The following is a 144,179-nucleotide window of genomic DNA, read 5'->3' on the forward strand; positions in this document are numbered from 1 at the left end:
GGAAGATAAAAACTATAGGACTCTCTTCAAAGGGCTCTGAAAATTAGGCCCCAACCTTAGTACAAATGGAAAATAAGGAATCATTTCTAAGACTAATTTTAGAGTACACCTATTGAGCAGTTATCCTTTTTCAAGTTCTGTGATAAGTAAATCCACAGTGCAACTCTGCCCTCTGGTAACCAAAATATTCCCATGCAGTTTTCATTGTGAAGCTCAGGTCCATAGATAAAGAACTTGAGTTTCCATGGAGCTGAATTCTTAAACATTCTATATACGAAAACATCCTGAACAGTTGTCCTGTTTAGGAAAAGCTCATTTTTATATCCTAAAAAAAAAAACCTTAGAATATTACACTGATTGAAATAATTAAATTCTAAGGTTAGAGGGATTTTTGGAATCCTGCTTTTCCAGTTCAGCTGCACAAAGGCCAACAAAAAAGTGATATTTTATATTTTAGTGACTATCAGTGGTGTCTGCCCCCAAATAATTCAATGTGTGATTATTTATTATAATCCAAAGATTTCATAAGAATAACCTATGTTTGGAAGTATTTTGAGATATGGGCAAAGATCCCTCTATTTTCATGGTTCTAACATTAGACATATCAGAAACCAAAGAAATCATAAATGCAGCTCTCTCTTCTCTGACCAATTTTACCCGTCTCAGTGTTTTCCCCTGGCTAAAAAGTGAATCCTGTTAAGCCCTGTTAAACACAAAGATTTAGCTGCCACTATTCATTATTAACTGTCCCGTAGTCAACATTCTTCTACTGGAAGCCATCCCAAATTCCCATATTTCAATATTCTTGTGTGGAGGAATATATTGATCCTCCTCCAATTGATAGATTTTATACTGCCACATGTCCAACTTCTTTACATGTAGCTTTTATTTATTCATTCAACATATGTTTATTGTTTGCTTCACTAGGAGCCAAAGATCGAAAAACTTATAAACCATAGTCCCAGCCCAGGAGAGCTCAGTCTAGGGCTGTGCAACAGTAACCACTAGCCTCATGGAGCTATTTCTATTTAAATTATTTAAAATTAAACAACATTAAAAATTCAGTTCCTTAATCATACTAGTCACATTTCAAGTGCTCAGTGGTCACAAGTGGCTTGTTGTTACCATGTTAATGTAGATTATAGGGCTTTTTCAGCATTGTAGAAAGTTTTATTGGACAGCTCTGGTCTAAAGGAGGAAAGTAATTCATAAATATGCACTCTGATAAACACTGTCTTAAAGATATGTTCAAAGTGTTAGGAGAGATAACGCAGTTACCAAACATTTCATTGCATGGTCTCTGACTAAAATTGTCTGGACAGTGCTGAATGTGAGAATGCCTTTATCCTAATGTAATTTACCATCTTATCATTTTCAGTTTGGAGAATGAGTCCTAGTTATCTTATAGAACCTTTTGGTAATGCCAGACATTAAGAGAGGTGAGAATGATCTCCATGATGTTTAGCCTACTTCATCAAGATGTGTATAAGGTACATAGAAACAGGATCTTGAAATCTTGAAATCACAATTTTAAAATCCAATTCATTTGTCTACTCAAAAGTTCTATATGATGTGGGAATATGGTGAATGAATGAGTGACTGGATGAGAATTTAGAAAAGGTGGTGCTGTGGTAGGTAGAGTTTGGGCATTGGAACTAGAAAGGACTGAATTTCAATGTAAGTTTGGCTATTTATTTCCTGTTATCTTTTATTTTTTTGTATATTACAAGACTAGGAAATCCATCTTTTTCCTCTTGAATTGATCACATCGGTTCTAAGTTAGCTGTCATAACCCAAATACATACACGAATCAAGAAGAAGACAAAAGAATGAAGTGAAACCAGAAAACAGAAGTGCAGATATGATGATAATAAGCAGCAGCTGACACAAAACTATAATGTTGGTGACACTGGGCCTGTGAGCTGTGACAACCTGCAGGGAGCATGCTATTTGTAAAGAGCATCATCTTTTACTTCTAGCTGATTGTTGCTTTGTAGGGAAATGGGTTCTGTGTTGTGAGAGCATCTATTTAAAGAAGCTGAAAATCTGATTTTCTATGTAAATCTTCTAATTTTATATGTGGGCGACTATTTCAGTATTTTAAATAACCTGCCTGAGACAACAATGTGAAGACCAACAAAAACGTGCTTCTTGGCAAGACTGAGGCCTCAACCTTTCAATTCGCAAGTTTTTGTCTAGAGCTTGAGTTTATTCCTTATGAAGGCAGCCCCTTCTGCATTGGAACTAATTTTTGCTAAAAATAAAACAACAAAAAAGGTAATTTAAATATTAAGATCCTCTTCTGGAACCTACCTAAATTTTAATTCTAGAAAAATGTTGAATTTCACTGAAAGTAGGCCTGGTGATGTTAGGGGAAGTGTCCTGTGCAAAATCTGCCTGAGCTTTCTTTTGGGAAAGGAAGAAATGAGGAGAAAACCATGACGGAAGGCTGTCGGAGGGACTATCCAATGTGGTAGTGCTTTCCCATGCAGACTGTAGGGTGGCTACAGGGCCCTTCCTGGTCCCTGGTTTGGTTTCCTGTCCATCATTAGGGGCACATTATGCTTTCATGCAAACATTGTTTCTTCTGCTGTAAGTAATGGTATATAATAAACTATATTATGTACAAATATCCTTGATTTAGACAGATTTAATTCTTTCTTCTTTAAAAGATATTTGATTTTTACATTAATATAGGATGTTCAATAACTATATGAATTTACTAACTTGTCATTTAACAAATATGTCCAGCCTTTTCAAGAAACGTAGAGGACCTCAGTTAAAACATTTGATTGAAAATGTGTCACCAAATTATGCTTTAAATTTCAAAACTGCACTAAGTAAAATTGTGATATTATCCATATTGCTTATTATCTGGAAGATTGTAGCATTTGAACTTATAAATAATTAGCATGATACTTTTTAAATGCTATTTAACATTTTAGCCATGATTTATTCCTGGCTATGATGTAGACAATTACAGGGTCTCATACTTAAAAATTCTATTTTTATTTTTTGTTGCCATTACTTGTATCATTATTAACATTTATCATTTTTTATAGTTGTTATTTCCTTAGTAAAAAGGACCATATTTAGTTGATGCCACAGCTATTTCCCCTGTCTGGAAACACAGAACAGAGAGCTTAAAATGATTTAATTTTCTCAGAATCCCAAGAAAAGTAACCTTATATGTTTTCTTGTTGATAGTGGGAAGGTGTTACAGAGAAAAAGATAACTGAAATTTTTTGACTAGTAACTTTGTGTGCATCATATGCACAAGACTTTATACACAAATTCTCACCCCTGGAATTCTAATGAGAAACCTCTGTCACGTCCTATAGACATGTTAGTGTAGAAGTGGGCCTGAAATGGGCTGGCCTAATGATATGTGGTAGAGTCACATGTTAAATTGGTTCCCCAGTCTAACAAAGAAAGTGAGGGAAGAACAGTGTGTGTGAAGAGAGAGAAAGAAAAAAAAGCAGGTTCCCTGAACTAATTTTCTAACCATCAGTCAGCCTATTGTTCCTACTAAAAGAGACTGAGAGAGAAAGATTATTGAGAGTTATTATAATAAATATAAAGTAACTTTACTACAGGAAATTACACTTGGAAGGTCAAGGGGGAGAATCAGAGAGAGGAATGATGAAGGAGAGAGAGTGTGAGATGAATGGTGCAGGGTCAGCGTTTTGAAGAAAGAAGGAGCATCACCCATGTCAATAACTGCTATTAATGTGTTACACAGTACGTTAAAATAGGCAGGTTTCGAAAGGAAAATTTGATCTTTATTTTATTTTTGATTTCACATTCCAAGTACATATGTATTTTAAGTTTGTGTGTGTATTTTTTGTGAATATGCCCAGATTTAGTATTAATAGATTAACAGTAGCTATGTGCTTTATGAGGAAATTTTTCTTTTTTAAAAAACATTTTCTTTGGATGTGTACTAAATTCATATGGAATACAAGAGAGTCAGTATTACTAGACTAATTTACTGTGTATCTTTATCTGCCACAATTCCATGTCGTGTCTATCGGGCAAGTATGTACAAGTGGATGATAATTTGCCAGAGTCATTGTTTTTTTACTCTATATTGATTGTCTATAGAGCATGTAACATCTTTGAACACAAGCACAAGGACTCTTCTGTTGATGTACTTATCTTGTTCATCAAATGTTTAAGATCTCAGCAACAAGAATACCCTGGCAGATTCTGCCATTAAGTTAGCAAATCAAAAATCAAACAAAATGTTTGTTGAATAGGTTGGGGCTTAGCGATGTTGATAGGGGAAGATGGAATATTGTAGAAATTCAGAAAGAACACCTGTCTCTACACAAAGATAAAATGTGGGGGGAAAAGGTCCCTACACAAAGGAAAAAAACTAAAAAAAAAGACTTATTTAAAGCCTAGGTCAACTTCCCTGACCATTTCTTTCTCCATTGTCATCTTTTTAAATTTCTAGAGCTCTAAAACTGCCCCAAGTGTGGGGAAGCATCAAGATTCAACCAAACTTTCATATTTATTTAAAAAACAATCTTTTTATGAATTTTTCATTGTGCAATTGCAAAGGCAATCAAATCAATAACAGTAGTGCTATGCACCAGGTGGAATCATTAACCAACTTTAAAACAAGAAGAAAAAAGTAAGAATTTCACATTTCTATAAATTATATATCTTGGGTATGCCCCCTCCACTTTTAGATCAACTAGGACAGTTGACTCCTCTCTCCCTTGAATGGAGTGTGGTCCTTACTATGAGTTATTTTCCCACTTTATATTGGAGAAAAATAGATACGATTTTGTCATGCTAAAAAAATGAACAAATTTCAGAAATCTGTACTGACTCTAACAGAGTTATATTTTGTATTTGCCATATACTACATGTGCATTTATAAATGTATTTGGCATTCTGTTCATACACCAGTTTATGAGATTGATGCAGAAATCATACCGGTAGGTTCAGATTTTGCCTTCTTCTTTCTATCTAAATGCCCAGATATAATATTTCTACCCTCTTTTATACAGCTAGTATTTATATCCATCTGTGCGTTTAGTAGAAGTTTAAATTAAATCTCTATTTTAGATTCCAGAAAAATTAGCAGTTCTTCTATTTTAAAATAAAATTCACAAATTTGTGCACACAGGTATCAGTTCTGGATATCATACACATATTTCTGCAAATATGTTTTTAATGAAAATTTTACTCAGTTCAGAGATCATGGATCAAATTAGTAACACAAAACAAACAGTACCTGAGATATAGGGGGAAATATATAGAATGGTCAGGAAACATTTATTTCTTGATGCCATATTTGGAGTCATTTGACAATTTTAAGGTATGGGTAGGTCTTTGAAAAATACAAATTAATTTCAATCACACAAGTGTTTAGTGAGCATAAATTATGTTCCAGGCACTGTAATAAGTACTAATGATAAAATGGTGATTAACAGCATTCTGTCTTACAAAAGGATGACCCTGGGGCTTCACTGGTGGCGCAGTGGTTGAGAGTCAGCCTGCTGATGCAGGGGACACGGGTTCGTGCCCTGATCCGGGAAGATCCCACATGCCGTGGAGCGGCTGGGCCCGTGAGCCATGGCCGCTGAGCCTGTGCGTCCGGAGCCTGTGCTCTGCAACAGGAGAGGCCACAGAAGTGAGAGGCCTAGCATTTCATCAAAAACCTCAACAGACAAAACTTACCGCAAAAAAAAAAAAAAAAAAAAAAAAATAGGATGACCCTATATAATCAGATATAGTCCTAAAATGTATTAGTAACAAATCATGACGACCCAGGCAGCATTCTACACTTTAAAAAAAACTATAGAACTAGTTGGCCTTACTCCCCATCTTGAAACTCAGGAATCCATCCCATACAACAGTGAATATTTCTAAAAGCACCCCTTAAACTTTCCTTCCTAGGAATCTCCCATATGACATAATTACTGATTGGATAAATTTCAACTTTTCATCCTAGCATTTCATCAAAAACCTCAACAGACAAAACTTACTATTTTTTAAATGTTTCAGGTTAGAATCACCACTTCCTTAGGATCTGTATCTCAGTTTAATGCTTCCCTTTTTCATTCTCTTTGACCCCAGTCCAGAATCCTTTATGCTTTGTATCCAAACTTCAAGCCTTTTACTTTAATACCTTACCAGTAGTTGGCAGATGGGTTCTAGATACTTGCTGAATGAATGGTTTGTATCCTGAAATCATTGTTAATAAATTGTTGTCCAACAGTGATTGTCTCTTCTCTGAATGTCAACAGAACTTGAGCATGTACCATATGATATAAGATCTAATTTTTTATTGCTTTCAGACCCTCTGTTTTGTGTTTCTCCCCAACTCCATAAAATATGTCTCAACATTAGCAAACTTGCTTTCTATCAATAGTTTTTGTAATCTCATTAGAGCTGGATATAAAGTTAGTGCTATAAATATATGTTTATTGGTTTATTAAGATTGTATTCCTGGAAAAGTTTAAATGAAAATATTAGTTTGCCAAAATGGTAAAAGCAGACACAATAGATTTGAGTTCAAATTCTAATTTTATTTTTCATTAACTTGGAAAATGTCTTAACCACTGTATGCCTCACTTTTTTATATGTAACAGTGGGGATAATACCCCCTTCATTCCATTGATGATGTGAATCATATGATATAATGAACATAAAATCCTCACCAGAGCGACTAACACATAGAAAGGGTTCAATAAATAGTAGTTACCTAGTAAATATGTGTTTTTCCATTAAATATTTATTGATTGCCAACGATATTTCAGATACCATGCTGGTATTTTTCAAACATATTTTGTAGAACACCAGCACCATCAAAGAGAGGATACAGAAAGTGGAATATCGAAAAGAAAAAAATTAAAAAGAAATATAAACAAATTTTAGATACATGGAGAATATTAACTCCCATTTCTCTGAATCACAGTTGGAAAGGAAGCAGACCAACTATAGTATGTAAACCATAGTTTGGCTATTGAAGGGATATGCTGACAGTGAAATAAAACTGCAAAGCTTCATTTTCTGGAAGTTGTTAAGTACTGAACACAATATATGTGTCTGCAACAGATAAAGGTGAAGCCTCATCTGAAGGTAGTAGCCTAGGGAAAGTAGCCTCTTAGACAACAGTTCAAACATGCAAATCCCAAAGGTCTTTATTCCAACAAATGAGATGCGTGATTTTTCATAAACTTAATTCCTTCTATAAAATTTGGGCCATCTATGAGTTTAAAAACATGCAATATATACTTGCATAATTCATGAGATTTGTTTTTTTGACTTTGGATCAAATGTTTATCAGATCTTTAATGTCACATTCATAATACAGTAAGAAATTAATTAGGTAGGCTAAAAGTTGTTAGTGAAATATTCAAAACCTTGAAGTAGGGCTATTTCCAAATGTGACATATCAACCTAGCTGAAATAACCAGTTCCAGATTCAGGTCTTTTTGATGACCTATTCCCCCTAAAAGTTTTGTGGTGGTAGTAGCCAATAGCTCTGTTCTTCATTATGATTGTCTCAGCTTACTGCCCTGAAGAGATGAGGGATACAAGAGGTGCTAATCCATGAAGCAAAAATTCCCAGTGATTTATACCAGAACTAAAGGAATAGATTCTCCCCTACCCCACTAGATTCTTTGTAAGTAGTTTCCTTGGTAAAGTACAGCCCATATGTAGACAGGGAAATATGCTAGTAGATACGAGGGTAATCCTACAAATGTTTTCTTACTACAGTTTGGATAGTACCAACTAGGGTAAAGGAACCTCTGCTTCCCTTTGTGTGTTTGTTTGCTCATTCATGTAAGAGATCAGTATTTTGGATGGTGCTATGGGAGGCAAACGGGTGATACAGCCGTAATTATTTAGACATAATCATTAACCACCACATTGTGACACCAATAGGAAAGCGTATAGTTTACCTTCAGAATTTTACATTTAAACAATGCCTGGTTGCAGAGAAAAAGTTATGAGAAATAGTTTTGCCACTTCCTAGAAGGGTCTACAGCTACTGAATTATCTAATAGGTCTTTATATCTTAATTTGAAGTGTTGACCAACATTCATTCTCATCCATGCAAACCGCCACCTTTCCCTCACTACCAAAAATTAAAATGTGGTATCTTTTGTCTGCCTTCAAGGAAACTCCACACAAAATCCAGGACAGTGGCCCTGGCTTTGAGGAAAAAGAAAACATGTTCAAATACCGGTCTTTCTGTCCTGATCTTCTTTCTGTAGTTGGTGAAAACAGTATAACGGTATTTACGAGGTTCCTCACAGCATGCTGCTCTTCTGCAGCAGGGCCCACAAACATTTTGTTTTTCTGTGCAACAGTGCAACCTAGTGGGTGAAGGAAAGAGCCCTGTCCTTCAAGACCAGCTCAGATGGGCACTGAGAGCTCTTCAACAGATTTTGTTATCTGAAAGTCCCTTCCAAACTCCCCTGATGCATTTCACTTTTTATAGTGGTAAAAAGAGATAAATCACATATTTTGGGGGTTAAGATGGAAATATAACTGATACCATGATCTATTTAGAAAAAAAATCTATTAAGTTTAACTGAATATTAAAGTGATGTTTTTGGAGATGTGGTGTCTTTTCTAAGATCTTAATTTAAAAATACTGAATATACTATTCACAATAAAAAATAAGCACAATTGCTGTATCATTTACTTAACTACCTTTATATTAACCCCTGCCTGCCTGTTCTAGTCTAGTAGTAACTGTGTGAGTGTGTGTGTGTGGGTGTGTATGTGTGTACAATATAATCTGTCCCAAAATACAGCGTGAGACCATATATATATATATATATATATATATATATATATATAGAGAGAGAGAGAGAGAGAGAGAGAGAGAGATAGACATTACATACATGTAGGCATATATATTACACATACCCACAAACATAATAATATAATTTGTTCATTAAGTGGCAATTTAGAACAGAAAGCTTATTTTAGTGCCTACAAAAATTAAAATCAATGTCCCTGAATAAGAAGATGAGGTCTTCATGGAGCTTACTTATTTTTTTAAACCACTCAGTATTCCATTTCAGGATAATTCCTAAAAGCTAAATACTTAATAGTTTTTCTTTTGTGTTTATTTACTTGCATTATTGCTTCTGTTAAACCATTAAACAAGCTCATTTTATTACTCTTTCTTTTTAATCCACTAAATTTTAAGTGGGTTTTCAAACACATATTTAAAATTAAAACATGTAAATGTGGAAGACGCAGCTATACAGAGAAAGGGAAAATGACCTTCTGAGAAGCCGTGCATAAAAATTTAACAATTTTCCTTTCGAAGAATGTGGTGGAGGATACATTATTCACTTTTTTGTTTATAGGATGTACTAGGTTAAGAATTAAATGTAATTTAGTAAGACAAAAAAATCTTCTCAACTACTGTGCTGTTGTGTTAGGGATGGATTTGGGGATGATTAAATGAGTAAATCACACAGATCTGAAACATTTTTTCTCCTTTCTTTCTTTCCTTTTTTTTTTAAAAACACCTCCGTAGATAACATCTTGATCGTGCTTGCACTGTGAACACAAAAGGTCTACAGGTCAGACCTGAAATTATAGCTAAACTTCAACTCCTGAGGTACACAGGCTGTTTATATCGATGAACATTTATGATCTCTATACCCTAAATCCCTGGCCTCTCTTTTACATTGACTTCTTTACTATTTGCTGCTTTATTTTATGGTGACCCCTTGCCCTCTATAAATATATCACGGTTACTTAAACCCAGATCCCACCCCCAGCCTTCAGGACTTCAGAAAGTATCTATCTGTTACTTATTCTGCTACTAGGTGTTTCATAATCCTCCACATTAGCAGCTATTATTTTATAGCAGTTAACATTTTCCAAATTTTCATCATCTCTTGACTGTTAGCCCTCTAACTGCTTAATAACTCCAGTCTCAGAACTGCTGTTTAGAGATTATGCTGAAGTAGAATTTCTTTTTCCTTAAGCTCATACAATGATTGAAGTATTTTCTATTAAATATTTATCCGTGGAAAAATGAATAAATTCAACTGTAGAAATTACATTTAGGCAAGCTTAATTGCCTTGTGTTACTTTATGTAAAATTTATAATAACCTGACCTAATCTTAAAAACATGCCACTGAGTAATTAAAGTTTTCTATGGGTTAGATTCTAATAATTATCTTGTTTTGACTGAACTCCTTATTAGAATCCAAAAAATAAAGCTGGAAAATAATAAGGAATTATAGATTTGTAAAAGCTATTGTCTGATGTTAAAATTGTTAAGAAAGGGTCTTCCCTGGTGGCGCAGTGGTTGCGAGTCTGCCTGCCGATGCGGGGGACACGGGTTCGTGCCCCGGTCCGGGAGGATCCCATATGCCACGGAGCGGCTGGGCCCGTGAGCCATGGCCGCTGAGCCTGTGCGTCCGGAGCCTGTGCTCCGCAGCGGGAGAGGCCACAACAGTGAGACGCCCGCATACCGCAAAAAAAAAAAAAAATTGTTAAGAAAATATGGGTCAGTATTATGCAAATTCCGACCTGATCCCAGCAGCATTCTGGTAGGTAATTGTTTTTTCTTTAAAGGAGGACAGACCCTACAATAATTATGCCTTGTTAGTGTCCACATTGTTACATTTTTGATTTATGTATTTTTCAGGGAGTTGACAGATAAGCAAGAAAAATTGACATATTATAAACTAATAAAAATAAATAATATCAGAATCTTCCTGGCAGCAGTCTACATTGGGAAGTTAAATCAATGCATTAATCACACAAATTTTTTGAGCAAAACATAGTTTGTACAAAATTTTTTAATGACATTGATCAAATATAACTAAGTATTCAAATTGCTCTGTGTGTCTGTGCATGTATGTGTGATCTAAGGTAAATCATACACAGTATATCAAAGCCATTTTTGTTTTATTTCCTTCTCCGATAGTCTTAGGAAGTCAAGACAATAGTGAACTTTGCCTACAGATTCCTATATGTAATATTCCTGTGTGATTTAGTATTCCCAGGTTTTCTCCAAAGACTATTCCTTAATTAAAATTTGGTTACTCCACCCTTTTAGTGTTTCATTAAAATTATTATTACTTAGAAATCTGCTGTTTGAAAGCTTTATATTATTTTCTATTAAATACCAGAAAAAATAAAATTTTCAGTCTATGACAACAGCTAGTGGTAAGAGTCATACTCTAAGATAAGCTGGATGAATTGACAAAAGAAATATGGCTTCCATGGAGCCTAAGGTTTGGTAGAAACTAGCAATCAACACTGTATATAGCATAGATGGCAAAAACTAATGAGTTGTAAATGCCTTTCTTTCCTTCTAAGTTTGTGTAGTTTACAAGGTCATGTTTTGTTGGTATATGCTTAGTTTCCTTTCAATATAACCTGCAACATTATAAAGCAATTATACTCCAATAAAGATGTTGCAAAATATATATATAACCTGCATTTGCAAACAAATGTTTCAGAAGCAATCTAATAACATTGATTGATGGATGGATGGATTATTACTATTTTTCTGTTATTCAAATAAAACTAAGCATTTATTTTATATTAGAATTTCAATACATTTCTACTGCTGGGTTCAGTTAGATTTTATAATCATGGTGGATAATCAGTTTTTAGAAATATAATGAAAGACAGATAATTTTTCCCACTATTTGGATATGACTAACATAATCCCAGAAAACATCCTTCAGCAGGGGATGGAAAAAGTCCATGTGATATTCCCCAGTACTCTGCTTATCAACCTGGAAAATGAATCTTTTCAGACATGTATAAATCCTAAAATTTAACAAGCCCAACCTGTGGTTAATAGATTCTCTAAACAATGAAGCCTAGCTGCTGATGGCCTACAGATTCTTTTCCTCTTAATAAACAATTCTACACTGTCATGCTCAAGGCAACAGCTCAGTAGCTAGGAAGTTATATTAGACCACAATAAAGGTATTCTAAAAATACCTCTAATTAGACAGGGTACATCCATATAATCAAAGTCCTCAAAAAATTTCCTTTTTACACATTGCTCTTTTATAAGTGTAATATCTTCTATAAAATCTTTTCTGAAATATGTAGCTAAGAGACAGTCTACAAATCAGCCAAGACAGGTAGACCATTAAAGCATTAATTTTTATAAAAATCATCATATACTAATTAGTACCAGGGTTATAGAAATCAGATCCAAATAATTTAACTGGAACTTCAGGAGAAGACCACCATTCATCTCCTATCTCAAGAAAACAGCTCCCAGTGACTATACTAAACCAAGGTAAGGGATAGAACCAAGAAATCTCCTAAGAACTTTTACAGCCTGAAACATGTGCCATTGTTGCAAAACCCAGCTCCAGAAAATTCTGAATTGGACAGAGCTATGGAAAAATTGCAATGTTTATTATACACACATACATATATTAGGTTATATATACATATATATGGTAGATTTGTACACATATATGGTATGTTATGCATATATGTGTGTATGTGTGTGATAAGTCTAAATATAAATATATATTTAAGGACCTGTGATAGGATTGAATATAGGAAAAATACTACAAAATATATATATTAAGTTTCTAGTAAGTTTCATTTTAAAATTTTTATTTAATTAAATACAATTACTTAAATAAGTATTTAATATTTAATTCACATTAAATATTTAATTCTTAATTTTTAAATCTACCATAGGGCCTTAAATACTGATTTTACTATCAAAGGTTAGCTCTGGCTGAATGATTTTTTTGTGTGTTCATGTGCACATTTACCACTAGATAATTTCTAAACACAAGCATATATTTCTAGCATTGATAGAAGTGGTACGTTTTTCCTAAGTTTGGAACATTCTTCCTTCAGCAATGGAGAGAAAGAATTGTCTGTGATTATAGGTTTGAGAGTATAGGTGTTTGTGTGTTCATGTATTTAATGATGAATACACACAGAGAAACTTATCATTGGCTAATAATTTTTATATGTATACTTAGCTGTATTTCTGAGCACCTGCTCTGAATCAAGCAGTTTATATCATTTTTTTATTTGATATCCCCAAATATTATTCAAATAGGTGTTAATATCCCCATTTTACAGAAGATGAGGCTGATTATCAAGAAATTGAATAACTTCCTCAGGACTCAAAGCAAGAATTTCAACCCATTTCTGTTATACTTAAATAACATATCAATTAGAGTTCTTTGGATTGAAAGCACTAGATATTATCTCTGCTTAAATTAAGCAAATGGTGATTTTTAAAAGGAAGTCAAGTTCTCAGATAACTGACTAAAACTTGGAACATAAGGGTAAAAAGACTTAGAAGCAAGAACTTACACAGTGGTCCCATGGATAAAACAGAAATTATTGCTACTGCTTGGAAAGAGTCAAACTCCAAACATCTTCAGCCTCTCATTCTCTCAGATCAAATTTTAAGTCAGGAGAAGGGAGCCTCTAATTTACCTACTTTGTCTTTCATGTCCTCTCCTTGTTGATTCCCCTAATTACAGACTGACTACAAGATACTGAAATGAGAAAAGGTAGTTCTTGTAATAAGAAATTAGATGGACAAAGGAATGAAAATGAAGGATGGGCGGCCAAAAAGAAAAAGGAGAGCACTAACCAAAGCAACACAAAGAAAAAGATAATAAATACCTATAGTATATGAGATCAGACTTGTGTGCAGGAAGATGGGTCTACTTTGTGCAATCCAGCTATTGTGAGTGCTGTTTGTAAGTGACTTCCTAACTGCAGAAAGAATTTCATTCAAAATATAACAAATATATTAGAATCTCCACAATTATTTTTGTTGTGTGTTTTAAATATTTATTGAATGAATCGTGTAGAAACAATAACAATAATAACCAAAAAGAGGTTATGAAAAAGATTGTGTAATAAAACTGAAATATAGGAAGACATGCCTCTGGATTATAATCAACTAATAATAAAACATACATCTAACACTTTAAAGATTTGACCTCCCCTACCTGAGGACAGCTGAATTAGGAAGACTTGGTCTTTTAAATATTTGGCAAATGTTATATATTTAAATAAATGTGGCTCAACTTGTAATCTGTGCAGGATATCTCCTATTTTCCCCTCCAGGTCTGCTCTGTACCATCTCCAATATTCTCCCTGGTTCCCAAATTCATCTCATCAGAATTGCGTCTTATTTATATTCTTAAGACACTTGATTTAAATTTTACAACTTTTGTCTCTATCAGGATTTATTTTCCCTAATGAATCAGTTGTATTTGTCATCCACATTCTGTACTAATAGCTTAGAAAACAGAAAATGTGTTCTTTTCCTCTAAACTTACTCTTGTGTCTGGTACAAGTTTAGTAAGGATAAACCTTTTAGAAAAGTTCAAACTTTTTGCTTCACTGGAATTTCATAGGAGAGTCTACAATGTCACAAAGACTGCTTGGGGTTAGACACTCATGTTCACAATGAAATCCTCTTAATATACCTGCCCAAGTCTTCCATGCTTAATGCTAGCCCATTTTTTCTTACTAGAGTGTCAATATGGAGTGAAAACAAATTTTCACCATATTTCATAATAAGCTTTTGAGTCTCTTCACTTAAAGAGGAGACGAGCCTCATAAACAAGAAATTTCAAACAACCACCAAAATATTAGAAACAACTAAATCAGTCAGAGCCTTAGTGAACAAAGAAGTTTCACTTTGTAATTTGAAAACATCACAAATATTAGAAAAAAAGACTGTGACAGTAAATAGGCTTGTATCTTTAATAAAACCCAGGGAAAGATTACAAAGTCAAAGGAGTAATTTCAATGATACGCTATTTGTGCTTTGAAATGGAACAAATCAGAAGTCAATAAAGGCTATGAAATAGGGAGATGTTTTCAGCTTTGTCTACCTTAGAAAGGTATTTTATGAGTGCAAGTTTAAATTCCTTTTTATTTTAGAAAAATTCTAGGAAGAGCGTAGTTTAAGAACTATTTACTGGAAGTCCAAATCCCAAAATACCTAGCTTCATTTAAGAAATCTCTATAATAAATCTATTGAAAGGATTGCAATACAATGGGATTCAAGTTTCATTCCCATCATTGGCTGTGTGAAGTCACTTACATTTTCTGCTCATCCACAAAAGGGGATTAATAATAGTGACCTTACAGGATGACTGTGAAAGTTAAAATACATAAAATGACTGAAAATACCGGGCCAGCACTGTTTGGTAGGGTAACCAACAACTAGCCACATGAGACTATTGAGCATTTGAAATGTAACTAGTCAGAATTGAGTTGTGCTGTAAGTGTGAAATATACACCAGATTTCAAAAACTTAGTATGAAAACCTGTAAACTATGTCACTAATAAATAAACTTTGAAATGACAATATATTATTAAAATTAATTTTGCCTTTTTCATTTTCACTTTTTAAAATGGAACTAACAGAAAATTTAAAAGTATCTACATGGATTACCTTATAGTTCTAAAGGACAGCACCAATCTAAATGGATGCCTGGTATGTATTAAGTGCTTAGAAATAATTTAATTAATATCAGTAATTTTGGTGCTTCCACCAGATTTTCATTAATTCGATGTTTTCTTTAATTTCATGTCCTTATTCTAAGTTCTGTGAATTCTTCTGAAGACCAATGAAGATGTACTATGGAGAAATTTTGTTCTGTTGAAGAAGTTTAGAAACAAAAGAGCTTTGATTGGCAGAGCCATGTGCATCTCAGCAAAATAAGTCATTTTGATACTTTTAGGGAATAAGGGGAGAAAATTTTAATAGATAAAATTAAGACATAAGGGTATCTACTAAAAGTTAAAATCAATGACTTATTTGAAGATTTTTGTGCCATATTTATTTTGTAAACATTACAATAATCAATTAGAAAGCCCTGATAATCACTGAAATATTTGAAGCAAGCAACACTTATGAGTATATTCTTGCATGTTCTGAAAAAATAAAAACCAAAAAACTTCTTGAACATTAAAAAAAAAAGGTGTGTAGTGTTAGATAAGAACATTCTAAATTGAAGGCATAATTATTTATGGAATACAAATCAAACCTAAAAGATGTTTGTCTGTATTGTAGATATGCCACATTGTTTATTTTATTTACTATTTTCTATAAGACTGCTGAAACAGTTTATCCATATGCCTTTTACATCCCTAACTGTTTTTAGCCTGGTGTTTTAGTAAGCTATATTATGTTATAGCTTCCCTCTTGACTCTGAGCTCTCAGGTAAAGATAGGTATTCATTGCACCTTGTAGCTGCTACTGAACTTAATACCAAACCATAGGAATTAGAGGTATTCACAAAAAATGTATTATATGAGCACATGAATTATTTTGTTCTAACCTAAAATAATCTCTATCTCATTAAATCTTCAAATTTATTAATAACCCTGAATGTGATAACTGGACCTGAAATCTTACAAATACAATATAATTCTAAATCACTGATGATATATCAATATCAACCAAATATAAAATTCCCCAAAGCTCTAGTTCACTTGATACCAGAATCAAGAGTTGGAAATGTAATTACCATTCAGGGTTAAACTATGTTTTTTTTACATTGTTTTCCTTTTCTACTCCCTCACTTCCCAAAGAAGTTGACCTATGAATTATTTAGGGTTGTAAGGTTTTTCCTATTTTAACTCAACTGGGTTTTTCCATTTCCAGGATATCCTTATATATTACCTAATCATCAGAAGAGATTTCATTAGGCTATATTTTTGATGTGTATTGTGTAAGTGCAGTATTTGTACTGTAGTATTCATTCTAAAATACATATTCACGTGACAGCCCATAATATCCTTGAAACAGCCATTACAGTCTGTCAAATAAATAATGCGCATTTTAAAGATGGTCTTTATGCGGGATGACTCTCCTGCATTTTCATGAGGCAGATTTTTCTTTTATTCTTTAAGAAAGAAAAGCACACAAAGGAAAATGAACATGCAGAAAAATATATTAAGGTAAAAGTGACACAAACCAGAAAATTCAAGCGTCCTTTAGTTTCTTGCTCTTTCTACTGCTCCACCATTTTCCCCATAACATTTTATGAGGAAAAAGACTTCCGGAGCTTACAGCACTTTCTGTAATCTTCTATATGTGGATATTTGGAAATAAAAATAAGTCATTTTGTGTATTTTGTAATGTTAATCATAGTTTGCATTTAAAAGGTGACTTTTCCCTTCAAAATCGTAGTTTACTTGGCATATGTGCCTGTTAAAAGAAATGACATCACGGCAGAGTTAGTAAGTTGTATTCTTATTATAAAATGGCAGATTCTTCTCTCTTGTCTATGTCAAGTATACATCTGTGCACACTGATTTTCCAAGAAGGTTACCTTAACTCATAGGGGTAAAGTGTTTAACATTCTTTCATGCCTTGATCTCTTATTGGTGGCTATAAAGGCTTCCGGGAAAATAAGAAAAATGGAAAACAACATTTATTGCATGCCTGCTTTGTGCCATGCACTATGCTTTACACTTTGTGTATATTTTCAAATGTGACCCTCAAGACAGCTCTACAAGGGGGTTATAATTGTTATCAATATATGGGGAATTAAATAAATAACTTGTAAAAAGTGCTGATAGACAGTGTCTAACTTCATAGCTTAAGCTCAAATGAAAGAAAATACGAATATAATGTTTACCTCAACCTTGTTGATGTTGTATTATTACAATTTTTATATATGAGATGGAGCATTACTTTCATACACATATTTGATAGCACGGTCGAATGACATATTATTTTTCTCATAAAATGCCTTTATTGTATTACAATTATCCTTTGCTATTAAAAAATTTTCAGAGACTTGGATAATATTTCTTATCAGAGAAAACCACTGATGAATCCAGGAAAGATTTACTTAGGTTGCTATATGACAATTATAGCTTTCTTCCTACAATCTAACATATTCTCCCAAATCAACACAAAAGAAATAGTAAGAATTATCCAGTAAATGGCTGCGGTTTCACATTACTTTTTAAAAAGTAATTTATTGGATATCAAGCCTAACCTTTATGAGAAATATGCAACAGTGGAATGTTATGTAGAACCCAAGTATACTGTGGACCTCAACAGCATAAAAAGCTAAAAGATTTAGATGAAAATCAAGGTTGTTCATACCCAGAACATTGTGAAAACTGAAAGCTTTTTAAACTGCTTAATCTATTAAAAATCATTATCCATCACAATCAGTATGGCAATATCCAAAGTGGTAATCACTGGCCACTTACCACGATTTATATTTAAATTAAAATTAGTAAAAATTAAATAAAATTTAAAAATCAGGTCCTCAGTCACATTAGCCACATTTCAAGTACTCAAGAGCTACCTATAGCTAGTGGTTACCATACTGGACAGCACAAGTTATTGAACATTTCCATCATCACAGAAAGTTCTACTGGGTGATGTTGCTATAGTTAATTAACAAGACCAATGATAGTTCCCTTAGACATCTATAAGTGAGTCCACTAGTTTTAAGAAACTATTGAGTTTTCTTCAAAAGCATATAGTAAATTTATACTATGTGAAAGGGACTGAACTATATGCTCAAAATTAGTGTACAAATACAAATTTTGGATGCATAAGGCAATTGCACCAATAGAAACACTCTAATTTCTTTAACTGCTTTGATATTCGTGAACAACGTTAAATAGAAATTTGCAAATGACTTTATCCACTCCAAATTACCTTGATTCTTTGTCAGTTGCTCACCTTCCCCATGTAACCATCTGAATTTTTGCATATTCATATAAAAAGCTGAAGAGAAAAGAATGAAAGAATATCAACGAATAAAAATTCAATAAACTTCCTTTCCTGTCTACATTTTTTTTCTTTTAAGTATGTATTGCTGTTCGTAAGATGGAAAACTCTGATGTCAGTTAAAGCAGACAATGTTTTTGCCTTTATCTCAATTTCAGTGGAACAATTGGAGCTAATAATCATTATCAGGAGATTAAGATAGTAGCTTTAATAGATAACTATGTGGGGCTCCCCTGGTGGCACAGTGGTTGAGAGTCCTCCTGCCGATGCAGGGGACACGGGTTCGTGCCCCGGTATGGTAAGATCCCACGTGCCACAGAGAGGCTAAGCCCATGAGCCATGGCTGCTGAGCCTCTGCGTCCGGAGCCTGTGCTCCGCAATGGGAGAGGCCACAGCAGTGAGAGGGCCACGTACCGCAAAAAAAAAAAAAAAAAAAAGGCCTAGCTCAATAAATAAATGTGATAATCACAATATATTTAGATAATAGTAATTGACAGGCTCATTAGACAGTGAGTTACTTGAGGCAAGATACCATGTATTAATTCATTGATTGATGCATTCATCCATCCATTTACTTATTAAGTCAAATATGCTTTGAATATCAAAAATGTACCAGCCACAGATACTCTATACAATACAAGAAGAGCAGTAAACAAGAAGCACATCTTTATCCCCAAAATCTCACATTCTAGTGGAAAAGAAGCATAATAAACAAATAAATTAAAATAATGTCAGATATTGAGAAGTGTCACAAAGATAGAGTGGGTGGGGAAGGAAACATTAGAGAAAATAATCAGACAATCCCTTATTGAGGAGGAGAAATTTGAATAAAAACCTGTTGATGAGGAAGGGTCAATGGAAAATAAGTGTTTCTGTAAAGGAAACAATAAGTAAAAAGAGACAGAATTTGGCTCGACAAATCAAGGGAAAATATGAGACTGGTAAAGCATGGGAAACAAGGACCAGGGTGGTAAGAGATGTTTTCTCATCTTTTTTATTTGTAATGCCTAAAATAGTGCAAATCAAGGAACTGAACAACCAAAGAGTGCACATATAATGTTATGCTAAAATATAAAAAATATCTATGACTTCTTTAAAAATGTAAAACATTTTTTCCTAAAAATAAAATGTAATTTAAAAATTATATTAAAATGATAAAAATCTTAAAACCTTTTATATATAAAGAGACTATGACAAGCTAAAGAGGAGGAAATGAGCATTCCCAGTGTATTTAAAATAATTTTTGAAGTTTAAGAACTAAAACACTAATATAACTAATATAAAGTACAGGAAAATCTCCCAGATTCTGAATATCTATTGCTTCCTCCCAGTAACTCCCATTCTCTCTATATATCAGATTAGGAGGTGCTGATTAGGAGATATCAAAAGATATTAATCTTGGGCTTCCCTGGTGGCGCAGTGGTTGGGAGTCCGCCTGCCGATGCAGGGGACACGGGTTCGTGCCCCGGTCCAGGAAGATCCCACATGCCGCGGAGCGGCTGGGCCCGTGAGCCATGGCCGCTGAGCCTGTGCATCCGGAGCCTGCGCTCCGCAGGGGGAGAGGCCACAACAGTGAGAGGCCCGTGTAATGCAAAAAAAAAAAAAAAAAGGTATTAGTCTTGTAACAAACAATAGGTTCAACAACGCCAAACACAGGGTAAAATAGCATTTTTGTCCTTTTCCTCCCTTCTAAATGGGATGTAAACATCAGCAGCATGACACTGATGATGGAGGAAATGAATGTTCCCATAAACCAAAGCATGAATCCTGTTTTATTATGTGCTTGAGTACATTATCTAGAATCATTATTTTAATGACAGAAGTAGAATAAAATTAATACATATTCCAAAAACACATTTTGCTAAGATTGAAATACTGTCATTAATGGGTTTTCTATATAAACGTTTCTTGTCCTCATGACAAGGTAGAAATATTAGAATTGACTTGCTGGAACATATAAAGATCCTAGCTGTCTACTTAAGACCCATTGTGGCCTTGTACAAGCTATTGGCTCATAATCCATTTCTAATATCAAAGTCATAAACAACATGCACAATCACCCCATCTCTATTCTGGTTCAGTAGTCAAATATCAAGTATCAATACTAGTGCTATGTGTAGATGGGCAGATATCATAAGCAATATTAAGATACACACAGGTTTAGTTCTTATCCATTTTATATTTTATTTTTAAAAATTCTTATAAAGTTAATATAAATTCTGTGTGATAAAACCTTAGGATTAGAAAGGATGTAAAGCTTGTTTACATTAATGTGAAAACTATGACTTTATAGTTAATCTAGATAGAAAGTTTTCAGGTGTTGGGGAAATTATATACACCAGTTTCTAGAAAATATGACCTAAAACAGTTTCCTTATACAATTTTGAAATAGGCAAAACCAAAAGGTAGTCAAATTAATAAAATGTTTCAAGAAATTCTAAATAGTGCTTATTCTCTAGACATCTGACCATTTAAACAGCTATACCAAAATTTAGAATCCATAGCTTCAGCTTGAGAAGATATGGTGATATATCTACTTTAAGTGCTTTCACTTAAAATGTGTTATAATGTAATTATATTAAATTATTTCAGAAAAGAAAGCATCATGACTTTAAGTATATAAGAAACCAGAAGTTAAGACCCATGTTTAAGAGAATGCACCTTCATATAACATTGAAATACTGGGTATTTGCTTATGTCCTGTAAATATATTTTGCAGTTCATTGTCTGGCTCCTGTTATGTTTACAGCAGCCCGAGAAGAGTTAACCAATAAATTAATATAATAGAATTATGTATAGTCAGAGGTTTGTTCTGCATGTGTGTGACTGGCATCATTTTTCTCAGAATAGATTTTAATTCTAAAAAGTGATGCATTCCCACATCCCTTCCCTCATGCATCGAAGGGATGTGGGAACAGATGTATATGTATGACTGATTCACTTTGTTATAAAGCAGAAACTAATAAAAAAAAAGTGATGCATTGTTTTGGTCCTAAGACTTTATTTTCTAGACAGGAAAAAAGGACAGTGGTTCATTATTCAACTACTATAATTGATTCTAAATTAATAGTGACTGTTTTTCAAGGATCTCCACAAGATAAACATGGTAAGCTATCAAGTTATAATCAATTTGATAATAAATAAAAAGTCTTTTATATTAAATTAACCTATAACAACATTTAAATGATATAATAAAATAAGCCCTTCAAATTAGTTTATCTATCATACATGACTAATATGTTTCCAATTCTGTAACTAATTATTTACATGTATAATGTATAACATGAGATTTTTAAGGACCAAATATCATATTGTATTAGGATGAATAGTATTTACTGATAAGTAGACAAAGAGTATTATATTTTAGTGGGTTAAACATTAGCACTTCAACAAATATAATCACTGGATTTGGATTTGGGGAGATACTTAGTTGTAAAATATACCTTCAAGAAATGTTTATCTTTGGAAAGAATATTGAACTAAGATCAGGATGCTTGGGTTTTAATTATTTGGCTCTGTCGCTAGTAACTCTGTGAGCTTGAGGAATTAAGTTCAATTCAATTCATCATCACTTCATTAAATATTTATGGAGCTACTTCTTTTGTGTAAGGATGGGGAGACCAAAACATATCTGAAGGCAAAGGGGAGGAATCCAGTAGAGAAGAAAAGGTTAAAGATGCTAGTAAGGAGAATAACTGATGTAATAAGAGTCTGAGACAGGGACCATAAGATAAAGAGCACAAATCTAGGGGTTAGTCTCAGTAAAGAAAAAGAGCAGAACTTCCTAAGAGATAAGAACTCAAAAGGATATGTAAAGTAAAGATAAAGAGAGATTTTGAGGTAGAGAGAAGCCTGAATGGGGACATCAGATTGATTTTTGTCTCAGTACAGAAGGTGTTGAAGTCATCTGTTGAGGTCAAGTGCCACTTGGGATATTGAAGTAGTGAAGAAGTTTGAGATGGTTACAGTAAAGAATGCAATAAAGAGGGAAATGAGGTGCACTAAGGACTGGGCATCAAACATGATTTGGTGTTAGTTGCAATCAACAGAGTTTCACAGCCCTCTCTATAAAAGCTAAAGTCAAAAGCAATGTGTAAAGCATGGTTTTTCCAAAGACTCCTGGAACACCTCAAGAGAATTGGTTTTTTTCTTCTTATCAAAGAAAGATAAAATAATTAGGTTTATTTGGTACATTAAATTACATGGTAAACATTGTCAAATGTGTGGTAATAAATCTTCTTAAGATATGGGTAAATGTCATTAATATAGACGTTCTAGAAGTTATATAAAATTTCTAAAAGTTGAATAAGTCCTGGTAAAATGCTATTGATTCTAGTTATTATCTTAAAATATTGTATGCCACAGCAATTACCAAGTTTCTTTGTCAATTGCATTGTAATCAGAAAGTCTTTTGTCATTCACAGACAGTTACTGCTTTAATTTGATGCTTTTGCAAAACATGTTTCATCTTCAAGAAGATTCATAGAAAGGACTTTTTGACAAGTACAGGATTCTGATAACTTTCAGATCATACCACTGAACTGGGTAAGAAATTAAAGAATTCTAGTAGAAAATCTGATGGATTCATGAAGCTGTTAACAAAGGATAAAAATCAAGGACTAGTCACATAAGACTGAGTAAACTGATAAATATGGTTATAATTTTTTTGTTTTGTCTGAAATATGACATTTTAATATGTTTTCCAGATATAAGGAAACCCTTCCCCTTAAGCTATTATGACTTACAGCAATTAGCTAAATTATATCTTTGTAAGTAGAATTGAAACATTTATCGTTTCTTTCTACCTTATTCCTCAGAAATTGGAAACTCTTAGGTTTCTGGGAACAGCAGCCTTATCAGATGAATAAAAAATGCTACCTCCTAGCAGCTGCAGGAATCTCAAGATATTTTGGGGACCTCAAGCAGAGGAATCCACCAAAATCTATAGATTTCACAGGTGGAATCTGATGGCAAGCCCTTGGTGTGGCTTTCCTGGTCTTGAGAGATTTTTTAAAAATGCAATTTGAGATTCCTTATTAAAAGGTCCAACACAGCCAATTTATTTTTTTTAATTTTATTGCAGTATAGTTGATTTACAATGTCATGTTTAATTTCTGCCATAGAGCAAAGTGACTCAGTTATACACACACACACCCGTATATATATATATATATATATATATATATATATATATATATATATATATATATATATATATATATTTTAATATTCTTTTCCTTTTTGGTTTATCACAGGATATTGAATATAGTTCCCTGTGCTATACAGCAGGACCTTGTTGTTTATCCACCCTGTATATAATAGTTTACAGCTGCTAATCCCAAACTCCCAATTCTTTCTCTCCCCTGCCCCTTGGCAACCACAGGTCTGTTCTCTGTATCTGTGAGTATTCTTTTTGTTTGTTTTGTTTCATATATATGTTCATTTGTGTCATTTTTAGATTCCACATATAAATGATATCGTACATTTTTTGTCTTTCTCTTTCTGACTTACTTCGCTTAGTATCATAATCTCTATGTCCATCTATGTTGCTGCAAATGGCATTATTTCATTCTTTTTTATGGCTGCGTAATATTTCATTGTATATATATATATACTACCTTTTCTTTATCCATTCATCTGTCGATGGACCTTTAGGTTATTTCCATGTCTTGGCTATTGTGAATAGTGCTGCTATGGACATACGGGTGCATGTATCTTTTGAATTATAGTTTTGTCTGGGTATATGCCCAGGAGTGGAATTGCTGGATCGTATGGCAACTTTAGTTTTAGTATTTTGAGGAACCTCTATACTGTTTTCCATAGTGGCTGCACCAATTTACATTGCCACCAATAGTGTAAGAAGTTTCCCTTTTCTCCATACTCTCTCCAGCATTTATTATTTGTAGACTTTTTAAATTAATTCCCACTTTATAACAAAGTGAATCAGTTATACATGTACATCTGTTCCCACATCCCTTCCCTCTTGCATCTCCCTCCCTCCCACCCTCCCTATCCCACTCCTCCAGTAGGTCACAAAGCACCGAGCTGATCTCCCTGTGCTATGCAGCTGCTTCCCATTATCTACCTTACGTTTGGTACTGTATATATGTCCATGCCTCTCTCTCTCTTTGTCACAGCTTACTCCTCCCCATATCCTCAAGTCCATTCTCAAGTAGGTCTGTGTCTTTATTCCTGTTTTACCCCTAGGTTCTTCATGACTTTTTTTTTCTTAAATTCCATATATATGTGTTAGCATACGGTATTTGTCTTTCTCTTTCTGACTTACTTCACTCTGTATGACAGACTCTAGGTCTGTCCACCGCATTACAAATAGCTCAATTTTGTTTCTTTTTATGGCTGAGTAATATTCCATTGTATATATGTGCCACATCTTCTTTATCCATTCATCCAATGATGGACACTTAGGTTGTTTCCATCTCCGGTAATTTTAAACTTTGTTAACTTTGCATGTTAGAATAGCTAGGACAACCATAAAAGAATAAGCATAGAGTATATAACTTCCACATAAGTAGAGGAGAAAAAACATAGCCAATCCAAAAGAAGGCAAGAAAGAGGGAAAAAAAAGTGTCTCATGACACTTTGAGACAAGTTGAAACCACATAATAATTTGGTCTGAATAAATCCAAATATTCTGGTAATCACTCTATATGTAAATAGACTAAACTCCAATGAAATGACAAAGATTATCAGATTGAAAAACAAAACAAAATCCAGCTATATGTTATTTCAAGAGATGTATAAATGTCATTATTATGCAGACATATTGAAAAACAAAAAATGGAAAAAAAATGCCAGGCCAAGACTAACCAAAAGGAAGCTGGAGAGGCTATATTAGTATCAGGAAAAACTGACTTTAATACAAAAAGTTATTACTATAGATAAAGAGTACCATGTCATAATTATAAAATATTTAACTCACTAGAGATATATAACAATTTAAAATCACTATGTACCTGGTAACAAAAATTAAAAACATCCAAAGCAAAGATTGGCAAATCTACAAGGAGAAACTGATAAAGCTCCCATTATAGAGGGATTGTTTAATGCACTGGTTCAAATTTTAGTATACATACATCAGAAACCATGGAAGCCTTGTTAAAATACAGATTGCTGGACCCATCTCTAGAGTTCCTGATTCAGTAGGCTGAGGGTAAGGTTTGAGAATTTCCACTTCTAAAAAGTTATCAAGTACTGCTGATGTTTCTGGTTTAGGAACCACATTTTCAGAGTCACTGGTTTAACAAATGTTTCAATAATTGATAGATCAAGCAGACAAAAAATTAGTAGGAGATGCAATATTTGAAGAACACCATTAATGTTTGGTCTAATAGACATATTAGAACATTAGAGAATACACATTATTTTACACATTATTTTAAAGACACATGAAACATTTATGAAAACTGACTATGTAGTAGGTCTTAAAGGTAGTCTTGGCAAATTTCAAAGTTTTGGTAACCTATAGGCTACATTATATAAATTAAGCAATTAAATTAAGTCTCAATAATAGAAAAATAACTTTAAAATAGCTTATTATGCTTGGAAATCAAGGAATGTTTTAACTCATAGAAGAAATAGAAGAAATCATAATGGAAGCTGGAAGACACTTAAAATTGAATGATAGTGAAAATATCATCAACTTGTGAGATTCAGCTCAAAATTAATGGGCTTAGCATACAACTTAAGGAGTCAGGGATATAGAAGAATAAACCCCAAAAATGTAGAAGAAAAACACAATATAGATTGGAACAAAAGTTAATGAAATAGAAAATAAATATAAAACAGGGAGGCTTTAAAAATGTTTCCCTGAGGAAGGAACCCCTGAGCTGAGTTTTGAAGTATAAGAAGGCACTAGCTAGCCTAAGCAGATATGGAGGGTTATTCTAGATAAAGGGAAAGCATGTGCAAAGGCATAGCCATGCAAAACGGCATTGCATGTTTCATGAACTTTAAGTAACCTGGTATGGCTAAAGGAATGGGTGCTGAGAATCAGTGCAGAAGAGTGAAGAAAGAAAAAGGTAGTGAGAGGGGAATTGAGATTAATACATTAAAATTTGAAGAAGATATGTATGAAGAGATTAGAAAAACTTTCTGGAGGGGGTTACCTGAATGCTTTATGGTTTAACATCTTTGTTGAGCTCTAACATGATTATCAAAGCACTTATGGGGCTGTTCCTACTAGAAGGGGAAGACTCACTTTGTGGGCAGGGGAACACTAGATTAAATAAACAAGACAATTTTAGCTAATTTCTGAATTAGTTTGCTTGGGTTGCCATAACAAGGTACCATACTAGGTGACTTAAATAACAGAAATTTATTTTTTCACAGTTCTGGAGGCTGGAAGTACAAATTCAAGGTGTCAGCAGGGTTGGTTTCTTCTGAGGCCTCTCTCCTTGTCTTGTGGATGGCCATCTTCTCCCTGTATCCTCACATTGTCTTCCTTCTTAAAAGGTCACCAGTCATATTGGATTAGGGCCTACCCTAATTACTTTGTTTTATTATCCTTGAAAGTTCTAATCTCCAAATATAGTCATATTCTGAGGTACTAGGCATTAGGACTTCCACCATATGAGTTTTGGTGGGACACAATTCAGCCCCAAACACTCTCCACTCTGCCGACCCCCAAATTCATGTCCTCAGATGCAAAATATATTTGTCCTATCCCAACAGCTTCAAAAGTCTTAACCCATTCCAGCATCAACTCTAAGTCCAAAAATCTCATCTAAATATTATCTTAATAATGTATGGGTGAGATTTGGGGTATGACTCATCCTGAGGCAAAATTCCTCTCTAGTTGTGAACCTGTAAAACTGAACGAGTGTAGAGAGGGTGGGAGGGAGATGCAAGAGGGAGGGGATATGGGGATGTATGTATATGTATAGCTGATTCACTTTGTTTTACAGCAGAAACTAACACACCATTGCAAAGCAATTATACTCCAATAAAGATGTTAAAAAAATCCCAAACTGAACAAGTGGTGGGCAGGCATAGGACAGACATTCTCCATTCCAAAAGGAATAAACTGGAGAGAAAAAAGGCATCACAAGTAAGTCCCAGCAAATCAAAAACTAGCAGGGGAAAATTTCATTATACTTTAAGGCTTGAGAATAATCCTCTTTGGCTTGATGCTTTGTTCTTTGGGCCAACCAGGGTGGCCCTGCCTTCCTGGTTTACCAGGGTGATTGCCCTGCCTTTATGGCCCTGCCTTCTTGGTCCTGTTTGATTTTAACATATAAATTTTGGGGGAACACAATTCAGCCCATAAAAATTTTCTATGGTAAAAATATAATCAATCAATTTGATAGAGAGAGACTGGGAGACAATGGATTAATTTATGTCAGGGAAGGCTTGTCTGACTATGTGACATTGGACCTGAGACTATGCTGAGATTATGCTCCAATAATCTGGATGCAGATTTTTCCAGACAGAGGAAATGAGACAGGCTTGGAATTTGAGAAATAGAAAGAAGAGTACCATGTGCAAGTTAAAGAGACAGGCAGGAGTATTGTAAACCAGAGTGAGGAGCCTAAACTTTATTCTAAATATAACAGGCAACATTGGAGGCTTGTAAGCAGGAGAGTGGCCTTATTTCATAGGTATTTTGGCATTAACTGTACAGAAGCAAGAATAGAATATGTAAAAAGATATGGGAGTCTACTGCAGTGGTCTAGACTAGAGATTTTAGTGGTTTGGCCTTCAGTGGTGGATATAGAGAAAAGTGAGTGAATTTAAGATATATTTTGGAAATGGAAAAAGACTGGTTATTGGACTGAATGGGGAGGATAAGAGAAAAGAAGGATTCTTAGCTTGAGAACTGATTGAGGTTCTCTATACTGGGATGGGAAAAGAGTAGGAAATGGGGAAACAAAGAGTTTTGTTTGGGCCACGTTTGAGATGCCTTTAAGATTTCCTCATGGAAATATCAAGTAAGCAGTTAGATATATGAATCTGGAGCTCTGGGGACGCCTGTACTGGAGTTAAAAATTTAGGAGTTGTCAGCCTAAGGACAGTATTTAAAACCATGTAACTAAACAATAAGGTATAGATATGGTTAATTACATACTTTAAATTTCTTCAGATGATTTTTTGGTCCCCTTATTTAAAAAATTTTTTTTGTTCAACCCCATGTCTGTTTCCTTTTCACCGATGCTTAACTAATTATTTCAGAGGTTGGACTGTCTCAGGAAAAAAGATTCAGACAATAGCATCTGGAAGGGGTGAAAGGAAGAGAAATATTTGGGGACTGTGGGCAGGAAAGAGTGGGAGCTGACTCGGACTAAGTAATAATACAGGAAAAACTCATTTCCCAGAATAACTTCTCCTTTAATAGATAATAAGCTTCTTTAGGGTTGTGTAAACGTCTTCTTTACTGTATTAAATTGTAGACAATTTGAGGGCAAGAACCAAGTCTTATTTATTATTAATTTTTCACTGCCACCTAGCACAGGGTCCTAAACATAGTAGGTATTACAAAAATGTTTGTGGAGGGAAGGAAGGAAGGATAGAAGGAAAGGTAAAAGTATCTTTCATATCTTGAATATCATTGATCATATCAAGAGCCGTGGTCTGCACATAATTTGCATTCAGCTAATATTGATTGATTGATTTGCCATATGTCCTATAATAAGATAATGGTAATAAAGTTAATTCTTCAAACAAAGTTGCCACCTAAGCACACAGTATTATTGATTCACTCTGCTTAACAACAAATAATTGACATTTTCATTTTTGGTACCTTGTGTACTTCTAGTAATTCAAGTCAAAGACAGGTTGCCAGTAAGATTCTTAGAACACCTCTGAGAAAGAAAATAAGGAGGCTTAGCTGACAGAAGACAGCTATTTGTATTTGTAAGCCTTAACTGTAGTGGCAATAGTATATATTTAGTAGACCCTACAAACAAGATCTTTTACTTTTTAAAATTTTTTTAATATTTTGGCCTTGCTGTGTGGCCTGTGGGATCTTAGTTCCCCTACCAGGGATCGAACCTGGGCCCCCTGCATTGGAAGCATGGAATCTTAACCACTGGACCATCAGGGAAGTCCCAAGATCTTTTAAAATAAGGGTTTTCTCCCAGCTTTACTGAGATATAATTGACAAATAAATTTGTATGAGTAAAGCATACAATGCGATGATTTGATATATGTATATATTCTGAAACGACTGCCACATTAAGGTTAGTTAACACATCCATCACCTCACATAGTTACCATTTTTTGTGTGGGGTGAGAACATTTAAGATCTACTCTCTTAGCAGATTTTAAGTTTACAATAAAGTACTGGTAACTGTTGTCACCTTGCTGTACATTATATCCCCAGAACTTATTCATCTTATAACTGAAAGTTTGTACTCTTTGACCAACGTCTCCCCATTTCCCCCAGCACCTGGTAACAACCATTCTACTCTGTTTCTATGAGTTAGTTCAACTTTTTTAGATTCCACATAGTGGAATTATTTTAAGATCATGCAAAGTTTGTCTTTCTCTGTCTGACTTACTTCACTTATCATAATGCCTTCGAATTTCATTCATGTTGTTGCGAATGGCAGTATTTCTATTTATGGCTGAATAATATTCCATTGTATTAAAATAAGGCTTTTAAAATATGGGCTTTGAGATGAACTTAAATACAGATTACACTTGGAAAGTTCCCATTTACTTTTCATAAAAATGACTTCAGGAATTGGGGGGATCAATATGGCATAGTAGGAGGTCATGGAGCTCACCTACCCCCCCACAAACACAGCAAAATTACATCTACATGAGTAACAATTCTCAGGGAAAACTAACTGGAAAAACTGACAGAACTCTTATACAACCAAAGCTGCAGGAAAGATCTCCACATAATTGGATAGGATGAAAAAAAAGGCATCAGGTTGGACCTGAGCCCCTGGGAGGGATCTGTAAGGAAGAGAAGGTCCACACAGGGGGACCCTCATTCTGGAAAGTGAGCAGGTCAACCCACAATCTGGGCATCCCAGTCCTGGGGTCTTGCCTGCAAGGTCTCTTGCCTGCTGGGAAATCTGCTGAGACAGACAAAAGGGCTGGAGAAGGCTGGTTTTTATTTGTGAGGAGTGCACACATGCTGGCTTGCTAACAATCAGGGCAGAAAGAGCTTTGCACTGGCAGCTGCTGCTTCGCTGCACTTATCAATTCCAAGGCACAACACTCTGGCCCTGCTCACTCTGCACCACAACCCGGCACGAGATGTGGGCAAAGATTTGGTCTAGCTATGTGGAGACATACTAGGGCACCTGAGGTGTGATCCAGGTGAACCTTGGAGCCCATTGTCAGCATGTGCACAAGGTGGTGGGAGGGGATGCAGTGAACATCTTCAGTGCGTGCACAGGGCAGTACCACAAGACGGCACAGTGGCTAAGCTCTGCATCTTGGGCAGACAGGCCCTGGGCAGGAGTACTCAATGGTCTTTTTTTCCAGTGAGGACACTTAGGTCCTGCCCACTCCATACCACAGCTTACTCTAGATCTGGAGCAGACAAGTCCTGGGAGAAGTCTGCCACAGAGGCAGCCCAGATATTGGGGAAGCACAGCCACTGTAATTCCTGCAGTCACAATGCCCTGACCCCCAACCCCAGCCTACTCCACACCACAGCCTTGCACTAGATCTGGGATGAACACAAGAGGAAAAGAGATGCAACCTTGGGCTGCTTCTGAGTGGAACCATGGATGCCTACACAGGTGACACATAGGTCCTCTGTGATCACATGGGCTTCACTTCCTTCAGAAATCACATCCATTGTGGCAGGTCTTGCACTCAAGGGCAATGGAGCCTGATAGAACCTGAGCCTCAGGGTTTCTACTCCAAAAACTGGGGAGCAGAACTTGCCCCTGACAGGGCTGTGATAGCAGCAGAGCACAGAGGAAGCCCTGCCTCATTCCTGTACAGGGTTTAAATCCCCTAACGCCAACCACACCCATTCTGCACAGCATCCATAACAAAACCAGCCCTCACACCAAAAATACTGGACACACACAGTCTACATAGGGATGGCCCCACATAAAAACACCCTTTCAAGACCAGAGTAGATAACAGGTTCTCTTAAATTCAGAGACAGAAAAAGTTAAGTAAAATGAAAAGGCAGAGGAACTACTCCCAATTAAAAGAATAAGAGAAATCTCCTGAAAAAACAGTGAATGAAACAGACCTCACCAGTCTACTAGACCCTGAGTTCAAAGATGAGGTAATAAAATTTCTAAATGAATTTAAAAGATTTTCAATGGAAATGCAGATCACTTTAACAAGGAATTAGAAATGAAAAAAATGAACCAATCGGGCTTCCCTGGTGGCGCAGTGGTTGGGAGTCTGCCTGCTAGTGCGGGGGACACGGGTTCGAGCCCTGGTCTGGGGGGATCCCACATGCTGCGGAGCAGCTGGGCCCGTGAGCCACAACTGCTGAGCCTGCGTGTCTGGAGCCTGTGCTCCGCAACAAGAGAGGCCATGATAGTGAGAGGCCCGTGCACCATGATGAAAAGTGGCCCCCACTTGCTGCAACTAGAGAAAGCCCTCGTGCAGAAACAAAGACCCAACACAGCAAAAATAAATAAATAAATTAATAAACTCCTACCCCCAACATCTTTTTTTAAAAAAAATATGAACCAATTAGAAACAGACAATTCAATTGTCATGATAAAAACCAATAGAGAAGCAATAAGTAGCAGACTAAATGACACTGGAGAACTAATAAGTGATCTGGAAAACAGAATAATGGAAATCACCCAATCCAAACAGTACACAGAAAGACAAATAAAAAAAAAAGAAAAAGAAGAAAGTAACATACAAGATCTATGGGATAATATAAAGCATTCCAACCTATGCATAATAGGGGTTTCAGAAGGAAAAGAGAGAGAGAAGGGGATTGAAAATGTATTTGAAGAAATTATAGCTGAAAACTTCCTAAACTTAAAGAAGAAGGAAACAGATATCCAGGTATAGGAAGCACAGAGGGCCCCAAAACAGATGCACCTAAACAGACTCACACTAAGACATATCATGATTAAAATGTCAAAAGTTAAAGATAGAGAGGGTTATAAAGGTAGCAAGAGAAAAACAAAGAGTCCATTACAAGGGAACCCCCATAAGGCTATAAGCTGATTCCTCTGCAGGAGCTTTATAGGCCAGGAGGGAGTGGAATTATATATTTAAAGTCCTGAAAAGAAAAACCTGCAACCTAGGGTACTCTACCCAGCAAGATTATCATTTAGAATAGAAGGAGAAAGAAAGAATTTCTCAGAGAAGCAAAAACTAAAAGAATTCAGCAATACTTAACCTACCCCAAAAGAAATATTGAAGGGTCTTCTCTAAATAGAAAAGAAGCAAGAGTCTATAGGAAAGGGGAAATCACAATAGGAAAGGCAAACATATAAAAGGTTGAAAATCACTTAAATAATCCAGAACATAGATTAAAAACCAACTTTAAAAATTGTAAAATGACTTTTAACTACAATTAATAGTAAAAAGATAAGCATGAAGGTTTAAAATAGGACATCAAAGTCACAAAATGTGGGAGAAAGGAGTATAAAAATGTAGATCATTTAGACTGTGTTTTAACTTGAATGACTATCAGTTTAAAGAAAATAGATATAGTTATGGGTCAACATACTTGAACTCCATGGTAAGCACAAATAGAAAACATACAATACATTCACAAAAAACAAAAAGGAAAGAACTCAAGCATACTACAAAAGAAAATCATCAAACCACAAAAGGAAAAACAACAACAAGGAGAACAACAAAAGAGAACTACAAAAACAACTGGAAAACAAGGATTAAAATGGCAATAGTACATACCTATCAATAATTACTTTAAATGTCAATGGACTAAATGCTTCAATCAAAAGACACAGAGTGGCAGATTAGATAATAAAACAAGAAACTATGATATGCTGACTACAAGAGACTCACTTCAGGGCAAAAGACACAAACTGAAAGTAAGGGGATGGAAAAAGATATTTCATGCAAATGGAAATGGCAAGAGAGTGAGGGTAGTGATACACACATCAGACAAAATAGACTTTAAAACCAAGACCAGGGAATTCCCTGGCGGCTCAGTGGTTGAGAGTCTGCCTGCTGATGCAGGGGACATGGGTTCATGCCCCGGTCTGGGAGGATACCACATGCCGTGGAGCGGCTGGGCCCGTGAGCCATGGCCACTGAGCCTGTGCGTCTGGAGCCTGTGCTCCACAATGGGAGAGGCCATGGCAGTGAGAGGCCCACATACCGCAAAAAAAAAACCCCAAAAAACAAACAAAAAAAAACCCCAAGACCATAAAAAAAGGCAAAGAAGAGCATTATCTAATGATAAAGGGATCAATACAAGAAGAGGGTATTACACTCATTAACATATATCACCCAATATAGGAGCACCTAACTATATAAAGGAAATACTAACAGACATACAGGAAGAAATTGATCATAATACAATAATAGTAGGAGACTTTAACACCTTACTGACATCAATGGAGAGATCATAAGGCAACAGAGATCCTAAATGACACAATTGACCAGTTGGACTTAATTTATATCTATAAGACCCTACATCCAAAAAAAAAAAAAAACCCAAAATACAGATTCTTTCCAAGTATGCATGGAACTTTCTCTAGGATAGAGCAAATACTAGGTCACAAAACAAATCTCAACAAATGTAAAAAGACAGAAGTTATTTCAAGCATTTTCTCCAAACATAACTGTATGAAACTAGAAATTAACCATAGAAAGAAAACTGGGAATAGAATAAACACATGGATAGTAAACAACATGCTACTACCAATGGGTCAATGATGAAATCAAAGAAGAAATCAGAAAATACCTTGAGACAAATGAAAATGAAAACACAACCTTATAAAATTTATGGGAGGCAGCAAAAGCAATTCTAAGGGGAAGTTCATAGTGATACAGGACTTCCTGAAGAAACAAGAAAAATCTCAAATAAACAACCTAACTTACCACCTAAAAGAATTAGAAAAAGAACAAACAAAACACAGTAATCAGAAGGAGGGAAATAATAAAGATCAGAGAGAAAATAAGTAAAATAGAAATTAAAAAGCAAGAGAAAATATCAGTAAAAACAAGAACTGATTATTTGAAAAGGTAAATGAAATCAACAAACCTCTAGCTAAGCTCACCAAGAAGAAAAGAGAGGTGACCCCCCAAAAAAACAAAAACAAAATAAGAAATGAAAGAGGAGAAATAACAACTGATGCCACAGAAATACAAAAACTAATGAGAGAATACTATGAACAGTTATATGCCAAAAAATAGGACTACCTACAAGAAATAGACAAATTTCTAGAAACATACGTCCTGCCAAAATTGAGTCAAGAAGAAACACATAATTTGAACAGACTGATCACTAGCAGTTAAATAGAGTCTGTAATAAAAAACTCCCTGCAAACGAAAGTCCAGGACTGGACAGCTTCACTGGGGAATTGTACCAAACGTAAAATGAGAAAATTATACCTATCCTTCTTCAACTATTCCAAAAAATTGAAGAGGAGGGAACCCTCCCAAATTCATTCTGTGAAACCACTATCACCTTGATACCAAAACCACACAAAGGCACTACAAAAAATATAAATTACAGGTCAATATCCTTGATGAATACAGATGCAAAAATCCTTAACAAAATAGTAGCAAATCAAATCCAACAATACTTAAAAAGATCATACACCATGATCAATTTGGATTCATTCCAGGGATGCAAGAATGGTTTGGCATAAGCAAATCAATCAATGTGATACACCACATTAGCAAAAAGAAAGACATAAACCACAAGATCATCTCAATAGATGCAAAAAAAAAAAAAATAAAGCATTGGACAAAATTCAACATCCATTCATGATAAAAACTCTCACCAAAATGGGCATAGAGGGAATGTATCTCAACATAATAACAGCCATTTATGGCAAACCCACAGCCAACATAATCCTCTATGCTGAAAAGCTGAAAGCCTTCCTGCTAAATTCAGGAACAAGACAAGGATGCCTAACTAACTACCTCTATTCAACATAGTATTAGAAGTCCTAGCCACAGCAGTCAGACAAGAAAAACAAATAAATAGTATACAGATTGGAAGGGAAGAGGTAAAAATGTCACTATTTGAAGATGACATGATACTTCATATAGAGAACCCTAAAGTCTCCACACAAAAACTGTTAGAACTAATAAATAAATTCAGCAAGATAGTGGGATACTAGATTAATATACAGAACTCTGTTGCATTTCTTTACACTAATAACAAAATATCAGAAAGAGAAAGTAAAAAAAAAATCCTTTTTAGAATTGTGTCCAAAAACAAAAGCAAAAAAAACAAAACAAAACCAAGGAATAAACTTAACCAAGGAGATGAAAGACCTATACAATGAAAACTATAAAACATTGATCATGGAAACTGAAGATGATTCAGAGGAATGGAAAGATATCCCATGCTCTTGGATTGGAAGAATTAAAATTGTTCAAATGGCTATACTACTCAAAGCAATCTGCATATTTAATGCAATCCCTATCAAAATACCCAGGACAATTTTCACAGAACTGGAACAAATAATCCTAAAATTTATATGGAATCACAAAAGGGCCAGAATTGCCAAAGCAATCCTGAGGAAAAACAACAAAGTTGGAGGCATAACAGGTCCAGACTTCAGACTATATTACAAAGCTCCAGTAATCAAAACAGCATGATATTGGGACTTCCCTGGTGGCACAGTGGTTAAGAATCTGCCTGCTAATTCAGGGGACATGGGTTCAAGACCTGGTCCAGGAACGTCCCACATGCCATAGAGCAACTAAGCCCACATGCCACAACTACTGGAGCCAGTGTGCCTAGAGCTGTGCTCTGCAACAAGAGAAGCCACAACAATGAGAAGCCTGCACACCTTAATGAAGAGTAGCCCCCACTCGCCTCAACTAGAGAAAGCCCATGCGCAGCAACAAAGACCCAACGCAGCCAAAAAAATAAATATATAAATAAATAAATTAATTTATTTAAAAAACAGCATGGTATTGGCACAAAAATAGACATATAGATCAATGGAACAGAATATAGAACCCAGAAATAAACCCATGCACCTGTGGTCAATTAATCTATGACAAAGGAGGCAAGAATATACAATGGAGAAAAGATTGTCTCTCCAACAAGTGGTGTAGGGAAAGCTGGACAGCTACATGTAAATCAATGAAATTAGAACTCTCCCTCACACCATATACAAAAATAAACTCAAAATGGTTTAAAGACTTAAATATAAGACATGACACCATAAAACTTCTGGAACAGAACATAGGCAAAACTTTCTCTGACATAATTGTAGCAATATTTTCTTAGATCAGTCTCCCAAGGCAAAACAAATAAAAGCAAAAATAAATGGGACCTAATCAAACTTAAAAGGTTTTCATAGCAAAGGAAATCAACAAGACAAAGCAACTTACAGAATGGGAGAAAATATTTGCAAATGATGCGAATGATAAGGGGTTAATATCAAAAAATATGCAAACAGCTCATAACTCAATATCAGAGAAAACCCAAACAACCCAATAAAAAAATGAGCAGGAGACCTAAATAGAAAAATTTCCAAAACATACAGATGGCCAACAGGCACATGAAAAGATGCTCAATGTCACTAATTACTAGAGAAATGCAAATCAAAACCACAATGAGGTATCACCTCATACTGGTTAGAATGTCTATCATCACTAAGTCTACAAATAATAAATGCTGGAGAAGATATGGAGAAAAGGGAATCCTCCTACACTGTTGGCGGGAGTGTAAATTGGTGCAGCCACTATGGAAAACAATATGGAGTGTCCTTAAAAAACTAAAAATAGAGCTACCATATGATCCAGCAATTCCACTCCTGGGTATATATCTGGAAAAAATGAAAAGTCTAACTCAAAAAGATACATGCATCCCAATGTTCATAGCAGCACTATTTACAATAGCCAAGACATGGAAACAATCCAAGTGCCCATCAACAGTTGATTAGTTTAAGAAGATGTGGTATACACACACACACACACACACACAATGGAATATTACTCAGCCATAAAAAAGAATGAAATATTGCCATGTGCAGCAACATGGATGGATGGACTGATATACTCAGTGAAGTAAGCCAAACAGAGAAATACAAATACTGTGAGATAACAGTTATATGTGGAATCTAAAAAATAATACAAATGAATCTAGGGAATTCCCTGGTGGTCCAGTGGTTAGGATTCCATGCTCCCACTGCAGGGGGCACAGGTTTGATCCCTAATTGGGGAACTAAGATCCTGCAAGCCTCGTGGTACAGCCAAAAAAAAAAAAAAAAAAAAAAAAAAGAATCTATATACAAGATAGAAACAGACTCATAGACGTAGAAAACAAACTTATGGTTACCAAAAGGGAGAGGGAAGGAGAGAAAGACAAATGAGGAGTACGGGATTAACAGATACAAACTACTATACATAAAATAGATAAGCATCAAGGATTTATTGTATAGCACAGGGAACGATATTTGATATCTTCTTATAACCTGCATTGGAATATAATCTGAAAAAATATATAACCGAGTTGCTTTGCTATACACCTGAAACTAACAAATATTGTAAATCCACTATATTTCAAATTGTTATAAATGACTTTAGTTTATCTTTTTTTTAAAAAAATATATTAAAGCTTTTATTTAGTTGGACTTCTATATACTGCTAATGTCAAATGGTAGAGTGATCACAAGCCGTCTTATTCTTTTTTTTTTTTTTTTTTAGTTTCTGCTTTATAACAAAGTGAATCAGTCATACATATACATCTGTTCCCACATCCCTTCCCTCATGCATCTCCCTCCCTCCCATCCTACCCATCCCACCCCTCCAGGCGGTCACAAAGCACCGAGCTGATCTCCCTGTGCTCTGCGGCTGCTTCCCACTATCTATCTACCTTACGTTTGGTAGTGTATATATGTCCATGCCTCTCTTTCACTTTGTCACAGCTTACCCTTCCCCCTCCGCATATCCTCAAGTCCATTCTAAAGTACGTCTGTGTCTTTATTCCCGTTTTACCCCTAGGTTCTTCATGACATTTTAAAAAAAAATTCCATATATATGTGTTAGCATACGGTATTTGTCTTTCTCTTTCTGACTTATTTCACTCTGTATGACAGACTCTAGGTCTATCCACCGAATTACAAATAGGTCAGTTTCGTTTCTTTTTATGGCTGAGTAATATTCCATTGTATATATGTACCACATCTTCTTTATCCATTCATCCAATGATGGACACTTAGGTTGTTTCCAGCTCCGGGCTATTGTGAATAGAGCTGCAATGAACATTTTGGTATGTCTCTTTTTGAATTATGGTTTTCTCAGGGTATATGCCTAGTAGTGGGATTGCTGGATCATATGGTAGTTCTATTTTTAGTTTTTTAAGGAAACTCCATACTGTTATCAATAGTGGCTGTACCAATTCACATTCCCACCAGCAGTGCAAGAGTGTTCCCTTTTCTCCACACCCTCTCCAGCATTTATTGTTTCTAGATTTCTTGATGATGGCCATTCTGACTGGTGTGAGATGATATCTCATTGTAGTTTTGATTTGCATTTCTCTAATGATTAATGATGTTGAGCATTCTTTCATGTGTTTGTTGGCAGTCTGTATATCTTCTTTGGAGAAATGTCTATTTAAGTCTTCTGCCCATTTTTGGATTGCGTTGTTTGTTTTTTTTGCTATTGAGTTGCATGAGCTGTTTATAAATTTTGGAGATTAATCCTTTGTCAGTTGCTTCATTTGCAAATATTTTCTCCCATTCTGAGGGTTGTCTTTTGGTCTTCTTTATGGTTTCCTTTGCTGTGCAAAAGCTTTGAAGTTTCATTAGGTCCCATTTGTTTATTTTTGTTTTTATTTCCATTTCTCTAGGAGGTGGGTCCAAAAGGATCTTGCTGTGATTTATGTCATAGAGTGTTCTGCCTATGTTTTCCTCTAAGAGTTTGATAGTGTCTGGCCTTACATTTAGGTCTTTAATCCATTTGGAGCTTATTTTTGTGTATGGTGTTAGGGAATGATCTAATCTCATACTTTTACATGTCCCTGTCCAATTTTCCCAGCACCACTTATTGAAGAGGCTGTCCTTTCTCCACTGTACATTCCTGCCTCCTTTATCAAAGATAAGTTGATCATATGTGCGTGGGTTTATCTCTGGGCTTTCTATCCTGTTCCATTGATCTATCTTTCTGTTTTTGTGCCAGTACCACACTGTCTTGATTACTGTAGCTTTGTAGTATAGTCTGAATTCAGGGAGCCTGATTCCTCCAGCTCCGTTTTTCATTCTCAAGATTGCTTTGCTATTCGGGGTCTTCTGTTTCTCCAAACAAATTTTGAAACTTTTTCTTCTAGTTCTGTGAAAAATGCCAGTGGTAGTTTGATAGGGATTGCATTGAATCTGTAGATTGCTTTGGGTAGTAGAGTCATTTTCACAATATTGATTCTTCCAATCCAGGAGCATGGTATATCTCTCCATCTATTTGTATCATCTTTAATTTCTTTCATCAGTGTCTTATAATTTTCTGCATACAGGTCTTTTGTCTCCTTAGGTAGGTTTATTCCTAGATATTATATTCTTTTTGTTGCAATGGTAAATGGGAGTGTTTTCTTGATTTCACTTTCAGATTTTTCATCATTAGTGTACAGGAATGCCAGAGACTTCTGTGCATTAACTTTGTATCCTGCTACATTACCAAATTCATTGATTAGCTCTAGTAGTTTTCTGGTAGCATCTTTAGGATTCTCTATGTATAGTATCATGTCATCTGCAAACAGTGACAGCTTTATTCTTCTTTTCCAATTTGGATTCCTTTTATTTCCTTTTCTTCTCTGATTGCTGTAGCTAGAACTTCCAAAACTAAGTTGAATAAGAGTGGTGAGAGTGGGCAGCCTTGTCTTGTTCCTGATCTTAGTGGAAATGGTTTCAGTTTTTCACCATTGAGGACAATGTTGGCTGTGGGTTTGTCATATATGGCCTTTATTATGTTGAGGAAAGTTCCCTCTATGCCTACTTTCTGCAGGGTTTTTATCATAAATGGGTGTTGAATTTTGTCGAAAGCTTTGTCTGCATCTATTGAGATGATCATATGGTTTTTCTCCTTCAGTTTGTTAATATGGTGTATCACGTTGATTGATTTGCATATATTGAAGAATCCTTGCATTCCTGGAATAAACCCCACTTGATCATGGTGTATGATCCTTTTAATGTGCTGTTGGATTCTGTTTGCTAGTATTTTGTTGAGGATTTTTGCATCTATGTTCATCAGTGATATTGGCCTGTAGTTTTCTTTCTTTGTGACATCCTTGCCTGGTTTTGGTATCAAGGTGATGGTGGCCTCGTAGAATGAGTTTGGGAGTGTTCCTTCCTCCGAAATTGTTTGGAAGAGTTTGAGAAGGATGGGTGTTAGCTCTTCTCTAAATGTTTGATAGAATTCGCCTGTGAAGCCATCTGGTCCTGGGCTTTTGTTTGTTGGAAGATTTTTTATCACAGTTTCAATTTCAGTGCTTGTGATTGGTCTATTCATATTTTCCATTTCTTCCTGATTCAGTCTTGGCAGGTTGTGCATTTCTAAGAATTTGTCCATTTCTTCCAGGTTGTCCATTTTATTGGCATAGAGTTGCTTGTAGTAATCTCTCATGATCTTTTGTATTTCTGCAGTGTCAGTTGTTACTTCTCCTTTTTCATTTCTAATGCTATTGATTTGAGTCTTCTCCCTTTTTTTCTTGATGAGTCTGGCTAATGGTTTGTCTATTTTGTTTATCTTCTCAAAGAACCAGCTTTTAGTTTTATTGATCTTTGCTATCGTTTCCTTCATTTCTTTTTCATTTATTTCTGATCTGATCTTTATGATTTCTTTCCTTCTGCTAGCTTTGGGGTTTTTTTGTTCTTCTTTTTCTAATTGCTTTAGGTGCAGGGTCAGGTTGTTTGCTCGAGATGTTTCCTGTTTCTTAAGGTGGGATTGTATTGCTATAAACTTCCCCTTTAGAGCTGCTTTTGCTGCGTCCCATAGGTTTTGGGTCGTCGTGTCTCCATTGTCATTTGTTTCTAGGTAGTTTTTAATTTCCTCTTTGATTTCTTCAGTGATCACTTCGTTATTAAGTAGTGTATTGTTTAGCCTCCATGTGTTTGTATTTTTTACAGATCTTTTCCTGTAATTGATGTCTAGTCTCATACCATTGTGGTCAGAAAAGATACTTGATACAATTTCAATTTTCTTAAATTTACCAAGGCTTGATTTGTGACCCAAGATATGATCTATCCTAGAGAATGTTCCATGAGCACTTGAGAAAAATGTGTATTCTGTTGTTTTTGGATGGAATGTCCTATAAATATCAATTAAGTCCATCTTGTTTAATGGATCATTTAAAGCTTGTGTTTCCTTATTTATTTTCATTTTGGATGATCTGTCCATTGGTGAAAGTGGGGTGTTGAAGTCTCCTACTGTGAGGGTGTTACTGTCGATTTCTCCTTTTATGGCTGTTAGTATTTGCCTTATGTATTGAGGTGCTCCTATGTTGGGTGCATAAATATTTACAATTGTTATATCTTCTTCTTGGATCGATCCCTTTATCATTATGTAGTGTCCTTCTGTGTCTCTTCTAATAGTCTTTATTTTAAAGTCTATTTTGTCTGATATGAGAATTGCTACTCCAGCTTTCTTTTGATTTCCATTTGCATGGAATATCTTTTTCCATCTGCTTACTTTCAATCTGTATGTGTCTCTAGGTCTGAAGTGGGTCTCTTGTAGACAGCATATATATGGGTCTTGTTTTTGTATCCATTCAGCCACTCTGTGTCTTTTGGTGGGAGCATTTAGTCCATTTACATTTAAGGTAATTATTGATATGTATGTTCCTATTCCCATTTCCTTAATTGCTTTGGGTTCGTTATTGTAGGTATATTACTTCTGTTGTGTTTCTTGCCTAGAGAAGTTCCTTTAGCATTTGTTGTAAAGCTGGTTTGGTGGTGCTGAACTCTCTCACCTTTTGCTTGTCTGTAAACCTTTTAATTTCTCCATCAAATCTGAATGAGATCCTTGCTGGGTAGAGTAATCTTGGTTGCAGGTTTCTCTCCTTCATCACTTTAATTATGTCCTGCCACTCCCTTCTGGCTTGTAGAGTTTCTGCTGAGAGATCAGCTGTTAACCTGATGGGGATTCCCTTGTGTGTTATTTGTTGTTTTTCCCTTGCTGCTTTTAATATGATTTCTTTGTGTTTAATTTTTGACAGTTTGATTAATATGTGTCTTGGCGTATTTCTCCTTGGATTTATTCTGTATTGGACTCTCTGTGCCTCCTGGACTTGATTAACTATTTCCTTTCCCATATTAGGGAAGTTTTCAACTATAATCTCTTCAAATATTTTCCCAGTCCCTTTCTTTTTCTCTTCTTCTTCTGGAACCCCTATAATTCGAATGTTGGTGCGTTTAATGTTGTCCCAGAGGGCTGTGAAACTGTCCTCTGTTCTTTTCATTCTTTTTTCTTTATTTTGCTCTGCATCAGTTATTTCCACTATTTTATGTTCCACCTCACTTATCCGTTCTTCTGCCTCAGGTATTCTGCTATTGATCCCATCTAGAGTATTTTTCTTTTCATTTGTTGTGTTTTTAATCGATGCTTGATTCATCTTTAGTTCTTCTAGGTCCTTGTTAACTGTTTCTTGCATTTTGTCTATTCTATTTCCAAGATTTTGGATCTTGGAAATAGAATCTTGGATCATCTTTACTATCATTATTCTGAATTCTTTTTCAGGTAGACTGCCTCTTACCTCTTCATTTGTTAGGTCTGGTAGGTTTTTATCTTGCTCCTTCACCTGCTGTGTGTTTTTCTGTCTTCTCATTTTGCTTATGTTACTGTGTTTGGGGTCTCCTTTTTGCAGGCTGCAGATTCGTAGTTCCCGTTGTTTTTGGTGTCTGTCCCCAGTGGCTAAGGTTGTTTCAGTAGGCTGTGTAGGCTTCCTGGTAGGGGGGACTAGTGCCTGTGTTCTGGTGGTTGAGGCTCGATCTTGTCTTTCTGGTGGGCAGGTCCACGTCTGGTGGTGTGTTTTGGGGTGCCTGTGGCCTTATTATGTTTTTAGGCAGCCTCTCTGGTAATGGGTGGGGTTGTGTTCATGCCTTGCTAGTTGCTTGGCATAGGGTGACCAGCACTGTATTTTGCTGGTCGTTGACTGAAGCTGGGTGCTGGTGTTGAGATGGAGATCTCTGGGAGGTTTTAGCTGCTTGATATTATGTGGAGCTGGGAGGTCTCTTGTGGACCCGTGTCCTGAAGTTGGCTCTCCCACTTCAGAGGCACAGCACTGACTCCTGGCTGCAGCACCAAGAGCCTTTCATCTACCCGGCTCAGAATAAAAGAGAGAAAAAGTAGAAAGAAAGAATTAGTAGAAGAAAGAAAGAGAGAGAGAAAGAAAGGAAGAAGGAAAGAAAGGAAGGAAGGAAGGAAGAAAGAAAGAAAGGAGGGAGAGAAGGAGGAAGGATGGAAAGAAAGAAAGAAAGACGGGAGGGAGGGAGGCAGGAAGGAAAGAAAAAGAAAGTGAAAGGAGGAGGGGTGGGACGGAGGGAGGAAGGAAAGAAAGACGAGAGGGAGGGAGGAAGGAAAGAAAAAGAAAGAGTGAAAGGAAGAAGGGAGGGAGGGAGGGAGGAAGGAAAGAAAGAGAGAAAGAAGGAAAGGAGCGGCAGAGGGAGGGAGGGAGGGAGGAAGGGAAGGTAGGAAAAAAAGAAAGAGTAGGTAAAGTAAAGTAGAATAAAGTATGAAATATAGTAGCGTTATTAAAATTAAAAAGTAATTATTGAATAAAAAAAAAACGGACCGATAGAACCCTGGGACATATGGTGGAAGCAAAGCTCTACAGAGAGAATCTTACACAGAAGATTACACATACACATTCACAAAAAGAGAGCAGGGGGAAAAATCAAAAATCTTGCTCTCCAAGTCTGCCTCCTCAATTTGGGATACTTCATTGTAAAAAGAGGAAAAGGGCGAGAAGTCTGAAATCTTGCTAAGTCCACCTCCTTAATTTGGGATAATTCTTTGTAAAAAGAGGAAAAAGGGGGGAAAGTCTTAAATCTTGTCCTCAAGGTCCACTTCCTCAATTTGGGATGATTCGCTGTCCATTCATGCACTCCACAGACGCAGGGCACATCAAGTGGACCGTGGAGCTTTAATCCGCTGCCTCCGAGGCTGCACAGAGAGATTTCCCTGTCTCTGCTGTCACAACTCCCGGGTCTCAGGCTTGGACCTGGCCCCGCCTCTGCGCGTAGGTCGCCGGAGGGCGTCCGTTCTTCGCTCAGACAGGACGGGTTTAAAGGAGCCGCTGATTCGGGGGCTCTGGCTCCCTCAGGCAGAGGGGAGGGAGGGGCGCGCAGAGTGGGGCGTGCCTGCGGCGGCAGAGGCCGGCGTGACGTTGCACCAGACCGTGGCGCTCCGTTTGCTTTCCGGGGAAAGCCATCCCCGGGTTCCGGGACCCCGGCAGTGGCGGGGTGCACAGGCCCCCCGGAAGGCGGGGCGGACAGTGACCTGCGCTCGCACACAGGCCCCGCGGCGGCGGCGGCAGCAGCAGCCCCAGCGTCCCACGCCCGTCTCCGGGGTCCGCGCCTTTAGCCGCGGCTCGCGCCCATCTCCGGCGCTTCCCAAAGCAGCCCTCTTAATGCCCTCTCCTCGCGCACCAGGAAACAAAAGGGAAAAAAAAGCCTCTTGCCTCTTCGGCAGCTCCAGACCCTTTCCCCGGACTCCCTCCGGGCTAGCCGTGGTGCACTAACCCCCTCAGGCTCTCTTCCTGCCGCCAGCCCCAGTCCTCTCCCTGCGCTCCGCTCCGACTGAAAGCCGATACCCGAGGCTCAGCTTCCAGCCCCGCCCGCCCCGTAGGCCGAGCAGACAAGCCTCTCGGGCTGGTGTGTGCCTGAGGGCACCGATCCTCTGTGCCAAAATCTCTCTGCTTTGCCCTCCACACCCCTGTTGCTGTGCTCTCCTCCGCTACTCCGAAGCTTCCCCCCTCCGCCACCCGCAGTCTCCGCCCGTGAAGGGGCTTCTAGTGTGTGGAAACCTTCCCTCCTTCACGGCTCCCTCCCACTGGTGCAGGTCCCGTCCCTATCCTTTTGTCTCTGTTTATTCTTTTTTCTTTTGCCCTACCCAGGTATGTGGGGAGTTTCTTGCCTTTTGGGGGGTCTGAGGTCTTCTGTCAGCGTTCAGTAGGTGTTCTGTAGGAGTTGTTCCACGTGTAGATGAATTTCTGATGTATCTGTGGGGAGGAAGGTGATCTCCGCGTCTTACTCTTCCGCCATCTTCCCAGGGTCCGACTTTAGTTTATCTTAAACGTTGGTTCCAGTTTAAGGGAGTCTTAAATATTGATATCTGCTTTAGAATTTTTCTTCTTTTTGATCCTTTTCAATAAAAAAGTTGAAGTTCATTAATATTATGGTATTTTTAGTATTCACATATGCCTCACAGGGACTTCCCTGGTGGTCCAGTGGCTAAGAATCCGCCTTCCAACACAGGGGATGCTGGTTCGATCCCTGGTTGGGGAACTAAGATCCCACATGCCACAGGGCAACCAATCCCGTGCACTGTAGAGCTCCCGCGCCACAACTAGAGAGAAGCCCGCACACTGCAACAAAGGGCTCATGGGCCGCAACAAAAGATCCTGCATGGGGTCTCTCTTGGTGGCGCAGTGGTTAAGAGTCCTCCTGCCAATGCAGGGGACACAGGTTCGAGCCCTGGTCCAGGAAGATCCCACATGCTGCAGAGCAACTAAGCCTGTGAGCCACAACTACTGAGCCTGCACTCTAGAGCCCACAAGCCACAACTACTGAGCCCGCGTGCCACAACTACTGAAACCCACGTGCCTAGAGCCTGTGCTCTACAAGAAGAGAAGCCACCATGATGAGAAACCCATGCACCTCAATGAAGAGTAGCCCCTGCTCTCTGCAACTAGAGAAAACCCATGCGCAGCAACGAACACACAACGCAGCCAAAAATAAATTAAAAAAAAAAAAAAGATTCCACATGCTGCAACAAAGATACCGCGTGCCGAAACTAAGACCCAACGCAGCCAAATAAATAAATAAATATTTAAAAAATATGCCTCATAAAAGAACATAACACAAAATCATAAATGCTTAGAAGTATAATCTTATGTTTTTTGATTGATGACAATCTTAATATGACACTTAAATATCCATAATGGCTTTTATTATATAATATGTTGTGTTTGGTGAGATTTAAAAGTATGTTTATTTACAAACAGGGGAGAAAATGTAGTGGGAAAGAGGCTCATGCATGCTTGTCAGTTAAATCACAGAGGCAGCCGGGTGACCCTGATTTCAGAGCCAGTCAGTTATTATTCTCAAGATCTTGGGCAAGTTACTTAATCTTTCTGAGCTTTAGGTTACTCATCTTAAAAAATAGTGCTAATAAGCTAACCAGTGCAAATAAGCCTAGCATTTTGGAAAGTATTTGTGGCAGACTATATTTTCCAAAGATGGCTGCAACAATAGCTCCCATTCCAAGCACTCATGTTCATGTGACTTTGACACATATCCCATCAAGAGGTGGGAGTTTCCCTGGTGGTCCAGTGGTTAAGACTCCGTGGTTCCAATGCAGGGGGTGCGGCTTTGATCTCTGGATGGGGAATAAGATCCCACATGCCCCACGCCGCGGCCAAAGTATAATAATAATAATAATAATAATATTAATAAAAAGAGGTGGGGGTTTTCTTATTTAAGTTGCCTTAACAAATTACCATTGACTGTATGCCTTAAACAACAAATATTTATTTTTCACAGTTCTGGAAGCTGGAAGTCCAAGATCCAGGTGCCAGCATGGTTGGGTTCTGGTGAGAGCCCTCTTCTGGGTTGCAGACTGCTAACTTCTCACTGGGTCCTCACATAGCAGAAAAAGAGCAAGCCAGATCTTTGGCTTCCATGAGGACCTAATTACCTCCCAAAGGCCCCACTTCCAAATACTATCACATTGGGAATTAGATTTCAACATATGAATTTTGGAGGAACAAAAACATTCAGTCCATAACAGGGTCTAAATTCACTCCCCTTGTATCTGGATGGATTTGTAATTATGGTGAAGATGATACTATGTGACTTCTGAGATTAGGTCATGAAAGAAGATACTGAGAAAGAAAATAAAAAGCAGTTTTTAACATTTGGAAGCTGGCCTGGTACTCATAGCTAGGCCATAGTTTTCTTTTATTGGATGTAAACAATCTTAGAGTACCACTCTCAGACAAGACTACTTTGAGACCATGATAAAATGAGACAAAAAAGGCCACTTCATTATTTTATCTAAACACAAAAACAAGGTCACTCACTGTGGCACCCCCAAAATACGAACTCTCCTTCTCCCTTGGTCAAAATGAGTGACTGCTACTTCCTTATCAATTGTAGTTTTATCTTCACCCTCGTCTGATTTATTGAGATACCAATCAGAATTGCATGCAATCTGACAGCATTCAGTCTAGGGTGAATCAACTCCTGCTTCCTTAGACCCTCCCTCAAACCACTCAACCAAAGCCCGAATCCTATAATAGGTTCTTTCTAACATCCTCTTACTGAGACATCCAATAATTCTCCAATGGGTTTGTTCTCCCTCACTGCAAGGAGTAATAAATTCAACTTGTTTAACTACATGTATATTCATGGTAGTCTTTGGCTGGAGAATGTAAACAATATTTTGTCTTTTTCCTCTTAGGACACTTACTTGGAGGGGAACCCAGCTGCCATGTAAGCAGACCAACTACCCTAAAGTCACCAGGTTGTGAGGAAGCCCAAATTAGCCCACAATAAGAGACCACATGGAACTAAGTGGAGAGAGGGAGATGCTGGTCAGCCCCTAGATGCTGTAGCCCTAACACCCCCCACCATCACCCCCTTGCCTTCCAGCTTCAGCTACCTTCTGACTGCAACTGCATGAGAGACTTTGAGCCAGAACCGCCTGGCCCAGACTTTCCTAAATTTCTTATCCACAGAAACCACAGGAGATAATAAAAAGATTGTTGTTTGAAGCCATTAAGATTGGGGGTGACTTGATACATAACAATAGATAACTGGAAAAGGATTAAAAATTACATATACTATCTGGCACACAGTAGGTGCTCAATAAGAGGCAGCTCTTTTTTGGTGCTTGTAAGAAGTAAGGCTATTTTGTGCAAAATCTCCAACACCTAAACAATTTTTTTCAGTAAATTTCCTCTGACAAAAACTTGTGGATTAGTGTCCACAGATCCACTCAATGTATTTTAATCCTGATACCAATGTAATGTAGACTGATCGATAATCCTCAGTAAGAGGGTGAGCTCATTTTGGAGCATTGCAGAGCAATACTACCAGTGTTACTTTTTGAGGAGCATTTTCTGTTTGGAAAATACATATAACTTTGCCCATAACTTTAGAATCCACATTAGTGGTCGACTACATTTCCTGGCCCCATTTTCCTGTGGGGGTGATATGTTGAGCCAAACATGACTTACTGAAAAATGTCTTAATTGAATATTTTTCAAATTGCAAAAGTAGTATATGCCCATAGTAAAAACACAAAGCAAAGATGTATAAAACAATTCTCCCTTATTCCCCTCCTCAACTCCCCCCCATTCCCGCCACCCTCACAACTTAAACATGTAACAATAGCCTGGTGTGTATTCTTTCACACCCTTCTTTTGCTCATATAAACACAAGTGAGCATAAAGATATGCATATAGATGTATATGTATATATAAAGATATTAAGTTACTTAGTTGGTGTTTTTTACTAAAAAGGAATCATATAATACAATTATCCTGCAACTCTGCAACTTACTTTTTTCACTTGACTACCTCATGATCACTTACAAGTTAGTGTATATACTACATCTGCATTTGTTTCTTACGGTTGTTGCAACAAGTCACCACCAATTTAGTAGCTTAAAACAACACAAGTCTATTCTCCTACAGTTCTGGAGGCCAGAAGTCCGAAATTAGTTTTACTGGGCTACAGTGAAGGCTTAAGTCGGCAGGGCTACTTGCTTCTCAAGGCTCTAAACTTCTACTGGCTGCCTTTATTCCTTGGCTTGTGGAGACCCCTCCATCTTCAAAGCTATCACTCCAAGCTCTGCTTCCATTATCGTATCACCTTCTCTCTTCTTAAACAATTAAAAAAAACATTTCATTTAAATTTTGGTGTTTCTGTAGTTGCTAAACTTGGGGTTCCTAAAGCTACATTTCATTTTTCAAAATCTATTTTCTGTCTTAGAATCTTCTCACAGCCTGCTCCCACTCCCGCCTCCCGGACCTTGCCCGGGAAGGAGGTGGTCAGGAAAAACATGGTCCCAACACCTTTCCTTTTGTCTTCCTGATCTCCTTTCCGGAAGTAGCAGTCTACCAGACCTACCAACGTCCTTTCTGTCAGTGAGTCAGGAACTTTTGGACCCCAGTTCCTAGTCCCTACTTGGCCCGCAGAAGCATCGGAAGGCGTGACCCAGGCCCAGGACACCCTAGCTGAGCGCCAAGGGTTGACATTCTTCTCTAGCACCTCAGAGACAATTCTGAATATTGAAAGGCAAACCGAACACACCGTAAGGAACGAGACACACCACAAGGACCACGAAGACATGTTTCCGGCATCCTTTTACGGATAGGAAACATAGGATTTTACCTATGTTTTGAGAAAACAAGAAACACAGAACTAAGGCGTCTTCAGTTCTATTAGATGGGAAATATCTTTTATAAGTTAGTCAGAGGGAGGGAGACTAGGTCAGGGGAGGGGTCAGCCGGACCTTCCCAGTTAGCAAAGGTCAGGCAGTAGCTAAATCACTGCTTCTTAGGTTAGTACACGCTGGCATAACCTCGATTCACCTCATTTGCTGATTTTAAATAAGGGACCATAAGAACTTGAAATGCATATTGGGTGTCACCCAAAAGTGAAGCTCGACTGCCAAGGCGGAAAAAAGAAGCGCCCTTTCTCCTCCTGCTCCTGCCTCCCCGAGGTGCCAGGTTGCAATCTGCAAATGTATTGTCTGGCCCTAGGGGCTTGACAGTTAATGATTTGCCGCAGAAGGAGCCCGCCGGCCGCGGTGCGAGCGAACCCGGGAGCGCGGACTCACTGGCCGAGCCGAGCCCCCACCGGCAGCACAGGCACCGCCTCCCGTCTTCCGGGACCCGACACGTCTAGGGGTTCCGGGCGCCGGAGACCGCGGGGCTCCCATGGAGGCCACCTCGCCGGCGGGATCCGCCCGCCCGCAGCCGCACGCGCAGGGAGCAGCGAGCGAGTCCGCCACCCTGCTGCGCCGGATCAAGGACAAACTCTTCACCTGGTGAGTGGAGGCCGCGCACAGCGACCGGCTGGGCGGCGGGCGCTGCTGGGAGCTCCCGGGTTCGCACGTGGCGGCGGCAAGCACTGGGGTGCTGGTTCAGGCGGCTGAACATGTGCTGCAGGGATGTAGCTGTTTACTGGCTTTATGAAGCTCTTGGTGTCCCTCCCTTGACCCCCTCTTAGAAATCGTGGGGATGTATTTCAGAGGATTTGAGGGGAAATTCACTGTCTGGGCATTGTTAGGTCGATCCCCAGTGGCCTCCCAGCGGGGAGGGGACGAAGTCCCCAGGGATGCTGTGAAGGAGGGGTGCCCAGTCTCGGGCTTGGTAGGTGGGTGAGCTCCTCTTCCTGCCGCCGGTGCCCACATTCCCTGCTGCGGAGCCCGGCAGAGTGGGCGGGTGATCCCTCACTAACAGTTGAGTTCACCCAAGTGAGAAGTCTGGGTTGAGTTTTGTGGTGCCGCCCCGAGGAAATCCAGAGCCTGCCTCTTTCCCGGACTGAGCGAGGCGACGTAGCCACCTTCGGGTCTGGGGTCCAGGGAAGCCTGCTTCTCTTGTCACTGTGTTACGTGGAAAATAGAGAGAAATGTGCTCAAGGGATCGACAGAGACTCTGGGACGGGGAAAGCATTTCTGTGGTTACTGGACGACTCGCATCCTGGAAATACAGATAACTCAGGATCTAAATAATGAAAGCGAACGTTCACTGAGCATTCACTATGTCACGTACTGTGCTTAGCGATTTATATGGATACTATCATTTAATCCATACCATTTTATGAGATAGCACTGTTGTTATCCCTGCTTTGCTGATGGAGAAACAAAGAAGGCTTAGCAATTTCCCCAAGGCCATGCGATGACCTGTAAGGGGTGGTGCCTGCCAGCCCCAGTCTAAACTGGGCTTAACTACTCCTGGCCGCTGGCACTTCTTTTTTTTTTTTTTTAAGATTAACAAAGTGAATTTTCCATTAAAGATTGTGAAAACTGTCTTAAAAAGTCATACTATATTCAAAACTAGATCAATAATGGTGTATGTATTTTTTCATGTAAATAAGTTTTAAATAGCTGTGTGTGTGTTTAAAGGGCCAAAAATCACCTTGTATTATCCAGCTGTATACAGTATGTCTGATAAATTTAGCCATAAGTTCTCAGCTGGGAGACAGTGTAGTGTAATGTCTAAGGGTACAGATCCTGGACTCAAATCCTGTTTTTGTGCCACTTACCAGCTGGGTGACCTTGGGCAAGTCACTTAACTTCTCTGTGCCCCACTTTTCTTACTTGTAGAATGGGGATAATAACAGTACCTACCTTGTTGGGTTATTGTGGAGATTAAGTGGCTGATTACGCAGGAGTGGCAGACAGCCTTGTTCATGGTACTATGCATGGGTTAGTTTACACCCTCCATTCCTGGGTGATAGGAAGATGTGGTGTTGCTTCAGGAGATGACAAGCAACCCTGATGAGAAGACAGACAATATGGTGGGTTAGTTGAGCAAGACATAACAAGGATTAGCAATAATTGTTTTTTCCTAATGCTCTAATATTTTCAAAATCTGGTATGTCTTACCAGGAACATCGGATAGCTTCCTAGATAGAAGATTTCTTCTGTTTCTGAACACACTTTTTTTGTGCCTCCCTTATGGATTTTTACTTTCTTCCCTGTGTGATAGCTATTTATGTGTATCTTGCATTCCTGATGGATGAAGTCCTTAACAGCAGGAATCAAGTCTTTTAAATTTTTGTATTTCCCACAACCCCATAAATGAATGAATGAGGGATGACTAAGGTTCTTGAGGCTTCCTTTCCATTCTGCCATACTCCCTACACTCTTCCCTTTATTGATCTTTATTCTGAGGGTCTTGGGCTGGAGCTTTTTTTTTTTTTGGTTGGCTGAGCTCTTTTGTTCATTAAGATTTTCAGTCCTACCTCTGGCAACCGTCCAAACACGAATTCTTGTTTGCAGTTTCTCTTTGTCTAACCCAGCAATCAGAAAAATCCAGTTTACCCGATATCTAGGACTTCTTATATTCAGTATTTTAAACTCTCAGTATTAAAACTCATCCCCTAAATTTGAGTTTAGCTCCATGAATCCCTAACCGTTATGGGACAGAGAGAGGTTGGTGAGTAGATGTGTTATTATCATATGGATAGGATATAAAGGAATAGTTTGTGACCACAAAACTGGTTTCTACTCCTTTTACCAAAAGGAGGCAATAATACCTCTTTTGGCAACTGGGTACTAAATAACAGAGGAAAAGTTTAGGACCTTGAGCTGGTTCTGTTTTCATTATGAGAGGGATATATTCTAGGTAACACCAACTCCTGATATGCCTGCCTCAGTAGTAGACAGATAACTTTTTCTCTATGATTAAAAATATCAGGTCACTCGTTCAATAAAAACTTATTGAGGACACACTACATGCCAGGCATTCATGATAATGAGCACTCTATGTTTCCAAGTAGACTCTGCTTGTAATTTCAGCTTTTGTCACTTATTGCTATCAACTCAAATGACAAATACTATGATAGGAGGATATGGATTTCCAGGAATACCTGAGGATATTATTTAATCGTATGTATACTATCTAGCAGATTATATCCTAATGTATACTCTAATTCACATATGACAAAATGCATGTTTCTTATAATGACTATCAAATTTATATCTCTAGCAAAAATTGTTAATTATTATTTCACATATTTATCCTTTTCCCATCAAATAGATGGTAAGCTTTTTGAGGGCATAGGTTTTATCCCATTCTTTTTGTAGTACAGTGCAGGACATGTATTCATTCATTCAGTCTTTCATTCGACAAACCTGCAGCATCTATGATGTTCTAGGTTCTCGACTAGTCTCTGTGCTATTAAGATGAATAGGATATAGTTCCTGTTCCCAGAGAACTCATGATCAAATTATGATAAGAAGTTATGATAAAAAAAATCATAAAAAAAAGAAGTTATGATAAGTACTGTGGAGGTGAGCATAAAGTACAGATGGCACAACGGAGGCCAGGGCTCAAGTCCACCAGCATGAGGGAGCTCGACAGAGAAGGTGATCAGGAATTTGAAGCATGAATGAGTTTTCCAGGTGGACTAGGTGAGGAAGGACAGTCCAGGCTTAGAGATGCCAAAGAGTATTTTGCTCAAGGAACTGCAAATAGCTTGGTTTGAGGGGGGCACAGTCTTGAGGAGGAATGAACAGTAGTAGTTGGTCCGTCTACACGTGTACTCCTTGTTACTGTCTAGTAAAGGGCCTGGCCCTTTGGTTCTTCCTTTCTGTTTGGTTTCCTCATTTCAAAGGTTAAGGCGCAGAAATTTGGAAGGAGTCATTTAGTGGTGTTTAACTGTACAGCCTTCATCTATTCACTCAACAAACATCTACTGAGCATTCACTGTGTGCACAACACAATCCTAAGCCGATATGTAGCCCTCCTGAAAGGTACTGTAAATTGAAGAAATTTCTGTGGCCCTTGCAAGTGGGGGATTAGGGAACTCTAGATCCTACCAGTCTCCAAAATATCTTCTCCCTTCCCCTTTTAATTTGCAAGATTAATTAATATCTGCCTCTTCTACTAGACTTCAGGAGGTAAGGAATCCAATCTAGTTTTGGTCACTATTGTATTCTCTGCCAAGTGTAGCGTTACCTTGAAAATACGTACACAATGAATATCGGATGTGACTATATGAATCCTTAATTCCAAATAGGAATTTTATAATAGATCACATCTCTTTAAAAAAATTTTTTTTTTCTATTCAGCACTATATGTTTATGACCCAGTCATGTTTTTTTCTTCTACTCCATTGTTTTTCAATCTCAACCTTATTGACATTTTGGGTCAAATAATTCTTTGATCTGGGGGCTGGCCTGTACACTGTGGGATGTAGCAGTATCCCTGGCCTCTACCCTCTAGATGCTAGTATAGCACTCTCTCCACCTCCTTACCTCTGAGTTGTGATAATCAAAAATCTTTCCAGACATTGTCAGATGTTTCCTGGGGGACAAAGTGACCCTGGTTGAGAATCACTGATCTAGCCTGTTGTTTCTCACTATCTGTGGTTCCATGGTCCTTCAGTGATGGACACTCAGATAGTTCCAACTCCCAGCCACAAACAACACTGATGAGCATTCTCAGACATGTCCCCTTGTGTACTGGGGAAGAGTCGATGGCCAGGCCTGGTCAAGTCCCTCCAGGTGGCTTTAAGTAGAAGGGAGGGGATGAATCCCAGAATGGAGAATCCTTGGGCATTACAGAACCACTGTTGATTGCTTTTGTTTGGCACCCCTCCATCAGGCTGTTCTGTGACCATGGCTTTATCACCAGCTGCTCTGGAAGAAGGAGGAGGCAGTCTCTCTAGGTTGTAACCGATTAGCCCTAGGAGCTTGGAGGGAGGTGGGTGGAGGAATGGCTCCTGGCTAGAAAGCCTGAACCTTTTTAACTTCTCAACACTGCAGGAAGTTGTTAAAGGGATAGGCAGTAATGCAATGTAGGGGAGAGGTAAGGGTTTACATTAAAAGCCTTCCACTTGGCCTCTGGCTGTTCTGTGCCCCGGGTATAGTCCTGTCCCTCCCCCAGACCAGTTCTAGGAATAACCTTTGGGTTATTCCTGCTTATCTCTTCTCCTTTCTTCAGGTTGATTTGGAGGAATATGAGATGGCTGCCAGTGCTTATTTCCCATCTTGACAGCACGTCCAGAATATTTCTGGAGTCCACCTTCCCCTCCAATCCTTATTATCACTACTTCAGTTTAGGCCTTTATCATTACTTGGACTTTTGTTGTAGCTTCCATCCATGCCTCCACCTACCCTAAATCATATTATTTCACAGGAACCAGAGTGATGTCAAATAAAATTAAAGGGTACCAATAGCTGCCATCAAATGAGAATTTACCCCCTATCAAGGCATCCTACTAACATTTCATCAGTCCTTATAAAAAGTTTTTTTAGTCCCTTTGATAGCATAGAAGTAACTTGCCTGAAGGCACATGCTTAGTGAGAGGCACAGTTGAAATAGTTTCATTTGATTCCAAACCAGACTGTTTTACAGTACTATCTCAGAAATCTCACTGCACCATGTTCAGGCTGAAACCTTTTGGCTTCCTCCCATCACCTGCACCAGTGGTTTGCAAATTGAGGGAGCTCTTGGGCTTCCCTGGAGACTCCTCTGGGTCCATTATGGGGGCAAATTAGGAAACAGAAGCTGGTGGCTCCTGGGCTGGCCTCTGACCCCCACCCGTCTGTTGCTTTGCCTGGTTTATAGTTGGGCTTCTGTGCAAGATGTTTGAAGAAAGGGTTCTGCAGCTAAAACGAGACTGAGAGCCACTGGTTACTGGATGGAGCTCAAGCTGTGGCTGTTGCTACTGCTCCTGGCTGTTGTTCCCCTCTTTGCCTTCCTCCCCCCTCCTCTCCTTCCTCCTTTGTTTTCTTCTTTACCCGAACACAATTATTATATTTTTAGTGGTTTTTATTATGGTAAAATATATATAACATAAAAGTAACCATTTTTTTAGTGGTTTTTATTATGGTAAAATATATATAACATAAAAGTAACCATTTTAACCATGTTAAGTGGCATTAAGTACATTCACAATCTTGTGCAGCCATCACCGCTCTCCATTTCCAGAACTTGTTTATTATTCCAAACAGAAACTCTGAACCTGTGTAAACACGAACTCTGCAACCCCCTCTACCCTCAGCCCCTGGTAACTACCATTCTACTTTCTGTCTCTACAAATTTGACTCTTCTAGATCCCTTATATAAGTGGAATCATGCAATATTTGTCCTTTTGTGAGAACTCAAGGTTCTTGACGTGAACTCTAAGGCCCCCTATCACTGGCCCACTTCCCTCTCCAAGCTTATCTCCCAGAACATCCATCTCTCATGTGGCGGCCCAGCAATAACGGCGTGCCTCTGAGTCCCTTGCTGTTACACATCATAGTCTGCATCTTTACACCTGTACCTCCCTCCTTGAATGCTTTCCTATCTGACCTCATGGCTGCTTAAAGACTCTTTGTAGACGGCATCAAGTCAGGCAGTCTTCTTCCCTGGCTCCTTGCTGTCTCTCTGTTGGATGTCCTTCCTCTATGCCCTTCAGTTACCTGTTTCCTAACTCATTACGTTTACCATATTGTGACAAAAAAGGTAATTTTCACTAGCCATAGCTGTGGAAGAAGCGAACTGGCTCTTAAGGTAACTGCTTGTGTATATAAGTTTTGGTAAGTTTGTTAAAAAGTTATAAAGCTTCCTAATATTATTATTTACTGAGGAACACAAGAGAAAATGAATCATTTCATGCAGGTGAATTTTACAGAAAACTTATGACCCACTCTTTTAAAGTATTAAAATTTACTTTTAAACCCAATTAAAATGACACTGTTTATGTAATGGATTACTGACTTCTGTTAATTAATTTATTCATAATTTTGGGCAGCAGTTTTTCAACATTTAATTGGTTTGTATCAAACAACTTTCTAGGGTAGGCCAACCCATTGAATTACTTAGTGGGTCCATTTGCAACTAATCCTGGAGATTTTACCAAGGGAAAAAAAGCCATTATTTAGAAGTCTTCATGGTATATTTAAAACAGATATATGAGACTACTTGCCTTTTAATAAACAAAGTGCATTCAACATATCACCTTTTCTTCATGATTCAGGATCATCATTATGATGATTATGATGATTAAAAGTATTATGCTGAGTGGTTGTAATATGATCAGAGGTTAATTTTTTGTCTTATTTTTTTCTGACTTCTTTCTTACAGTTGGCACACATGATTTTTTTCTGTATTACTGAGCATATCTCTGAAAATCTGCATTCTTTCTAAATTATGACTTCTAACCTGTTAACGCTGTAGAAACCAGGTAACCCAGTTTCTTAGAATTGCTCATAGTGAAAATATAAATAGGCCCTGTATAAAGATTTAAATGGTTTTTATTTTAATAAATTATAAAAACTTTAAGTCCACAAATTTTTGGATTTTTTGGGGATGGTTACAGGAGTCTATGTTAATTAAAGTCATCAGATAAGTAATATGTCACAAAAACTTGGTTATTTATGCTAATGATGCAGAGAAAGTTTCCATGAAAAACCACCTTTGAGTCCCAAACTTCTTTCTAGTCATTTTTTGGAAACCAGAGTATTTAAGGAACATTTTAACTCAGTTTTTTCAGTCCAACAAATCCTACTGAGAGCTTGAGGCTAGTATTATTGAGAGCTTGAAACTTAGAGCTTCCCAGAGGAGTACTGCACAAAAGAGTTTAGGAGAATATTTTCTTAAGCTTTTCACTGTGGTATCAAGCCAGAGATAAAAAAAATAATAAAAGCCAATCTTTGTTGAGTAAAGTTTATTTAGTATACCTAGAGCAACTTCACTATTCCAGCACCTCATGTGGATTAACTCATGTAATCCTTACAATAATACTCTGCAGTAAGTATTATACTATCATTGCCAGCCTACTGGACACATTTGGAAGCTGAGGCACTGAGAGGTTAAATTGTATTCCCTAACAGGATTAGTCACACAGTAGTAAGGAAAGCAGCCAGGTTTCATCTCCTCCACCAAGTCAGTCTGGTCACAGAGCCTTGCTACTAACCAGAGTGGTGACCCTGCCTCCTATGAGCTGGGCAATAAACAGAAAGAAAAGGCCTTGGACAATTTAACCCCTAGGGTTTTTGCTCTGGGTTATTTGTATCGCCTTGGGGTGCCAGAGAGTATATAAATTCACAGGATAAATATAATGCTCTTTCTGGGGCATCATTTAATTTATTTTTTAGATTCCAGTTGCACAGAAGTGGATTAATCATAATCCCTGACTCATGACACCCTTTCATTGTTGGCCCATGAATAAGTTAATTTTTTTTTTGTGCAGTAAGTTCCTGTATACCTACAACGAGCCCTAAAACTGGAATTGTGATGGTAATTTTCATCTACCTATTAGTCATCTCCTCTTTCATATCCCTTCTTCCCCAACCAAAGATAATCACCATCCTGAATCCTCCTTTCACCATTTCCTTGCTCTCATTTTGATATAGTTTGGTACCTCTATGTATTTCTAAAAAATTATTTTTTATTATCTTTTTTTTTTTTTTACTTTTTAAAAAGGGTATGCTATATATAGTCTTTGGGATTTATTTACACACCTATATCACATTGCTAAGTTTCATCCATATTGTTGCCTGATGCTGCAAAACACTCCCTTTTGCTTCATATATTCTTTCCTGTGAGTATACCACATTTTATTTACTCATTCTCTTGATGGGCATTTGGGCTTTTTTCTATGTTTTTTGCAATAGTGAACAGGACTTCTAGGAACATTCTTCTACATGGCTCCTATTGATCACTTGTAAGAGCTTCTTTTATACACACACATGCACCTATACATACATCTAAGAGGGGAATTGCTGGATTATAGGGTATGTGATTGTTCAACTTTATAAAATAATGCCAAATTAGGTTTTACAGTTTAAACCACACAAAACAGAAAAAAACCCAAAACCCTCAAGTCTTGAAATCTGTATTTTTGTTTGATAATCAACAAGGGATGTACATTTAGATTTTCCAACGGTTAAAAAAAAAAAACTTCTTCAAACTTCCTATTCAGCCTCCGCCTCAATGGGCAGGCAGTATTAGCAATTTAAAATTTTATGGGTCGTGGCTTCTTGGCTGCCCACTGAGAACAGGGTTAGTCTGCTTTCTTTCGTGCATTTGCCGGACTGGGCTGGGTAGAGAGAGGGCTGTATATCTGTCACACGGTCATAAACTCTAGTCATCTAAACTCTTGAAACAGCAGCACACTCATTACCCAATACTAATCTACCCTTCCCCCATCCCTGCGCCCATCTTGTCAGCCCTCCTGGATCTCCTGTTCCTAGCCTTTGGAGGGTGTTCACCTGGTGCCCCTCTTAGAATTCTCACACAGGAGTCTGGGGAGAGGGAGAATCCTGGAGGTAGAAGCCATATCCTCTACATGTTGCCCACAGTTTAGTGCTGCCCCCTCCCCCCTTGTAGGCTGTAGGACTCAAGTTTCTCTGACCTGTGTCCAAAGAGAATAGGTGAGTTGAATATGTGTTTCAGACTTTCTCATTTCAGCCAGTCAAAAATTGGAGGACAGAGGGAGGATATCATAAATAGATTTTATGTCATCTTATTTTCATTAGAACACCCCTTATTAAAATAATTCATTGTAGAACATATAATCAAACGAGTGTGTTAATGCCCATTGTTAGAGATGCAGGGTAGTTTGTATCAATTGGTCTCCCTGTATGGTATTATAATCCTCAATATTGTATATTTTATTTTTGTTCTTATCAGGGAGGCACTGTGTAGGATGAGAAAATACAAACTGAACAGCTAAAACTCAGTTTCTCACCTATTCAATTGTACTTGTAATCCCTTTCTTACAAAAGCTTTTGTGAGATTTAAATGAAACAACACATATAAGCACTTAGTATGGCACCTGACACACAGTTGTTTTTATTAAGCCACCTCACTTTTGTTAGGTTAATAATAAAGGTTTCTTGAGTTCATAATAAATGCAAGTAGCATCCCCACTGTCCTTGGTTTCAGTTACCCGTGGTCAACTGAGGTCTGAAAATATTAAATTGAAATTCCAGAAATAGACAATTCATAAGTTCTAAATTGCGTGCTGCTCTGAGTAGCATGATGAAATCCTGTGCCGTCTGCTCCATCTGGGACTTGAATCCCTTTGTCCTGCGTGTCCTGCCCATTAGTCACTTGTAACATCTTGGTTATCAGATTGACTGTTCTTGTGTTCAAGTCACCATTATTTTACTTAAAAATGACCCCCAAATGAAAGAGTAGTGATGTTGGCAATTTGGATATACCACAGAGAAGCCATAAAGTGTTTTCTTTAATTGAAAAGGTGAAAGTTCTCTACTTAATAAAGAAAAAATTGTCAGCTGAGGTTGCTAAGATATATGGTAAGAACAAATCTTCTAGATGTGAAGTTGTGAAGAAGGAAAAAGAAATGTGTGCTAGTGTTGCTGCAGCACCTCAAACTGCAAAAGTTACAGCCACAGTGTGTAATAAATGCTCAGTTAAGGTGGAAAAGGCATTAAATTTGTACCATAAGATATTCTGAGAGAGGTCACATTCACATAACTTTTATAACAGTATATTGTTGTGATTGCTCTATTCTATTAGTTACTGTTGTTAACCTCATTTATAAATTAAACTTTATCATAGGTATGTAGGTATAGGAAAAAACATAGCACATATAGGGTTTAGTACTATCCACGTTTTTGGGCTTCCACTTGGGTTCTTGGAATGTATCCCTCATGGATAAAGTGGAGGGGGCTACTGTACTTCCAATATAACAATGATTATCAGCCACACTGCTTGGGCTGCTCTCCAGGTTCTATCACTTACTAGCTGTGTGATATTGGGAAAGTTGCTTAATGTCTTGTGCCTCAGTTTCTTTATCTATAAAGAGGAATAAAAGTAGTACCTACCTGGGACTTCCCTGGTGGTCCAGTGGTTAAGACTCCATGCTTCCACTGCAGGGGGCACGGGTTGGATCCCTGGTTGGGCAACTAAGATCCCACATGCTGCGTGGTGTGGACAGAAAAAAAAAAAAAGTACCTACCTTTAGGATTGTTGGGAGGATTAAATGCATTAGGATTATGAAATTGTGAAATCGTTAGAACAGTGCTTGGTACATAGTGTGAACTCAACAAATGTCAGATATTGTCATTACTACTGTAAACAATAACAGTGGTAACAGTAATAATAATAATGGTAAAAATAGTAACAACAACAATAATAACAGTACTAGATACTGTGTGGATATGTATATAAGGGGGAGGCACAAAAATATCCATGACAGTTTCTGCATTTATAATCTAGTAAAACAAATACAACAGGCATATAGAACACTACAGAGAGGATGTAGAAAATGGGAAGGAAAGTTACAATGCAAATGCCGTAGGAGTTGAGAGGACATCATTCTGGTACTGGGCACCCTTCTTACTATCTTTCTTCCCACAATTATTTCATTTTCTTAGCATAGAGGAATGGAAAGATCACAGGCTTTAGAATCTTGTTTGGATTTTAATCTAGTGTTACTATCTATTTGTCATATCAACTTGGTTAAAAAACTTTGAACTTTTGCAAAATGTTACCTACATTTTAGGTTTGTATGAAAATCCAGTAAGATAATATATGTAAAAGCTCAATACAGTGACTGGCACTTGTCTCCCTTTTATTGTATAGACGGTGAGTATTAGTATGTTTCCCTTGTATTCTTGACTACCTAGGAATCATGCAGGACATAATATGTAAGGAAATCACTGGATTTCCAATTTTTACTTTTGTTGGTTTGAATAAAACTAGTTCGGTAGTTTCTGTCTTGATGGCATGGTTTCATTTTTTTCCCCAGAAAATAATGAAAGTGTTTTAATCCAGGATGGCTCCTGATCAACTTTGTCTGAAGTTACTTAATAGGCTTTTTACTTGATGTGATTATCTTGTTACTAAGGCCATTCATTGAGATGAATGTAAATAGTTAAATAATATTATGATTCAAGTATTATTTTAAGTGTTATATGCAACTAAGTTGACTTGGAGTATTAGTTTTCTAGTGCTGTCATAACAAATTACCACAAATTTAGTAACTGAAAACAACACAGATTTATTATCTTACAACTTCCTTAGGGCAGAAATCTGACACAGGTCTCACTGGGCTAAAAGCAAGGTGTCAGCAGGGTTTTGTTCTTTTCTGGAGGCTCTAGGGAGAGTGGATTTCCCTTCCTTTTCCAGTTTCTAGAGGATACCTGCATTCCTTGGCCGTTGGCCCCTTCCCCCATCTTCAAAGCCAGCAACTTTGCACCTCTCTGAGTCTTCTTCTGTAGTCATACCTTCCTCAACCACAGATGGGAAAGAGTCTTCCTTTTAAGGACTCATCTCAATGTACTTAACCATAATCACATCTTCAAAGTCCCTGTTGCCATGTAAAAGGAAAAAATTGTATTTTCCTAAACTCAGTACTTCTGACAACAAATGTCAGGGTGGGGGTGCGTGGTTTTCTCACATCAACCAATTCTTCAACTCTCCAGACACAAATTGGGTGTCCTACAATTTAGTTATGACACTATTTGGAGCTAGTGCAGATGACGCAGGTTAAGGACTCAGTCCCCAAAGATTGCCCCCATCCCCCAACTGCCCATTTCAGACACCTCTCACAAGTCCCAGGTTGTCACCTTGTACGTCTGATCAACCAGCTATAAATCAGAGGTTCCCATAACCTCCTCCTCGGGTTTGATAATTTGCTAGAGTGGTTCACAGAACTCAAGAAAAGTTTACTTGTTAGATTACCAGTTTATTATAAAAAAGATACAACTCAGGAACAGTAAGGTAGAAGAAATGCATAGGGCAAGCTATGGAGGAGGGGGCATGGAGCTTCCATGCCCTCTCCAGGTACATCACCCTCCCAGCACCTCAGTGTGTTCACCGACCTGGAAGATCTCTGAATACCTTGGTTGGGGTTTTTATGAATGCTTTGTTATGTAGGCACAAGTGATTAACTCATTGGTCATTAGTGATTAACTCAGCCTCCAGCCCCTCTCCCCTCCCTGGGGGTGGAGCTGAAAGTTCCAGCCCTCTAATCACTGGCTGGTTCCCTTGGCAGCCAGTCCCCCATCCTTAGGGGCTTTCTTAAAGTCATATTATTAACATAAACTCTGGTGTGGTTGAAGAGGGCCTGTTATGAATAACAAAAGATGATTCTTTCACCTTTATCACTCTGCAGCTATTTCAGGAACTGGGGATGAACAAACAAACAAACAAAAAAAGGTGCTCCTTTCATTCTTATCATTTAGAAAATTACAAGGGTTTTAGGATCTGAAACCAAGACTAAAATATGTATTTCTTATATCATAATATCACACTATGTAAAGTGAACTATTCACAGGTTCCAGGGTACTAGGACATGGACAGTTTTGGGGACACATCATTCTGCCTACTACATTTGGTGATAGAGTCTAAAATTGGTTCCAATAAAAAAAAAAACAGCTTTAGAGCACAAAGAGCACCTGGATGCTGGTAAAAATGTAAGCAATAATTCATAAAATGTCAAGGAAACCTTTTTTAAACCTTTTCTCAGCTCATCTAACCCACACCTTCTGCACATGGTCAGTGTTTGAAATAATCAACCAAGAATTGGTACTCCTTTCAGGTTGTACCACAGGTTTGAAAGAGATTTGGTAGCTGCTAATTTCTTTGGATGAGCTGCATCTCTAGGCTCCAGGCACGCTGGAGAATTCACAATGCCATTCTCTCTGCTGAGACCCTATAAGCAGATAGGGTAGGGGGTCCCTGGAGAAAGAGAACCAGGCATGGCTTTCTTGACATTAGAGAAAAACTTAAGCCATTTTGTGATCTAAGCCTGGACACAATGCCCTTGAACAGGTCTCAGTAATTAATGATCTTAAGGGAACAAAAGAACAAATGAGTTCTTAGGCAAGAGAAGTAACAGTAGCAAAGAATAAATCAGTTATAAAGGCTCTCAGTTCTGTTTCAATGGTAAAGATAGCCTGAAGCACATTCTTGGGCTGTTTTACAGAATTGAGGCCCCCCAACCCCATCCCCTGCCCAATGCAGCTGGAACCTAAGGAATGATGATGTTGAGCTTTTCTGACCCACGAGATTTCGGTCAACTAAAGCTTGGACTCTGTCAACCTTTGTCTCAATTCTATGCTGAATTCTTCTCTGCTCAAGAATTAGAATTAGCAGAGAATGAATATGCATATACCCTCAGCTTCAGACTTCCCCAGTTTTGCTGTTGGGGAGACACTGCTTTGGGAAAGATACCTGTTGTTCTTACTTGCTGCAAGTGATAAATCCTTCCTTCTCCCACTCTTTGGCTTGGCTGTGTCTTTTAGCTCAACACCCACTAAGAAGTGAACCCAGTTTTCGGGTAACAGAACAGCAGTTCCTATTCCCTTTCTGTTAACCTGAGAAACTTGACTTCATTCTTTGCGTCAGATGAAATATCACTTCATGAGGAAAGCCTTGCATGAAATCTCAAATTAGGTTAGGTCCCATCCCAATTGTTTCTTTACTGTTTTTCTTCACTGCTGTGTTGTGAATTTCATGAAGGCAGGCTCTCTCTATATTATTATTCTATATTCCCAGAGCCTGACATACTGTCAGGAACTAAAAAAATATTTGCTGAATTGAAAAGGATACCATTAAGAAGATGGTAATAAAGGTCACCATGGGTTATTGCAATTGCCTGCCTGGTGGACTATTTCCACTAAGCAGTTTCTACGTAGGTGTGGTGTACTACTGCAAAGGCTACCCCTCTTCTGAAAAAAGACACAGTTGTTAACTTGATTTGATCATCCCTGAGATACATCATCTCCCTTGAACAAGCTGTAGCTTTCTACTCCACAGGCGCAGTTACCTTCAAATACCTCAAATGCTTTTCTCTCTCCACACTTCTCTATTTGTATGAGGATGAGTGTGTGTGTGTGTGTGTGTTTCTGCTTAACTCTGATTTTCTAGAGGGCTTGATATTGGTAGACTTCTCTTTTATTGGCTGTGGGAGGATACTGTGATGATTAAAGTTGCCAGATATTGCAGAAGGTTATATACTTCAGTAGTGTGCATAGTATTTATTAAATTGCTTGGCGTGTGTTAGGATATATTTATGTACAAAATTCCAAGTAAAATGTAAAATAATCATAATTCTATGATAACTGATTTAATTCTATGCAAACCGAGTCTGCAGTTATTATGGAATATTTTATCTATTATAAAATATATGGGGAAATATAATATTGAAGTCATATTCAATGATCACATAAGAAGTCAGGCATTTATAGAGAGAGATGGCACCAACCTGTATTTTTGCAGCCTCATCCATTGTCATCAAACATTTGGTTATAGAAAAAAAAGAAGAGATGAATCCTCTACTCTGAAGTAATTTTAACAGAATCATGTAGGAGAGAACATGGTGGGCTAGCAGAAGCACTCTACTTAGTGTTGGGGTTTTGTATTTTGTACCTAATTCTGCCACTTTTGAACAACATCAGTTAGGTGACCCATTTCACCTCTCTCAGTCTTGGTTTCTTCGTCTGTAACTCCACAGCACTGTCAAATGGATCAAAAATCAAAGAGGGTAGAGAGAAGTTTTTGTAAATTGTGAGGCACTATAAAAAACATAAAGTTAGGTATTCTGATGGGGTCCATTAGTGTGAATGTAATAAATAAATAATATTTGATGATGATGGATGCCCCATTGGCGAGTCCAGGGAGCTTTAAGTCAGCAGTTTGGAAACCTTGAATTGTCAGCTGAGAATCACAGGTAATAAGGAGGTTGGGGGAGAAGCAAAGGTGAGCTGTGAATCCACATTAGCGCAAGGATTCAAAATGAGGAGTCCAAGAAGTCTTCTAATGTTATGTTCTCTTCTGGTCCCCTCACTTTACAGGTTTTTATAGAAAGAAAATAGATTTTTAAAAATAGATTTCTCATTGTTAGAAATCTTGCTATGTACAAACTGGATAAAGAAAACAACAAAAGTCCTATAATCACACCCAAATTCTCCATTAATTTTAAGGTTCAATCAGGCAGTTTGATTCATCGACCAATCTAGTCATTGATTTCTTACCTTTTTCAGTAGTATCCTTTGGCTCTAGGCCCTCTCTTGTTTCTGCAGAGTCAGAATAGAATGAGAGTTCCAGAAACTGTAAGAGTTGTTAAGGCCAGAGGTTGAAGTTCATTTTGTTTGAAAACATCCTGAGTTACAACTAAAGTGACTGGATGTAATCCAGTGGGTTACTTGCTGGATCTAGACCCACACTAAGCTTGCTCTTCTCTAAACTATGTTGTATTGTCATAGAGTACCTCAAAATTGGTTAGCTTCTCCCCTCCCCTTCTAGTGTAAGAAGTTCATATGACATACGGGGAAGTTAAGTAGAGAAAAATATTTTGCTAATTTCAAAGTGTCATATTCCTTTATTCTGTATAATAATCATAAATACAAGAAAATATAATGGGTGTTATAATTTATGGGACAATTTATGGACAAGCTTGCTTCATTACTTCATTAAATAATAGACTGTGGTTTTGGCAAAATTTTATGAACATGCTTCTAGCATTGAAGATAAGAAAGCTGATATCTGAAACTCTGGATTCCCGTTCCCTGGTGGAATTTTCCACTTCTGTATATCATGATCAGTTCATGTGGGGGTGATTGGGCTATAGATAAATTTGCTCTTGCTGTTCAAACTTACATTTATACTTGAAAATAAATGTATTAATTTATAATGAGAATTGTTACTGTTAAATTTGACAGCTGTTTATAGTGAAATCATCCCAACTGAAAAATCTACGCAGGAATGACAAGATATGGTGTTGTTTGTTAAATCTAGAACAAGGACAAAAGAAAGTATGTCTCCCCTTACTTCATGACGTCTTTTCTTCTACTCTTGGTATCTGACTTCCAAGCAGTTAAGATTGACTTTTTAATGGATTCTTGTTGCTGTATAGGACTAGAGGAATTGTAATAATTTGGCAAGTTTCCTTTTTCTAGGATTTATATTGCCCAGCAGAGCAGACAACAGTCACTTTGTCCCATTTCAATATGCATTGCAACTTATATTACATTTTCATTTTGAAGTTGAATGCTTGCTTTTTTTAAATTTTATTTTTCCACATCTTTATTAGAGTATAATTGCTTTACAATGTTGTGTTAGTTTCTGTTGTACAACAAAGTGAATCATATGCATACATATATTCCCATATCCCCTTCCTCTTGAGCCTCCCTCCCATCCTCCCTATCCCACCCCTCTAGGTCGTCACAAAGCACCGAGCTGATCTCCCTCTGCTATGCAGCAGCTTCCCACTAGCCATCCATTTGACATTTCGTAGAGTATATATGTCAATGCTACTCTCTCACTTCGTCCCAGCTTCCCCTTCCCCTACCCCTGTGTCCTCAAGTCCGTTCTCTACGTCTGCGTCTTTATCCCTGCCCTGCCACTAGGTTCATCAGTACTGTTTTTTTATATTACATATATATGCGCTAGCATGTGGTATTTGTTTTCCTCTTTCTGACTTACTTCACTCTGTATGACAGACTCTAGGTCCATCCACCTCACAACAAATAACTCAATTTCGTTCCTTTTTATGGCTGAGTAATATTCCATTGTATATATGTGCCACATCTTCTTTATCCATTCATCTGTCGATGGATACTTAGTTTGCTTCCATGTCCTGGCTATTGTAAAAAGTGCTGCAATGAACATTGTGGCACATGTCTCTTTTTGAATTATGGTTTTCTAAGGGTATATGCCCAGTAGTGGTATTGCTGGGTCATATGGTAGCTCTATTTGTAGTTTTTTAAGGAACCTCCATACTGTTCTCCATAGTGGCTGTATCAATTTACACTCCCACCAACAGTGCAGGAGGGTTCCCTTCTCTCCACACCTTCTCCAGCATTTATTGTTTCTAGATTTTTTGATGATGGCCATTCTGACTAGTGTGAGGTGATACCTCATTGTGGTTTGATTTGCATTTCTCTAATGATTAGTGATGTTGAGTATCCTTTCATGTGTTTGTTAGCAATCTGTATATCTTCTTTGGAGAAATGTCTATTTAGGTCTTCAGCCCATTTTTGGATTGGGTTGTTTGTTGTTTTCACATTGAGCTGCATGAGCTGCTTATACATTTTGGAGATTAATCCTTTGTCAGTTGCTTCATTTGCAAATATTTTCTCCCATTCTGAGGGTTGTCTTTTCATCTTGTTTATGGTTTCCTTTGCTGTGCAAAGCTTTTAAGTTTCATTAGGTTCCATTTGTTTATTTTTGTTTTTATTTCCATTACTCTAGGAGGTGGGTCAAAAAAGATCTTGCTGCAATTTATGGCAAAGTGTGTTCTTCCTATGTTTTCCTCTAAGAGTTTTATAGTGTCTGGCCTTGCATTTAGGTCTTTAATCCATTTTGAGTTTATTTTTGTGTATGGTGTTAGGAAGTGTTCTAATTTCATTCTTTTACATGTAGCTGTCCAGTTTTCCCAGCACCACTTATTGAAGAGATTGTCTTTTCTCCATTGTATATTCTTGCCTCCTTTGTCAAAGATAAGGTGACCATCTGTGCGTGGGTTTATCTCTGGGCTTTCTATCCTTTTCCATTAGTCTATACTTCTGTTTTTGTGCCAGTACCATACAGTCTTGATTACTGTAGCTTTGTAGTCTGAGGTCAGGGAAGCTGATTCCTCCAGCTCTGTTTTTCTTTCTCAAGATTGCTTTGGCTATTTGGGGTCTATTGTGTTTCCATACAAATTGTAAAATTGCTTGTTCTAGTTCTGTGAAAAATGCCATTGGTAATTTGATAGGGATTGCATTGAATCTGTAGATTGCTTTGGGTAGTATAGTCATTTTCACAATCTTGATTCTTCCAATCCAAGAACATGGTATATCTCTCTGTTTATATCATCTTTGATATCTTTCATCAGTGTCTTATAATTTTCTGCATACAGGTCTTTTGACTCCTTAGGTAGGTTTATTCCTAGGTATTTTATTCTTTTTGTTGCAATGGTCAATGGAAGTGTTTCCTTAATTTCTCTTTCTGGTTTTCATTGTTAGTATATAGGTATGCAAGAGATTTCTTTGCATTAATTTTGTATCCTGCTACTTTACCAAATTCATTAATTAGTTGTAGTAATATTCTGAAGTTGCTTTCTGGTGGCATTAGAGTTGACACATTTCCAAGTTACACTGTAGAATAATTTGTTTTTGTAGCCCATAAATAGTTCCCCCTGCTGAAGATAGGCTAATGGAGGCTTCAAAAGGCCTCTTTCTCTGGTGGCTTTTTAAATTTTATTTATTTATTTTTTGGCAGTACGCGGGCCTCTCACTATTGTGGCCTCTCCCATTGAGGAACACAGGCTCTGGACGCGCAGGCTCAGTGGCCATGGCTCACGGGCCCAGCCACTCCACGGCATGTGGTATCCTCCTGGACCGGGGCACGAACCCATGTCCCCTGCATCGGCAGGCGGACTCTCAACCACTGCGCCACCAGGGAAGCCCCTCTCTCGTGGCATTTTTTACCTTTGCAGCAATTCAGCCTACCCATATTGATTCACATATTGGATAAAAAAATGAATAGGACATTGTTTCTGCCTTTTAGTAGCCTACAACCTACCTGGGGAGCCAAACACATACTAAGTAGAGTATAATGTGGGACATTTTATTAGATCAGCAATCTTTAGGGTTTTCCTCCATTATAAACCCCTTTTCATTACTTCTCTGCCAGGAATTAATGTATTTTGAAACTCCTCTAAATTGCATCTGTTAAGTAATAATGAATTTATTTTTCCTTCTCTCTCTTTTAACTAATCAAACACTAAAACTTCTGATAAGCAAGAGAAAATGAATGTTACCATGCTTAGTTGGTAACTGAAAGTAAGTAAATGTGATGTTTGGGTTTTTCATGGGTAAATGTGGGGGTTCTGTTAGGCTTAAAAAATATTATGGAACCGTTTAAATAAAAATAGAGACTATTACCTGCTGTGATGTACTCATCACCCAATAATTATCAACTCATTTCATTTGCACTGCTCCACTTCACCCCTTCTGGATTATCCTAAAGTAGATCTCAAGCATCATATAATATCATGCATCAATATTTCAGTATTAATCTCTGCAAGATAAGGGCTTAAGAAACATAGTCATAGTACCATTATTCCACTTAAAAATTAACAGTAGTTCCTTACTATCATATATCTTGTCCATGTTCATATTTCCCCAATTATAACTTAATTTTAAAAACAGTGTTTTTAAATCAAGATGCACATAAGGCCCATGCATTTCAACAGGTTGTTATATCTACATCTCTTTCTTCTATACGTTTCCTCTTCCTCTTGGCTCTTTTTTGTTGTTGTTGTCTTTTTCTTTTCTTGGCTCTTTTTTTTTCTTGCAGTTTATTTTTGAAGAAACAGTTCATTTGTCATGGAGAGTTTTCCACACTCTCAGTTTTGCTGATTGCATCTTTCTGGTGGGTATACAGTATTTCCTTCTCAGAATACTGTTTTTAAATGCAGAAAATAAAATACATAGGATTATAGTGGAAATAAATTACATCTGTTTAGGTATTAAACTATTAAAAACACATTATGATGTTAATATATGTGCTTCATTTCTTTTAAAAAAACACATTAAATAACAAGATATCACAATGGGTATTTACCATGATTTTCGAGTAGTGATGATATTTTGAAATTTCAGCAACAGTTGTCATATGATATGAAAATATCTGTGAATTCTTTGGCAGCAAAGTCATAAGTACTGCTTACTTCTACAGTTTGTTACCCACGTTCACAATCGAAGGGAACGTATTGTGATGTATTTTTTTTCCCATCCAAGTTCATATATTTCCCAGAATATTTTCATGGACCTGATCAGTGGACCCCTGTTAAAAACCCTGTGGTCCTACATTTTTGGCAAGACTATTTCATAGATATTGTGTATTATCTTCAGGAGATGCATAACGTTTGCTTGTCTTTTTTTTTTTTGTTGCTGTTGTTGTTGTTATATTAGGAGCTATCAAGTTTTATTGCTTAGATTATTATTTTATTAGAGGTTGTAAAATGATATTCTATTTCTGTCATTCCATTTTTATTTATTATATAAGTATTTCTACAAACTCCCTGTCATCAACTCATTACCCTGAAGTATAATTTGTATAGGAAGGGCGGGATTGCCCTTTGAGTTAATTCTAACTTTTAATAAAATTCAGAACCATAAGGTTTTTAATATAAGCTCTTCAGTCTTACATCTTCATCTCCTTTTTCCTGTACCAAAAATCAATACATTAATATCATTTCTTGTTTGCTTTATTCCACAGTATGCACATAGTCTCAAAATAATATCAACACTACCTCTAAACAGTTTAAGATATTTTACAGTTCTTATTGTTTCTATGGTATATTCTATTAGGACTGTACTGTCAAATTAGTGTGTTTTAAAGTCGCTTGAAATAATTCCTATTTGGTTTTGCCACCAACTTAAGACATCCTTAAGTTCATTTAAAATTTTGTTTTTAATTTTATATGTAGCTTTTTAAAAAATTTAATTTTTGTTTTATAATTATGTAAAATACTTACATGGCTCCTAAGACAAATCTATAAAACAAGGCATATTCAGACATAATGTACCTCTTACTTTCTCTCTCTCCTGACCTATAGGTAATTTAAAGAAGTTACCTGTTTTCATTTAAAAATACTAACAAATATAGGTAAATGTTTGCATTCCATACCGATTTTCCTCCTCATTTGGTTCTTTTTTTAGTATATCCTGGCCGTCATTTTATAGAGTGTATAGAGATATTTGCTTTGCTTTTTATAGCCGCACTATATTCCTTTGTGTTTATTAAGCTAGTCCCCTGAGACAGGAAGGCGGCAGGGTACAATCTTTAAAAGAATGACAGCCATTGAGGACACGACATAAACCATTTAGAACGAACTGATGGTGGGTGATTGACTTCCACTAGACCTTGAACCTCAGTATATGTTCATTGTAATACATCAGCAAGCTAAATGACACACCCACAGGTGCCATGACAGTTCCGAGGCCGACCATAAAAGGCAAAAAAGTGAGCAGTGGCCCAATTCATGGAAATCCCCACCTCTTCCCCAAAATAGTTGGAATAATCCTCCCACTCGTTAGCCTATGAAATTATCCACCCCTATAAAAACTGACAACTGCATACCCTAGTGCCTGTCATCTTCTGAGGTGGCCCACACTCTGCCTATGGAGGGTGTATCTCCCTGAATAAACCTTCTATGGCTCACTCTTGAATTCTTTCCTGTGTGAAGCTAAGAACTTACACTTGGCAGCCGTCCCAGGGACTCGCCTGAGACCAGGGACGTGACCATCCTCTTGTGCCCACTTTCTTTCCTGCAACAATATTTTTAGACATACAGGTTTTTTTCTTTAGATTTTTACTATTATAAATAGTGCTGCAGTGAATAGTCTGTATATATTTGCTGAGCATCTACAATGAGTAAGACATAATCCAACGGGGAAAAAAGAAAATTACCTTTCCTTACTTGCCTTCCTTTTGAGGTAATAATATATACTACTGCCCTTTCTATTCTTTGAAATTTGGCTTGCTTGGCCACTTTGAGTTTTGAATATGCCTTTATTACATCAGAATGTGGGTTCTTCAAAACTGCTAGCTACATATGCTTATTAGCATTAGATGATACACTAATGACTAAATTTTTGAATCATAGAAATGTAGATAAGGAAAGAATATAACAGGTCATCTAGGCTGCTACTCACTACATAAAGAAAAACTATCATTTTTTAGCTTCCTTCCAGTCTAATTGAAAATACTCTACTAATAGACACCGGATAATCTATGTGCTAAATGTGATGATTTATTCTTTTCAGATTTGTAACAGGATTTTTATAGAAGTGCTCAAGTTATTATTCTATCCTGGGTATTTACAGATGGCGGTATGATAGATTTAAAAATCTCCCCAAGAAGACGGCTTCATAGAAGTCTTTTAGCTTTGATACTAAATCTTGCCTTTAGATGATAATGTGCCACCTAGCAGAATGGATTTGAGACATAAAGTGAACAAAAATGTGTGATTTGCATTCAAACAATGCAGTGTATCAGTCATTTGCCACTTTTTTTTCTTCAAATAATTCAGTGGTTTGTCATCTTCATTGTGTATTAGACACATCTAGGGGACTTTTAAAGTAGACTGATATTTGGATGCCACCTCCTAAGAATGTGATTCAACTCGTTTGGGCTGATGTCTTAGTTTTGGTGTTTTTTAAAAGCTCCCAATGATTTTTAAATGTACCCCCAGGTAAAGGACTATCAATCTAACCTGACATTCCAAATGAAGAAGAGCTGAATAAATGAATCAGTCCTGTCATTGTGTCTTGTGTATATTTTATGTAAAGCTAGTGTTTGAATTAGGCAAAAATCCATATTATAGCCTTTTCTTCATCCCTGAATCTTCCTGGAAATTGTTCACGTTTCTGGTCTGTGTGATCAAGTGTCTCATTCTTTGTGAATGTTTCCCAAGCAGTCTTGACTCTTCCTTACCCTGGCCACGCATACAACTCTGTTTTGACCCTTTCCCATTTTATTGTGGTTCTGTGTTGTGAGGTCTGTTTCCTCGATTAGACAGAAAGCTCCTTAGCATGTTCAACAATGGCAAATCTCCTTGAAGCACTTATTCTGTGCCAGGCACTGTGTTACTCATGGAGAATATAATGTCCCTGCCCTCCTGGAGCTTAGAGTCCTGGAGGAAGAAGAACCACAAGCAGCATGGTAGGTGCTAGGATAGAGGGATATGGTATTTTTTCAGGGCACACAGCAAGAGCCTGCTCACCTGTTCTGGAGAGAAGTGGGCCTGGGACCATGAGATACATGGGCCTTCTAAATTCCCTGTGCTTAGCACATATTAGGCACCCAAGAAACTTTAGTAAGTACATGACTGAAGAGTTTACTGACTGGATAAATGAATAAAAGAAGTTATAGTTTCAGTGGAAAGCATGTGCATGAGGATGTGTTTTGAAATGGAAGGGATGTTAAAATACGTACTTTAGCTTTTCTGGAAGAAAGAAGGGGGGAAATAAAATGCCTTAAAGTCTTTTCTTCTTTTATTCCTTAAATTCATACAATATATCCAAATAATAATGTGGTCAGAAGTGATGTTATTTAGTTTATTTTCTACATGTTTTCCCACCCCTACCCCTGATGATCCATGACTTGTTTGCCCTGCTTTCTGGTGGCCCAGCTCCCACAGCATGAAGCTGCCTTGGGAAATATGTCTTGGAGTTGGATCATATCCTGACATTGAAGTTCACTTCAGTGGAGGTTCCGTTTGAAAAACAGTGGCAGGATATGTCCCATGGTTAGATGCATGTTGCTTCTGGCAGCTTCCCTTAGAGAGTAACAGGTTTTATTATGGTGTAGAGAGAATTCCTTTGTTTAATTCAGAATTCATATGCACTAGGACCTTGTGAAATCCAAATACTTAAATAAGAAGCCATAAGTAACAAAAATTGTTTTGAGGCCTATGGTATCTCTACGAGTCTGAGTGGTTTTCTCTTCTTTCGCCTTTGTTCAGCCTCCACCCCCTTCAGTGTCTCTTTCTTTCTCTCTCTTTTTCTCACTTGCTCTCATTCTTGCTGTCTTCCTCTTCCATTATAGATGAGGTCATTATGATTTGGAGCCAAGAGAAGTGCATTCCTGTAACTTTAAATCTCCATACTCAATTTATGACTCTTTTTTTTTTTTAGAAGATGGTTATACTTCATAGTTGGAGGACAGCTTGCTTAATTGTGCTATTTTTTAATGTAAATGTGAGCTTATTGGGGAATTTTGTCAATTTGTGAACAGGGCTTAGTGCTTCCACATTTCTTATTCTCACATATTTCACATTTATTATTGCTTTCAAGCTCATTATGGTGTGCAAAGAATGTTCTGAATTTGATAAACTTATCAGCCCCTTGATTAGCTTTTTAGTGCCCTGTACTTTGGACATCCAATGCCCTCCTGACATATGGAGAAACAGTGTTAATACTGGTAGCAGGGAAATTAGGCTAGACCCTTTGTTTCCTGACTGCAAGGTGAGGTGCAGGGATCCTTTGAAGAAGGTGTTTCCTAATATAAGCTCTGTTATAAAATCGTGGAGAAGTGAAGGAGGGTAAAGAGAAGAATGTGGGGAAAGGTGAGTGAGGACAAAGAGGTACAGGAGGTAAGAAGATATCAGCTGTGAGAGATGACCTCATTTACTATCCTAAGACCATGTTCTATAGCGGGTACAGCAGATGTTCAGTGGTCAGACAATTTGTGCACAGACTCTGCTCCTGAGATGATCTTAGGGAAGACACACCCCTCTTCTGGGCCACAGTCTCCTCAACTTAAAAAAGTGGGCATTAGTAACAAAATCTAGCAATTCTGAGACTTTGTTCCATGGAAGAGAGGAGGAGAAGTTTAAAGAAAGGAGGTCATTAGACAATGAAAAACCAGAAAATTGGAACCATTTCCTTGGCCATGTACCCTTCCCCACATGATTGCAGAGGGAAGTATGTGGCTGGGGACAATGACACAAAATGAATGCACTTTTTCACTCTTTGGCTTTGGCCTATACTTCTGTAGGTTCCCAGTACACTATACAGGACCCAGTGGTGAATTTCTTATGCCTAGGATAGGGCAGCATGACATCCCGAATCGATGCAAACTATGCCTCCTTCAGGAAGAAATGAGTATAAGAGAAAGAGGTAGCAACCCGCAGATCTGGTTTTCCTCATCAGCCTGTGACAGGTAGAACATCCCTAGAAAGAACACTGCTCTGGGGCTTCTCTGGTGGCGCAGTGGTTAAGAATCTGCCTGCCAGTGCAGGGGACACGGGCTGGAGCCCTGGTCCGGGAAGATCCCACATGCCACGGGGCAACTAAGCCCGTGCACCACAACTACTGAGCCTGTGCTCTAGAGCCTGCAAGCCACAACTACTGAAGCCTGCACGCCTAGAGTCCATGCTCCACAACAAGAGAAGCCACTGCAATGAGAAGCTCACGCACCACAACGAAGACCCAACACAGCCAAAAATAAATAAATATATAAATAAATTAAAAAAAAAAAAGAATACTACTCTGTGGGAGCAAGTCCTTAACTTCTTGCTCACCTGGGTGAAAATTTCCTTCAGTAGCCTAATAAAATGTCTTTGGATCTGGCCATTTCCTGATATAATTTCTGCCTGTTGAAAGGTGAAGTTGCTTCATTTCCTTCCTTTTGAAAGTAACAGAGTTAAACTACATGGGGTAATATAACCCTTTGAAGAGCATTTTAGCAAAACAAGTAAAGTTGAAGACATGCCCTAAAACCAATGATTCTACTCTTAAATATATCTCCAGAGCAAATGATTTCTTTAAACTTCATGACACGAATAGAAACTCATTATATTTGTAGAGCACTCTGAGTTCACTGCTTCCAGCAGATGTCTAGATGGTACCCATCAGGCCATCCTGAGTGCGGAGGAGATTATATGTTAGCACATAAGTAACCCATTTGCACTAGTTTGCTAAAACCCGGAAAAACTCTTAGATATGTATGTCAGGGGACATACATATGAATGTTTGTAGAGGCATTGATTATAAGTGCAAGAATAAATTGGAATACAACCTAATAATCAATAAAGGAATGGATAAATAAAGTGTGATATAATCACATAGTGGAGTACTATACAGTAGTGGAAAGGAATGAACTAGAACTAACATATCAATATAGAGGACTCTCTTGAACAATGTTGATCAAAAAAGCAAGTTGCAAAAGTATACATTTAGTAATGATGCTGTTTATATAAACATTTAAAACAGACAAAACAATTTTATACATTGCATAAGGATACTTCTGTAAATATGAAAATATATGGAAATGCAGTGAATGTTAAATACCAAGTTCTAGAAAGTACTTATCTCAGGAGGGCTAAGAGATTGGGGAGAACACAAGGGGGATATGTTAATTTTGCCAATATTTGTGGAGAGAGAGTAGAGCAGGAAGAGCAGTTAGGGGAAATTTGCTGCAGTTTAAACTGTAGAGCGCTTCCTCCTTGAAATGTCACTTACTCTTGCTTCCAGAGTGTTTTTCCTTGTTTTATCCCTGCCTCTCTCTGGCCATGCCCTTTCATCCCCATCTCTAATTCCTCTTCTTCCTCTGCCTCTTAAATGTTGCTGTTTCCCAGAGTGTTTTTTTAAAAATAAATTTATTTATTTATTTTTAAATTTATTGGCTGCATTGGGTCTTCGTTGCTGCACGTGGGCTTTCTCTAGTTGTGGTGAGCGGGGGCTACTCATCATTGTGAGTGGCTTCTCTTGTTGCAGAGCATTAATTTTCTTGTATTCTAATGGTTAGAATCAAGTCAAAGATCCAACCCATGTTCAAGTGGAAGAGATTACACAGAGCAAAACTACCCAGAAACAGAGATTCACTGGTGGCCATCTTAGAGTCTGCCTGTCACAAACCTCTTAATGTTTTTCTCTTAGACCTTCCAGCCACCTCAATTTCTAGTGCTCTCAAATTGAGCTCAGTACTCCCCCCTTGCCCAGACCTGCTTCTCATCCTGTATTCTGTGTCTTGGTCAGCAGCCTTATATCTATCCAGTCATCTAGTCCGGAAGCCCAGAGATCATTTTCAATACCTCCTCCTGAGATTTAATGGATCACTAGGCTCTGTGAGTCTTTCACATCATTCTGTACTTAACATTCACACTGATGTGGCTTTAGTTCAGCCATGGATCATTATATTAACCTTCTAACCTTCAGTCCTTCTCATAGTAACCAGAGTTACCTTTTTATAGTCTGGCCTCTACTTACTTTTCCAGGCTTCTTGCCCTCCACTCTTTGCTGTTGACCTTATGCCTTAGGCATAGGCCACTCGATATTTCCTGAACCCACCATTGCATGTTTGTGCCTCTACATTTGGTCCTACAGTTACTTCTTCCTGGGTTCCCTTCTCCCTACTTCTTCCTCTAGAAATCTCTTATATACATGCTTCCAAACCTAACTGAAAAATCACCTCTTCCATAACACTTTTCTCAGTTTTCTCCCTGCCTGCTAACTCCCTCACTCAGAATTAACCAATAATACCTGTGTGCTCTCTCAGCCCTTTAATCACACCACTGTTACAAGACTGTTGTTGGGTAGTTTGCTTTCTGCAGTTTCATAATTGGTTGTTAATGTACTTCTCTTTTAAAATGCCAAAGGGTAGGGTCTAGATCTTATTCTTCTCTGGATCCAAAGTGCCAACCTCTGGAACAGTGATTCACAGTCTTGGCTGCATTTGGAATTACTTGGGGACGTTTGAACTCCACTGAGTTCTGGACCCACCCCCCGAGGCGACGATATGATTGGTCTCAGATGCAGCCCGGGATATTAGCATTTTTAAAAGCTCTATGATTCTAACGTATAGGTAACATTGATAGCCTCTGCTTCTAGTTGAAGGAACCAAGTCTCTGGGAGAATGAAAGGATGAGAAAATGTTAAACATTTAATGAATAGGAAGACTTTAAAACTAGAGTTAAAGTTGAGTTTTAAAAAATCATACACACATAATTCAAATAAAATATGACATAGCTAAAGTAATCAAAATGATCTCTAAATAGATCATAAGTGAACTGGAGGAATATGTATTTTTGTGGTAATGAGGGGAAAATTAGAAATGTAAAAGAGAATAAAACTGTAGTCTCTGAAAATCCAACACTTTAATTTTTGGGCATATGAAGTAAGCGATAAAATGAAATAAAGAACCACCTGGAATTATTAGCATTTTCCTTTTGGTTTAGCCCTAAAGTGTGTGTGTGTGTGTGTGTGTGTGTGTGTGTGTGTGTGTGTGTGTGAGAGAAAGAAAGATATAACTTACTTGCCAGTTCTCTGATTTCCTCCTTTATTTTCTAGGAATATTTTGAAAACAATTGCCCTGGGTCAGACGTTGTCCTTGTGTATATGTGGGACAGCCATCACCAGCCAGTATTTGGAAGAAATATACAAGGTGAATACCCCCATGCTTCAGAGCTTTATCAACTATTGCTTGCTGTTTCTAATTTATACAGTGATGCTGGCATTTCAATCAGGTATGTCAAATGTTGGAATTACCTTTTCAACAAATTATCTTCATAAAAATTTTTGGCTCTTGACGTTCAAAAAATAAAATATGGGGGAAAACCAAGAACAGGAAACTACTGCTGTTTTTATAAAAGTTATTAGAAAAGTATGACACCTTTGAATTCTATGAAATTGGTGACTAGAGATTTGTGTATAACTCTCTGAAATTGTTGATTAAAATAAGTAGCACCAAACTGTGACATAGGAGTTGTCTAAAAAAAAAAAAGTGTAAATGCCATTACAAGTTAGGTCTTCTTTTTTTCCCCCCATGGTTGATAAATTTAAAAGACAGTATTAGAAACACTTAAAAAGTCAAGAACCTCACTGTCCAAAATATGTACTTACAGCTAAGTGGAGAATGCTAAATGGACCACCAATTGCACGTATTGATAGATCAAGTCTATGTTGTGAGAGAAACAAAACAAGGAATTGGCAAGGAATTAACATCTTATCACTGGCTGGTTAAGTTGTTTTAGAATCATTGTAGAATTATCATTTCTAGCTAACTATTTATAAATGGGAAAAACTAGGCTAACATTATTGCACCAGGTATCATTTTAATTGTTTAACTCATTGAAGCCTCCTAACAAACCAAGTGAGTATTATTATTATCTCCACTTTATAGATGAGTAATCTGAGGCATGTAGTACTTAGATAACTTTCTGTAAGTCATGCAGGTGGAGCCAGATTTCAACCTAGGCAACCTGCCCCAGAGCCCATGCACTCACTACCGTGCTGTATTAGGGGCTTCTTGTCATGATAAGAGCCATCCTTCCCACAAAAGAAGAGTATGGTATTATAAAAAAAAATTAAATAAGATTGAATTCAAGAGTGTAAAGACAATGGGTAACCCAGACTGACTGGTAGGGTGCAATACTCCCATTTTCATCACATTTAAGGCATATAATAAAATCACCAGTGTGGTATTTGCTAATCGTCTTTTAATATGAACCTTAATACGTCAATGGTATTTCTATGTGTCAGGATAAATAATTTATTTTGAAAGAAAATGGAAACCAGTTGTGGGAAGGGGTAAAGAGATATCTTAAGGGGAAAGCTCCAAATTTGGCAAGAACTTTAGGAGTTGGAAATAGAACTGGTACATGGTTAATAGCCCCAGACTTTTCTCCTCTATGTAAGCATTGGCCTTTAGGAAGTCAGTGTGATTCATAAGTATATCAGTGAAGTCCTCCTAAGGGATTGTTACTAGATGCCTCCCATGCCATATCATCTTGAGGAAGACAAACTGTGTTTTCAGGATGTTCCTGCTGATTGGGATTTCATGATAATTATTTGGCTACGATTCTCACTACCTTTATTTCCTTGCAGGTTATCTTACCCATAAAGCCTTCTTGTATATGTGCCAACTCTATATCTCCTTGTGATGCTAGATTCTACAAAGGAATGAATCACAGTTAACTTGAATAAATAGAATTTAGGGGATAAAAGGTGTTTCTTCAGTGGTGCCACTAAATCTTTTCTCCATACTTACCACTGGCTTAATTTTCTCTTGAAAGCACATCTTTTCCAAAAGAATGACCACATGCAGAGTTTTCTTTGAAGAAGCTCATGAATAGAGGTTAAATAACCAATGAATTCATAAGAAAACATTTCATTTCCTAGGGATCTGGATGTTATATTTCTGTTGCAGTAGGAAAGGGAATTTAACCACTTTTACTTCCTTTCTCTTTGGTGTTTTCTTTGAGCACTTGGTCTATGATGACCCCTTAGCTTGGGCCTCATACTAGAAAAAAAATCTGACTACTGAGCTGTTGCAGGAGTTTAGGTTATGAATAATGGAAATTAGGAGGGTCCACGTTCAAAATACATAGTAAACCCTTGCTTTGACTCTTTATCTCTAAATTAACATGCATGGAATCATTTCAAGTACATGTACTAATCTAGATTTCTTTCAACCAGGTAGTGATAACCTTTTATACATCTTGAAAAAGAAATGGTGGAAGTACATCCTGCTTGGACTAGCAGATGTAGAAGCTAATTACCTGATTGTCAGAGCATACCAGTACACAACTCTAACCAGTGTCCAGGTAAGAAGGAGTCCTCTTACCAGTTTAGGTTTTATAGCTTTAAGAGAAGAATCTGAGCTCATATGTGCTCACCTAATTTTATTAAGAACCTGTTCACTTGAAGAAAACCTAAACACAGGTGGATGCTATCTGTTTTCCAGTGGAGCATATGCGCTAATGAGTAAGGCTTCCTGGAATTACTGAAAACGTGTACAAGTTAATCAGTTCCCAAACTGCTAATGCTATAGCAGAATAGAACAGTTGCTACGAAAATAAACATAAATATTTAGTTGGCAATGGATGCTGTGATGTTGGCAAGAGTTCTGTTTTATGTGTTGCTTAAACATGGCATATAAAGTGGATATACCATTGTGCTATAGAAAAGTTGGAGGTTTGCAAGTAAAGTGGATATTCAAGACAAAAGAACAATTAGAAGGAACCTATGAGACATCTTGGGTAGAGATGGTAGCCAAAAGTAAAACTTATATCTCTATTCCTTTTCTAGGTTTATTCTCACTGGATTGAAAGAAAAATGTTTCTACATAGCACTACATTTCAACCTGGTGGAGTTGAGGAAGATTGTTTAAGTTGTCTTAATGTTAGGGAGTTTCCTGGTGGCCTAGTGGTTAGGATTATCAGCTTTCACTGCTGTAGCCTGGTTCTATCCCTGGTTGGGGAACCGAGATCCCACAAGCCGTGTCATGCAGCCAAAAAAAAAAGAAAAGACTTGTCTTAATGTTAGCAAACTGTGTGATGTATCATAACACTGACTCCCCATAGCTAACAACAAAATGTGCTATAAATGGAGATGAAAGTAAGATAGATTCCAATACCAGGTTTAGAGCTCACAGTTTACTGAATTTAAAACTTTTGATGCATCACTTATTTTTGTTTTGGCTGCACAGCACGACTTGTGGTATCTTAGTTCCCCAACCAGGGAGAGGTTGAACCTGCACCCTCAGCAGTGTAAGCATGGAGTCTTAACCACTGGACCACCAAGGAATTCCTGATATATCACTTTTTTATATAAAACAGAGGTGGTCTTATCTCCAAATTTTAGGAACAGGGAAAAACTGAAGTGAGATTAGATTTATTTTAAGAGAAGGATTAATGAAAACAGTATTTTTCCAATGTGAATATGCATTAAATTCTATTATTACCAGAATGCCTTTTTCTCTGTCTCTTTTTTTTTTTTTGAGTTGCAACTTCTTATGTTTCTCTTCTTTCTGTTTTTTTTTTTTAACATCCTTATTGGAGTATAATTGCTTTACAGTGGTGTGTTAGTTTCTGCTTTATAACAAAGTGAATCAGTTATACATATCTCATTGTAGTTTTGATTTGCATTTCTCTAATGATTAATGATGTTGAGCATTCTTTCATGTGTTTGTTGGCAATCTGTATATCTTCTTTAGAGAAATGTCTATTTAGGTCTTCTGCCCATTTTTGGATTGGGTTGTTTGTTTTTTTTTGTTATTGAGCTGCATGAGCTGTTTGTAAATTTTGGAGATTAATCCTTTGTCAGTTGCTTCATTTGCAACAAATATTTTCTCCCATTCTGAGGGTTGTCTTTTGGTCTTATTTATGGTTTCCTTTGCTGTGCAAAAGCTTTTCAGTTACATTAGGTCCCATGTGTTTATTTTTGTTTTTACTTCCATTTCTCTAGGAGGTGGGTCAAAAAGGATCTTGCTGTGATTTATGTCATAGAGTGTTCTGCCTATGTTTTCCTCCAAGAGTTTGATAGTGTCTGGCCTTACATTTAGGTCTTTAATCCATTTTGAGTTTATTTTTGTGTATGGTGTTAGGGAGTGTTCTAATTTCATACTTTTACATGTAGCTGTCCAGTTTTCCCAGCATCACGTATTGAAGAGGCTGTCTTTCCTCCACTGTATATTCTTGCCTCTTTTATCAAAGATAAGGTGACCATATGTGCGTGGGTTTATCTCTGGGCTTTCTATCCTGTTCTATTGATCTATCTTTCTGTTTTTGTGCCAGTACCATACTGTCTTGATTACTGAAGCTTTGTAGTATAGTCTGAAGTCAGGGAGCCTGATTCCTCCAGCTCCATTTTTCGTTCTCAAGATTGCTTTGGCTATTCGGGGTCTTTTGTGTTTCCATACAAATTGTGAAATTTTTTGTTCTAGTTCTGTGAAAAATGCCAGTGGTAGTTTGATAGGGATTGCATTGAATCTGTAGATTGCTTTGGGTAGTACAGTCATTTTCACAATATTGATTCTTCCCATCCAAGAACATGGTATATCTCTCCATCTATTTGTATCATCTTTAATTTCTTTCATCAGTGTCTTATAATTTTCTGCATACAGGTCTTTTGTCTCCTTAGGTAGGTTTATTCCTAGATATTTTATTCTTTTTGTTGCAATGGTAAATTAGAGTGTTTTCTTAATTTCACTTTCACATTTTTCATCATTAGTGTATAAGAATGCCAGAGATTTCTGTGCATTAATTTTGTATCCTTCTACTTTACCAAATTCATTGCTTAGCTCTAATAGTTTTCTGGTAGCATCTTTAGGATTCTCTATGTATAGTATCATGACATCTGCAAACAGTGACAGCTTTACTTCTTTTCTGATTTGGATTCCTTTTATTTCTTTCTCTTCTCTGATTTCTGTGGCTAAAACGTCCAAAACTATGTTGAATAAGAGTGTTGAGAGTGGGCAGCCTTGTCTTGTTCCTGATCTTAGTGGAAATGGTTTCAGTTTTTCACCATTGAGGACGATGTTGGCTGTGGGTTTGTCATATATGGCCTTTATTATGTTGAGGAAAATTCCCTCTATGCCTACTTTCTGCAGGGTTTTTATCATAAATGGGTGTTGAATTTTGTCGAAAGCTTTCTTTGCATCTATTGAGATCATATGGTTTTTCTCCTTCAATTTGTTAATATGGTGTATCACGTTGATTGATTTGCATATATCGAAGAATCCTTGCATTCCTGGAGTAAACCCCTCTGGATCATGGTGTATGATCCTTTTAATGTGCTGTTGGATTCTATTTGCTACTATTTTGTTGAGGATTTTTGCATCTATGTTCATCAGTGATATTGCCCTGTAGTTTTCTTTCTTTGTGACATCTTTGTCTGGTTTTGGTATCAGGGTAATGTTGGCCTCGTAGAATGAGTTTGGGAGTGTTCCTCCCTCTGCTATATTTTGGAAGAGTTTGAGAAGGATAGGTGCTAGCTTTTCTCTAAATGTTTAATAGAATTTGCCTGTGAAGCCATCTGGTTCTGGGCTTTTGTTTGTTTGAAGATTTTTAATCACAGTTTCAATTTCATTATATCTTCTTCTTGGATCAATCCCTTGATCATTATGTAGTGTCCTTCTTGGTCTCTTGTAATAGTCTTTATTTTAAAGCCTATTTTGTCTGATATGAGAATTGCTACTCCAGCTTTCTTCTGATTTCCATTTGTATGGAATATCTTTTTCCATCACCTCACTTTCAGTCTGTATGTGTCCCTAGGTCTGAAGTGGGTCTCTTGTGGACAGCATATAAATGGTTCTTGTTTTTGTATCCACTCAGCCAGTCTATGCCTTTTGGTTGGAGCATTTAATCCATCTACATTTAAGGTAATTATCGATATGTATGTTCCTATTCCCATTTTATTAATTGTTTTGGGTTTGTTATTGTAGGTCTTTTCCTTCTCTTGTGTTTCTTGCCTAGAGAAGTTCCTTTAGTATTTGTTGTAAAGCTGGTTTGGTGGTGCTGAACTCTCTCAGCTTTTACTTATCTGTAAAGGTTTTAATTTCTTCATCAAATCTGAATGAGATCCTTGTTGGGTATAGTGATCTTGGTTGTAGGTTTTTCTCCTTCATCACTTTAAATATGTCCTGCCACTCCCTTCTGGCTTGCAGAGTTTCTGCAGAAAGATCAGCTGTTAACCTTATGGGGATTCTCTTGTGTGTTATTTGTTGTTTTTCCCTTGCTGCTTTTAATATGTCTTCTTTGTATTTAATTTTTGACAGTTTGAATAATATGTGCCTTGGTGTGTTTCTCCTTGGATTTATCCTGTATGGGACTCTCTGTGCTTCCTGGACTTGATTATTTCCTTTCCCATATTAGGGAAGTTTTCAACTATAATCTCTTCAAATATTTTCTCAGTCCCTTTCTTTTTCTCTTCTTCTTCTGGGACCCCTATAATTCGAATGTTGGTTCATTTAATGTTGTCCCAGAAGTCTCTGAGACTGTCCTCAGTTCTTTTCATTCTTTCTTCTTTATTTTGCTCTGCAGTAGTTATTTCTACTCTTTTATATTCCAGGTCACTTATCCGTTCTGCCTCAGTTATTCTGCTATTGATCCTTTCTAGAGTATTTTTAATTCATTTATTGTGTTGTTCATCATTGCTTGTTTCCTGTTTAGTTCTTCTAGGCCCTTGTTAAAGGTTTCTTGCATTTTCTCTATTCTATTTCCAAGATTTTGGATCATCTTTTCTATCATTATTCTGAATTGCTTTTCAGGTGGACTGCCTATTTCCTCTTCATTTGTTAGGTCTGGTGGGTTTTTACCTTGCTCCTTCATCTGCCGTGTGTTTTTATGTCTTTTCTTTTTGCTTATCTTACCGTGTTTGGGGTCCCCTTTTCCCAGGCTGCAGGTTTTAGTTCCTGTTGTTTTTGGTGTCTGTCCCCAGTGGCTAAGTTTGGTTTGTGTAGGTTTTCTGGTGGAGGGGACTAGTGCCTGTGTTCTGGTGGATGAGGCTGGATCTTGTCTTTCTGGTGGACAGGTCCACGTCTGGTGGTGTATTTTGGGGTGTCTGTGGACTTTTTATGATTTTAGGCAGCCTCTCTGCTAATGGGTGGTGTTGTGTTCCTGTCTTGCTAGTTGTTTGGCATAGGGTGTCCAGCACTGTAGCTTGCTGGTCGTTGAGTGAAGCTGGGTGTTGGTGCTGAGATGGAGATCTCTGGGAGATTTTCACCGTTTGATATTACGTGGAGCTGGGAGGTCTCTTGTGGACCACTGTCCTGAAGTTGGCTCTCCCACCTTAGTGGTACAGCCCTGACGCCTAGCTGGATCACCAAGAGCCTGTCCTCCACACGGCTCAGAATAAAAGAGAGAAAAAATAGAAAGAAAGAAAGAGGATAAAATAAAATAAAGTTATTAAAATAAAAAATTATCAAGAAAAAAATTTTTTAAGTAAAAAAAAAAAAAAAAAAGGACGGACAGAACGCTAGGACAAATGGTGGAAGCCAAGTTATACAGACAAAATCTCACACCGAAGCATACACATACACACTCACAAAAAGAGGAAAAGGGGAAAAATAATAAATCTTGCTCCCAAAGTCCACCTCCTCGATTTGGGATGATTCGTTGTCTATTCAGGTATTCCAGAGATGCAGGGTACATCAAGTTGATTGTGGAGTTTTAATCCGCTGCTCCTGAGGCTGCTGGGAGAAATTTCCCTTTCTCTTCTTTGTTCACACAGCTCCCAGGGCTCAGCTTTGGATTTGGCCCCGCCTCTGCTTGTAGGTCGCCTGAGGGCGTCTCTTCTTCGCTCAGACAGGACGGGGTTAAAGGAGCAGCTGATTCGGGGGCTCTGGCTCACTCAGGCCGGGGAGAGGGAGGGGTACGGATGCGGGGCGAGCCTGCGGCGGCAGAGGCCGGCGTGACGTTGTAACAGCCTGGTTCTCCCGGGGAAGTTGTCCCTGGATCACGGGACCCTGGCAGTGGCGGGCTGCACAGGCTCCCGGGAGGAGAGGTGTAGATGGTGACCTGTGCTTGCACACAGGCTTCTTGGTGGTGGCAGCAGCAGCCTTAGCGTCTCATGCCCGTCTCTGGGGTCTGCGCTGATAGGTGCGGCTTGTGCCCGTCTCTGGAGCTCCTTTAAACAGCGCTCTTAATCCCCTCTCCTCACTCACCAGGAAACAAAGAGGGAAGAAAAAGTCTCTTGCCTCTTCAGCAGGTCCACACTTTTTCCTGGACTCCCTCCCGGCTAGCTGTGGTGCACTAGCCCCCTTCAGGCTGTGTTCACGCAGCCAACCCCAGTCCTCTCCCTGCATCCGACGGAAGCCCGAGCCTCAGCTCCCAGCCCCCGCCCATCCGGCGGGTGAGCAGACAGGCGTCTCTGGGCTGGTGAGTTCCGGTCGGCACCGATCCTCTGTGCGGGAATCACTCCGCTTTGCCTTCCGCACCCCTGTTGCTGCGCTCTCCTCCTCCGCGACTCCGAAGCTTTCCCCCTCCGCCACCTGCAGTCTCCGCCCGCGAAGTGGCTTCTAGTGTGTGGAAAACTTTCCTCCTTCACAGCTCCCTCCCTCTGGTCCCTATTCTTTTGTCTCTGTTTTTACTTTTTTCTTTTGCCCTACCCAGGTATGTGGGGAGTTTCTTGCCTTTTGGGAGGTGTGAGGTCTTCTGCCAGCGTTCAGTCAGTGTTCTATAGGAGCAGTTGTGTGGATGCATTTCTGATGTATCTGTGGGGAGGAAGGTGATCTCTGCGTCTTACTCTTCTGCCATCTTCTTAAATTTCCAGAATGCCTTTTAATATTGTGCTAAGCATTTTCCTCAGGAAATCTCTTGGGTTTTGACTGGCATGGGTTAAAAAGCCAATATAGGAAATATTTGTTAAGACAGACATCATAGGAGGCACGTGAAAAACCCAGAATTTCATAAAAATTAAAGCCAGGAGTTCCCTAGAAGATACAGTTCATCACAAATAGTATTAAGTGTACTTTCAGCAATGAATAATGAGTATAAGTATATAGAAAATGGCATTTTTCTAGTCACATCTACCCTCATAATCTCACACACAGTTTAATTACTTGATTACAATTTGCAGAAACTTTGATCTCTGACTAATGACTATTAGAAGTTTTGAATTGGTACAAGGTCTAAACACAGCTAAACAAAACACTTACAGCTGGGTTATTGTGACTAAAGGTCATGCCTTAAACTAATCTCAAACAATTTCTTTCGTCTTAGCCTCTTAGAAAAACCTAAGCATTTTGTCGTCAAAAGTTATGAACTGGGCTTCCCTAGTGGCACAGTGGTTGAGAGTCCGCCTGCCGATGCAGGGGACACGGGTTCATGCCTCGGTCCGGGAAGATCCCACATGCCGCAGAGTGGCTGGGCCTGTGAGCCATGGCCGCTGAGCCTGCGCATCCGGAGCCTGTGCTCCACAATGGGAGAGGCCACAACATTGAGAGGCCTGCGTACCGCAAAAAAAAAAAAAAAAAAGTTATGTACTTATGGTCCTAGCAAGCCCTATGATAAAAAGCACATCTAACAACTAGAGGTGCTTCCAGCAGTAGAGAGTGCCTCTCATTGGAATTCTTCAAGCGGATTCTCTCCTTGAATATGTTTCTGGCCTGGTTAATCTGAAAGGGTGGAAGTTATTTACTGATTGATTGATTGATCACCACGCATGACATGTGGGATCTTAGTTCCCTGACCAGGGATCGAACCTGTATCCCCTGCAGTAGAAGCTTGGAGTCCTAACCTCTGGACCACTGGGGAATTCCCCTTGAAAAGGTGGAAGTTTAGATTGGATGGACTTTGAACCTCCTTCTTAAGGATTCCTTCAAAGATTCTGTAATTGCAAATAGTAATGTAGTAGTTCTTGATGTGGCCATTGACATCGCTGGCCTAGGTTTCTACTCATGTCTCTTCTCACTTCACTGCCACATCTACACATTCCCTACCCACAGGGGGCTGCTCTCTCTTATGTTGCTCTATTCTTTCTAGAATGAATCCTTTTCGAAGCCCCTTCTCTAAGGCCTAATTCAATTTCACTTTCTATTCTATACTCCACTGTATCTCTAATAAAGTCTAATTCATGTTTATATCCATGCCGTCTCCTCATTCCACGTTCTTACTTAGTTCCTTGCTTACTGTGACTGTACAATAATTTTTAAAGATTAAATTAAATAGGGACGCTCTTAAAACTACAAGCATCAAACAGAAGGCATCTGTCACCAAACACACATTTTGAAAAGATCCAATGTAGATAAATGACTGAATGTGATAGATATCAGATTAGAAGTCATGGAATTTTAGAGTGGGAAGGTACCTGTGAGATCATTTGGTCTGACCTCTTGATTTCATATTTTGACTCAAAGGGTGACTAGCTAGAGATCACACAGCTGGTCAATGGTAGGTCTGGGGCCTGAGGCCTTGGGAGCTCTTACCAAATGTAGGTGCCTCCCTTATATGGCTACTCATTGCCCACCAAAAATTGTTAAAAATAGAGCAGATTTAAGTTTGACTTTAAGACACAATTTGAGGATAGGGAGTCTCCTGTAATAGTTTTTAGAGTGAATTTTTCTGCTTTTTTTGTTTAAGGAATGTAGTTTAGACTTTGTTACTTCATTATGGCTGGATTCTGTTGGTGTCTTCCAGGACAAGCTATTATCGTTTGCATCGTTTAATGGTTTGTTATTCAGGCAGGCTCAATAAAGCACTTAAGAGATTGGAGTTCTGCAGCTGGAATAAATAACACAAGGCAAGGTGCCCATTCCTATACTTGACATTGCAGTGAAAGGCGATCAGTAAACAACTGTGGACAGGATCAAACAGGCTGTTGGAGATTTTGGAGCCTGCCTTGTCCAAGACTAAACAGATACAGAGCAAATCAGGGACAAGGTTAAAAAAAGAACAGGATGAGCAATCAAAAAAACATCATCAGAACATTATTAGTAAAAGGAATATATTTTAGCCTTGAATGCACTTTACCAAATTTGTGACTTTAAGAATCCAGTGAATGAAATCTCTTTTTCTTTTATCTTACAAAGATTTTGGATTTACTATAATTTTGGCACTCTTAATCCCCCTGCCTTTCAGACTGGCAATATCAGGGGTGTAGCAAGTATTTTCTTGACCCAGGGCCAACAGGTGATGGAGGAGTATATGATGAAGATGAGCAAGAGTATTTGCTGTGAGCAAGCATCTGTCTTATATGGTGGGGTTGGACACTTTGTCAGGGAGATGGTGTCTGTTTGCTCTCTCATAATAACCTGTACTTTTCTGTAGCTCTTAGCCCAATTACATTTAAATATTGGTTGTGTGATTCTTCTGTGTCTGTCTAGCCTTCTGTATCCTCCTCTTTGTGTCTCTCTTGTTCTCCTCTATATTCCAGCTCCTCTCATAATGTCTCCCGCATATCACATACTTAAATATTTGTTGACTGAGTGAATGGGCACATGTCTACTGGACTTAAGGATAAACACAGGTGGGAGTGTAGAGGTAAACTGCATAGGCTGTTGGGCAGAATTCCTGGGTTCATCAACTGGCTCCAACACTTTTATTTATTTATTTATTTATTTATGGCTGTGTTGGGTCTTCGTTGCTACATGTGGGCTTTCTCTAGTTGCAGTGAGTGGGGGCTACTCTTCGTTGCGGTGCACGTGCTTCTCATTGCGGTTGCTTCTCTTGTGGCACAGCACGGGCTCTAGGCACGTGGGCTCAGTAGTTGTGGCGCACAGTCTTCGTTGTTCCACGGCATTGGGATCTTCCCAGACCAGGGCTCGAACCCGTGTCCCCTGCATTGGCAGGTGGATTCTTAACCACTGTGCCACCAGGGAAGTCCTCCACCACTTTTAACTATGTGAATTTGGGCAACTCATTTAACCTTTCTGTGCCTTTGTTTTCCTCGTGTGTAAAATGGAGATTGCAGTTCTAACCTCATAGAATTGTTGTGAGGATTAAATGAGTTAATCCAGGTAAAGCATTTATTACAGGGCTGGCAATAATAAATGCTCAATAAACACTGACTCCTGTTATTACTTAATCATCTTTTAGCTAATGAGAGATGTTTTAAGCCGTCTGTTTCTCCTTCCATGCAGCTTTTGGATTGCTTTGGGATTCCTGTGTTGATGGCTCTCTCGTGGTTTATTCTTTATGCAAGATACAGAGTGATCCACTTCATCGCTGTGGCTGTCTGTCTGTTGGGCGTAGGAACTATGGTTGGTGCAGACATATTAGCAGGGAGGGAAGACAATTCAGGTGAGACTGTGTTACTTGTTTCTGGTTTAGTCACAGAAAATGTCTTGCTTATGTCCTCACTTTTATTGTGCAAAGATAAAGTAAAAGGCAGAGAATGTGTCCTGATTAACTATCTTTAAAATTTTACTTTTAGGTTTGCTTGCTTCTGGTACTATAACCATTTCCACAAAGCAGTCTTTATGTTTCTACCGGCCCTGAGTCCTTGCTGTGTTTTGTCACACTAAATAGTTTGTTTTGTGTCATGAGAGAGAAGTTTCTTTATATATTTGCAATAATCGTTTTTTGGCCCATACATTTGGATTAGTTACTGGAAATCCTACTGTAGATTCTTGGTTTTTGTTTTCATCAAAAAGGAGACTTTGTGTTCACTGAATGATCTCTTTTTTCAGTTACTCTGTAGATGAGAACATTTTGATATTCTTTATGTCAAGGTTCAGATAGTTGATAATGTAAAATCTAAATAAGGTCTATGATTTCACCCAATATACAAGTGACTTCAGTGTCTCCTTTGATTGAGAAAATTACCTTTCTTACCTAGCTTCCTTCCCTATAGTTTTCAATGAATTCCCATCAATAATTTCCATTAATTTCTCATGTCATAGATCATTTTCTTAGGCCTTACATTATGGTATACACCACCATCTTCCAATCTGTTAGTCTCCTGAGGATCCAAAATAAGAAAAATGAAAGCAGAATTGTTCCGGAAAGTGAGACGAGCAAGAGTCTTTAAACTTTTAAAAATCAGGGTTTCTTCTTCTGTAAAATCTTACTTAAATAAATATGAGCCAGATAAACTCCTGGAAGCAAGCTGGAGAGTTTTCCCTAGTGACAAATGTATTCTTTTTTGTGGCTTATCTCCTTATAGGTAGTGATGTACTGATTGGTGACATCTTGGTCCTTCTTGGGGCTTCCCTCTATGCTGTTTCTAATGTGTGTGAAGAATACATCGTGAAGAAGCTGAGCAGACAGGAGTTTTTAGGGATGGTGGGCTTGTTTGGAACAATTATCAGTGGCATACAACTGTAAGATTCTAAACTTATCCTTAAAAACAATATAAGCAAATATGTCATAGATGATTACTTTCCAGCTACTAATATTCATTTTTTTATTTGGCCCAAATTCATATTTGAAATCAGTAACTTGCTAAATATCTATTAGAAGATTTTTGAAACGTCAAGAATTATGCCTCATTTTCTTATACATGTGTGATGCTTGATTACTGCTTATAATGTGGTAGAATTTATATTACCAGTGAAGACTCTCTTTTTCAATTATTCCTAGAAAATATTAACTTCCTGTTCAAAGGGAACACATAGTGTCATGTTTTCCTTCTGTAGTTGACTACTGTATAGTGCTTCTAAGGGTGTCAAACATGTGTTTATGGACTCCTCTGGGTTTTATTCTTTGTCATTTTAATTAAAGATAGTTATTTTTATTCTCTAAGAAAAATTCAAAAGTCAACATAATTAATCACCATGGTGAAGTACTTAAAGCTTGAAGCAATTTAATTGCTTATAAAATAGTGAAAATTAGTATAAAGATCTCTCTGTGACCTCTTGTTTTAATCACAGATTGATTGTGGAATATAAGGATATTGCCAGCATTCACTGGGACTGGAAAATTGGTATGTACATACATAATAATTCTTGTTAGTCTTTCCCCTGACACACATCAAGAAATAAATACTTCATTTTAGTAATATTATTTAGACATTTTTATATAAAATCACAGAGTAATTTAGTACACAGAGAACTATAGTGGTTTACATTGAGTTTTCTCTGAGAACTTGTGAATAAACTCCCCCATAAAAGTTAATCCTTAATCTTTACCTTCAGGAATAGCCTTTCTTTACTAGGAATTCTGAACAAGACTGACCTTTGGTCACACTAGCTTTCAACTAGATCTGTATCTCGAGTCCTCAGACTTTTTGTGAAGGTTGTCTGCTTGATGTAATTTGTGAAGTATTAACCTGAATAATCTGATGGTGTGTAATCACCACCACGTTCCATTGCTACTCTCATCTGATAGGAAAGATTTGAACCTTATTTAATTATGCGTGGAAAGAAATTAAGTACTACATGAAGTGTCATTGAAATTCATTTACCATGCTTGAATGATTTCATTCAAGTAAATAACTTGGATTGCCTCTGTGTGTGTGTGTGTGTGTGTGTGTGTGTGTTGAGCGAGGTTGGAGAAGTGGTTGTGAAGCAAAGGTAACTGCTATAAGCATTTATCTCTTAGCACCCACATGACTAGCTCTTATGAGATGAACAAAAGATAATGGGTCTAACGACTATCCTTGATACCCTAAAAATACTTTATTTTGATTCAACCACACAAATCATGTCCAACCATGATGCCTTTTATCATTGGCATCTCTCTGCCCTGGGCAGGTGGATAACATGGGGTGATAAGAGCTGTTGACTTACACCATAAGCAAGATACTATGGCCTCGATCATCTAACACTCTGTTGAATTTTTTAAGTTCTTCATCATATATTGTTGTTATTTTTTTCCTGAGAGCTTTGTATGTCTCATTTGCAATGCTTACTGTTAACAAGGGGCTTTGTGGATGGTATGTTAAAGGATCAGGGAATTTTATATATCAGTCAAGCTTTAAAAGCACAGCGCCTTTAACTTTTGGTTTCTTCCTCTAACATTAGCTATTCCATTTTTTTCACAGCCCTGCTGTTTGTAGCATTTGCCCTCTGTATGTTTTGCCTGTACAGCTTCATGCCACTCGTGATTAAAGTCACTAGTGCCACTTCTGTCAACCTGGGCATCCTGACAGCTGACCTCTACAGTCTTTTCTTTGGACTCTTTCTGTTTGGCTATAAGGTGAGCAAATAGATCTTGTTCAAATCAGAACACTTTTTTGGTTTAAAAGAAATAATGGGTTTCTTTAAGATTTTAGATCCAAAAATGAAACCTTCTCATCTTCTTGGCAAGAATTTCTTTGGACACTCTCACTCCAGGCAAATAGCATGTTAGTGTTATTATAAGAGTCTTGCTTTGAGAACTACTGCCTTAGAAATCCATCTTTCTGGGACTTCCCTGGTGGCTCAGTGGTTAAGAATCTGCCTGCCAATGCGGGTGACACGGGTTTGAACCCTGGTCCAGGAAGATCTCGTATGCCGCGGAGCAACTAACCCCGTGTGCCTCAGCTACTGAGCCTGTGCTCTAGAGCCCGTGAGCTAAAACTACTGAGCCCATGAGCCACAACTACTGAAGCCCGTGCACCTAGAGCCCGTGCTCTGCAACAAGAGAAGCCACTGCAATGAGAAGCCTGCGCACCACAACGAAGAGTAGCCCCTGCTTGCTGCAACTAGAGAAAGCCAACGTGCAGCAACGAAAACCCAAAACAGACAAAAATAAATAAATGTATTAAAAAAAAAAAAAAGAAATCCATCTTTCCATAGTATAAAGCTTGTTGACTTGGCTGCTATTACAGTCATTTGAACAAATAGTTAGAATGTCGGCTGTTGCTTGATAATTTTGGTTTTAGCTGGGGATAGCAACTCTATTTCTTTATCCATATAAAATTTTGTATCTGGGTGGAAATTGCTTGGCACTGATTTACACTGTTCCCAGGAATTGGCCAGGAACTCACAATGCCTAGTTCAGTGTGTTCTCAGAAATTTCTGCTTAAGAAGCATAAACCATTTTTGCTTTTACATGTCACAAGAACCAGCTGTTATCTTCACAAACTTGCTGGTTAAGGTATTCCTGAACTAAGACTGAAGAAGTATTTATAGCTTTTTGGTGGTATCATTAAAAAATAACAAATGTCAAAGTGAATCAGGGAAGTGATCCTGACAACCCTAGATTTCTTTTTCTATGATAGCAATCATTAAGGCGTACAAAGTGGGCCTTAAAAGTGAGTTTAAAAAAAAAAGTAAGTTAGCTGTTCTGCGGTGCTGTTCTTGCATTTCACATGGCCACCACTAGGGGACCATGGTGTTTTTATTCTGCAGTTCAAGGCCAGTTGACGGCTACCCATACCTAGAGAAAGCTTGAGAGCTCTGCAGTATAACATTTGGCCCCGCTTACCTGTGCTTTTTTTTTTTTTAAACTAAACATATTGAGGTAGCTTTAGTAGTTTAACTTTTACTTTTCCCTCATTAGTAAAATAATGTCCAAGGAGGAAGTAAGGTTAAAGAAATAAAAGCTTCAAAGTGAAAGTACACTTGTCGCTACCTAACTATTATAAGCTCCCTTAATGAAGATATTTGCTTTTTAACTGTATTAACTTCAATGAGAAAAAGCCTTGTGTGTCATTTTTTTGGCCACATGACTTACAATATTATTCTCGAAAGTGGAACATGCAAACTATAAGTTCCTTTGCAGTTCTTTTGCTTTATGTTTCTTTGTCCCTGCATGTCTAGCAGCTCACTCATAACTCATATCAGATTTTATTCTTTTTGGTCAAAGGCTGTTTCAAAACTTGTAGAGTAAAGAGGAGGTCTGCTGTGATCTTCAGAGTAAATTACAGAGGTGGGAAATCACTCAGAGCATAAAGACGATATCTAGGATCTTAGAAGAAATTTTTAAAGACAAAATCATAAGTTCAATATGTCACTAATTTAAAAAAAGTATAGTATCTAAAATAACTTTGGCTCTGATATTTTGAAACACAGTTGAAAAAGACATTAAACAATTTCTGTATTCATTGGTGTCAGACTCTGCCTCCTCTGGATTGATCTTGAGTAAATACTCACTGAACAGAGTAGCCACAAGAAATTTCCTGTATAGATCCAGACACAAAGGGTAAAATTTAAAAAACAGCCTCTGATTCAGGAGACTTATTATCTCACTCCCTCAGAGTCTTTCTCTTCTAATAAAGGTGCCTCCATTTAATCATGTGCCTTCTTAAGAGGAACAAGATTCTTTTTTCTTATAAACATTTAAAACCACCAAACCAAACAGGACATGTTTTGAATAAGTTACTTAGGTTTTCCCACAGGTAACAGTGAACATTCTATTGGAGAGCATGATTGACCTTCATGATACTGACTTTAAAAGTTTAGGGTAGGGCTTCCCTGGTGGCTCAGTGGTTGAGAGTCCGCCTGCCGATGCAGGGGACACGGGTTTGTGCCCCGGTCCGGGAAGATCCCACATGCCGCGGAGCGGCTGGGCCCGTGAGCCATGGCCGCTGAGCCTGCGCGTCCGGAGCCTGTGCCCCACAACGGGAGAGGCCACAGAAGTGAGAGGCCCTCGTACCGCAAAAGAAAAAAAAAAAAAGTTTAGGGTACTCTAAATAGCTTTAACTCCCTTTAATCTTTTCTGAATCATTTTTCCCCCCGAAAAAATTTATTCAATACCAGCTATGTGCTGGGTGCTGTGCTGAGATTGGATCCAAGAATGAAACCTGTGGAGGAAATTAGTTTGGCTGCTGCTCCGGGTGACATTATCACTGGCTTTGCATCATCACTGAATCCAGTGGAGGCCTTCCAGCTTTGGGGAGGGCTGTGGCTATTCCATTCCTTAAAAATTTCTAACGGTTTAAGGTTAAGAAGTAATTGAGCATCTATGAAACATTAACATGTTGAAGCCAATGGTGACCCATAGAAGCCCACACCTGGAGATGACTGTGATCTACTTAATACTCATTTCAAAACCCATTTCATTTTTTCCTTCTACCTTTGGGAGTGTATCTTTTTTGTTTAAATTAATTTATTTTATTCATTTATTTTTGGCTGCATTGGGTCTTTGTTGCTGCACGCAGGCTGTTCTCTAGTTGCAGCCAGTGGGGGCTACTCTTCATTGTGGTGCGTGGGCTTCTTATTGTGGTGGCTTCTCTTGTTGCAAAGCACAGGCTCTAGGAGCGTGGACTTCAGTAGATGTAGCACGCGAGCTCAGTAGCTGTGGCTCACGGGCTCTAGAGCGCAGGTTCAGTAGTTGTGGCGCACGGGCGTAGTTGCGGTGCACGGGCGTAGTTGCTCTGTGGCATGTGGGATCCTCCCAGACCAGGGCTCGAACCCATGTCCCCTGCATTGGCAGGTGGATTTCCAACCACTGTACCACCAGGGAAGCCTGGGAGTGTGTCTTACTTTTTCTTCTCTCTCATCTTCTTTCTCTTCTTCTCCAAACCATTCTGTTTTCTTATTGTTTCACACCAGTGTTGTAAGCTGTGCCTAGGGTCTGAATCTGGGTCTCTCATGGTACCATGCTAAACTTTTAGTCTCTCCACTAAGTAAGTGGGACTAGTTGTGAGGTGGGATGCAGCTGGGTTATCACAGAGAAAGGCAAAAGTCCATTTCCTAAAGATCCAAGAATCCAGTTGGCTGATGTGGTGGGTGATGTGGGCAGAGCTCACACATTCACCAGTACACACACACGGGACAGTTTTGGTCATTAGCATCTCCTTGGGCAACTTTCAGGAAAAATTTTATGAGAAGGTAACCCTCAAAGCTCCGTTGACAAAAGGCAGCGGCAAAGCTGTGTATGTGAGGAGCACCGTCCATAGCCAATTATCTCCTCCCAGTTTTCAGGACTCTACATCCTCTCTTTCACCGTCATCATGGTGGGGTTCATTCTGTACTGCTCCACCCCGACACGCACTGCAGAACCGGCTGAAAGCAGCATGCCACCAGTCACCAGCATTGGAATTGACAACCTGGGACTGAAGCTTGAGGAGAACCTCCAGGAGGCCCACTCTGCAGTCTTGTAGCTGGAGAAGAAGGCACACACATAACACCTGGGGTTTCCTGGGAAGCTGGAAGCTGTCACCTGGATAAAGCAGAGCCTACTGCCTTGGGATACTTGGAAAAGTATCAGACTCAGAGTGAATACTCTGTAGCATTGGATTGGATCCGGTGGTTAGATTTTACAAAGGAATACAAAATAATGTATCAAAAGTAGAAATTCCAAAATAGGGCAGAAGCCAAGGCCAGAATTGTGTTTCTGTGTGTTGGAGGGCCAATACCTATTAGTGTCGGGGAGACAAGGAATGGGGCCCACACTGGGGTCTTAGAGGTACAAGTAGGAAAGCAGGATTGGATAGATACCTGAGTGTGAGCCAGCCTCAGGGCAGAGCCTGAAAGCAGGCTGTCCAGGCTGGGCGGGGTAGCCAGGAGGAGGGGCAGCCCAGGATGGTTTTGGAGTAGGTTTCCTCATTTGGAGGCATCTGAGTTTTGTCCTGCTGAGGCAGTTATTGGCCTTCTACAAGCCTTGTGGCCTTTAGGCCACTAGATGAGGTCTGGTGACTGATTGCACATGTTGGGAACATGGGTGGGGCAGTACTTGAGTAATCCTGAGATACAACTGTGAGTACCATAGAAGCCGTAAAGTAGAGTACAGTAAACCTAGGAACCTTCTCCCAATTGTTATTATGCCACTTCTTAGCAAATAATGTGCCATGAGATTTTTATGATACTTCTTCAATACAGAGTGTTAATATGTAGCATCATTATGATATCAACTACTAGTATGCCACTTTACAAAAACTCTGTATGTAAACTTTTTTAGGTAAAAATATAATAAAGAAATTGAGGGTGAGTGTTCATATTATTAAAAAATTTTGATTTCATGGAAATATATTTACTGTGTGGTTGTTTTGATTACCTAATTCCCCTTGTGGATTTTAAATGACTTAATATATTCAAGCTTTTCTCATATCCAACTTCTCAGAATCATGTCTTCTTAAGGCGAAGCAAACCTATCTATCTGGGGCTCTGCCAGAATGGAGGGGAAATCAGAGTAAGCTCCCAGATCATTTGCTGGAATAAACATTTAAAATTTTTGAATTACCTTAATAGGTTTTTAAAAAAACCTTTTTGAGTGAAATAACCTTTCATTTCCTGCAGCCAATTAAAACTGATGTTTAGTTTTCACTCCTTACCATTAACAACTGTCAGTGAGTGGAAAAAAAATTATGTTAAAATGTTTGGCCTTTTGGAGAAGACTTCCAGTTTGATTAATACACTGATTATTTCTTAAAATATCTTGCTTAATAATAAACCTGTATATATAGGGATAGTGGTGAAGTAGAGAATCTCAGGTGACAATATCCCACATGTCTGTCGAGGCTAAGCTCAAATGTCATCTCTACTATGAAGGCTTTTTTAGGCCATCTGGGCTGGGTCCCCCACCTCCTCTAGGTTCCCAGGGCCGTTGCTTGTTCACATCTTCCTCGTAACACTTATTGAATTGAGGTCTTGCTGTTTACCTGCCTCTCCTCACCACGGGTTGAGCTCTTCCAGGTCAACAGCCTTTTATCATCTTTCTAGTCCTTTGGTCATCTTACTTCTTGAGTGATTATTAAATGAACTTTGTCTTTGGTCTCAGTTCAGAACGTTTAAGGGGAGATTGATCTAAAGTAAGGCCTTTTATGCAGATACATGTCTATAGGGAGTAATTTATCCTACCCTACTCTCTTTCTACCCATCACCCTTAATCCTGGTGTTTCTCCTTGCTTGCTCCCTTTGGAAAGGGCAGAGGAGTTCCAATCTGGGCATCCCAAATTAAAACTCGGAATAGTGTTCCAAAGAAGCAATGCTATGAATGACATTCAGCAACTAAATAATAGTACTGCAAGGCTGTGCAAGGTTTAAGGAAGTTGTGAAGACTGTCAGTTTAACCAGCCTGCATAATACCACTTTCATGGAAGATGTGTTTTCAAACATCTGACTTACACACAAGCTTCTTGTTTATTTATTTATTTATTTATTTATTTATTTATTTATTTATTTATTTTTGGCTGCATTGGGTCTTTGTTGCTGCGCACGGGCTTTCCTCTAGTTGTGGCGAGCGGGGGCCACTCTTCATTGTGGTGCACAGCCTTCTCACTGTGGTGGTTTCTCTTGTTGAGGAGCACGGGCTCTAGGTGCGTGGGCTTCAGTAGTTGTGGTGCACGGGCTCAGTAGTTGCGGCTCGCGGGCTCTAGAGAGCAGGCTCAGTAGTTGTGGCGCACAGGCTTAGTTGCTCCGTGGAATGTGGGTTCCTGGACCAGGGCTCGAACCCGTGTCCCCTGAATTGGCAGGTGGATCCTTAACCACTGGCCACCAGGGAAGCCCGACACACAAGCTTTTGAAACACAACACGTTCTTAAGTTGAAAACCTCCTATAAATTCTTTCTCAGCCTATTAGAGCAATATTGATTTTTCTATATTTTTTGGAGATATTTGTGCCATTAAAAAAAATCCTGCTGAATAATATAATAGAGTTGCTAGGTCATTCCCTAGTGTTGAATAGGGGTAATAAATTGTGCAATTGTACTGTGGTAACACTGTAAGAAGAGAGGGCTTTGCTGGCGCCATTTTCGTTATCTGCATTTTGAATCTAGGTTCTCTTTTGTGGATGAGTAGTTAACATTTCTCACCTTTCTGATACCAATGTCTCACAGAGAATTGGTATGTAAGATCAGTATTTCCAGCAGGTGGCGCTTTAACAATTATAAAAAAGACCTGTGACATAATCTTTCATTTTGTAGTGCCTCCATAACGTTCTGTTAAATCAAAGTGTTTTGTTTTAAGAGAGGGTATTATGATGACTGTCCTCAGCAGGGATTGCCTTTGATTAACAGTTGAAGAATGCAGGTGTCAGAAAAGTTGAAATATCCTTTGCAGGTCACATAGTTTGGTGGCTAAAGTGAATACAGGATCCAGGATTCCCTTCAGTTTAGTTGGCAGCCTGAAGTTCCCACTGCTTCTTGAAACTGAGTTCTGAGGGGGCCGTAGTCCCTGTGGAATGCACCTCCAGTGAGAGGAACTGGGAAGATTTTCCTGTAAAAACTAGCTTGATGGTGCAGTTTTCTCTGCGGCTCTGGAGCCTGCCCTTTTAAGAAGCTGTCGACATGCATCTCTGTGAGGTCTTCTGTATGCCTAGTCACGATTCTCTTTTCTGTCATTATTATGGTGATGTACCATTTTCATCCACATTTAATCACTTAGTATCTGGATATATCCTCAGCCCTCAAAAGATACCAATAAATCAGGGAAATTCAGCAAATAGCCACTTAGCTTATTAAAAGGCAAGAGATTTATGAGGAAATTAGGTAATGCTGAACATGCAGTTCTTCAATAGTATTTTTATAAAGAGTGTTTTGAGAAGTCTGTCTATGTATATGTGGAATATCGAGAGGAGTAGAGCCTCTTTAGGATAGCAAAATTTTACCTGTAGGATTTAATGTCCCAAAGTTTCTTCCCCCAATGCTTTCTTCATACACTTTATTCCTGGTTTAAATATTGCCCTCTTTAGAAATCTTAAAGTGCAAACACTTCTGGAGAAGAAAATTGGAAAGGGGAGAGAAATGATACAAATAAAAATCATGGGCCATTTGAACAATTATTGGCTCCAACTTACCATAACAAGCATTCAGATGGTGCCATATAATCATCACTCAATGAACTATTCTTCACAGCCTGCCCAGTGGGGAGGCCAGACTCTATATACCAGGTGAGATGTAGAGGACTTGCAGTGCTAGTAGCCGGAGCTTGGAGTCCCACTTTCCTTGACCTCAGATGTTGCCTTCTTTCTGCTTGGTGACTGTGCTTTTCCACTTTTCCCTGAGTATTTCACATTCTTTCAGATTCATATTCTGACTTTGGTCTTGTGGTCCCATGTGGGACCTTATCCACCTTGGTCTTCATAAAAAGTCCAGTGCAGGTACCTTTACATGTTGGGACACACACAGACACACACACACCACCAACTCCACCATCATCAACTCCTACATAGACCACTCCCCCCAACATCTTATTTTTCCAGAAATTGCAGTTGTTGATAAGATTGATTGCAGCAGTTTCAGGGAATCTGCCCTCACCCCTGACACACATCCAGAGGCATTTCTATAGAACTTCAGTTTCCTAGTCCAGCTGTTGGATTAAGTGTACAGGCATACTCCATTTTATTGTACTTTGCTTTATTGTGTTTTGTTGATATCACGTTTTTTTTACAAATTGAAGGTTTGTGGCAAGCCTGCATTGAGCAAGTATATTAGCACTATTTTTTCCAACAGCAAATGCTTACTTCATGTTTCTGTGTCACATTTTGGTAATTCTCACAATATTTCAAATTTTTTGTTATTATATATTTGTCATGGTGATCTGTGATCAGTGATCTTTGGTATTACTGTTGTAATTGTTTCAGGCGCCATGAACTGTGCCCATATAAGATAGTGAACTTAATTGATAAATGTTGTGAGTATTCTGACTATTCCACCAACCAGCCATTCTCCTGTCTCTCTCCCTCAGCCTCACTATTCCCTGAGACACAATAATATTGAAATTTGGTCTATTAATAACCCTACAGTGGCCTCTAAGTGCTTAAGTGAAAGGAAGAATCACATGTCTCTCACTTTAAATCAAAAGCTAGAAATGATTAAGCTTAGTGAGGAAGGCATGTTGAAAGCTGAAAAAACTAGACTTCTTGAGCCAAACAGCCAAGTGGTGACTGCAAAGGAAGAGTTCTTGAAGGAAATTATGTGCTACTCCAGTGAACACATGAATGATAAAAAAGCGAAACAGCCTTATTGCTGATATGTCAAAAATTTTGGTGACCTGGATAGAAGATCAAACCAGTCACAACATTCCCTTAAACCAAAGACCAATCCAGAGCAAGGCCCTAACTCTCTTCAATTCTGTGAAGGCTGATACAGGTTAGAAAGCTGCAGAAGAAGAGTTTGCAGTTGACAGAGGTCGGTTCATGAGGTTTAAGACAAGAAGCCAGCTCCATAACATGAAAGTGCAAGGTGACTCAGTAAATGCCGATGTAGAAGCTGCAGCAAGTTATCCAAAAGATTAGCTAAGATAATTCATGAATGTGGCTCCTCTAAACAACAGATTTTCAATGTAGATGAAAGAGGCTTCTGCTGGAAGAAGATGCCATTTAGGACTTTCAATAGCTAGAGAGGAAAAATCATTGCCTGGCTTCAAAGCTTCAAAGAACAGGCTGACTTCCTTATTAGGGGTCTTTTTGAAACAAGTTCTACTGTGGGTAAAATGCTATCAAACAGCATTGCATGCTACAGAGAAATCATTCATGAAAGTAAGAGTAAAGTGATGCAGCAGACTTCATTGTTGCCTTATATTAAGAAATTGCCATGGCCACCCCAAACTTTAGCAACCACCAACCTGATCAGTTGGCAGCCATCAACATTGAGGCAAGACCCTCCACCAGCAAACAGATTAAGACTTGCTGAAGCCTCTGATGATGCTTAGCACTTTTTAGCAATAAAGTATATTAAAATTAAGCTATATACATTTTTTCTTAGACACAATACTATTACACACTTAACTGACTACACATAACTTTTATATGCACTGGGAAACCAGAAAAAATTGTGTGACTCGCTTTATTGTGATATTTGCTCTATTGCAGAGGACTGGAATCAAATCTGTAATATCTCCAAGATATGCCTGTATATAGTGACTTTACTTGGATACAGTGGGTATACAAAATTTATTTGGTCTCCCATCAATTTAGAGCATTCAATAGGAGGGGGAGGGTCAAGTCTTAATATCTGATCTGATAACTAAAGTGTGAGACATGCCAGAGCAGGGGGATTTGGCTTAGTTGAGAGCTAAATTTGGCAGGTAAGCACAGTCCTGAGAACTCTGGTCATGACATAGAAACATGGTTCAAGTCCACATCTCCTTGTGGAGAGCAGTGCAGGAAGAATCTAGGCTAGGCCAAAGGACACTGTCTGGGAGATCTATTTGCAGAGAGCAGGGAACTCTCAAATTACCTGGAGTTCAGTGGCCACATGCTAATCCTTTAGAGGAAGGCTGGCTAGATTATGGGAGGACACTCACATAGATCCCCCGAACAGGGATGCAGTGGGCAGGGAGAAGAAACTGGGGAAAGTGTGAGTCCTAGGCCCCTGGTACTAGGATGAGTTCAAGAAAAGTAACTGGGGGCATCAAAGACAGACAACTCAATTTGGCCCTCAAATAGGCCTGTGGCCTTAGAATGTTCTTTAACCTTCTAACATGTACATTTCTCCAGCTGACTATCCTACCATTAAGCTCAGTAAGTTGAACTGAAGCACCTCATGGTTTCTATCTCCTTCACTTCATCATCTGCCTCACCTTTTAACATAGCAGGTGGAGAAATGTACCTTTTAGAAGATTAAAGAACATTCTAAGGCCACAGGCCTATTTGGGGACCAATTTATAACAATTAAAAACGATACCTTTCAATTTGGTTATGCTTTTAATTTTCTTCCCTCGTTACTAATTTTGCTGTTTCAACAGTGATAGATAATGCAGTTGGGAATAATTCATGTGTTTTCAGCTGAGTGGGACAAGAGAGGAGGGGCTACGAGTGCTCCGAGAAGGGAGAGAACCCTGTGGACTCCATCTACTAGGAGGAGGAGATGGATTTGAGCTGAAGCTTGGACAATGAAGTAAGCATTAAGTACAAAAAGAAGAAGTGGAAGAAGGACTTGCCCCTAATATAATTAAATAATAATTATTTAGATACATGGAGAATTATGAGCTTTAAGCATTGACACTCAAGAACAACCATTTGACAGTACTTGATTTGGTAGCATTCAAGCCTGCCAGAGAGTGTTTTTAGTCCTTGGGAATTTGAAAATAAGTTCTGAGCTTCAGTTTTTGGCTGCTTCCCAGACACAGGCCTGCTACCCAGGGAACTATTAGAAATGCCAGCCAGAATAGTTAATGTGCTGCTATATTAAACCCTGAGAGAGATGGAGTTCTTCATCTACAGCTTAAAAGAACCATTAACCAAAAAGCAACCAAACCAAAAAACTCCTGGGTGAATTGAAGTTCACAAATAGATTGGCAGACCTGACCAGAGAGCTCTTCTGGAGGAAACCATCAGCCTTGGGATCACAAAGCAGCTGGCATAGTGATTGTGAGCACAGCTGGGTACAGTCCTGGCTCTTCCTATTGCTGAGTGAGCCTCGGGCAAGTGATTTCATTTGTGTGTCTGTTTTCTCATCTGACAATGTGAAGATTAGGTGAAAGAATGCATGTCAAGTGTTGAGCACATGAGGTACTGCCCCTCTGGCAATGTTTGGGGCCCACTGTCCTCTGAGGGGGCTGGTTCTGCCTACCTGGGCTTGCAGTCACTCTCTTCATATACTTTGGCTATTTCAAGTTTCATTATCTCACTACCTTCTTTGTTATCTTAAGACCCCCAGCTGTTTCTGCTGTTGACAGTGAAGAAGGAAGATCCAAAAATAAAGGAAGTGCAGAGTAACTTGTCATTATTAATGTCACAAATATAAACTGCTCCATAAAATGGGGGCACTGTTATGTCTCATTTATTTTACTAATGAATTATTCTAGAACTCATAATCCTATTAGTAAGAAGTTCTCTTTTTAGGGGCTCTCCCCATTTCCTGAATTACCTGAAAACACAGGGGCTTCAGCAATTCCAAATGGTTGAGGGATACTTTCATTCAAATTTTGTACCAGGTAGGCTGGACTGCTTATCCTGCATTTCTGTTCCAAATTGTCCTGATGGTAGATCCTTTGCAATGTGGCACTTCATGCACTCCATCAGCCAACTTTTCTTTTGTCAAATTATTTGTCATTGATAATTTACTCTAAATGCCATGATTTTAGCAATTGACCCTGTTTGTTTTTTGGTTTTGGAGGAGTCAAAAGCCCTCCAAGTCCATATTCAGTGATCTCCAGACTGACAGATGAATGGAAAATATCACCAGGTATAGTGAGTATTCTTCTATTACTATATCTCCTACCAACACAGCAAACGATTCACCTATCAAATGTAGCACAAGCAACTACATTCCTCCATTCAGAATGTCCTGCTGTATTTCTGTTTCTTCCCTACCTTCAAGAAGGCTAAGGACCAGTTCAAGAAGTTTTCTTGTAAGTATCTGACCTCAGGTACAACTGTTCAAGTGGCATATGTACCAGGTCTCCCCCATTACTTACTTACATACTTCCCTACTGTGCTAACTAAAATGTGGGGTACTACAACCTGGGGCCCTTTGAGATAACAGAGATTGTCAGTCCAGTGGCTTTCCATTAACAAGAATGCTTACTACAGCTTTAATCATAATAACAAAATGTTGGAAACAATTGATCCATCAACAGGAGAAAGGATTTATAAATTTTGATATATTTGCAAATGTACTACCACTCAGAAACAAAAAAGTATACACTACTGATAAATGTAATAACATGAATACAAAATATTATATGAGTGAAAGAAGTCAGTAACAAAAGAGTACATATTGTATGATTCCATTTATATGAAGTTCAAAATCTAATTTATGGGAATAGAAATTGGAATGGTGGCTGCCTCAAGACAGCACAAGGGTTATTGGAAGGGGCATGAAGGAACTTTCTAGGATAATGGAAATATTCTACATCTTGCCAGGGAGTATTGGTTACCTGGTTATCTAATAGTCTTTTTTTTTTTTTTAACATCTTTATTGGAGTATAATTGCTTTATAATGGTGTGCTATTTCTGCTTTATAAAAAAGTGAATCAGCTATGCATATGCATATATCCCCATATCCCCTCCCTCTTGCGTATCCCTCCCACCATCCCTATCCCAACCATGTAGGTGGTCACAAAGCACCGAGCTGATCTCCCTGTGTTATGTGGCTGCTTCCCACTAGCTATCTATTTTACATTTAGTAGTATATATAAGTCCATGCCACTCTCTCACTTTGTCCCAGCTTTCCCTTCCCCCTCCCCGTGTCCTCAAGTCCATTCTCTATGTCTGCGTCTTTATTCCTGTCCTGCCCCTAGGTTCTTCAGAAGGATTTTTTTGTTTGTTTTTTGTTTTAGACCCCCATATATATGTGTTAGCATACGGTATTTGTTTTTCTCTTTCTGACTTACTTCACTCTGTATGACAGACTCTAGGTCTATCCACCTCACTGCAAATAACTCAATTTCATTTCCTTTTATGGCTGAGTAATACTTCATTGTATATATGTGCCACATCTTCTTTATCCATTCATCTGTGATGGTCACTTAGGTTGCTTCCATGTCCTGACTATTGTAAAAAGTGCTGCAGTGAACATTGTGGTACATGACTCTTTTTGAATTAATGGTTTTCTCAGGGTATATGCCCAGTAGTGGCATTGCTGTGTCATATGGTAGTTCTATTTGTAGTTTTTTAAGGAACCTCCATACTCTTCTCCATAGTGGCTGTATCAATTTAAATTCCCACCAACAGTGCAAGAGGGTTCCCCTTTCTCCACATCCTCTCCAGCATTTATTGTTTGTAAATTTTTTGATGATGGCCATTCTGACTGGTGTGAGGTGATACCTCATTGTAGTTTTGATTTGCATTTCTCTAATGATTAACGATGTTAAGCATTCTTTCATTTGTCTGTTGGCAATCTGTATATCTTCTTTGGAGAAATGTCTGTTTAGGTCTTCTGCCCATTTTTGGATTGGGTTTTTTGTGTTTTTGGTATTGAGCTGCATGAGCTGCTTGTAAATTTTGGAGATTAATCCTTTGTCAGTTGCTTCATTGTATATATTTTCTCCCATTCTGAGGGCTGTCTTTTCATCTTGTTTATGGTTTCCTTTGCTGTGCAAAAGCTTTTAAGTTTCATTAGGTCCAATTTGTTTATTTTTGTTTTTACTTCCATTTCTCTAGGAGGTGGGTCAAAAAGGATCTTGCTGTGATTTATGTTATAGAGTGTTCTGCCTATGTTTTCCTCTAAAAGTTTTATAATGTCTGACCTTATATTTAGGTCTTTAATCCATTTTGAGTTTATTTTTGTGTATGGTGTTAGGGAGTGTTCTAATTTCATACTTTTACATGTAGCTGTCCAGTTTTCCCAGCACCACTTATTGAAGAGGCTGTCTTTTCTCCATGGTATATTCTTGCCTCCTTTATCAAAGGTAAGGTGACCATATGTGCATTGGTTAATCTCTGGGCTTTCTATTCTGTTCCATTGATCTATTTCTGGTTTTGTGCCAGTACCATAGTGTCTTGATTACTGTAGCTTTGTAGTATAGTCTGAAGTCCAGGAGCCTGATTCTTCCAGCTCCGTTTTTCTTTCTCAAGATTGCTTTGGCCATTTCAGGTCTTTTGTGTTTCCATACAAATTGTGAAATTTTTTATTCTAGTTCTGTGAAAAATGCCATTGGTAGTTTGATAGGGATTGCATTGAATCTGTAGATTGCTTTGGGTAGTATAGTCATTTTCACAATGTTGATTCTTCCAGTCCAAGAATATGGTATATCTCTCCACCTGTTTGTATCATCTTTAATTTCTTTCATCAGTGCCTCATAGTTTTCTGCATACAATTCTTTTTTCTCCTTAGGTAGGTTTATTCCTATGTATTTTATTCTTTTTGTTGCAATGGTAAATGGGAGTGTTTCCTTAATTTCTCTTTCAAATTTTTCATCATTAGTGTATAAGTATGCAAGAGATTTCTGTGCACAAATTTTGCATCCTGCTACTTTACCAAATCTTTAGGATGCAAACAGTGACAGTTTTACTTCTTCTTTTCTGATTTGGATTCCTCTTATTTTTTTTTCTTCTCTGATTGCCATGGTTAAACTTTCAAAACTACGTTGAATAATAGTGGTGAGAGTGGGCAACCTTGTCTTGTTCCTGATCTTAGAGGAAATGGTTTCAGTTTTTCACCATTGAGAATGACATTGGCTGTGGGTTTGTCATATATGGCCTTTATTATGTTGAGGTGGGTTCCCTCTATGACTCCTTTCTGGAGAGTTTTTACCATAAATGGGTGTTGAATTTTGTCAAAAGCTTTTTCGGCATCTATTGAGATTATGATATAGTTTTTATCCTTCAACTTGTTAATATGGTGTATCACATCGAATGATTTGCGTATATTGAAGAATCCTTGCATTCCTGGAATAAACCCCACTTGATCATGGTGTATGATCCTTTTAATGTGCTGTTGGATTCTGCTTGCTAGTATTTTGTTGAGGATTTTTGTATCTAGGTTCTTCAGTGATATTGGCCGGTAGTTTTCTTTCTTTGTGACATCTTTTTCTGGTTTTCGTATCAGGGTGATGGAGGGTTTGTAGAATGAGTTTGGGAGTGTTCTTCCCTCTGCTATATTTTGGAAAAGTTTGACAAAGATAGGTGTTAGTTCTTCTCTAAATGTTTGATAGAATTCGCCTGTGAAGCCAGCTAGTCCTGGGCTTTTGTTCGTCATAAGATTTTTAATCACAGTTTCAATTTCAGTGCTTGTAATTGGTCTGTTCATATATTCTATTTCTTCCTGGTTCAGTCTTGGAAGGTACTTTTCTAAGAATCTGTCCATTTCTTCCAGGTTGTCCATTTTATTGGCATATAGTTGCCTGTAGTAATCTCTCATGATGTGTTTTTTTGTTTGTTTTTTTTGTTTTTTTGTTTTTTTTTGTGGTACACGGGCCTCTCACTGCTGTGGCCTCTCCCGTTGCAGAGCACAGGCTCCGGACGCGCAGGCTCAGCGGCCATGGCTCACGAGCCTAGCCGCTCCGCGGCATGTGGGATATTCCTGGACTGGGGCACGAACCCGTGTCCCCTGCATTGGCAGGCAGACTCTCAACCACTGCGCCATCAGGGAAGCCCTCTCATGATCCTTTTTATTTCTGCAGTGCCAGTTGTTACTTCTCCTTTTTCATTTCTAATTCTATTGATTTGAGTCTTCTCCCTTTTTTTCTTGATAAGTCTGGCTAATGGTTTATCAATTTTGTTTAACTTCTCAAGGAACCAGCTTTTGGTTTTATTGATCTTTGCTATTGTTTCCTTCATTTCTTTTTCATTTATGTCTGATCTGGTCTTTATGATTTCTTTCCTTCTGCTAACTTTGGGGCTTGTTTTCTTCTTTTTTTCTAATTGCCTAAGGTGTAATGTTAGGTTTTTTATTTTCTTGTTTCTTGTGGTAGGATTATATTGCTATATACTTCCCCCTTAGAACTGCTTTTGCTGCACCCCACAGGTTTTGGGTTGTTGTTTTTTCATTGTCATTTGTTTCTAGGTATTTTTTGATTTCCTCTTTGATTTCTTCAGTGATCTCTTGGTAATTTAGTAGTGTATTGTTAGCCTCCATGTGTTTGGTCCTTTTACAGTTTTTTTCTTGTAATTGATATCTAGTGTCATATTGCTGTGGTCAGAAAAGATATGATTTCAATTTTCTTAAATTTACTGAGGCTTGATTTGTGACCCAAGATATGAACTCTCCTGGAGAATGTTCCAAGAGCACTAGAGAAGAAAGTGTGTTCTGTTGTTTCGATGGAATGTCCTAAAAATATCTGTTACGTCCATCTTGTCAAATGTGTCATTTAAAGCTTGTGTTTCCTTATTTATTTTCATTTTTGATGATCTGTCCATTGGTGAAAGTGGGGTGTTAAAGTCCCCTACTATGATTGTGTTACTGTGCATTTCCCCTTTTATGGTTATTAGCATTTGCCTTATGTATTGAGGCACTCCTATGTTGCATGCATAAATACTAACAACTGTTATATCTTCTTCTTGGATGGATCCCTTGATCATTATGTAGTGTCCTTCTTTGTGTCTTGTAATAGTCTTTATTTTAAAGTCTATTTTTTCTGATATGAGAATTGTTACTCCAGCTTTCCTTTGATTTCGATTTGCATGGAATACCTTTTTCCATCCCCTCACTTTCAGTCTGTATGTGTCCCTAGGTCTGAAGTGGGTCTCTTGTAGACAGCATATATATGGGTCTTGTTTTTGTATCCATTCAGCCAGTGTATGTCTTTTGGTTGGAGCATTATTCCATTTATATTTAAGGTAATTATCGACATGTATGTTCCTATTCCCATCTTCTTACTTGTTTTGGGTTTGTTATTGTAGGTCTTTTCCTTCTCTCATGTTTCTTGCCTAGAGAAGTTCCTTTAGCATTTGTTGTAAAGCTGGTTTCGTGGTGCTGACCTCTCTCAGCTTTTGCTTATCTGTAAAGCTTTTAACTTCTCTGTCAAATCTGAATGAGATCTTCACTGGGTAGAGTAATCTTGGTTGTAGGTTTTTCCCTTACATCACTTTAAATATGTTCTGCCACTCCCTTCTGGATTGCAGAGTTTCTGCTGAAAGATCAGCTGTTAACCTTATGGGGGTTCCCTTGTGTGTTATTTGTTGTTTTTCCCTTGCTGCTTTTAATATTTTTTCTTTGTATTTAATTTTTGATAGTTTGATTAATATGTGTCTTGGCATGTTTCTCCTTGGATTTATCCTGTGTGGGACTCTCTGCACTTCCTGGACTTGATTGACTATTTCCTTTCCCATATTAGGGAAGTTTTCAACTATAATCTCTTAGAATATTTTCTCAGTCCCTTTCATTTTCTCTTCTTCTTCTGAGAACCCGCTAATTCGAATGTTTGTATGTTTAATGTTGTCCCAGAAGGTCTCTAAGACTGTCCTCAATTCTTTTCATTCTTTTTTCTATATTCTGCTCTGTGGTAGTTATTTCCACTATTTTATCTTCCCAGTCACTTATCCGTTCTTCTACCTCAGTTATTCTGTTATTGATTCCTTCTAGAGAATTTTTAATTTCATTTACTGTGTTGTTCATCATTGTTTGTTTGCTCTTTAGTTCTTCTAAGTCCTTGTTAAAAGTTTCTTGTGTTTTCTCCATTCTATTTCCAAGATTTTGGATCATCTTTACTATCATTACTTTGAATTCTTTTTCAGGTAGACTGTCTATTTCCTCTTTATTTGTTTTGTCTGGTGGGTTTTTACCTTGCTGTGTTTCTCTGTCTTCTCATTTTGCTTAATTTACTGTGTTTGGGGTCTCCTTTTCACAGTCTGCAGGTTCATAGTTCCTGTTGTTTTTGGTGTCTGCCCCGGTGGCTAAGTGTTGTTCAGTGAGTTGTGTAGCTTCCTGGTGGAGGGGAGTAGTGCCTGTGGTCTAGTGGGTGGGGCTGGATCTTGTCTTTCTGGTGGGCAGGATCACATCCGGGGGTGTCTTCCGGGGTGTCTGTGACTTTATTATGATTTTAGGCAGCCTCTCTGCTAATGGGTGGTGTTGTGTTCCTGTCTTGCTGGTTGTTTGGCATAGGGTGTCAAGCACTGTAGCTTGCTGGTCGTTGAGTGGAGCTGGGTCTTAGCATTGAGATGGAGATCTCTGGGAGAACTTTTGGTGTTTGATATTATGTGGAGCCAGGAGGTCTCTGGTGGGTGAATGTCCTGAACTTGGCTCTCCCACCTCAGAGACACAGGGCTGACACCCTGCTGGAGCACCAAGACCGAAAAGAAAGAAAGAAAGAAAGAAAGAAAGAAAGAAAGAAACAGAGAGAGAAAGAGAGAGGGAGGGAGAGAAAGAAAGAAAGAAAAGAAAATACAAAAAATTAAGAAAATTATTAAAAATAAAAATATTAAAAAGTAATGAAAAAAGAAAAGAAAGAAAGAAGAGAGCAACCAAACCAAAAAACAAATCCACCAATGATAACAAGCACTAAAAACTATACTGAAAAAAAAAAAAGAACAGAACCCTTGGACAAATGGTAAAAACAAAGTTACACAGACAAAATCACACAAAGAAGCATATACATACACACTCACAAATAACGAAAGAGAAAAAAATTATATATATATATATATATATATATATATATATATATATATATATATATATATATATATATATAAAGGAAAAAGGAAGGGAACAACCAAATCAATAAACAAATCTACCAGTGATAATAAACTCTAAATACTAAACTAAGATGAACATAAAAGCAAAACAAATTAGATGCAGAAAGCAAACCCCAAGTGTACAGTTGCTCCCAAAGTCCACCACCTCACTTTTGGGATGATTCATTCTCTAGTTTGGTATCCCACAGATGCAGAGTGCATCAGGTTGATTGTGGTGATTTAATCCGCTGCTCCTGAGGCTGCTGGGAGAAATTTCCCTTTCTCTTCTTTGTTCGCACAGCTCCTGGGGTTCAGCTTTGGATTTGGCCCCACCTCTGCATGTAGGTCGCCTGAGGGTATCTGTTCCCACCCAGACAGGACGGGGTTAAAGGAGCAGCTGATTCGGGGGCTCTGGCTCACTCAGGCCGGGGGGAGGGAGGGGTATGGAATGTGGGGCAAGCCTGCGGCGGCAGAAACCAGCGCAATATTGCAATAGCCTGAGGTGTGTGTGTGTTCTCCTGGGAAACTTGTCCCTGGATCATGGGACCCTGGCAGTGGCAGCCTGCACAGGCTCCCGGGAGGGGAGGTGTGGATAGTGACCTGTGCTTGCACACAGGCTTCTTGGTGGCTGCAGCAGCAGCCTTAGCGTCTCATGCCCGTCTCTGGTGTCTGCGCTTATAGCCGCGGCTCGTGACCATCTCTGAAGCTCGTTTAGATGGTGTTCTGAATCCGTCCTCCTCGTGCACCCTGAAACAATGGTCTCTTGCCTCTTAGGCAGTTCCAGACATTTTCCCGGACTCCCTCCCAGCTAGCTGTGGCACACTAGCCCCCTAAAGGCTGTGTTCACACAGCCAACCCCAGTCCTCTCCCTGAGATCTGAACTCCGAAGCCCGAGCCTCAGCTCTCAGCTCCCACCCACCCCGGCAGCTGAGCAGACAAGCCTCTCAGGCTGGTGAGTGCTGGTCAGCACCGATCCTCTGTGCGGGAATCTCTCCACTTTGCCCTCTGCACCCCTGTTGCTACGCTCTCCTCCGTGGCTCTGAAGCTTCCCCACCACGACTCCACCTGTCCCCCGTCTCCACCAGTGAAGGAGTTTTCTAGTGTGTGGAGATTTTTCCTCCTTCACAGCTCCCTCCCGAGGGGCAGGTCCCGTCCCTATTCTTTTGTCTCTGTTTTTCTTTTTTCTTTTGCCCTACCCAGGTACGTGGGGAGTTTCTTGCGTTTTGGGAGATCTGAGGTTTTCTGCCAGCATTCGGTAGGTGTTCTGTAGGAGTTGTTCTGTATGTAGATGTATTTCTGATGTATTTGTGGGGAGGAAGGTGATCTCCACATCTTACTCCTCCACCATCTCGAAGGTCTCTCTCGAATAGTCTTTTTATGGCCATTGATTCCTTCTATTCAAATCTATCTCATCTTGCATTGCTCCTATTCTATATGACCCACCTGGGTTCTACCTTCCACCTTCCAGCTGTGACCTGTCTTGGTACTTCTCAGAAGGGGAAACCGTAGTGGGTTGTGAAGGAAGTGCTGCACAACAAGGATGACACAGACAGTTCCCTGTGGAGCCTGGTATGGTGGTAAACAGCATACAGTCCAGAAGTGTGGGTGTGGGATAGGACCTTCCAACCTTAGAATTCTCCTAGAGGGTTAGGAGCCTCCTGCCAAACAAGTAAGGAAATTTTTGTCTACTCTTTGTGAGAGGAGAACTTGACACTCCAAATAGCAGCGTCCTTCAAGGACTCATTATTAACTTAATGAAGACAAACTAATATAGGTATAATTTTTTTAAATTATAATTTTAAATAAGTAAAAACCCTAAAGGTCAGTATGCCATGTTAGGTGGAATAATGGCCTCCCAAAGATGTCCAAGTCCTAATTCTTGGAGCCCGTGAATATGTGACCTTACGTAGTAAAAGAAACTTTACAGATGTGATCAAGTTAAGGATCTTGAGATGGAGAGAATATCCTGGTTTATTGGGTGGGTCCAGTGTAATCACAGGGGCTCCTTATAAGTGAAAGACGGAAGCAGGAGGGTCAGAGAAGGAGATGTGACAATGAAAGCAGAATCAGAGTGATACAACATGAAAAAGACTTGACTGGCCATTGCTGACTTTGAAGATGGTGGGATACCATGAAACAAGGAAGGTGGGTAGATTCTAGAAACTGGAAAAAGCCAAGAAAACTAGAGACTCCACAAAGGAACACAGCCCTGCCCATACCTTAATTTTAGTTCAGTGAGGACCATTTCAGCTTTCTGATCTCCAGAACCATATGACAGTAAGTTTGTGTTCTTTTAAGTCCCCAGGTTTGTGGTAGTTTGTTACACAGCACTAGAAAACATACACCAACCATTTGTGGTTAATATACACTTGCATCCAGGGGTCAAGTGGTATAGGGGTACAAGAAGGCTGAGTGACCATGGACAATTATTCTGTTCAAGTCTCTGGGCCCTGATCCTCTTCTGTAAAATGGGGATGATGGCAGCCTCGTCTTTAAATTATTTATCTGAAATATGTGTTGATCAGTACCCTGAGCCCAGAGAAAAATCAGACTGAGGGAAGGGCCTGGGTTTTGTAGTTAGTCAGACCTGTGTTCAAATCCCAGCTCTATTATTTACTGGCTTAAATCGTAGGCAAGTTACTTAACCTCTTTGATCCTTTTCTTCATCTGCAAAATGAGAAGGATAATCACGCCTATTACCTCATGGGATTAAACTGTCAACACATCTTAAGCTCTTAGAACAAGTCCTGGCATATAGCAAGTGCTCAGCACACTATTTGTTGTGTTTATTATCTCTGTGACCTTAGGTAAAGTTATCATATAAAGAAGGGCTTTTGTTTACTTATAATGTGGTTGTACTCTAAAAAATATGTACTTCATAGATTTCTATGAGGATTAAAGAATGGTGCCTGAGGGACTTCCCTGGTGTCGCAGTGGTTAAGACTCTGTGCTCCCAGTGCAGGGGGCCTGGGTTCAATCCCTGGTCCGGGAACTAGATCCCACATGCATGCGGCAACTAAGAGTTTGCCTGCCACGACTAAGGAACCCATGTGCCGCAACTAAGGAGTCTGCCTACCACAAATAAGACCTAACGCAACCAAATAAATAAATAAATATGTAAAAAAAAAAGAATGGTGCCTGACAGTAAGCATTCAAAAAAAACAAAATAAAAAACCTCCCTTTTGGATAATGTGGGGGAATTCCTTAGAAACTTGGAATGGAATTGTACGGTGGTTCAGTATTCAGGTTTTGGGGAAACACCTAGATTTGAATCATATATATATATATATATATATATATATATATATATATATAAAGGGCGTATGCATTTTTTTGTTTGTTTTAAAGAAGATGTTGGGGGTGAGTTTTATTAATTAATTAATTTATTTTTGCTGTGTTGGGTCTTCGTTTCTGTGCGAGGGCTTTCTCTAGTTGTGGCAAGCGGGGGCCATTCTTCATCACGGTGCACGGGCCTCTCACTATCGCGGCCTCTCTTGTTGTGGAACACAGGCTCCAGAGGCGCAGGCTCAGTAGTTGTGGCTCACGGGTCTAGTTGCTCCGCGGCATGTGGGATCCTCCCAGACCAGGGCTCGAACCCGTGTCCCCTGCATTAGCAGGCAGATTCTCAACCATTGCACCACCAGGGAAGCCCTGAATCTCATATATTTTTTGTGACTTTGGGTAAGTTACTTAATCTCTCTGAGCCTCAGCACTCTCACCTTACTAGTTTCACCTTCAGGATTAAGATTCAGAATTCGAAAAACTCAGCATGGTGCCTAACACATAGTAAACACTTATTAAAAGGTAGAAGGATGTTATCTGACTTTAGAGGTATACTTTCAGATCAAAATTATGCATTGTATGTAGTTGATGCTCAGTACATTTCTGTTGAATTTATTTAACTCCAGAAAATAACGTTTTTTGGGTGGATTTTCATCCTGGGGCTCATTTGGTCTTTTAAAATAAGTTTTCCTCTTATTAGCACAGATGATCTATTACTGTTATGGAAAACTGAAGAAGTAAAGATAAGGAAATCACAAAAAATTTCCTCACATCCTACCAACCAGAGACACCATCAATAATTTGGAGAATATTTTTCTAGATTTTTATGCATATGGATATATAATTAAACTTTGCACACATATATACACACAGATCTACATGTATGGAACTATATAGTACATAGCTATATAGTACAATTTAAATTTTCTTTTTTTTCATTCAACAAGGTGTCATAGACATCTTTCTAAGGCAGAGAATATTAACCTTCCTAAGAGTTGAATAGTGTTTCCTTCAACGGATAACCTGAGGCCTGGTAAATCAGATAACTGGACACTAGGTGGCGGTGTTGAAATGAAAATTTTGGAAAATAAACAACTGACGGTAGCAGGAACAAAAGGTGTATGGGACTTTGTTCAGCTGAAACCTGTTCCTGACATCCTGATAATGAATAACTGGTGAAAGGACATTATTCTGATTAAGACTATTACTTTGGTGGCTCCATATTCCCCCAGCTTGGGCTGCAGACATCAAGCTTCTAAGATTTATAAGACTGCATTCTGATTTCTTTTACCATCCATCTGTGAAACTGAAAATCTGCTCTACTTGCTATTTCTTTCACACTCTCTCCCCAGCCCTGCTACCAGACACAACAGATGGATTGACACTTTTGCCGCCTCCCCACCCCAAAAAGCAACCCTGATTCTTGCTCCATGGCGGTTAGGCAAGAACTGGCTCCCTCTCTGGCCCAGGGTACTCTGGATGGTGCTTCACTTTGAGACTCCAAGTCCCAAAGACCTTGATCCAACTCTCCTGAGAATTTTTATTCCCCATAGCAACTGTGTCCACAGGGAGATAACAGATCAACCCAGACCGTCAGAATTCCAGCCTTCCTTGTGTTTCTTTTGTTTTATTTTTTCTTTGTTTTTTTGCAGATACTTTCTACTTCTGATCCCAACACATAACCCCCACCCAGACACACACACACACACACACACACACACACACACAGACATTGGTATTTGTGCAGAATGCTCTATTGGGAAGTGTGCAAGAAGCAAGTCTGGAGTTTCAGCTCCGCTAATAACTGACCTTGTGGTCTTTGTTAAATCCCTTACCTCCCTTACCCTATTTCTTCATCTCAGTTTTGTTAAATATGAGTAATAACAACAGCTGGCTCCACTCTGGGCTATTAAATATGTAGACCAGCCCCACCCATAAAAAATGAGAAAAAATATTCTGAAAGAATTTGATAATTTCTATTTAAAAAAATAGCTGTCATAGGAAAAATCAGAATGTTATGGATTTCTTTATATTTATTTTGTGATTCAGTTTGTTTTTATCTTACACCATACTGATTTCTCAAACCACTCCATAGTAGAGGCTCCTACAAGCTTAGTACCATCAAAATTCTCTGTGATTCAGGGCACAAGGGTATTTTCCAAGTCAGAGCTCTAACTACACGGTCTATTATAGCACTGAGTCATGGACAAAATTTCATCTTACGGGAAATAGCACAAGGGGAAGATAAGTGGGTTTGTTCACACAGACTCTATGAAAAGCCACAAGTGACACTTGCTCTGGAAGCTAACCCTTTTGGTTTTAGCTGGAGAAAATGTCTGTCTTAATTTCAGCACCTGAAGAGGGAGAGCTTGAGGAGATGTTTTGGGAGGGACATTATTGAAACATTAAGTGCAATCTAGCTTGCTACCTGGGCACAAGCAACCAAAAAGAGAGTTAACTAGTGACCCAAATAAAACATTGTCAATTTGATAACATTTGAGTCAATTTAATTCAATTCAATATATTTTGATTCAATTAGCAGCTTTTGAGTCCCTACTGTAGCCTGAGTGTGTGAAAGATGAAGAAATGAATTTGACTTCATCCCCACCATAAGGAGGTATAATCTAGAATAGACAAACATATACACAATTGTCTTCTCTACTGTAGTCCAGTAAGCCCAGGAATTTGTATATCTTGTTCATCACCCTTTATCGCATTCCTGGAATATGGAGGAGCTCATTATTTTGGGGGGATGAATAAACATATAATCCATGCAAGGCAGAATGTGACAACTGCTATCAAAGAGTGATGTTGGAATGCAGAGGGGCAAGCAGTAATGCCAATTGAAAGGAAAAAGGGAGAGTGCTGAGGGAAAGAAGTATCTGAGCAGAGCTTTGAGGGATGGGTGGAATTTTGATGTGGGGGGAAGGAGGGTGATAGAGATTGATCTCTTGTCTAAGAGGAAACATGATGAGCATAGGCAAGGAAGTAGAGAGAGACAAGGGGAAGACAAACTTCAGAACAAAACAAAAGGAAGCACATATAGTCCTCCTGTGGCAGGCACTGCTTTAAGTACTTTAAAAACATCGACTCATTTAATTCACATTAACCCTATGAGATACGTGCTATAATTATCCTCATCTAACAGATGAGGGAACTGAGGCACAGAGAGGTCGAGTAATGTTCAAGGTCACACAACCACTAAGAGACAGAGCCAGCATTCAAACCCAGGCAATTAGTCTCCAGAGATTGTGTTAATCAATTGTGGTGAATTGCAAGAGTGGGTGCAGATTGCTTTTCTCTGTGTCCAAGGCCTTGGACTGTGACTTCATGGTTCTTCCCATCAGGAGGTGGAGTCTACTTCTCTAACCCTTGAGTTTGGACTGATTTTATGACTTGCTTTGGTCAATCACATGCAACAGAAGAAACACTGTACCAGTTCCAAGCCTAGACCACACATGCTTCCGCTCTCACTACAAGAACCTTTCTTGCCGCCAAGTGAATAAGGTGGAGTTAGCCTGCTGGTTGATGAGAAACACGCGTCCCAGTGTTTTGTTCCCTCTCTCTCTCTCTCTCTCTTTCTCACTTGCTGGCCCAGACAAACATATCTCTGTGTTTTCTAGGACAGGCCCATGATGTTCCACAGAGCTGCTGGGCCTGGCAGTACCTTTTTAATTCCCAGCAGTTTAATTCCCCATACTCCTTTATTCTAGCTGACAGTAGCCAATTCCCAGAACCACCCAGCTGAGCCCAGGCCAAATTGCTAACCCACAAAATCATGAGTTAAATAAATTGTGGTTTGTTAAAAGCAAGACAACAGGCCCCAAATGGAGTCACTTATGTTAAGCCCCACGTCACCGAGACATATTTTCAGCTCTTCCAGAAATAGAATCTTAAACCAGTTAATCAGGAATTACCTGATCCCCTAAGGGAAAGTGACATCACCATAACCAATATGTTTTCTGCCTAATATAACTACCTTGTTCCTGCTTCCTTCTGAATAAAGAAATCTTTCATTTTGTACAGCTTCTCAGAGCTGCCTGATTCATGAATCATTGAATACAGCCAATAAGATCTTTTAAATTTATTAAGTTGAATTTTTTTCAACAGGTTGTCTTAAACCCCTAAGATTTGGGATAGTTTGTTAAGCAGCAAAGGCTAACACTATGCTGCTTCTAAATTACTCTCTATTTACTTTGTACAACACATTTTACAGAAGATTTAGCATGTTATTTTACATGAGATGGGACAAAAAATCAGAGATTGTAGAGAATTGATTTGCTCATGATCCAATCTCTAGTAGATGGAAGAAACAGGATTATAAAGTATAAAGTTTCAAAAAATCAAAGGTCAAATGAGACTTCAACTAGTGCTGATACGGAACAAAAGCTACTTTTGGTTCTAGACATGATAGTGAATTAACAGGACTGTTGGCTCTTTTTCTAACTGAACCATAGTCATATCACAGAAATGAGAGAAAAGCACTAGGATTTGAAGTACTGGAGCAAAATCCATGAGAAGTCCATGAGAAACACTTGGGGAAATACAAAGTGATTATGACCTGGTATGGGAAGGAAAGCTCAACATGGGGTAGAAGACCAGGCTCCAGTAAGACAGGGGAGGGAAATTTTGAGTTATGCTCTTTTATCCATCGCCCACAGTGGATCACTGACAGCTCTGTTGTAATGTAGAACAGAAATGTAGCAGCTCTAGTCCAGGACTTGAAGAGTCAGTAGGATGATTGGCCGTGGTGTGAAGCAGATGACAATGATGCAGTCAGATTATTGAGCCACTGTTTGTTCCCTGCTCCCTCCCATCTCCTCCTAAAAGAACAAACAACACTGTTTTTCTCTACTATTATACTCGTGCTGCTTTACTTATGACCCTATCTACCCTAGAGTTAACATCAGATCCTACAAGTTAAAGGGCTCAGTCCCACAAGACTTCCCTCATCCTCCTTCAGAGGTCAATCACAAGCCCCCGATTGTCACCTGTACTTTTGACGGACCATCTATAAATTAGGGGTTCCTTCAACAGTGGCAGCCTTCTCAGGTTCAATAATTTGTTAGAATGGCTCACAGAACTCAGGAAAAGAGTTTATGTACTGGATTACTGGTTTGTTATACAAGGATAAAACTGTCAGATGGAAGAGGTGCATAAGGCAAGGTTTTGTAGGAAGGGACATGGAGATTTCATTGCCTACTCAGGGTGGCCTTCCCGGCACTTAGACGTGTTCTCTAACCCAAAAGCTCTCTGAACTTTGGTTATAGTTTTTGGAGAGGCTTCATTATGTAGTCATGAATGATTAAATCATTTACCATTGGTGAATGAACTCAATTTCCATACCATCTCCCTTCCCCAGAGGTCAAGGGATGAGGCTGAATCCTTCTAATCACTGGTTGGTTCTTCTGATAACCAGCCCCTATCCTCCAAGAGTCATCACATTAAGATAAACTCAGTTGTGGCTGAAAGGGGTTTGTTATGAATAACAAAGACATTCCTTTCACTTTTATCACTCTTCTCATTTAGGAAATTCCAAGAATTTTAAGAGCTTTGTGTCGAGAAGGATTGGACAATTACAATTCAGAGAGAAAAAAGATGTTTCGGGGAGATTTTTGAGAGATTTATGTAGCCTCTCCAACAACCTAGAGGTTAGGTCAGGGTCACCTGATGAAGGTACAAAAAGTGGAATACCTTCTTCCCCCAACTCCCCAGGGTTAGTACAAGCAAGAGTCTGGGCCACAGCTCCTCACTTTGGGTATATCACCAGGGGAAAATGAACTCAGAGGCAAAAATATTGAGATAATGGGAGCCCAGTCTGTTTGAGAGAAAGAATACCACCCAAATGACCTTTGCTAGAGGAAACAGAATTAATGTAAAACATGGACTAAGGCTTTATTTATTTAATTTTTGGCAGTGCCTCGCAGCTTGCGGGATCTTAGTTCCCTGACAAGAAATTGAACCTGGGCCATGGTAGTGAAAGCTCCTAGTCATAACCACTGGACCTCCAGGGGACTGGAGTAAGGCTTTTAATTTAAGCTTAATAAATCTCTTCAAAGATAAAGAAGATGATATTGGTAATATTGAGCAGGGACAGAAAGCAACCAAGAAGACCCAAGTAGATATTCCGGTGTTAAAGAGAAAAACCACAGGCCCCAAATAGCACCACTTGTGCTAAAGCCTAGATTTAATACCTGACCTAATTGCAGTTTCAACCTTCACCAGAAATGTAATCTTAACCAACCAGTCTGGAATTTTCTGGTCAGCACCAATGAAGTAATCTGCTACATGGGTCCTCTTCATCCCCCAGAGGGAGAAGAGGCGTCTGCAGGGTAAACCTTTGCCAAATTACATCCCCACAAAAAAGAAAATATCCTGGCCTAAAAATAATCCTTTCTTTTCTTTTGCTAATAGCTCCCTTGCCCCACCCTTCTTCCTACAAAAACCCTCCATTTGTACAACCGCTTCTAGTTGCTAGTGCCCTTTTAGTTGCTAGATGGGATGCTGCCTAAATTCATGAATCGCTTAATTAGATCTTCAGATTTACTCAGTTGAATTTTGCTTTTTAATATTGAGTATGAAAATATAATAGTTGAAAACTGGATTCAATAGATATGGCACTAGCCAGAATGAATACAGACAATAATTACTGAGCTGGGATGTCAGGTCAAGAAATTCTCCTAGAAGCATAGGGTTAAGGCTCTGGCTCTACTTTAGGTTGTACCAAATTCTGGAGTGTTTGGCTGAAATAAATTTCTAGGCCCAAAATAGTGTCTTTCCTGCCCAGTGTAGCAGGTACACATCAGCAAACCGAAACTTTGATAACTTTCACATCCCTGTAAATGCTCCTGTTGACCAGAAGCCCAGCATGTCTAGTCAGCCAATCCCCAACTGCCAAGCCAACTTTGGACTCTATTCTTATTTCCTTGTTCTTTATTCATTTTCCATTTTTATTTGTCTTGCTCCTTATTCTTTATCCTATAAAATCTTCCTGCCTCCTGCTCTATTTCGTAGTTCTCTGGACCTTTGGGAATGAAGACTGCCCACTTTCTGAAGTTCAAAGTTGTATCACCTAAATTGTCTTCTTTAATCTTTTTTAACAATTTATAGGAACAAATTCTCTCTCTCATTTGTATCTATCTCCTCTCTATTCCTTAGATAAAAGAAACAGAGTGTTTCTATATACTCTGTTTCTGAACCTTGTTTTTTCATTCAACAATATATCTCAGAGATTATTCCATAGCAAAATAAGAGATCTTCCTCATTTCCTTTTATAGTTGTATAGTACTCTATAAAATTGTGTGGGTGTGCTATCGTTTATCCAAATAGTTCCTTATTGATAGATATTTGGATTCTCTCTAGGCTTTCACAGCAACGAATAGCCTTGTTCACTACTGTGTTTTAACATAAAAGTGCTAAAACAAGAAAAAGGCACAAGAGACATAAGGACTGAAAATAAAGAGATAAAACCAATCTATCTGATGAAATAAAATCCATATTTTATGGCAAGACAAGAAAAATTTAAATAAAATTTTTCTCTGCTTTTTTGGGCCTCCTTCCTCTCCTTTAGTGTGCATTGTGTATCTGCATTAACCAGACCTCCTTAGGAGATAACATTTTTTCTTAAGCTTATAAGGGGTCACTTTGTATGTGCAGATATGAATTGTATAAACTGTCAATACATTTGATGTATAACCTTTTATCTCAAATATGTATAGAACTGTGATTTGACCTCTAATGGGCAGAGCAGTCCTCAGAGATTTCTGAAAGACTGTCTCTCAGGTTATAATCAAGTTGGTTCAAGTAAAATTTTCCATTTCTTTCTTAGATTGACTACTGATTAATTTTTTGGTTGACATATTCAACATGGAAATATATTAGAACTAATAATATTTGACAAAATTATTGGTTACAAGGTCAACTTATAAAAAAGTCAACACTGTTTCTCCAGGCCAGTAATAACAAACTTGAAAATAACGTAGAATTCTGTTGACAATAGCAGTAACATTTGCACAAAAGCATGGGTAATTAAAATAAGTGAGTACAGACTGAAATAGAAGCTTTGAATTAGATATTCATGCAGGAATAGATATATCTTAAAAATGGTGTTGAAGTGATAGAAGAAACAGATTGAAATTATATTAAAAGTACATAAACATACAAGACCACAAATTTCATGAGGATATATGCCTAGTTCAGAATATTATATAAAATACATTATAGTTAGTGTCTTTGGGGGTCAGAAATGAAGTCAAAGAGTAAAGAGATAAAATAGAGCAAGAGAGGTGTTTTGCCTGGACTGATGATGATAATGTGTTAAGAATTAGGACTATATTTAATTTAACTCTTCACCTAAGGTCAAACCAAACCAAACCTCATAAATAGACATCCCTGCAAATCCACAGGGATGAAGCTCATTTTATACTGGGCAAGTGAAAATTACAAAAATGATCATTAGAAATCACATGGCATGTTGAGAAGCCCTATGACAGATTTTCCAAGCATGTAATTACTCTGTTGAGATAAATTCAACAATTTGTTAAATCAGGGTCTCCACACCTTAACTGAAATGGCAGATGTGGTACCATTAGATCTTGCTTCCTCATGAGATATGGTCATAAGAAATTGACTGGATTTTTTCACATGGGATCTGGTTAGCAAAATGTAGCAGTTTTCCACTATCATGTGGTGACTGTCACTCCCCAGGATTTAAAGTGGGAAGCAACTGTCTGTGATGTTGAGTCACAAAGATTCATGAGTATTTCTGCCTGGTGGAATATTCCACACAAACACCACCTCCTGTTGATGGAATTCACATCAGGGCCCCTCTGCCTGGTGGTGTTTAGAATGTGCACAGTCCTAAAGAAGATTGAATTTCAATTGGCTTAATCCATTGGACTAAAATAATGAGCTCTAGCCACTGTGGTCAAAACAAGGTATCCAAGGGAACTGTGTTCATTTGACTCATAATATATTATTTTTAGAAGGATCCTATTAAATGGTCATCCTGTCCAGTTCTCCATCTGATGCTTGACATCACTTAGCAAGATTCCATTAATTAGTCATTTAATTATGACTGAACATTCTTGTCTGGAAAACTCATTAAGCCAGCAACAGGGATTGCATTACATTTTTCATATATTAATATATTTATTAACTCAAAAATATGAATTGAACACCAACTATGTGCTAAACATTGGTACAAGGTTGAACAAGACAGACAAATTTCCTACTCCATGGGTCTTACTATTGAGTTAGAGAGAGGAATTAACATATAGATAAAGAAGAATATGCCACTGAATAATAAATTTATGATGAAAATAAAACAGGTTGGTGTAATAAAGAATGATGGGGCAAGTAGTGGGATGGCTATAGTAAGTAGAGCAGAATGGAAATGATGCCAAAATCTTGGCTCTCTATGCACCAATGCCAAACAGAAATATGGAGGCAGTTATGGAGGAGAAAGAAAGAGTGGCTTTATTTCTTTCCCAGGCAAAGAGGGAACCCAGTAGGCTAGCGCCTCAAGAACTGTGCCCTCCTCCCTGGGGATTAGGGAGAGGTCTTATAGTTGGGGCTTGTGGTCAGGGGTAAGTGAAAAGGATCAAGGCAGTGACAGTTTTGCATTCTTCTTTCTTCTGCAAAGTTTCAAAAGGGTGAGGTTGCTGACAAGATTAGGATGTGTGCAGGGTCTCAGGTGGTGGGTCTCCTAATCTTGATGAGCTTCTCTTGTCCCTTTAATCTTGCCTCAGGTGGTTTCCTTGCTGCTCCTCCCTTCATTAGCGCTTGTTTGAATCTGCCCTTTGGAACTCAGGGAAGGTCATGGAGGCTGGAGTTTTGCCTGCAAGAAATGGGGGACAAAACTGCCTCCATGCCCAGAAGCCCCACAGGGCTCTGCTCAGTTTCTTTGATACTCCTCAATCTTGAGGAGAACATATGTTGGATGAGAAAGGGAACAATCGTTTTGGATAGAGATGTTAATCATAAACTCAGCAGAAGAACTTGTTTTTAGGGGGGTTTAATCCCTACTTCGGTTTTCTCTTTCCCCAGATCTGTCAGGGAACAGGGCGACAACTGCTCTAACTACTTCCTGATGAGATGGGGCATAGTACTGCCTCAATTTTGGGGAATAGATACCGAATTGGAAATATTTGAGTTCCAAGTCCTGGATTCGAGTCTTATATGATAAAGATTTAAATCCCTTGTTCTGCCACTTTGGTGCAATGGATCCAGTTAGAGGTGAGAGAAGTGTCAACTTTAGTAGACAGAATAGATTTCATTTTCTTAGGAATTTAGGAGAATAAGTCTGAAGCCAGTTGTTTCCAAACCATTCCCTGTATGGGGAAAATCCATCAAGGCAATCATGAAGACATGGAAATAGAAAGCTGACCACATACCTAGCAGTTAGAATTATTGAAAGAATCAGTGTATGAATAAAGTAAGAGAAAGGATAAGAAAACAGAACTTTCATTCTGCTTGTTAGAACAAATACTTAAAGTTTCCCAAAGGGTGAGATGTCTGCTTGCCAGGAGTCTGCTTGCCGGCTGTAGGCAGGCTTGGCTGGTCAGTCTCTGGTAATCTTCTTGCTCTGGTGGGATGTACCCACGGTTTTACTCCATTCAGTTTTAGAGAGAAGAACATCATAGGATCCCATCCATTTTTTTTGAAGCTGCTGCTCAGGTCATTACACTTTTTCACACATTCAGCAGCACCTGATCTTCTGTTTTGAGGGCAGGCAAGGGAGCTTTCAGGTGAGGGGGAGACCTGTGGAACACAAACTCATGCATAGCGGTTAACAGTTGACCAATCTGTTGAACAAGACATTGCCATAATTGGCAAGACTTTGTCCCATTTTATTTTTTTATTTAAAAAATTTTTTTATTATTAGTTTCTGCTTTATAACAAAGTGAATCAGTCATACATATACATCTGTTCCCACATCCCTTCCCTCTTGCATCTCCCTCCCTCCCACCCTCCCTATCCCACCCCTCCAGGCGGTCATAAAGCACCTAGCTGATCTCCCTGTGCTATGCGGCTGCTTCCCACTAGCTATCTACCTTACATTTGGTAGTGTATATATGTCCATGCCTCTCTTTCGCTTTGTCACAGCTTACCCTTCCCCCTCACCATATCCTCAAGTCCATTCTCAAGTAGGTCCGTGTCTTTATTCCTGTTTTACTCCTAGGTTCTTCATGACATTTTTTTCTTAAATTCCATATATATGGGTTAGCATACGGTATTTGTCTTTCTCTTTCTGACTTACTTCACTCTGTATGACAGACTCTAGGTCTATCCAACTCATTACAAATAGCTCAGTTTCATTTCTTTTTATGGCTGAGTAATATTCCATTGTATATATGTGCCACATCTTCTTTATCCATTCATCCGATGATGGACACTTAGGTTGTTTCCATCTCCGGGCTATTGTGAATAGAGCTGCAATGAACATTTTGGTACATGTCTCTTTTTGAATTATGGTTTTCTCAGGGTATATGCCTAGTAGTGGGATTGCTGGGTCATATGGTAGTTCTATTTTTAGTTTTTTAAGGAACCTCCATACTGTTCTCCATAGTGGCTGTACCAATTCACATTCCCACTAGCAGTGCAAGAGTGTTCCCTTTTCTCCACACCCTCTCCAGCATTTATTGTTTCCAGAATTTTTGATGATGGCCATTCTGACTGGTGTGAGATATCTCATTGTAGTTTTCATTCGCATTTCTCTAATGATTAATGATGTTGAGCATTCTTTCATGTGTTTGTTGGCAGTCTGTATATCTCCTTTGAGAAATGTCTATTTAGATCTTCTGCCCATTTTTGGATTAGGTTGTTTTTTTTTTGCTATTGAGCTGCATGAGCTGCTTATAAATTTTGGAATTTAATCCTTTGTCAATTGCTTCATTTGCAAATAATTTCTCCCATTCTGAGGGTTGTCTTTTGGTCTAGTTTATGGTTTCCTTTGCTGTGCAAAAGCTTTGAAGTTTCATTAGGTCCCATTTGTTTATTTTTTTTTTTATTTCCATTTCTCTAGGAGGTGGGTCCAAAAGGGTCTTACTGTGATTTATGTCATAGAGTGTTCTGCCTATGTTTTCCTCTAAGAGTTTGATAGTTTCTGGCCTTACATTTAGGTCTTTAATCCATTTTGAGCTTATTTTTGTGTATGGTGTTAGGGAATGATCTAATCTCATACTTTTACATGTCCCTGTCCAATTTTCCCAGCACCACTTATTGAAGAGGCTGTCCTTTCTCCACTGTACATTCCTGCCTCCTTTATCAAAGATAAGGTGACCATATGTGCGTGGGTTTACCTCTGGGCTTTCTATCCTGTTCCATTGATCTATCATTCTGTTTTTGTGCCAGTACCACACTGTCTTGATTACTGTAGCTTTGTAGTATAGTCTGAAGTCAGGGAGCCTGATTCCTCCAGCTCCGTTTTTCATTCTCAAGATTGCTTTGGCTATTGGGGGTCTTTTGTGTTTCCAAACAAATTGTGAAATTTTTTGTTCTAGTTCTGTGAAAAATGCCAGTGGTAGTTTGATAGGGATTGCATTGAATCTGTAGATTGCTTTGGGTAGTAGAGTCATTTTCACAATATTGATTCTTCCAATCCAGGAACATGGTACATCTCTCCATCTATTTGTACGATCTCTAGTTTCTTTCATCAGTGTCTTATAATTTTCTGCATCAGGTCTTTTGTCTCCTTAGGTAGGTTTATTCCTAGATATTTTATTCTTTTTGTTGCAGTGGTAAATGGGAGTGTTTTCTTGATTTCACTTTCAGATTTTTCATCATTAGTGTATAGGAATGCCAGAGATTTCTGTGCATTAATTTTGTATCCTGCTACTTTACCAAATTCATTGATTAGCTCTAGTAGTTTTCTGGTAGCATCTTTAGGATTCTCTATGTATAGTATCATGTCATCTGTAAACAGTGACAGCTTTACTTCTTCTTTGCCAATTTGGATTCCTTTTATTTCCTTTTCTTCTCTGATTGCTGTGGCTAAAACTTCCAAAACTAGGTTGAATAAGAGTGTTGAGAGTGGGCAGCCTTGTCTTGTTCCTGATCTTAGTGGAAATGGTTTCAGTTTTTCACCATTGAGGACAATGTTGGCTGTGGATTTGTCATATATGGCCTTTATTATGTTGAGGAAAGTTCCCTCTATGCCTACTTTCTGCAGGGTTTTTATCATAAATGGGTGTTGAATTTTGTCGAAAGCTTTCTCTGCATCTATTGAGATGATCATATGGTTTTTCTCCTTCAATTTGTTACTATGGTGTATCACATTGATTGATTTGCATATATTGAAGAATCCTTGCATTCCTGGAATAAACCCCACTTTCAATGGTGTATGATCCTTTTAATGTGCTGTTGGATTCTGTTTGCTAGTATTTTGTTGAGGATTTTTGCATCTATGTTCATCAGTGATATTGGCCTGTAGTTTTCTTTCTTTGTGACATCCTTGTCTGGTTTTGGTATCAAGGTGATGGTGGCCTCGTAGAATGAGTTTGGGAGTGTTCCTCCCTCTGCTATATTTTGGAAGAGTTTGAGAAGGATAGGTGTTAGCTCTTCTCTAAATGTTTGATAGAATTCGCCTGTGAAGCCTTCTGGTCCTGGGCTTTTGTTTGTTGGAAGATTTTTAATCATAGTTTCAATTTCAGTGCTTGTGATTGGTCTATTCATATTTTCTATTTCTTCCTGATTCAGTCTTGGCAGGTTGTGCATTTCTAAGAATTTGTCCATTTCTTCCAGGTTGTTCATTTTATTGGCATAGAGTTGCTTGTAGTAATCTCTCATGATCTTTTGTATTTCTGCAGTGTCAGTTGTTACTTCTCCTTTTTCATTTCTAATTCTATTGATTTGAGTCTTCTCCCTTTTTTTCTTGATGAGTCTGGCTAATGGTTTATCAATTTTGTTTATCTTCTCAAAGAACCAGCTTTTAGTTTTATTGATCTTTGTTATCGTTTCCTTCATTTTTTTTCATTTGTTTCTGATCAGGTCTTTATGATTTCATTCCTTCTGCTCACTTTGGGGGTTTTTGTTCTTCTTTCTCTAATTGTTTTAGGTGCAGGGTCAGGTTGTTTACTCGAGTTGTTTCCTGTTTCTTAAGGTGGGATTGTATTGCTATAAACTTCCCCCTTAGAACTGCTTTTGCTGCGTCCCATAGGTTTTGGGTCGTCGTGTCTCCATTGTCATTTGTTTGTAGGTATTTTTTTTCTCCTTGATTTCTTCAGTGATCACTTCACTATTAAGTAGTGTATTGTTTAGCCTCCATGTGTTTGTATTTTTTCCAGATCTTTTCCTGTAATTGATGTCTAGTCTCATAGCATTGTGGTCGGAAAAGATACTTGATAGAATTTCAATTTTCTTAAATTTATCAAGGCTTGTTTTGTGATCCAAGATATGATCTATCCTGGAGAATGTTCCATGAGCACTTGAGAAAAATGTGTATTCTGTTGTTTTTGGATGGAATGTCCTATAAATATCAATTAAGTCCATCTTGTTTAATGGATCATCTAAAGCTTGTGTTTCCTTATTTATTTTCATTTTGGATGATCTGTCCATTGGTGAAAGTGGGGTGTTGAAGTCTCCTACTGTGAGGGTGTTACTGTTGATTTCCCCTTTTATGGCTGTTAGTATTTGCCTTATGTATTGAGGTGCTCCTATATTGGGTGCATAAATATTTACAATTGTTATATCTTCTTCTTGGATCAATCCCTTGATCATTATGTAGTGTCCTTCTTTGTCTCTTCTAATAGTCTTTATTTTAAAATCTATTTTGTCTGATATTAGAATTGCTACTTCAGCTTTCTTTTGATTTCCATTTGCATGGAATATCTTTTTCCATCCCCTTACTTTCAATCTGTATGTGTCTCTAGGTCTGAAGTGGGTCTCTTGTAGACAGCATATATATGGGTCTTGTTGTTGTATCCATTCAGACAGTCTGTGTCTTTTTGTGGGAGCATTTAGTCCATTTACATTTAAGGTAATTATTGATATGTATGTTCCTATTCCCATTTCCTTAATTGTTTTGGGTTCGTTATTGTAGGTATTTTCCTTCTATTGTGTTTATTGCCTAGAGAAGTTCCTTTAGCATTTGTTGTAAAGCTGTTTTGGTGGTGTTGAACTGTCTCAGCTTTTGCTTGTCTCTAAAGGTTTTAATTTCTCCATCAAATCTGAATGAGATCCTTGCTGGGTAGAGTAATCTTGGTTGCAGGTTTTTCTCCTCATCACTTTAATTATGTCCTGTCCCTCCCTTCTGGCTTGTAGAGTTTCTGCTGAGAGATCAGCTGTTAACCTGATGGGGATTCCCTTGTGTGTTATTTGTTGTTTTTCCCTTGCTGCTCTTAATATGTTTTCTTTGTGTTTAATTTTTGACAGTTTGATTAATATGTGTCTTGGTGTATTTCTCCTTGGATTTATTCTGTATGGGACTCTCTGTGCCTCCTGGACTTGATTAACTATTTCCTTTCCCATATTAGGGAAGTTTTCAACTATAATCTCTTCAAATATTTTCTCAGTCCCTTTCTTTTTCTCTTCTTCTTCTGGAACGCCTATAATTCAAATGTTGGTGCGTTTGATGTTGTCCCAGAGGTCTCTGAGGCTGTCCTCAGTTCTTTTCATTCTTTTTTCTGCTCTGCAGCAGTTATTTCCACTGTTTTATCTTCCACGTCACTTATCCGTTCTTCTGCCTCAGTTATTCTGGTATTGATCCCATCTAGAGTATTTTTCATATCATTTACTGTGTTTTTAATCGATGCTTGATTCATCTTTAGTTCTTCTATGTCCTTGTTAACTGTTTCTTTCATTTTGTCTATTCTATTTCCAAGATTTTGGATCATCTTTACTATCATTATTCTGAATTCTTTTTCAGGTAGACTGCCTATTACCTCTTCATTTGTTAGGTCTGGTGGGTTTTTATCTTGCTCCTTCACCTGCTATGTGGTTTTCTGTCTTCTCATTTTGCTTATCTTACTGTGTTTGGGGTCTCCTTTTTGCAGGCTGCAGATTTGTAGTTCCCATTGTTTTTGGTGTTTGTCCCCAGTGGCTAAGGTTGCTTCAGTGTGTTGTGTAGGCTTCCTGGTGGAGGGGACTAGTGCCTGTGTTTTGGTGGATGAGGCTCGATCTTTTCTTTCTGGTGGATAGGTCAACGTCTGGTGGTGTGTTTTGGGGTGCCTGTGGCCTTATTATATTTTTAGGCAGCCTCTCTGCTAATGGCTGGGGTTGTGTTCCTGTCTTGCTAGTTGCTTGGCATAGGGTGACCAGCACTGTAGCTTGCTGGTCGTTGAGTGAAGCTGGGTGCTGGGGTTGAGATGGAGAACTCTGGGAGGTTTTCGGTGCTTGATATTATGTGGAGCTGGGAGGTCTCTTGTGGACCCGTGTCCTGAAGTTGGCTCTCCCACTTCAGAGGCACAGCACTGACTCCTGGTTGCAGCACCAAAAGCCTTTCATCTACCCGTCTCAGAATAAAAGGGAGAAAAATTAGAAAGAATTAGTAGAAGAAAGAAAGAGAGAGAGAAAGAAAGGACAAAAGCAAGGAAGGAATGAAGGAAGAAAGAAAGAAAGGGAGGGAGGGAGGGAGGGAGGAAAGAAAGAAAGACAGGAGGGAGGGAGGGAGGAAGGGAAGGTAGGAAAAAGAGAAAGAGAGAAGATAAAGTAAAATAGAATAAAGTATGATAAAATATAGTAGCATTGTTAAAATTAAAAAGTAATTATTAAAAAAAAAAAAAAACGGACGGATACAATCCTGGGAAAATTGGTGGAAGCAAAGCTATACAGAGAAAATCTCACACAGAAGCATGCACATACACATTCACAAAAAGAGAACAGGGGGAAAAAATCGTAAATCTTACTCTCAAAGTCCACCTCCTCAATTTGGGATAATTCGTTGTAAAAAGAGGAAAAGGGGAAAAAGTCTTAAATCTTGCTCTCAGAGTCCACCTCCTCAATTTGGGATAATTCGTTGTAAAAAGAGGAAAAGGGGAAAAAAATCTTAAATCTTGTCCTCAAAGTCCACCTCCTCAATTTGGGATGATTCATTGTCTATTCATGTGTTCCACAGATGCAGGGTACATCAAGTTGATTGTGGAGCTTTAATCCGCTGCTTCTGAGGCTGCACAGAGAGATTTCCCTTTCTCTTCTTTGTTCTCACAGCTCCCGGGTCTCAGCTTTGGATTTGGCCCTGCCTCTCCGTGTAGGTCGCCGGAGGGCGTCTGTTCTTCGCTCAGACAAGATGGGTTTAAAGGAGCAGCTGCTTCGGGAACTCTGGCTCACTCAGGCCGGGGGGGAGGGAGGGGTACGGAGTGCGGAGCGAGCCTGCAGCGGCAGAGGCCGGCATGACATTGCACCAGCCCTTGGCGCGCCGTGTGTTCTCCCAGGGAAGCCGTCCCTGGATCCCGGGACCCCGGCAGTGGCGGGCTGCACAGGCTTCCCGGAAAGGCGGTGTGGACAGTGACCTGCGCTCGCACACAGGCCTCGTGGCGGCGACAGCAGCAGCCCCAGCGTTCCACGCCCGTCTCCGGGGTCCGCGCCTTTAGCCGCGGCTCGCGCCCGTCTCTGGTGCTTCTTTAAGCAGCGCTCTTAATCCCCTCTCCTCGCGCACCAGGAAACAAAGAGGGGAGAAAAAGTCTCTTGCCTCTTCGGCAGCTCCAGACTTTTTCCCCGGACTCCCTCCGGGCTAGCCGTGGTGCACTAACCCCTTCAGGCTCTCTTCCTCCGCCAACCCCAGTCCTCTCCCTGCGCTCCGACTGAAACCCGATACCCGAGCCTCAGCTCCCAGCCCCGCCCGCCCCGGCGGCCGGTCAGACAAGCCTCTCGGGCTGGTGACTGCCGGTCGGCCCCAATCCTCTGTACCGGAATCTCTCCGCTTTGCCCTCCGCACCCCTGTTGCTGTGCTCTCCTCCGCTATTCCGAAGATTTCCCCCTCCGCCCCCCGCAGTCTCCGCCTGCGAAGGGGCTTCTAGTGTGTGGAAACCTTCCTTCCTTCACGGCTCCCTCCCACTGGTGCAGGTCCCGTCCCTATCCTTTTGTTTCTGTTTATTCTTTTTTCTTTTGCCCTACCCAGGTATGTGGGGAGTTTCTTGCCTTTTGGGGGGTCTGAGGTCTTCTGCCAGCGTTCAGTAGGTGTTCTGTAGGAGTTGTTACACGTGTAGATGAATTTCTGATGTATCGGTGGGGAGGAAGGTGATCTCCGCGTCTTACTCTTCCGCCATCTTCCCCCGGGATCCCTTGTCCCATTTTAGATGAGTTCTTTTTTTTTTTTTTTTTTTGCATAGCTTTGTGAAAGTTTTCTTAATAATGTCCTTAAGAAGGTTTTTTGTAACTTCCAATGCTTTTTCCAGTTCTGGCTGGAAAGGCCTCTATTCAACCTTGATCAGTTGAAGAGGATGGGGGAATTTTTAAATCTTTGTGGAGTCTGATATAGTTCAGAAAATTCAAGTTTGCAAAAAACCAGGAATGAATGTATTTGAAATCACATCCACAATGGTCATCTAGTTTTACCTAGTTACTCCACTTTGACTTTCAAATGCAATCCCCTCCTCAATGTTAAAGCAGATGTCACTGTTAATGATTTCACTGCTTTTCTAGATATGAGAAGATGCTAGAATTTGGGCTCATAAAGTCTCCTGAAAACATCTAACTATCTAAAGGCCTGTTGTGCCAGGTTTTCTCAGAGCACAGAGTGCCTCATTCCTGATCTCCACCCTGAATTCCTTTCAGGGGGTTTTGAAGGTCAGTGACCACAGTGGCCATTGACTTAATCCTTGCAGAGGCAGATGGCAAGTGCCAATTTTCAGTTGGCAAGGTCCCTTCAAGTTCATAAATTTGACCATGGTTTGGGGGTCATTTCATGACCATTTCATCCCACGGTACTAGGAATGCTCATTTACAGGTTTGGTGAAGATTTCACTGATAGGCCACTCAATGTGCTAATATTGGACTAAGCTTTTCTTGCAGCAAAAGTCTCTGGACCTCCTGCCTTACTAATCTCTTATGGTCCAGGAAAATATTCCCTCTTTTTGCTTCTTCCCATATCTATAGTTACACTATTACAATCATTGATCTCGTATGGAACTACACATCATTTCATCAGAGGCTCAGTCACACATTTGGTAATATAAGAAACAATTTCGTAAAACAGACAAACTGCAAATAACATAGCTAACAGTATTAGTAAAGTCATAAGTAAAAGTTAAGCCAAGAACTTCCATTAGGCCCAGTATATCCCAGGTCATCTGACTTAGTCTGTTCTGTACCAATCTTTATCTCTAAGGGAAATTATGTATTGGCACTGTCCATAAGGAACCCAGCTTAATATCCTAATGTTACTAGACAGATTATCCTTAGTATGATTTAATAGTTCCCAACATAGAGGTGACTTTAAACTTAAATTACCATAGTTAGCTGTTAACTACATAAATCCATCCCATAATTGTGGAAGGTTTATTCTTTGGCTGAAATTTTGCTTGTTGCTCTGAACTTGAGTAGTTGAGGAAAATTCATATTTATGGCCAGAGTCAGAGAAGGCATTATTAACTTGCTAAGTGAGGGGATTCCACCTAGTAATATCAATAGTGGCCTGAACATGACTATAATTTTTCTTTTAAAATAAATTTCCAATTAGAGCCTTGGAGTGGAGAAATCCACCAAGGTAACCCAGAATTACTAGACACAGGTAATTGGTCACAAATCCAACAATTAGATTAGTTTAAAAAAAAAAAAAAACTAGAACAGGATCATGCCCATGATAGGAAAACATTTGACTCATATGCAAGGGTCCAAGAAGTCAAGAAAACATTGTAAATGATCATACGAATCATGTCCAGCATCTTGGGTAAGCTATCTACTTCTGATGTTGTCTTCTTTTAGTCTTGGTATGAGTGTAGTTTCTCCTTTGTTTGAGCATTGTTTTAAGATGATTTTGAGGTCAGCCACCCTCTCTAGAGGCCAGTCTGGTGAAGGGGCCCTTTGTGAGTGAAAATTAATCCAACGGGCAATTCCCTTCAGTTTTACTATGCATGAACTAGTTAAGAGTACCTGATATGGGTCCTTCCATCTGGTTTGGGGATAGTCCTTTAAATTATGTCTTTTCCAGTATACATAATCCCTGGTTGCTGGTTGTGGGGCATCTGATCTTCAGGCAAAGATAGATTGCTAAGAAGAGCTTCAGAGACAAACAGTGTCCTTTTAATAATTAAACTTTACATTAATATAACATAACAGCAAGGAACTATCTGGGAGGGAGTCTTAGTAAATACAGACCTCCATTAACAAGGGTGGAATTTAATATTCACTGAAACATAATCTTTTTCTCTCTAAAATTACCCTCTTTTCTACCAAATGTAACCAAATCAAGACTAATTTGTTTGCAAAAAAGTCTGGTCTCAATAAATTTGGTCTGATGATTTATATAACTGTAATTGATTATATAGACTTTTTACTTACTGAACTTTTATAAGAGCCTCAGACTGAACTTTTAAAAGACTTCTCAGGGCTAGGAAAGCCAAGGGCTTATCACAGATTTCACCTAACAGATCTAAGTGAATTCCTCCCTTTTCAAGGTTCCCAAAATACCTTGAGATTTCTGTACCTGTTAGTGAGGTAGCCTTCCTAATTTATCTGATAAAGCTGTTGGGAACCTAAGAGTTTCCAATCTCTGGAGGGAGCAGATAGAGAGAAAAGATAAAGGTTTCAATTTTGTTTACAAAGGTAAAATTTACCAAATTACTGTAAGTCATAATTAGTTTGAAGGGAAGGTTTTCCTTGCACCTGGAAAACACAGATTCAAACTAATAATTTTTCAGATAGAAGCTATAAAAATTATAACCATATTCACCAGTTCACTCAGTTCTATGTAACTAATCCTTTTTGTTAACAGCTTTATGAAGCTATCAGGTTTTTCATTAATATTCCTCAATTTCTTACCCAGTTGAGCATTATGGCCTGAAAGTCAAAAACTTGTATTTATCCAAAAGTTCTTTCTCTAAATCTTCTTGAAGAGGAAGCATTTTTGCAAGGGCATCAGAATAAAACCATAACTGTATAATGACAAAAGACTTAAGAAGGCATGTTTAAAATCTGATTACAATAAAATTGACAAAGTAACTTGGTTACTACTGTGACATACAACACTTTAAGATTGAATTATGACTGATAACATTTTACCAGGACATGTCAGATCTTTAGGAATTCCATATAATTTCTAGAATATCTATATTAGTAGACATTTACCATACAATATAACCTAAGAAGATTTATTACTCATTTGACAATACTTCCCTTGTACTTTTAACATACCAAATGAAGCTAATTGGTTTAATATCTCTCTTTGGGATGTTTCACGGGCCCTTTGAAGCATCCCAAAGTTAGCTAGAGGTCAAAGGACTTCATTTTGATTTAGGAAGTTTTGTCAAAAAAAAAAAATGTCAAAAAGGGTTTAGAACACTCAATCAGTTAGGATCACAGGTCACTGTGAAACAATAGTTACTCACTTAGCCGAAGTAACAATAAAAGATTTCAAAGGCAAATACAGAACAGATCACTTAAGGGATAATGAAACTTGAAATCTGTTATCAAAGGCAGTTCAACATTTTAGGAAATCTTGTCTTCTTAAGAGAGAAAAACCAGATTCAGTTTTTGTACCCACTTATTATTATTATTTTTTTTTTTGCTGTACGCGGGTCTCTCACTGTTGTGGCCTTTCCTGTTGCGGAGCACTGGCTCCGGACGTGCAGGCTCAGCGGCCATGGCTCACGGGCCCAGCCACTCTGCGGCATGTGGGATCCTCCCGGACCGGGGCATGAACCCGTGTCCCCCGCATCGGCAGGCAGACTCTCAACCACTGTGCCACCAGGGAAGCCCTGTACCCACTTATTTTTAAAATTCATATTACTCAATTAAATTTATTTTAATCTTAATCAATCCTGACCATGCGCAAAACTCTTTTCTCGGGGTCCACTTTCCACAAATCTTTTTATCATTTCTGTATCCATCACTTTATTTCCCATTCAGAAACAGCCAGGTATAAGTCAGGCCTGCTTCCTTTTCCCTAATTAAAATGCAACTCCATTGCTCATGGCTTCTTTACTGAAAACATACATCCTACTTTCCTACTGTATACTGAAATATTTCCTTTGTTATTTCTATTAGCTTTAATTATATGTTTAAATTAGAATCCTTAGCTCTTAAAACCGTAATTTCTTGTGAAAACTAAGAAGTAAGCAATTATAAACTGTCCTTTACATTAGCATTCTGTAGACTGGTGGACATAAACACCAGTGATATTTTCTAAAAACATTTGCTTTCTTTAGAGAACGTGGCACCAAACATCATGAATAGTCCTAAATACCTTTTGTTTCTCTGTAAAAGGAAGCCAATGTTCAGTAATTAATGTTTCAGTATCTTATTTTATTTAGGAATGAACTAGCTATTCAATAAGCTTCCATCACTTAATTTAGCACAACTCTAGAATTTTAAGTTATCAGAATCTGGAGAGACTATTTTAGTCCTAAAGCATAATTCTTAATAGAGTTTATCTAAAAGCTCTTATCTCATTTGCATTTTCGTTTCTTAAAAGTTTCTTCACATTGAGTTACTTTCCTTGCTGACAAATTTGCAACAGATATAATAAGGCCTTATTTAACTTATAGTAAACCTAGGTGCAATGAAAGTATTATAATATATGTCTATATAAATTAAATCAACAAACTTAAACATTATTACCATGTATTAATTTAATACTAATATTTCCCAGTTCACGTGAACCTGAAATTCATTTAGCTTAATTTCTCTTGTATTTAGAATTGTTTGATTTGTCGGTGCTTACTTTTCTTTAAGCCAATAAAATAGAGTGCTTTACAAATTAACCTCAGCAGTAATATCCAAAGACAAAGACACATACAGAGACATACATATATCCAGACAGACACAACAAGAGATCTCATAGCTTCATTTTCCAAACTTAGTCAAGAATCAGATATCACAATATAAAACTCACTAGTTTATAAATAACAGTTGGTATAAGAAAAAAAATTTTAAAGGCTTCTCCCCGCCCCCCCCTTTTTTTCTCAGTCTCAGGAATTGGAGATCATCTAGATTAGATAAGTGTTTCTGAGAGCCATGGTCTCAAGGCACAGGGAGAGAAAAGCAAGTTCTCCAAGTAGGACTTGTTCCCTCAGGGTCAGAATTCTGAAAAAAAGTATTTTAACAAGCACTTTTCTCTAACTGTACGTGCAAAAAGAACTGATTTTGCAATTTCCAAAAAAAGTTTTTATCTTAACCAATTTTCTCCAGAGTCTAAAGAATATTGTGGCCACACTGTCAAAAATCATTTCTTTTTCCATGGTCATAGTTTCATAGCTAAAATTTAGACCACCTAGTGCTTAAATTGGCCCTGATAACAGGGGCAGACTGGCTGAAAAAATGTTGTCCCAGCAGGGATAGTCCCTCTGGGGAGGTGGGTTCTTAGTTTGATCAGAAGAATCTGAAGGAGTACGGAAACTTGCAGGAATAGGGTTTCCCCTTAAGAGTTGGGAAAAGTTAGAAGGAGAGCATTTAGAATGTCAGGAGCTAATTGTAAGAGACCCATTTTCAGGCCATTTTTCTTTTTGTCATTGAATCATAGCTATAGGTCAACCAGTCATTCAAAATTTTTCCCAAGGGACTCTCAGGTGGAACTTTAGAGGAAGTGCTTCTCATCCTAGCTCAAGCAATTAGTAACAGATGTCTGTGCACTCAAACCAAAGTAACCAAACCAAACCAAACCAAACCTCACCAGCCGGAAGACACACTCAAAACAAAAGGCAAAGAGAAGCCCAGAAATCAAAAGCCAAATGGCAAAAATGCCCCAAACGTGACTCCCCAGTCCCACTAGACCCGTGACCTTTGTCCAAATTGACACCTTACAAACGGAATTTCCCTTCACAGGGATAATTCTCCAAATTGGAACTGAAGTTCCCCAAACGGACAAAGTCAAAAAATCCCGGTGTGCACTCCGTGGGACTTAACCAAATTGCTGGCAGGTGTGTCACAATGTACCAAATGCCCTCTTTCTGATCCTTCAAGAGTTAATATCTTCTCAGAGTAGAAGCCTGGGCCGATGTGGGAAAGGGAAAAGGAAGGTGTTCTCAAGGCAAAGAAAGCCTCAGCAGCTGCTAGGGAAACCTCTCCCCCATTCTCCACTGCAGCCTTGGAGTTCCACAACCGAGAAGGCAAGGCGGGTGTGATTGGGGAGTGGCCCTACGGCAGGGGAACCCTGGCAGTCTGGCCTCAGAGAAATCTTCCAACCCTCTGCTCTCCCTGAGGAGGCTGGTGAGGGGAGAAATCCCTGAGGGTCCGATCAATCCAAGGGGCCCTATGAGGCTGCCTGCCTATGAGTCTATCCCAGACAAGCTCCGAAAATTTGATGCCAAAATCTTGACTCTCTGTGCACCGATGCCAAACAGAAATATGGAGGCAGTTATGGAGGAGAAAGAAAGAGTGGCTTTATTTCTTTCCCAGGCAAAGAGGGAACCCAGTAGGCTAGCGCCTCAAGAACTGTGCCCCCCCCTCCCTGGGGATTAGGGAGAGGTCTTATAGTTGGGGCTTGTGGTCAGGGGTAAGTGAAAAGGATCAAGGCGGTGACAGTTGTGCATTCTTCTTTCTTCTGCAAAGTTTCAAAAGGGTGAGGTTGCTGACAAGATTAGGATGTGTGCAGGGTCTCAGGTGGTGGGTCTCCTAATCTTGATGAGCTTCTCTTGTCCCTTTAATCTTGCATCTGGTGGTTTCCTCCCTGCTCCTCCCTTCATTAGCGATGGTTTGAATCTGCCTTTTGGAACTCAGGGAAGGCCATGGAGGCTGGAGTCTTGCCTACAAGAAATAGGGGACAAAAAGGCCTCCATGCCCGGGAGCCTCACAGGGCCCCTCTTGGTTTCAGAAAGACCTCTCTGAAAAGATAACATTTAAACTAAAATCTGAAGAGTAAGAAGGAGTCAGTCATAGGAAGTTTTAGGAGAAAAACATTAAAGACTGAGGCAATGACTGGTTCAGGGACTCAATGGCCAGAACAAGAAAATCTTTTGTGTTGAAGGAAGAAAAAGACCTTGTCTTGAGGGGCATATATTTGCTAGTCATTTGTTTTTTCCATTTTGTGAATCAGATTATTTATTTATGTTACTTACCTTAAAAAATGGATGTCTTTTCCTTTTCCTATATGTTTCCAGGTGTTCCTGGTACAACCTAGAAATTAATTCCTTATTGGTTTTATATGTTGCAAACATTTTCTAATCTGTCACCATACCACTGCACAGTATGGTATGCTTTGTTGAACAGAAATCCTTTATTTGATACAGTCAAATCTCATCAACTTTTCTCCTTATGGTTTTTGCTTTCTAGTTCTTTCTTTTTTTAATTTTTTTTTTTTTGGCGGTGTTGGGTCTTTGTTGCTGCACATGGACTTTCTCTAGTTGTGGCGAGTGGGGGCTACTCTTTGTTGCAATGTGTGGGCTTCTCATTGCGGTGGCTTCTCTTTTTGCAGAGTATGGACGCTAGTCACTCGGGCTTCAGTAATTGTGGTGCATGGGCTCAGTAGTTGTGGCTCACAGGCTCTAGAGCTCAGGCTCAGTAGTTGTGGTGCACGGGCTTAGTTGCTCTGTGGCATGTGGGATCTTTCTGGACCAGGGATGGAACCCATGTCCCCTGCATTGGCAGGCAGATTCTTAACCACTGCACCACCAGGGAAGTCCCTGTTTTCTAGTTCTTGTTTAAGAAATCCTTCACTAAGTTTGTAAAATATTTTCTTAATTTTTTTCTTATTTGCTTTACGGATTTACCTTTCACATATGTAACACATTCTGGAATTTACATTAATAATGTGAAATGTAGATACCCGTTAAATTTTTTTGCATATCATAAGCCTGTTGGGGAGGGAGAAATTTTTCCCTCTACCCTTCTTGAGTTCTTGTGACTGGACTAATAATAAAATTGACACAATACAGATTAATAGGAGAAAAAGAAACACCTTTTTTTTTCTTTTTTTTTTTTGTGGTATGCGGGCCTCTCACTGCTGTGGCCTCTCCCGTCGTGGAGCACAGGCTCCGGACGCGCATGCCCAGCGGCCATGGCTCACGGACCCAGCCGCACCGTGGCATGCGGGATCCTGCCGGACCGGGGCACGAACCCGTGTCCCCCGCATCGGCAGGCGGATTCTCAACCACTGCGCCACCAGGGAAGCCCAAGAAACACATTTTAATTGATGCACATGGAGGTGCTATAGAAATGGGACCTAAGAAGTGGCCAAAGCAGGCAGCTTTTATACTTTATAGACAAAGAAACAGTAAGTTTGTGAGGAATTGCCAGGAGAAAGAAACTTAGGTTTTGGGTGCCCAATCAGTGAAGAATCTAAACAGAGTTTGGGCTTGGAGTAGTAAACTAGGGAAGTAACAACTTTGTTTATACAGACTTCTTGGCCCTAATTCCCTGTCTTTGGTGATTAGGGTGTCCTTCCTCCAGACGCTGGGAGTGCACCTTTTACATGAGAGATTTCTCTCCTGCTTTTAGGGAAACAGAAAGGAGGGTCAGAGTGTCCCTCTTGTGTTGATCATTTAAGTAACTTTAATTCAAAATAATCAATATGCCATTGAGGCACATTTCGGGGCAGCCTACTCTGGACCGCAACAAGCCACCTTTACAACATCCACCTTTCCCTGAAACTTGGTGATACCACTGCTACTATAAACAAAGATCTGGGCATTAGGGATGTTTAGTGTTACAGGCATGTTTTAGAAATCATGAGTTCATGCTTATAACAATTCAGCACCACAGGGGTCTTCCTCTCTTTCCCCCATCTGTAATTGTACCTCTTTTCTTACACAGTGAGAACTCTGGCTTCCTCAAACATACTACCATTTACTCTCTTACTCAATCCTACAATAAATATAAGATTCAGAATTCTTGCATCCATATCCCTATGAAAAACAAACCTGCTAAAAATAGAGTTTGAAATCTGCTTTCCATGTTCTCTCATTCATTTGAAATGCAATTGAGTTCACTTGTTTCTGTTCACATCCGGTTTTAGGTCTCCCCCAGTTCTTGTTGATTTAATTTCATTATTTGAATATATAGAAGATTAACATGCTTCCAGAAGTCAAAACCATACTCAGAGAAGCACCAGTCCCCTTCCTATTCATTCCTCCTCATTTGTCTCCACTCTTTGTATGTCCCCAACTTACAACCTTTCCATTTAAGACCTTTTGATGGTGTGAAATCGGTATGCATTCAATAGAAACTGTACTTCAAATTTTGAATTTTCATCTTTTTCCAGGTAGTGATATGTAGTATGAACTCTTATGATTCTGGGCAGTGACAGTGAACTGCTGCTCACAGTCAGCCCTGTGATCACAAGGGGAAACAACTGATACACTTAACAATGATCGTTTTTCACTTTCAGTACAGTATTCAATAAATTATATGAGATATTCAAACTTTATTGAATATCTCTAACACAAAATAAGCTTTGTGTTAGATGATTTTGCCAAACTGTAGGCTAATGTAAGTGTTCTGAGCATGTTTAAAGTAGGCGAGGCTAAGCTATGTTGTTTGGTAGGTTAGGTGTGTTAACTGCAATTTATGATGGGATAATTGTGATGTAACCCCATTGTAAATCGAGGAAGATCTGTAATCAATTTCATTGTTTTTTGGTTATTTTTCCTGTATTCCTTTTTGCAAACAATTGTGTTTTTTTTAAATC

The 144,179-nt window shown here is 38.6% G+C and overlaps 1 protein-coding gene across 1 annotated transcript; it reads left to right on the plus strand.

Annotated features, from left to right (window-relative positions):
* Nucleotides 1-50,800: 50,800 nt before the first annotated feature.
* On the plus strand, nt 50,801-98,345 carry SLC35F2 (solute carrier family 35 member F2; the record flags this gene model as incomplete). The annotated part of the gene is made up of 8 exons (XM_079708547.1): nt 50,801-51,071; nt 79,506-79,681; nt 81,633-81,760; nt 91,516-91,675; nt 92,541-92,697; nt 93,247-93,299; nt 94,359-94,513; nt 98,160-98,345. The coding sequence occupies exons 1-8, from the start codon at nt 50,962-50,964 to the stop codon at nt 98,343-98,345; spliced, it is 1,125 nt and encodes a 374-aa protein (XP_079564673.1). The 5' UTR covers nt 50,801-50,961.
* Between the last annotated feature and the right edge of the window lie 45,834 nt (nt 98,346-144,179).

The sequence above is a fragment of the Hyperoodon ampullatus genome, assembly GCF_949752795.1.
Source record: "Hyperoodon ampullatus genome assembly, chromosome: 7".
In the NCBI taxonomy this organism is placed as follows: domain Eukaryota; kingdom Metazoa; phylum Chordata; class Mammalia; order Artiodactyla; family Ziphiidae; genus Hyperoodon; species Hyperoodon ampullatus.